Source organism: Apodemus sylvaticus, chromosome 10 (genome assembly GCF_947179515.1).
Source record: "Apodemus sylvaticus chromosome 10, mApoSyl1.1, whole genome shotgun sequence".
Classification (NCBI taxonomy): Eukaryota; Metazoa; Chordata; class Mammalia; order Rodentia; family Muridae; genus Apodemus; species Apodemus sylvaticus.
In genome coordinates, this window is record NC_067481.1 from 102,852,762 (window position 1) to 102,996,940 (window position 144,179).

Sequence of the window (144,179 nt, forward strand, 5' to 3'; positions counted from 1 at the left end):
CCTCAAGATGTGGACCCCCATCCCAATCCAATCTGATACTCCTCAAGGACCAATAACAGAACTTGTAATGTCGCTAAAGTTGCAAAGACCTGACTCCCAGGAGGATCACACCCAAAGTAGCCTTTACATTGTCCTCAAAGATAAAGGTAACCTGAAATGATATCACCTTAAGATTTCCTTGCTGGCTAGGCAAGTGGCTTGGCTCTGCTCAGTAGTTAAGTGGATGTATCCTGCTCTTGCAATAGATCTGCATTCAATTCCCAGCATCACATCAGGCAAGTCACAAACATCTGAAACTCCAGCTACAGGGAATTAGACATTCACTTACAGATTCATACAGCTCAGACACACCCAAGTGTAAATAATTTTAAAAAAATTTTAATGGGGATGTGCTAGTGAACACTTTAAAATAGAAAGAATTCACTGAAATACTCTGTATGAAAGAAACTGGGTACCACTGAGTTACATGAAATTAGCAAGCACTATAAAGATGCCTATGGATGCTTACTCCATATGTGAAGTTAGGGGAAGAGAAGGACACAGAACTAAAATGGATAGTGCCAAGAATGGGGGAAGAAAAGAGAGGAGGGGAGAAAGGATAAAAAGTAGTAAGAGATAGGGAGAATATGGCCAATGTACATTATATTCGTGTTTGGAAATGTAATGAAACTCCTTTGTACAGCTAATTTTTTTAAAAAGCATGTCTCTTACCTTCTTGTAATTCTCAAATATCATTATCATCTTGATTATTATTTTGATAGTAGTTCAAGTATTTCAGGAGGCTGGAGACTAAACTGCTGCCGAAACCATCATCTGACTTCAAGAACACGACTCCAGTCTGGGGATTTCCCCCGCTCAGAGCTGAGCTCCGACGTTCCTTTTGCAGAATGTAGAACTTGTTGCATTTTCGAGTCAGGAGCACACTGCCAAGCTATTTCTATGGGCTGCTCGCCAGCTCAGCTCCCAACAAACTCCCTCAGCTGTCGGAACAGCTCTCACTGTCAAAACTTTCCGAGAAGAGTCATTAGTTTCAGAGAGATGGGAAAGGAAGGCTGTTTTGCCTGGGGCAGCTCTTTGAAAAGGTCTAACTTTCTAAAATGGTAAATAAGCCAGACTTCTTTTCGGGGTTTGGGGGCTGCATGAAGGGCAGGAGGAGCTCAGTTGGGGGATGACCCCCGGGAGCCCGCTGGTGTTCCAGACATCATTACTTCCCAAAGTTTTCGCGCTTGCTCTGTGGTGGTGCCTGCGCAATGCATCCTGGGATGCAGCTCTGAGCACAGCCTGCACAGCTCTGATTACACACACACAGGCAGGCACTACACTGAGGATTTTATTAAGTGGGAGAGAAAAAAATTAAAAGACAGAACACCAGCTTCGGGGTGTGGGGTGAGGAAACCCTTCTACCTTTAGATAAAGGGTGGGAATTATTTTATAAGCGATGGGAACAGCTAAGTTTTTGAAGAGGGAGCAGACCTTTCCAAGGTTGTCCTAATCTTAAACTCACAGTACTTGCATTTCTGACTCACTCATCATGTGGAGACGCCATCGTGATCAGAGGGAGTCAGAAGAGGCCTAACAAGATAATGACTGAAACTCTTAGGCTGGCTGTGACAGCCTCTAAATTCAGACTCCCCACTTCTCTGCTCTAAGATCTAAATTTTAGGCTCTAGTTACACCTTGCTTAAATCCTATGAACTCCTGTGCCTAGCATTAATCTTTTATCCTCTTCTTCTCCTAGAATAAAAAGCTCCAGATCCCAGCATCTTTCTCCCCATCTTCCGTGGCTTAAGATGAACTCCCAGAGAGCAATAATGTCTCCTTTTAAGAAAGAACATCTGGGGGAAGCGTATAAAAAGGTTGGGGGAGAAAGCAAAGGAGGCATCTTGGCAGGCCAGTGAGGCAGTCAGCCCCTGGCTCCTTCGAGGAGTGGGAGAAGACGGTGCCCAGGCTGTCTCCACACAGTGACAATGAAAGCCATCGTTCTGTGCCCGCTTTCCTCTTCCAGTGCAGCCAAGCCTCATTTGAATTTACACCACCTTGTGTTCTTCTAGACCCTATAATGTGTCCTTTTCCACTGGTGTGAGTCCCCCCAATTACTGTGACATCTCCTTTCATCCCAAGAACTAACTCTATTTATGATCCAGGTTCCCTGCTTCTGGCTTCCCCCACCATACCCCTCAAGGTCATTTCTCCTGAGTTCCTTAGATATTCAATAGGACTCTTCTGTATGACCGCACTATGCCTGGCATTGGAAGAACAATGCCAGGATGTGAAATGGCAGGCATGAACTTGAGAATTACAAGAAGGTAATTCTCCCAGGATCTGTTTCCATTCCAGCCTCCAGGTTCCTACCTGGAGTTCCTGAGGTGCCTTCCTTCCATTGGACTGGAAGCTGTAATGCTGGAAGCTGGAATAAACCCTTTCCTCCCCGCATTGTTCCTGGTGACAGCACTTATCGCAGCAGTAGGAAGCTCACCAGGACAGCCCTAGCTGATAAAGGCAGTTCTCAGGGGTGCGGCAGGCCTCCACTTTCACTCTTTGACCATCAACTCCTACATTCAAACATTTTCCTCCATTGAATACAACTGCTATGTTTCAGAGACACTAAGGAGCCTGTGGTGAGGAAGAACTCCAGTGCAAAAGGGTAAGGGAGACCAAAGCGCTCACCTCCTGGCAAGCAGGAAGAGGAGGGGTGGGGAGAGCCCTAACACATACCCCAGCAGCCTCTTCCTCCACCTGTGCATCACCTCCTCTCAGCATCTCCTGACCTTCTGATACCGTGGTTCCATCAGGACGTTAGCCCTTAATGAGGTTAAAGCTCTCAGGGTACGATCACCACCTAAGACCATAGCAGGAAACCAAACCTTTAACACAGGAGCATTCCTGGGATTTCCCAGACTCGAGACATCATGTTTGAAATTCAGAGAAGGGTTTCCTGTCACCATACATGAATGGCACTCTAGCCCAATCAATAGGGGGCAACAATATGGTCACTGTCTTTGGGCTCAGAAAGCAGCGACATTATAACTTATACACCCTGCCTCTGCCTCTGCCTCTGCCTCTGCCTCTGCCTCTGCCTCTGCCTCTGCCTCTGCCTCCTCCTCAGCCTCCGCCTCTGCCTCATTCCTGCCTCTGCCCCATCCTCTCTGCTGAGCCCCTTCATGTCTTCTTCCATAAGCACCATACCAAAAAAAAAAAAAAAACGATCCCAATGTATCAAAGAGAAAGACAAAGGACAGGCTGCACCCAGCAAGTCTGCTTGCCGCTTTGCTGTGATGTGAAACAGCTGCTCAGAAATGGCAGCATTTATTAAAATAAATCTCAACATTTATAATCAATTATATGGCCCTGTCTGAGCACTTCCACTTGATATAATAACGGTGCCAACAGCCGCTGTGGTGGGGGAAGGGTTCCTTTTCTCCCTTTAATCCCTTCCTACCAGAACTTTCTCACATCTTGCCCTGTTGTGCAGAAAGAAAAAAAAAGAATGATCTTTCAGAAGGCGTTTGTTTTCCTCTTCCCCTTCTTGGTTTTTAAAGGTTTTTCTGAAATCCAGCAGATCATGTCTCTCTGCTTGACCTTCAGCAACGAAGCTGAGTGGCTGAATTTGTTCCAAAGGCCTTTCCTGACAGAAGGTCTTAAAATAAAGCCCTTAGGTTTCCCTCAGCCCCAGCTCCCTGTCATCTTTGCCCAGAGGCTTAGCAGGCAGTGGAAGGACAAGGGTCTGCATGAGAAGCAGCCGCTCCCTCGCTCGCTCCCTCCCTAGGCTGTGCAGCCTCTCCTCTGCCAGCCCTCCTCTGCACACTTAAAATGGTTTTCCTTTTGGTTTGGTTTGGGGGTTTGTTTGGTTTTTTTTTCTGCTCTGTTTTGTTTCCAGTGTGATTTATTGTGGTAAGAACACTTCACAGGATATCCACCCACTTAACACATGTAAAAGTACACAGTGAAACACTGGCAGCTTTGCGGACAATGTCTGCTGAAAGATCTCTAGAATTTACTTACCAGGCTCACTGGAAGCCTTATGCCATCGGTTAGTCTCTCTCTGCTCCTGATGGCTGATTATCTGGGGTGGCTTGACTGAACTAAGGCTGTCCTCACATCTGGCAAACCACCATGCTTGTGTGTGCCTGTGAGGGTGTTTGGGGAAGAGATTAGACCTGTATCTGACACTGAGTGAACTGTTTCTTCCATTGTGTGAGCGCAAACATTTCTCAATTGCCAGAGGTCCCGAGTAAAGCAGAGGGGCAGAGGACTTGCTAACTGTTCATCCAGGCAACAAGGTATCTGGAAGAAAACAAAGAAGGGTTGGTGCGAGGCTCACAGATAAAGGGTTCCCTGTGGTCCCCAAGTCTGAGTGGCAGGTGCAGAGTCCAGCTCGCAACATTGTAACCATAGTCTGAAAACAGAGAAAGACCAATGCCCACTCCTGGTTTCTCTTCTTTTATTGAGTCCCAGACTCCTCTTCATGGCACATTACTCACTTCAAGGATAGGTCTTGGCACAGTACACACTTTAAGGATAGGTCTTCCCGCCTCAATTTAAACTGGTGTAGATAAACTCTCATAAAAGTATGACCAAAGATTTGTTTTCATGGTGTTGCTAACTCCCATCAAGTTAACAATTAAGGCTCACCATTACACAGAGGACTGATGAATTGGTGTCCTCTTCCTAAGTTGGAACATCCATTGCCTGCCCTCAGGTTGATCCTCAGGTCTTTGGTTTTGAACTGGAAAGCTGAAGCAGGCTACCCTAGGTCTCAAGACAGCACATCTCAAGATTCTTAACATCCAAAATTTAACAGGTCAAACTATCTTGTCTCTTTTATTGGTCTGTTTTTCTGGACAGTTTAATATACTACCCTCTTTCCTGAGACACAGTTGGCTGATACCTTCTCTTAGTTATAAATTTGATTGTTTCAGGTATCTCCTATCAGTAGAATATTGTCCTTATGTGACTGACCTGTTTCAGTCAGCACAATATCCTCCACCCCTATTGTCAAAAACAGTGAGATAGTTATCCCTTTGAAGACTTACTAAAATCTCATTCTATGCAGGTAAAAGTATATGTACATGCTCCTTTAAGGGCAGGTGTGTGTGTGTGTGTGTGTGTGTGTGTGTGTGTGTGTGTGTGTGCACTCACAGGCACCCACATGTGGAGTCCAGAGGACAAGCTGAGGCATGAGTCCGCCCCGAGAACTGTCCCCCTTGGTTTTGAGGTCTCTCATTTGCCCTGGAGCTCACTGATTAGACTAGCCTCGCTGTCTAGAGAACTGAAGGAATTTTTCTTCGGGTCCCAGAGTTGAAATTACAAGCTCATTTCACCACATCCACTTTTTCCCCCACAGGTTCTCGTGCTTACAAGGCAAGCACAAGACTTTACTGACTGCCATGTCCCCTGTCCCTGCCTTTCTCCCTAACAGAAAAACAGTTTCAGAGCAGACTATATTTTTGACATTTTATCAGGCTGCCTATATTGATACCCTACTTTTTTATCATAATTATATCAGTGTGGGCCTAGGGAGATGGCACAGCGGGTAGCTATGCTGAGCTCCCACAGAGCTCCCACAGAGCAGCTCAGAGATGCCTCTAACTCTAGCTCCAGGGGATCGAATGCCCTCTTCTGGACTCTGAGGGTGCCTGTACACACATGTGCATACATACACATGATGATGATGAGGAGGAGGAGGAGGGAGGAAAGGAGAAGGAGGAGGAGGAGAGGAAGAGGAAGAGGAAGAGGAAGGGGAAGGGGAAGAGGAAGAGGAAGAGGAAGAGGAAGAGGAAGAAGAAGAAGAAGAAGAAGAAGAAGAAGAAGAAGAAGAAGAAGAAGAAGAAGAAGAAGAAGAAGAAGAAGAAAATTAAAAATAAAATATAAAAATAAATATATCCTCCTTTTGGTCCCAGCCTCTACATCTGTAAAGCAGCAGTGATAAGCAGACTCACCTGCCAGACCTCTGAAAGATTAAATAATCTCCTTCTACAAGATCCTATCAAAGGACAAGTGTGTTATTAGCATCTGTCATATTGGCTTCTGTTTGTCCTCATCCAAGTCCCTGGCCTAGTGACACATAGTAGACACTCAATAGATATTTATTGGATAAGTTCTAGTCTTTGTACATACTCTATTTTCTAGAAATTGAAGTATAGTAAACCTTTCTTAATTGGCATTTGTGAAGGTGTGGGGAATTGCAGATGGAGCCAACATAAACACTGAATGATTGCCTTTTAGGGAGTCAACTTCAGTGAATAGATAAAAATGACCTGCAGTTCCCCCTGTCTTTCTTCTCTTCTATGGGAAAGGATGAATCCCAGGTGCTTTAGAATAGTTTGTTCTCTTAAACAGCATGAACATCACCAGGGCCATCTGTGTGCATTATTGATTTTCTCATTTAGTGTATACTTCCCTGACTATGCAAAGAAGTCTGCAGTGGAATCATGCCCAGCCCCCCAAGGAAGGGAAGGGTAGTGAGGTGAGCCACATGGACTCCTTCTGGGGAAGTCTCTGGAGCTGGAATACAGTTGGTGAGTCACAGTCATGAGGGCTGAGTTCAGCGCACATAAATGCCAGGAAGATGTGGCATCCTGCCCATATCCCAGATCTTGGGAAACAGATATGGGGTCCTGGAGAAGCTAGGGAACTAGACTAGCCAAAGTGACAAGCTCTGTGTCCACCAAGAGACCTTGGATCGCTATGGATGGTGAGGATGGATTGAGTACAGCACCTGACATCCACCTCCAGGCCTCCACATGCATGCAAAAACATGCACACATGCTCACACGTGGACATGCTTCTACAGACATGTAAACACACATACACACAGTCATGTACACCTCTCTCTCTCAAACACACAGCCATGCGTGCATACACACACACACACACACACACACACACACAAAGAATAAACCTGTCATAGAGCATAAGCTATTGATGTTCTGTTCAAGAAATTTTCCCCTGTACCAATGTGAGCAAGGGTCTTCCCCAGTTTCTTTTCTATTAGTTTCACTGTGTCTGGTTTTATGTGGGGGTCCTTGATCCACTTGGATTTGAGCTTAGTACAAGAAAATAAGAATGGATCGATTAGCATTCTTCTGCATGACAGCCACAAGTTGAATCAGCACCATTTGTTGAAAAGGCTATCTTTTTTCCACTGGATGGTTTTAGCTCCTTTGTCAACGATCAAATGACCATAGGTGTGTGGGTTCATTTCTGGGTCTTCAGTTCTATTCCATTGATTTACCTGCCTGTCACTGTACCAATACCATGCAGTTTTTAACAGCATTGCTCTGTAGTATATTCTGCTTGAGGTCCAAGATACTAATTCCCCCAGAAGATTTTTTACTGTTGAGGATAGTTTTAGCTATCCTGAGTTTTTTGTTGTTGTTGTTGTTGTTGTTATTCCAGATGAATTTGATAATTGCTCTTTCTAACTCTATGAAGAATTGAGTTGGGATTTTGATGGGGATTGCATTGAATCTGTATATTGCTTTTGGCAAGATGGCCATTTTTACTATATTGATCTAGCCAATCAACGGGCATAGAAGATCAAGAATTCACAAATGGGACCACATAAAATTACAAAGTTTCTGAAAGGCAAAGGACACTGTCAGTAGGACAAAATGGCAACCAACAAATTGGGAAAAGATCTTTACCAACTCTACATCCGACAGAGGGCTAATATCTAATATAAACAAAGAACTCAGAAGTTAGACTGCAGAGATACAAATAACCCTATTAAAAAATGGGGTACAGAACTAAATAAAGAATTTTCACCTGAGGAATATTGAATGGCTGAGAAGCACCTAAAGAAATGTTCCACATCCTTAGTCATCAGCGAAATGCAAATCCAAACAACTGAGAGATTTCACCTCACACCAGTCAGAATGGCTAAGATCAAAAACTCAGGAGACAGCAGGTGCTGGCAAGGATGTGGAGAAAGAGGAACACTCCTCCACTGCTGGTGGGATTGCAAGCTGGTACAACCACTCTGGAAATCAGTCTGGCGATTCCTCAGAAAACTGGGCATGATACTGCCAGAGGACCTGGTTTGGAGCACAGAGACTGGTGCTTGGACTGGGGAGATCAAGAGAAGGTCAAGGGAAGGTTAAAGGTAGCTCTTATAGGACCTGGGGCCCAGCAGTGAGCCTGAAAGAAAGGTGACAATAACTCAAGGCCATCATGGTGACAACTGGTCCTTGCTCTGGACTTTAAGGCTCTGGTGGCATGCCCCTGTGCTACCTCCTATCCATCACCATTTCTCCTTCATTGTGGAAACTCCAGGCTGCAGGGGAGAGGCACAGAACTGCTAGGAGAAGAGAACCGGATGCAGGAGAGGCTGCCACGCCCTCCAGGAGAGGCTTGCATCCTTGCTCTGCTTCCCGATCATCTAAGAGATGAACAGCCCACACCACAAGCTTCTACCACCTCACTGCCCCAGCAGCCAGCCCTTCCCTCAGGATGGACTTGTTCTCTAATACTGTGAGCTAAATGAACCTCCCTCACATGACAGTTAAAAGGGGACTCAGGAAGGGAGGAAGGCTAAACTAGGAAAGAGAACAGGGAGGAGGATGAGGGAGAGAGAGATAAGTGCCACATGGCTTCTCTCATATGTACACCTAGACTCTACACACATAAACAATGCATACACTGTATCTCATATTGTGTTATATATTCCAAGTAACTTCTATATAATATATATATATACATATATACATATATATGTATATATATATATAATATGTTGGATGTGTATGTGTACATCTATGTAGCATGAAACACAAGGGTACCAAAACAGAAGGAAAAAAGAGACCAAGTCAAAAGGCAAAGGAGAGAAAAGAAAGTAAGAAGAGACAAAGCATGGGGAAATTACAAATGACATATATGCTGTGTCATAACACAACCCATTATTTATATGATAATAAAAATAAATCAATTATCTTTCAATTCAATTTAAAAACTAAGAAATTTTGTCCTCATTTTTTGGGTAAGAAACTCAAGAAGGAAGCATGCAAGACACAAACACATACACATGCGCACACACACATACACACACACATATATATTCACACACACACACACATGCATATGTGTGTGCACAAAACAGAAGCTTGAATCCAGATCAGTCTGCTTCCATTTTGGAGTCCCAGTCACTCTTCCTTTCTTTGTGGCCGGAATGCCACACCATCCAGGCCACAGAGTCCAGACCTGTCACTTAGTTGGCCCTTAGCTCTGACACTTTCTAAGGGTAGAAGACCCTGACAGAGTCAAATCCTCCAGGACACACCCTTATATCCACTGTCCTTTCTGTATGGTTCTGTTCACCACAGTTTTACATTTATGTATGTCACTATCTGTTTCTTTGTGTCACTCTCTGGTCTATGTCAGTGTCCCTTACCAGGCAGTAAGCTCCGGGAGAGGCCAAGGCCCTCGCTGCTCAATGGTCAGCTCATAAAACGTATCCAGAAGGATGAAGCAAATAAACAAAGGGCTGAGTTAGTGGATGAACAAGTGAATGAATGAGTGAATGCGTGAGGGGATGAATTAGTGAATGAGCAAGGAGATGAATGAGTGAACTATGAGTAGTATACCCACATATAAAATTGGGATAGAACAACAACCCACTTTGGATCTTCCCCTGTCAATGCTCAGCATACACATGCACCCTGGGGGCTTCATACTGTTTCCTAGAACTCTGGAGGTCTATACTAGGCCAGGCTTGGGGCAAGAAGGAAATACTTGACAGCCTTCTCCTCTGGGAAGAGAAGCCTTGTGGGGTGGGGGGAAGAAGGAGAGAGTCACAAACAATTTCTGCTTTAATTAGAGCTCTGTCGGCTTCTGTTAGCCCGGGTGTTTGTTCCCTTGTGTGTGTCAGGGAATTTGGAACTGACCCCAAGCTTGTGAAATAATTAGTACAATAGTGCCGATCCAGCCATTTCTGAAAAGAGTAATTTACTCCCAGTGTAGCCTCCCGGCAGAGCTGCTCATTAATCAAACCAGGCCACGCACATCAAAGCTGGTCCCCCTTCCACCGCAGCATCCATCATTCCTCCGCTAGGTGCTGAGGAACCCTGAACCAATATGTTGCCTCTGTTGGGCTGAGCCGCCTCCTGTTGCCACAGTGGTGTAAGGGTGTAGGGTGTCAGGGAGCACAGCAAACCTGAGAGCTGGACCCTGTGCCCCTCTGAGTCTATGGAAACTGCACAGAACTTCAGGAAACAGCCCTAAGGTGACAGCTAGCTAGTGAGAAAGCCATGTCGACCACCAACATGAGAAGCCCACTTGGTCTCCCTTTTTGCCAGCTCTGTCTCTGTGTGTCTGTCTGTCTCTGTCTCTCTCTGTCTCTGTGTCTGTCTCTGTCTGTATCTGTCTCTGTCTCTGTGTCTGTCTCTCTCTGTCTCTATGTCTGTCTCTATCTCTGTGTCTGTCTCTCTCTGTCTCTGTGTCTGTCTCTGTCTGTGTCTGTCTCTGTGTCTGTCTCTGTCTCTGTGTCTGTCTCTCTCTGTCTCTGTGTCTGTGTGTCTGTTTCTGTTTCTCTCTGTATGTCTTTCTCTGTCTCTCTTTTCTGCTGCTGCTGTTGCTGCTGCTGTCTGTGTCTACTAGAGGTTATCTATATATTTGATTGTTTGTTCTTTGTTTTCTCTCTTCCTCTAGAAAATAAGCAAGAGAGAGAAAAACACTTGTTTTATTTGCGGTTTGTTTTTTTAGATTGATTAGTTTTGGGCGGTGGCAGCTGCGGTGGTGGTGGTGGTGGTGGTTTGGAGTTTTATGTTTGTGACTTTATTTGTTTATGGGGATGGGTTGATAGGTTGGTTTGGTTTGGTGTTTCGGTTTGGTTTGGTTTGGCCTTCATTATTGTGGACCCTGAGCCCTGCACCATACCTAATACAAAGAAAAACATTCAATTAAAAAAAAAAACAACTTGAATAAGTGAATGAGAACCTTAACAGATTCCCCATCAGCCTGAATTAAAGGTGTGCATTTGTCTTAACAGTTAGGGTTAGGGTTACTCATTTTTTTCAACATTTGTGCAAAAGACCAGGTGTGATGGCATTTGTCTGTAACCCCAGCACTAGGAAGGAAGGGATATGGATCCTGGGAAATCATTGGCCAGGTAGTCTACCTAAACTGGCACGATTTAGCTTCAATGAGAAACCCTGTCTCGAAAACATAAAGCAGACAGTAATTAAAGAAGACACCTGGTGTGAACGTCTGCATTCTGTACATACATACATGTGCATGCACAGATGCACATACACACACTTATAAATGCAATACACACCACACACCCCTTCACAGCCCACTCTTCGGTAGATTCATGTGTCTACTTTTTCTAATTGCTCTATTTAATTGTTTGTTTTTGTACTTGTTGTCTGGCGCTTTGTAACAAATTAGACCAGAACACCATCTTTGCACAATAGACATTTATCTCCATGTGTCTTTGGGTCAGGAATCCGGATGTAGTTTCTCTAGGTCTATTCTTCAGCTGGTCTCACAGGGCTACACAGTATTAGTGGAGGGAGTGGTCTCCTGCAAAACCTCGCCTGCATCCGAGCTCAGTCACTGGTGGTTGTCAGCGTCCTGGTCAGTTTATGGACAGTTTATAAGGTCATGTATGGACAGCTGCACTGAGTGACTCATTCCTGTGTCCCACAGAATGTGCTGGAAGCATCTTGACTTAAGAAAGCATGCAAAGTGAATACTCTGGATTCCCTTCAGATGGTATAAACCTTTTAGTTCTTTTTTGCAAAGCATGCACACTGGGACTAGAGAGATGGCTCAGGGCATTAAAATGCCTGCTGCTGTTCTAGAGAACTCACACCCTTTCTCAGTGCCTTCACTGGGTAGCTTGGTACCTACCACCTTTAATTTCAGCTCCAAGGAATCCGATACCTTCTTTCAGCCTTTGTGGTATCCACACACAATGGCATTCACTCACTAAGACACACACACACCTGCAAATAAAAAATAGCAAAAAAAATTTAAATAACTCAACATAAATTCTTAAAGAGAAAAATCAGAGTGATAGATAGACAGGGTTAGAATCTTTAATTCTGTAACAGTCAAAGGTGTCTTGTCAGTTTGCTTCTCTGTTGCTGTGATAAGCACCATGACCAAAGGGAACCTGGGAGAAAGGCCATATGTCTGTTTGCAGCTTACAGTCATGAAGAGAAAGAGGGGCAGGAACTCAATCAGAGGTCATGGAGGAATGCTGCTCATTGCCTTTCTCTCTGTGGTTGGCTGATTTCTTATATATCCCACAACCACTTCCCCAGGACTGGTGCCACTTACAATGGGCAGGACACTCCCACATAAGTCACTAATCAAGAAAAATGATGCCACAGACTTGCCTACAGACCAGCCTGATAAACATCCTTTCTCAGTTGAGGTTCCCTCTTCTCACAGGACTCTAGAGGGCTTGTGTCCATTTAAAAAGACAAAACAAATATTTACATCAAAAACCTAACACACATCCCTAGATATCACATTGTATTAACCAGAATTGAGTTCTTCAAATTGGGATAGGCAGGGAATAGTGGTAAATCATCAAAATGGGAAGCAAAGATTCTTGAGGTCCTCTGCAGGCCTTCTACCAACATGTTCCTCTCAGACATATGAGGCAGTTCACACCTGTAAGACTAGCCCTGCAGGACACCGAGGCAGGAAGACTGCTAATGCCAGAGTAGCCAGAAACACACAACAAAATCAAAGTATAACTGTAAAGAAGAATGTCTACTTTTTGCTGTTTACAGTAGATTCAAATTGGAAATAATCCAAATAATCTCAATTTGGAAAGAGTTGAAAGTAACTTATTTAATTTCCATTATAATAAAATGTTATACATTAAAGTGGTAATATCTGGACAGCATACTGTGGTCCAATTCGTGTAAATATTTGTGTTTGTACGTAGATGTACAAAGTCACTTCTCTTCATAGTTTATAGATGAGAATGTAGAGGTCCTAGGGTGGAACCTACTATTGTGACTTTTCTAGAGAGATACATTGAAAAGTGTTTTCTAAATATTTGTGTTTAGTCCCACAGAGCTGGCCTGCCCTCAACCTTGGCCAGAAACACCTCTTTTCACAATGGACAATGGTCAATTCAAATACCCATAACTGACCAAAGTGCTGAGAATCAAGTGTCTGTTAGTATTTAGTCCTAAATGTGACATCTTTATCAACCCACTGAGACCTCAAGGCTCAGGGAGCATTGTGGAGGAGAAGGCAGAAAAAATGTAAGAGCTGGTAATTTGAAGACTTCCCTGAGATCCTGTCCTCTGGACATGCCAAGGTTGTTACACTCATGAGCTCACAGGCGCCACGGTTTTCTGCACCAGACCGGCACAAGATCAGAAAAGGATCTTCCAATGCCTCACCGCTCCCTGCCCCATAACTAATGAGAAATTTAGAATTAGTCTACATTAGGGTGTGGACTTGGGATTATGTTTCCCACACTGTAGTGGATGACCCCACGCTCATACACACATGGGTAGCAGTAGCTGTACTTAATAGATTATCAAATAGAAAGAGAAATTAGAAAGGAAATGGAATGAATTGGAGTATAGAAGGGGGTGGACACAATCGTATTTCATTATAAGAGAATAATTCTTTTAAATATATTTTTTAGGGTGTTTAGAAATAACTTTCACATTGGAGCAGTCTCAGCTAGAAGTCTGAGCCCTTGGCGGATTATAAACAATCTCCTATTGCTTTCATTAGGTTCCTCCACCTTTGATCACATTCTTAGCCCAGCTAGAGTTGAAAATGGATCCAATATCATCTGTTTCTGTTGTCTAAGCAGAGAAATAAAAAAGGAGATTTATAAATTATATAGACTTATTTCTCCCAGTGAAATAATTCTGTTCAGTTTCTGAATGAATGGGTAGTTTCTATTGTTCCCGGACTGGAACTGAGCTCATTTCAAGAATCTACTTAACTTTGCCCTCCTTGTCCTCTGATGAAGTTTTTCTGTCCTTCCTGCACTGGTGTTTGATGACATAGTCATGACTTATCTCCCTGAAGTCTGCTACAGAGTTTGGTGCCATGTAATGAGACACGCTGGAGGCCAGCTCGATTTCAGTTATGGTATAATTTCACCCTGTGAGTTTTTAAACTCTATTTCTTGTTACCAAGTTAGGACTGGAGTTTATGATTTTATTTGATTCTAACGCTTAGAAAGAAACTTCCACATTATTATACTTTCTAAAATTAAAAGAGAATGTTATGCCATCTGTCCCAAAGGAAGAAAGAAAGAAGAAACAAATATGACTGACAGCCTATTATACTGCACCTTATTTAAGGTGTCTAAGGGCTTCAATCTACACACACTTTAAACCACATAAATACTGAAATGCTTCACTTCACAGCCAAGAAGTGAAGGAGCAGAGCACAAGGTTTTCTCCAGACGCTAAAGCAATGACATCATTCAGCATCACTTTGTATTTTATAGTGATAAGAAATGGAAGTCATATGCTGAGATGGAGGTACCATGACCAAGACTAAGCTTATCTTAGAGGTGTACAAATCAGGCCTTCAGCTTGACTCTATTGAAACTTGAAGCCAGATAACTTCAGGTTTTGAAGAGCTTTCCTGTTTAGATAGGATATTCAATCTATCCCTGACCATTCCCTTCAGATTTCAAAACAATCCTGTGTCCAGCTGTGACAAGTGCCAATATCCCCAGACCCTGTCAAATAGTCTCCAGAGGAAGGAGAAAAAGAATGGAGAGGACAGGAAACCACTGAATGTCAGTGGCTAAATCAGAATAAAGGCTTTCTGTAAAGTCAAACAAGATTGTCCATTATTGTACCTATCTTTCCACTGAGCATTGTTATAGTTTGGGTGAAACACCCCAAAAGGATCATGTTTTGAAGGCTTGTACCCCAGTTGATGCTGCTAGCTTTGAAGGGAGTGGAACCATTAAGAGGTAAAACTTGGCTGAAGGAGGTAGATCATTATGGTTGGACCTTTGAAAGTTCTTATCTCATTCCCTCTGATTTCTAGTCCTTCTGTGTAGCTTGAGGTGAGATGCTTCAATCTCCTTCCTACCATGATAGGCTGAAACCCTTGGAAACTATCCAAAATTAATCTTTCCTCCTTTAGGCTGTTTCTGTCAGATGTTGTGTTTATAGATATTTCAAAATAACGTAGGTATTAGGAAAAGCTTGTCCGTACTTCATAGTCCACATTCATTAATTTAATTCATTAATTTAGGTAACTCTAACTTTGACCCAAACTATCTGATGCTCATGAATATTTTTGGTTACTTAGAATCAAAGAGCAGGAATGTGGCATGGACATTGTAGTTGAATTTGAATCTTAACCCAGCTACTCCAGGAGCTGTGAGATCTTGAAAAGATCATACCAGCCCTCATCTGGACATCTTTGTCTAAAATGAAAACCATGCTGACAATTGATAATGGTGATGTTGTATAATTTCAACAGGATCAGATATGAAAGATGTCTCCTGGAGTGAGTTGAGTTCCATTCCTTCTCCTTTCATTTTTGCCTTTGGACCATGCATTAGGTTCTTGATGCCACCTAGTAGCAGAATTCTTTGTACTGCTTGAATAGTTAGTAAATAGGATAGCTTGATTCTACTGATGGCCATAGAGCCCAAAAAACGATGACTCTTGGTTTAGGGTCCCTTTACTGAGTTGGTAAGTTTTCTGAGTATTAGCCTGTTCAATTATCTGGCATAATATATGTTTACTTTTAAGTGAATCCCAATGGGATCAATGAAGACCATTCAGATGAAAGAAAAAAAAGACTATTTATTCAAAGGCAGGCAGTGAAATGGAAATCCTTCACAGCAGAAAAAATAGAGGACACCTTCAAGGATGCCTTGCTTGGAGGATTCTTCAAGGGTATCCTCAATGAAGGAGTCTGAAAGAGACTCATTCATTTGGAGTGTCCTATTAGATACCCAGAAAGCTCAATATGTATGTGTGGGGATTAACCTTATATGTTACTTCTCTGGCACCAGGAAGAATGGCTTTTAAGAAAGATTTTTATCATTGGCCTGAAACTCAAGTAGGATATAATGCATGAGCCAGTGAGCTCCAGATATCTTCCAGTCCTTGTATACCCAGCAGTGATATTCCAAGCATTCCCATGTCCAGTTTGTTAAATGTGAATCTGGGATTCAAATTTCAGTCCTCAAACTTGAATGGTAACCTCTTTACTCATTGAGGTATTTCATGAGAACTTCAGAGTCTACATTTGGTTGTCCAAAGTTGGAAGCAAGGATATAAATATGGAAATTGTCAATAATGGTCAAGATGGGGCACACTGCTTCTGGGACTTGTCATCCTAGGAAAGTCATCATAGATTGAGGAACAAATCTGTTTTTTTCATGTAGTCTGACTGTAGGCCATTGTAAGTTTCTCAAGTCTCAGGGTACTGTTTTCTATTGGAAGGAAATTTGTACAGTAGACAAAACTGGAACCAGGAGACTTTAGTTAACATTGAGGATCCTTCACTGATGGACAAAGTGAGTAGCTGAGCCTTTCTCATCTCTGTGTATGTCAGTTACAAACTTGACATGCTATCTTACTGTTAGGACAAATTGTTTCAACTAACTCAAATGGACAGCATTAGTTACAGTCTCAGCAGTTTCTACATATCCAAACTGGATAAATAATGGAATATTTAATCAAAAGCCACATTTGGAAGTTGTCTCTATTGCTATGATTGTTTCTGATCTCTATTTCCAACTTGGTATTCTGAATTTTTAGTAGATCATCTGACCCTAGCCATATTAGAGATCATTTCTAAAAAGTTATTTTTTTTCTTTGCCATTCTGGTGAGAATGGAATGTTGGTGCAACTTCATCTTTCTCAAGGCCAACTCTGTTTGCAAATGGTTAGCAGTGCAATGGCAAGCATTCATTGTTTCCATTATAGTGAATGCCTTGCATTCAATACTTTATAAGACCATCACTATAACCTAGCAAGAGCTTAGAGGGGTTAAATAACTCACTAAGATCATGAAGCTAGAATGCACGGTGCCCTGCATATAGAAGCACTTCAAAATGCCAATTTTAGAGAATCAGCCTAATCAAGGACATACCACCCGCTACACTCAACTTTGCTTAGCAAGAATTCCCCCGAAACAGACACACAAAACCATGAGTGTCAGGGTGTTCGTTTTACTATGGCAATTTGTTCTCTAATACCACAGACATCTTTCTCTGAGGTGCGCTGGCTCCATCTTCATTACTGAATGTCAATGGCTGTCTTCCTGCGCAGCTCTCCCAAGTCTCATTGACAACAATCCAAGTGTTATTTGGGTTGTGTGTCATAGCTGCCTCTTTTCCACCCTCCCCCAACTTATGCAACTGAATCATCAGGTTTTCTATCCATTTTTCCAAACAAGCACATCACCCTCCAAAACACTGTTGGAGGTGCTGTCAGTCAGCAGGAGACATGATAGATTTTTAAATTATTGGAAGATATTGGGATACAAGGCAACATGGGAAATCAGGGACTGCCTTACTTCTGGCGAAAGGCGACACACCTGTGTGGTTCCTTCCTTTCTCTCACTTTCATAGCCTCTATTTTTGATCTGGCCAACTAGCATCTGCATATTACCAGGTAAACAAAGCTTCGAGGGGAGCAGATCTAACCAATTAAAGGCTCCAGGTGAAAAGACAGGCGATAAAACGCTTCATTTCAGCAGGAACGTCTTTATGGAAATGCCAGCACTTGCTAGCCAGTTCCCTGTAAATGAGACCATAATCAAATCACCTGCATCGGGTCTTTATTGTGAGGACACTTAGAGGATGGGGCTCCCTTATCAGTTCCTCAGACCCCAAACAACCCCAAAAGACTGTAATCCCAACAGAGTAAACTTAGACCAGCCTCTGAGCCTGCAAACTGTTCATTATAAAACCCCAAACTGTCACATCGCTCCCCTAATGAGGGTGTACATCTTTGGCAGCCTCGGGACAGTAGTAACTTATTTCATGACACATTCTGGGAGTTTTATGTGCTTGCTCCATAAAAAAAAAAAGAAAGAAAGAAAGAAAAGGAAAAGAAATGTGCTGTTTCCATAGCAATGTGGGGTCTTTCGGGCAGCACCGTTGTGACAGCCAGATCCCCTCATTCTTCTGGGAACTGTTCTTTTTCTTGTTTTTCTAGAAGCCCTTAAATTGTCCCCCAAGCACCTTCTTCTGGCCCCATTCTGGAGAGGATCAAATGCCACATCCCCAGGTTTGCCAGCCTGATGAGTTGGCTTAGCAGTTCTCAGGAGCACTCAGAGCATCTATTAACAAACCCTGGTGTATCTAAAGAAGCTGTTGTCTTCCCTCCTGGATTAGACTAGAGACAACCCTTTGCAGGGAGTACAACACATTAAAACAACTGGCAAATCTGATCATGTTGAAGGACCACTTAGACACTACAGTTGAAATGCTCTAAGATCAGAAGAGGGGAGTCCCAGTACTGACTGTGCCATCACCTTGGAGGAAATAATAAACATGTCCCTGTCTAGTTCAGGGAGGACATTGTGTCTTTGCGATTGAAAAGAATCTGTCTGTAACACAGAATCAAATGGTTAGGATGGGTAAGATACACAAGGCACAGCACTCAACAGTTTATAATCACCTCATACATGTTAGTGTATCATCCTGCCTCTTTGAGCAGATCCAGTGAGCCTGACTTCATAGGTATGACTCTGTAACTACCTTAACGATTCTAGTGCCTAACTCCAGTAGAGTCACATACAAAGAACCAGATACCACCTGTTATAATGGGAATCCAGCTACTTTCTCTAACTTACAGACACGTTTTGCTCCAAGTCTATTCCCATAATCTACATGCTACACTCAATGGTTGTTGCTTCATAAACTATGGGAGGGTCTTGTTTCCTATAGAGTAACCCCAGCAGTCACAGTCTAGTCACCTTCTCTGTGAACAGAATAGCTGACCAGTTGGGCATTGGTGAGTGAGCAGGCTAGGACAGGTACAACAAAGGAGAGGACATAAGACCTTTCCTGAGGCCACTGTGGTCATGACTATTTCTTGCCTCCCATCCATAGAGGTTTTTTTGTCATGCCTTGAATACATATTTACAACCCGCTCCAACTACATGCTATCCAGAATAGGCCCACGTGGAACACTTAGACGCCTTCTTCAGTGCACTTTCCTCTTCCTTTCTCAGCACCTCTATCCATGCTAGACAAGGAGCCAGAAGCTTCTAGAGGGTAAACATCGTCCCTCTCCAACTAAAACTCTCTTAATATTTCCCCCATTAATTTCTGGGAAAGAGTCCAAAACGTCACTCTCTATCATCTGGCCTATGCCTACTTCTTAACTTCCCCTCAACCCTCCCATTCTCTCTTCTTCCTTATCCATCATGGCATCTTCCCATATCACCCAACGTTCTTCATGCTGACCTTGATTTTGAACACTTAGCTCAGTGCTCTGTGCTATTAGTTCACGGTTCATGGTAGAAACAGTGAAAGTCTTCAGAAGGCAGTGATCGCCTGGCCATCTCCACAGAGTATAATTGCATTGATCTAAGAACCAGGTGAAGGTAATTAGAGGCCCCAAATAAAATTTGAACCTAGTCCAAATGCCATAATGTTGAATCCAACCTTCACAGAGTCTGACTGCAAGAAACCCAGACGGAGATAGTTACAAGGCAGGGATGAAACTAGAGCCCATCTTCAGTCTGCAATATCTCTAGGTTGTTAAATACTGCTTCGTAGAATTTTGTTTTCTGGGAAGGTGGATTTCAGATGGTATTCATACTTCTTGGTTCTAGGGTTAAGTTCTGTATTTGGTAGTTTTATTACCATTCCAAATACTGTTCCCTTCATTCTCTTCAAGCTGCCACTCACATAGGGTTTCTATATATCTTTTTATTTGCATGTAATCTGGTACATTGAATATATTTGGCTTGGCCCATATATGTGCATATGTACATGTAATATGTCTGCGTGTATGTATACATGTATGTTGTTTGTTCATTTGTTTGTTTATAGCAACAAATTTCATGCTGAATATTTTATACCTCAGGCCTGTGAGATATTTTTAAGCATGTGCATGTGTGTATATGTGGACATGGTGTTACCATCATGTAAAATTTGACATGTGTGGGTACAGGTACACATACAAATGTGAGATATGGCTGTGAAGGCCAGAAATCAATGTCAGCTTTCTCTCTCAATTACTCATATAAGTTCTCTCATTGAACCTCAAGCTTGTCAGGTGATGTATAGGCTAGCAAGAGAGCTCTAGGGATCCTCCCATCTCTCTCTCCATTCACTAAGCACTGGGAGTACAGGTGCATGCTGACATGCCTGGCTTTGAAATGGGTGCAATAGACCTGCACCTCTTGCTCACACAGCATGTGCTTTACCCACTGAGTCATCTGTCAGCCCCAGACCTGTAGTAAGAGCTCAATATGTTGCTGTAACACACTTGACTGGTTTTTTTTAAAGATTTATCTATTATATGTAAGTACACTGTAGCTGTCTTCAGACACACCAGAAGAGGGTATCAGATTTCATTACAGATGGTTGTGAGCCACCATGTGGTTGCTGGGATTTGAACTCAGGACCTCCGGAAGAACAGTCAACGCTCTTATCCGTTGAGCCATCTCACCAGCCCATGGTTTTAATACGCCACAGAATTCTAGGTGTACAGACCGTACAGATGCTGCACTGGTAATTTTTGGTCAACACTGATAAAGGAATTCTGTTCTATCACATTGTTCTGTGGGCATGTCTATGAGGCATTTTCCTAAGAAATGATTGATGTGGGAGAGCCCAGCCCACTGTGTAGACTGTCACTCTGGGGTGAGTGGTCCCAGATTGTATAAGAAAGCAAGCTGAGCACAGCAGGAAGCGGCATTCCTGGATAGGGTTTGCTTCAGTCTCTGCCTCCAGGTTTCTGCTTAAGTTCTCACCTTTGCTTCCTTCTATGAGGTACCATGAGCTAGATGGTATAATGAACCCTTTCCTCCCCAAACTTGGTTTTGGTCACAATTTTGTCCTTGCAACAAAGAAGCTCACTAGAAAAAATTTACTTCCTCTACCTCTACAGTGCCTGTGTGAGTATCTTCCCGCATGACCATGAGAATCATCAAGATTCATAACAAAAACTACAACTGCCAGTAAATAGGGTAAAGGCATTTTTATCCTAAATAGGATTATAAAATGCCCACACCAAGTGACCTTCCAAAACAAGTTTCTTTTGCTGAGTACAATATCTGGGAACTCAACATGGAAACACTTTTCTCCCAAAGTAAACACTACAATAATAAGAATTAAAAAATAATATTTTCTAGAGATGAACGTGACAACTTCACACCAGTAATTTCAGAACTGGGAGACTGAAGCAGAAGGATAGCCCGGAGTCTGAAGTCAGCCTTGGCTAGACCAGACAAGACTAAAGACTGAGACCCTGTCTTGAAAAGCATACATCATTATGATAATGATAAATGATATTTCTTTTTAAAATGATTTTTATTTATTTTAACTTATAAAATTCATATGCACACAGAAGCTAAATGGGCACAGCATGAAATTTTTAATTTTACAAAAACATTTTATATGAGATGCTGCTTTTTTATTGAAATGAAACTTGCACATTTTATTAGCCATTAGTCACTTGGGACATTCGCAAGTTGTACAAACAACATCTTTCTCTACCCTCAAAACTTTTTCCCTAACCTAGATGAACAGCTCACACCCATCATTTAAGTACTCAGCCCTAAGTTCCCCCTTTCTACATCCCTGATGACCCATGGTCTGCTTTCTGTCCCTGTGGCTTTGCATGGTTGTTTTGTGTAAATGAAATCTCCACTCACTCTTTCACTTAAGCTCATGTTTTCAAAACTCTTCCAAGTTGGAACATGTATCAGGTAGATTTAAGAAGTCCTATCAGAGGTAGAATAAAAATCACTCTTTTTATGTAGCTGAGTCATGTTCCACTTCTGGGCTATACCACAATTTGTTGATCCAGTCATTCTGTTGATAGACATTGAGGTTGTCTCTGTCTTTTGCCTATTATGAGAAACACTTCTGCAAACATTCATTTACAAGTTTCTGTATGACCAGATATTTTCAAACCTCTGTGGTGAATGCTTCAGGGGATAGTTGCTGATATTCCATGACTCAATTTTTGAGCAAACATTGAACTGTCTCTCTTTGTGACTGCACTATTTTATATCCCAATCACATGGAAGTTTCTGTTTCCACAACCACTATCTTCTGGGCCGATTACAGCTATCACAGTAAACATGAAACCCTTTCTTGTTGTGATTTTGTCTGCATTCTTTTAACAGCTGAAAAACATTGAGCATGTTCTCCTGTGACTTTTGCCAACTTGTTTGTCTTCTTTAAGGTAATGTCTCTTTTCAAAACTGCTGCCTATTGTTCAACCATCACTCCATCACATTCACCAGGCCTGCTGCTCCAGGAATATCTAGGTTAGATCCCTCCCTATACACGCCCATCTCCTGCCCACTGAGTTTCCTGGGGCACACCCAAATCCTCCAAGCTGTCCCTCTAAGCTCCATTATCTGGTCACCACTCTGCCTACCTTTACCAGGCCTGCTGCACCAGAAACATCCATTCCAAGGGCGCCAACCTGAGGCCTGCTTCACCAGAAAAATCCAGGTTATGCATCCCTTCTCAGATGGGATCTACACCAGGAATCTACACCAGGAATATCCAAGAACAACCGTATGGCTAAAGACCAATATAAGAACACAATCAACAAGACCTAGGGCATTATGGCATCTTGAAAGCACAACTATCCTAAGCCATGGGTATTATAATATAACCATAGCACCAGAAAACCTTAAATATAATCTTAAAAGGAAATTAATGAATCAGTTGGAGAAATACAGGAAAGTACAATTAAACAGGTACAATTAAAATGACGAAAAATGGTAACCTGCCCAGGGAGCCATGGAAGGACAGAAGCCCTGTGGCCATATCTCTGTCTGCAGGGACACAAAAGGATCACTAGGTACTGTATCACCCTGAGCTTTAGATTTCTGGTGGTGCAAACTGCCAGGAAACTGCCTGCACTCAGGAACTGAGCACATAGGCCGTTTATCTGCAAGCCAGTCCATCACAGGACCTGTGTCCTATGTGAGAATCAACAGAGGGAGTGACCCCCACCTCAACTCCTTCCCTCCATAATAGAGCAGACAGAGAACACCTGGTTGACCTTGACAACCTAATTATAGCATTGCTTGAGGCAAGACTGAGAAGGGCTCCAAAGGCACAAAAGAGGAAGTCAGCATATCAGTAACCTGTGCCAGAAGAAACCCAGTCTTCCAGTGGTGCAGAGATAATCTTAAAGATCCATAGTAGGTTGAAGCACCAGCCAGTGACAATAAGACCATCTAACTCCTGGGAAAACCAGATGGCTAAAAGCAAATGTAGGAACCTTACTAACAGAAACCAAGGCATTATGGCAGCATCTGAACCCAATTCTCCAACATTAGCAAGTCCTGGATACCCCAACACACCAGAAAAACAAGATTTGGATTTAAAATCACTGGTCATGATGCTAGTACAGGAACACATGAAGGACATACTTAAAGAAATTCAGGAGAAAATGGATCAAAAATTAGAAGCCCTTACAAGGGAAACACAAAAATCATTGAAAGAAATTCAGGAGAATACAAAAGCCAATAAGGAGGAAACGCAAAAATGACTTAAAGAAGTACAGGGAAACCTTGATCAACAGGCAGAAGTCATGAAAGAGGAAACACAAAAATCGCTTAAAGAATTAGAGGAGAACACAAACAACAAATGACAGAACTGAGCAAAAATTTCCAGGATCTAAAAACAGAAGTAGAAACAACTAAGAAAGCACAAAGGGAGACAACTTTGGAGATAGAAAACCTTGGGAAGAAATCAGGGACCATAGATGCAAATATCAACAACAGAATACAAGAGATAGAAGAAAGAATCTCAGATGCCGAAGATACCATAGAAACCATGGACTCAACAGTTAAAGAAAATGCAAAATGCAAAAAGCTTGTACCCCAAAATATCCAGGAAATCCAGGACACAATGAGAAAGCAAAATCTAAGGATTATAGGTGTTGATGAGAGTGAAGATTTACAGCTTAAAGGGCCAGCAAATATCTTCAACAAAATTATGGAAGAAAGCTTCCCTAACCTAAAGAGAGAGATGCCCATGAATATACAAGAAGCCTACAGAACTCCAAACAGACTGGACCAGAACAGAAATACCTCCCATCACATAATAATCAAAACCCCAAATGTACTAAACAAAGAAAGAATACTAAGGGCAGTAAGAGAAAAAGGGCAAGTAACATATAAAGGAAGACCTATCAGAATTACACCAGATTTCTCACCAGAGACCATGAAAGCTAGAAGTTCCTGGGCGGAGCTCATGCAGACTCTAAGAGAACACAAATGCCAGCCGAGACTACTATACCCAGCGAAATTCTCAAGTACTATAGATGGAGAAACCAAGATATTCCATGACAAAACCAAATTTACACAATATCTTTCCACAAACCCAGCCCTACAAAGGATAATAGGGGGAAAGCACCATTACAACGAGGGAAACTATACCCTGGAAAGAACAGGATACTAAGCTTCTTTCATCAAACCCAAAGAGGATAACCACACACGTATAAAATTAAAATCAAAAATGTTAGGAAGCAATAACCACTACTCCTTGATATCTCTTAACATCAATGGACTCAATTCCCCAATAAAAAGACATAGACTAACAGATTGGTTACATAAGCAGGACCCTACATTTTGCCGCATACAGGAAACACACCTAAATGTCAAAGACAAAAACTACCTTAGAGTAAAAGGCTGGAAGACAATTCTACAAGCAAATGGTCCCAGGAAACAAGCCGGCATTGCCATTCTAATTTCAGATAAAATTGACTTTCAACCTAATGTCATCAAAAGAGACATGGAAGGTCACTACTTGCTGGTCAAAGGAAAAATCCAACAAGAAGAACTCTCAATCCTGAACATCTATGCCCCAAATACAAGGGCGCCCTCATTCATAAAAGAAACTTTACAAAAGCTCAAAGTACACATTGCACCTAACACAATAATTGTGGGTGACTTCAACACTCCACTGTCACCAATGGACTGATCAGGAAAACAGAAACTAGACAGGGAGACAATGAAACGAATTGAAGCTTTGAACCAATTGGAGTTAACAGATATATATAGAACTTTTTATCCCAAAGCAAAAGAATATACCTTTTTCTCAGCACCTCATGGTACCTTCTCCAAAATAGATCATATAATTGGTCACAAGACAGACCTCAACAAAAATAAGATTGAAACAATCCCATGCCTCCTATCAGATCACTATGGAGTAAAAGTGGTCTTTAGTAACAGTAAAAACAACAGAAAGCCCACATACACATGGAAACTGAACAATACTCTACTCAATGATACCTTGGTCAAGGAAGAAATAAAGAAAGAAATCAAAGATTTCTTAGAATTTAATGAAAATGAAGGCACAACATACACAAATCTATGGGACACAATGAAAGCAGGGCTAAGAGGAAAACTCATAGCTTTGAGTGCCTCCAAAAAGAAATTAAGAGAGCTTACACTAGAAGATTAACGGAACAACTAAAAACCCTGGAACAAGAAGAAGCTAATTCACCCAGGAGGAGAAGAAGACAGGAAATCATCAAACTCAGGGCTGAAATCAATCAAGTAGAAAGCAAGAGAACCATACAAAGAATCAACAAGACCAAAAGCTGGTTCTTTGAAAAAAATCAACAAGATAGATAAACCCTTAGCCAGACTAACCAAAGGGCACAGAGAAAGTATCCAAATTAACAAAATTAGAAATGAAAATGGAGATATTACAACAGAAACCGAGGAAATTAAAAAAATCATCAGATACTAATACAAAAACCTGTACTCAACACAACTGGAGAATCTGGAGGAAATGGACATTTTCTTAGACAGATACCAATTACCAAAATTAAACCAGGATCAAATAGACCATCTAAACAGACACATAACCCCTAAAGAAATAGAAGGGGTCATAGATAGGCTTCCAACCAAAAAAAGCACAGGACCAGATGGTTTTAGTACAGAATTCTATCAGACCTTCAAAGAATACTTAACACCAATACTCTTCAAACTTTTCCATCAAATAGAAACAGAAGGAACACTACCCAACTCCTTCTTCAAAGCCACTATTACGCTGATACCAAAACCACACAAAGATCTAACTAAGAAAGAGAATTTCAGGCCAATTTCCGTTATGAATAGCGATGCAAAAATACTAAATAAAATTCTTGCCCACCGAATCCAAGAACACATCAAAACGATCATCCACCATGATCAAGTAGGCTTCATCCCAGGGATGCAGGGATGGTTCACTATAAGGAAATCCATCAATGCAATCCACTACATAAACAAACTCAAAGAAAAAGCCACATGATCATTGCATTAGATGCTGGAAAAGCATTTGACAAAGCTCAGCATCCTTTCATGCTAAACGTCTTGGAAAGAACAGGAATTCAAGGCCCATACCTAAACATAGTTAAAGCAATATACAGCAAACCGGTAGCCAACATCAAACTAAATGGAGAGAAACTTGAAGCAATCCCACTAAAATCAGGGACTAGACAAGGCTGCCTCCTCTCTCCATATCTTTTCAATATAGTTCTTGAAGTCCTAGCTAGAGCAATTAGGCAACATAAGGAGGTAAAAGGGATACAAATTGGAAAGGAAGAAGTCAAACTATCACTATTTGCAGGTGATATGATGGTATACTTAAGTGACCCTAAAAACTCTACTAGAGAACTCCTAAAGCTGATAAACAACTTCAGCAAAGTGGCTGGCTACAAAATCAACACAAGCAAATCAGTAGCCTTTATATTTTCAAAGGATAAACAGACTGAGAAAGAAATTAGGGAAATGACTCCCTTCACAATAGCTACAAACAGCAGCATAAAGTATCTTGGGGTGACTCTAACCAATCAAGTGAAAGACCTATATGACAAGAACTTCAGATCTCTGAAGAAGGAAATCGAAGATCTCAGAAAATGGAAATATCTTCCATGCTCATGGATTGGTAGGATTAATATAGTTAAAATTGTCATCTTGCCAAAGGCAATCTACAGATTCAATGCTATCCCCATAAAAATACCAACCCAGTTCTTCATAGAGCTAGAAAGAGCAATTCTCAAATTCATCTGGAATAACAAAAAACCCAGGATAGCTAAAAGTATTCTCAACAGTAAAAGAACTTCAGGGGGATTCAGTATCCCAGACTTTAAACTTTACTACAGAGCAACAGTGATAAAAAAAAAAAAACTGCATGGTATTGGTACAATGTCAGGCAAGCAGATCAATGGAATAGGATTGAAGACCCAGAAACGAACCCACACACCTATGGTCACTTGATCTTCAACAAAGGAGCTGAAAGCATCCAGTGGAAAAAAGATAGTCTTTTCAACAAATGGTGCTGGTTCAATTGGAGGTCAGCAAGCAGAAGAATGCGAATTGATCCATTCTTATCTCCTTGTACTAAACTCAACTCCAAATGGATCAAGGACCTCCACATAAAACCTGACACACTGAAACTAATCGAAAAGAAACTGGGGAAGACCCTGGAGGACATGGGCACAGGGGAAAAGTTCCTGAATAGAACACCAATAGCTTATGCTCTAAGATCAAGAATTGACAAATGGGACCTCATAAAACTACAAAGTTTCTGTAAGGCAAAGGACGCTGTCAAAAGGACAAAACGTCAACCAACAGATTGGGAAAGGATCTTCACCAACCCTAAATCCGACAGAGGGCTAATATCTAATATATACAAAGAACTCAAGAAGGTAGAACCCAGAGAACCAAATAACCCCATTAAAAAATGGGGTACGGAGCTAAACAAAGAATTTTCACATGAAGAACTTCGGAGAGCTAAGAAACACCTTAAGAAATGTTCAACATCATTAATCATTAGGGAAATGCAAATCAAAACAACCCTGAGATTTCACCTCACACCAGTCAGAATGGCTAAGGTCAAAAACTCAGGAGACAGCAGGTGTTGGCGAGGATGTGGAGAAAGAGAAACACTCCTCCACTGCTGGTGGGATTGCAAGATGGTGCAACCACTTTGGAAATCAGTCTGGCGGTTCCTCAGAAAACTGGGCATGTCACTTCCTGAGGACCCTGTTATACCACTACTGGGCATATATCCAGAGGATTCTTCAGCATGCAGTAAGGACACATGCTCAACTATGTTCATAGCAGCCCTATTTGTAGTAGCCAGAAGCTGGAAAGAACCTAGGTGTCCTTCAGTGGAGGAATGGATACAAAAAATGTGGTATATCTACACAATGGAGTACTAGTCAGCCATTAGAAACAATGAATTCATGAAATTGTTAGACAAATGGATGGAGCTGGAGAACATCATACTAAGTGAGGTAACCCAGTCTCAAAAGATCAATCATGGTATGCACTCACTGATAAGTAGATATTAGCCTAGAAACTTTGAATACCCAGGACATAATCCACAAATTAAATGATGTCCAAAAAGAATGGAGGAGTGGCCCCTGGTTCTGGAAAGACTCAGTGCAAGAATATAGGGGAATTCCAGAACAGGGAAGTGAGAAGGGGTGGATGGAAGAATAGGGGGACGGAAGAGGGCTTATGGGACTTGCGGGGAGTGGGGACCCAGAAAAGGGGAAATCATTTGCAATGTAAATAAAAAAAATAAAATAAAATCCAAAAAAAATGACTAAAAATGTTCAAGACCTGAAAATGGAAATGGAAGCAATAAAGTAAGTACAAACTGAGGCAATCCTGAAGATGGAAAACCTAGGGAAGAGAATACAAACAACAGACAAAAGTATCACCAACATATTATAAGAAATGGAAGAGGCCTAGATAATACAATAGAAGAAATTGATATATCAGTCAAAGAAAGTGTTAAATCTATAAAAATCCTGACACAAAACATCCAGGAAATCTGAGATACCTTGAAAAAGAAATAAAAGAAAGTAAAGAGTCCCAGATCCAAGAACCAGAAAATATTTTTAACAAAATCATAGAGGAAAATTTCCCCAACTAAAATAAAAGATGCCTAAAAACATACAAGAAGCTTACAAAACACCAATTAGACTAGACTAAAGAAGAAAATCCTCCCATCACTTTAAAAAAAGATATTAAATCTATGGAACAAAGAAAGAATATTAAAAACTGCAAGGGAAAATGCTAAGTAACATACATAGGCAGACATATCAGAATTAAACATGAATTATCAACAGAGACTCTTAAAGCTAGAAGGGCCTAGATAAATGTCTTATGGCCTCTAAGAAACCATAGATACCAATCCAGATTACTATACCCAGCAAAATTCTCAATCACTGTAGATGGAGAAAACAAGATAGTCCAAGAAAATACAAATTTAAACAATATCTATCCACAAAACCACACCTACAAAACAATTCTAAAAAGAAAACTCCAACTCAAAAAGGATAACATCACCCAAGAAAACAGAGGAAATAAAAATAATTCCACACCACTAAAAACAAAAACAGGAAGCGCACGCGCACACACACACACACACACTAATACAGCCAACATCAAAATAACAGGAATTTTAAACCATCTCTCAACAGCAATGGACTTAATTCCCCAATAAAGCACACAGGCTAAGAGAATGGATTCAAAACAGGAACCACCATTCTGCTTCATGCATGAAACACACTTCAGCAACAAAGATAGACATTATCTCAGCATAAAGGTCTGGAAAAGAGGTTTTCAAGCAAGAAATGGACCTAAGAAGCCTTCTAGAATAACTATTCTAATATCTAATAAAATAGTCTTTCACAGAAAATTAATCAAAAGGGATGGGGAAGGACACTCCATACACATAAAAGGGAAAATCCACCAAGATGACATCTCAATTCTAAACATCTATGCCCCAGATGAAAATGCAACAACATTCATAAAAGAAACATTACTAAAGGTTAAATTAAATTAAAACTCACACATTAGTAGAAACTTCAACACCTCATTCTGACCAAAGAACAGATAATCCAGACAGAAATTTAACAGAGAAATAATGAAACTAACCAATGTTGTGAATCAAGTGGACCTAACATATCTACAGAACATTTCACCCAAACAGAAAAGAATATAACTTCTTCTCAGCACCTCATGGAACTTTATCCTTAATTGACCGTATAGTCAGTCACAAAGTAAGCCTCAACAGATACAAGAAAATTGAAATAACTTGTTGTATCTTATCAGACCACATAGATTAAAGCTGGAGTTCAGGAACAACAGAAGCCAGAGAAAGCCTATGAACTTAACTAAACAACTCTCTACTCAATGATCGTAGGGTCAGGGAAGGAAGAAAGAAAGAAATTAAAGACTTCCTAGAATTCAATGAAAATGAAGATACAGCATACCCATACTTATGGGACACAATGAAAGCAGTACTAAGAGGAAAGTTCGTAGCACTAACTGCCTTCAAAAGGAACTTAGATAGTTCTCAGAGTAGCAATCTAAAAGCATACCTGAAGCTATAGAATAAAAAGAAGCAAACACATCCAAGAGGAGTAGATGGCAAGAAATTATCAAACTCAGAGCTGAAATCAATCAGATGAAAACAACGAGAAGAATACAAAGAATTAACAAGACTAAGATAGACAAAACTTTAGCAAAGCTAACTAAAAGATAGAGAGACATTATCCAAATTAACAAAATCATAAACAAAAAGGGAAACAAAACAACATACACTGAAGAAATTCAAAGAATCACTAGGTCTTACTTCAAAAATCTATATGCTACAAAATTGAAAAATCTAAATGAAATTGATAATTTTTCTAATTATATTCCACTTACCAAAGGTAAATCAAGATCACGTAAGCAATTTAAATTGTCCTATAACCCATAAGGAAATGGAAGCAGTCATTAAAAGTCTCCCAACCAAAAGCAGCCCAGGGCCAGATGGTTTAGCCAGACTTTCAAAGAGCTAATACCAATACTCCTCAAACTATTCCATAAAATAGAAACAGAAGGAACATTACCAAATTCATTCTATCAGGTCACAGTCACCCTGATACCACACAAATTTTCAAGAAAGAAAGGAACTTTCGGACGAATTTCCCTTATGAACATTGATGAAAAATACTCAATAAAATGCTTGATCACAGGGATTCAGGGATGGTTCAATATACAAAAATTCATCAACATAATCCACCATATAAACAAACTGGAAAAAACCCACATGATCATTTTATTAGATGCTGAAAAACTTTTGACTAAAATCTAACACCCCTTCATGTTAAAGCATTGGAGACATCAGAGATACAAGGTACATGCCTAAATATAATAAAAGCAACATACATCAAGCTAATAGACAACATCAAATTAAATGGGGAGAAACTTAGAGCAATTCTACTAAAATCAGGGACAAGAAAAGGCTGCACACTCTTTCCATATCTATCCAACATAGTACTTTAACTTCTAGCTAGAGCAGCAAGATAACTAAAAAAGATCAAGGAAATACAAATTGGAAAGGAAGAAGTCAAAAAGTATTGCTTTTTGCAGATGATACAATAGTATATGTAAGTGATCCCAAAAATTCTAGCAGAGAACTTTTGTGTTAAACATCTTCAACAAAGTTGCTAGATACAAAATTAACTCAAAATATCAGTAGTACTCCTTTATAAAACATGATAATCTGGCTGAGGGAGAAAGGGAAATAGCACCCTTTACATTAGCCACAAATAATATAAGTATAACAAAACAAGTGAAAAAACTGTATGAATTTCAAGTCTCTGAAGAAAGAAACTGAGTAAGATATCAGAAAATAGGAGGATCTCCCATGATCATGGATAAATGGGATTAACATAATGGCAATGGCTGTCTTACCAATAGCAATCTACAGATTTAATACAATTCCCATCAAAATTCCAACAATTCTTCACAGACCTTGAAAGAGCAATTCTCCACTTCATATGGAAAAACAAAAACCCAGGATAGCAAAAACAATCCTGTACAATAATAGATCTTCTGGAGCTGTTACCTTTACTGATTTCAAGCCATACTACACAACAATAGTAATAAAACCACATGGTATTGACATAAAAAAGGACAGGTTGCTCAATCAAATATAATCAAAGACCCAGAAATAAACCCACAAACCTATGGACACTTGATATTTGACAAAGAAGCCAAACCCATACAATGGGAAAATGAAAGCATCATCAACAAATGGTGGTGGACTAATGGGATGTCTGCATGTAGAATGCAAATTGATCCATATTATCACCCTGCACAAAACTGGCTTCTGAGCAGATCTAAGATCTCAAAATAAAACCAGACACTAAATCTAATAGAAGAGAAATTGAGGAATTAATTTACTTTGAACCTTTTGTCACAGGAGACAAATTTCTGAACAGAACACCAATAGCTCAGGCACTAAGATCAACAATTAGTAAACAGGAATCTCATGAAACTGAAAAGCCTTTGCAAGGCTAGGGGAGTCATCAATAGAATAAAACAGCAGCCTACAAAATTGGAAAGATCTTCACCAACCCTACATCCAACAGAGGGCTAATATCTAAAATATATAAAGAATGCAAAAAAATTTTAAAAACCAAATAACCAAATAATCCAATTTTAAAAATGGGGTACAAAGCTAAACAGAGAATTCTCAACAGAGGAGTCTCAAATGGGTGAGAAGCATTTAAAGAAATGTTCAACATTCTTAGTCGTCAGGGAAATGCAAATCAAAGTGACCCTAAAATTCCATTTTACATCTGTCAGGCTGGCAAAGATCAAAAACTCAAAAGGACAGCAGATGCTGGCAAGGATGCAGGAGGGAGTGAAAACTTGTACAACCACTTTGGAAGTCAATTTGGAGCATTCTCAGAAAACTGGGACTAATTCTACCCCAAGACCCAGCTATTCTACTCGTGGGCATATACCTAAATGATATCCCACTATACCACAAGGACACTTGCTCAACTATGTTTATAGCAGCCTTATTCACAATAGCCAGAAACAACTTAACAACTGAAAGCAACTTAACTGAAACAAGTTAAATGTCCCTCAACTGAAAAATGAATAAAGAAAATGTGGTACATAAATGGTATATACTCACATCTAAGTGGACATTAGCCATAAAGTACAGGCTAACTATGCTGCAATACACAGAACCAAAGAAACTACGTAATAAGGAGGGCCCAAGGGAGGATAGTTGAATCTCACATAGAAGGGGAAATAACATAGTCATTGGAGGTGGATGGAGGAAGGGAACTGGGTGGTATGGGGGATGGGGAGGGGAATGGGGTGATCAGGTGGGGGGCAGGGCAGGAGAGAACAGGGAATAAGAAAGAGGATGGTTAACAGATAATTCCCACTTCTCTTCCAGAAGACCATGGATACCAAAGACTATAGTGCAGAATACTACATTGAACCAAGAAATCAGATATGTGGTTCTTGGTATCAGCAGAAACAAATGCAGTGAGTATAATCCTTCAAACTCCCAGCCCCTCAAAACACATGCAATGAGTAATGCAAGACTACTCATTGGTTGCTGATGTGCACCCCAGATCATTCCTCTCACCCTCAAAGCAGCACACATACTGTCTGCCCAGAGCTTCATGGGCCATGTGAATGGGAAGGCCAGATGCCTTCTCTAGAGTATTATTTTCACTTAGACCAAATCTGAATCCTCAGCTTCAACATGGAGCTGCTGGTGACTTACAGAAAACCACAGGTAAATCAGTCCTTCCAACTAGGTAAGTAGTATCTCATCAGCTGTGACTTAGCGACTTCTAGGGCTTTCCTGAAAGCCAATTTTTCCCTGTCCCTCTTTCTGTCTTTCTGTGTGTGTGTGTGTGTGTGTGTGTGTGTGTGTGTGTGTGTGTGTTTGTCTCCATGTGTCTGTCTGTCTGTCTGTCTCTCTCTCTCTCTCTCTCACTGTTTCTCAGTGTGTGCATGTGTGTATATGTGTGTGAGTGTGTGTAAGTCTGCCTAGCTGAACCTGTGTGTTTGTGTGTGTGTGTCTATGTGTGTGTAACAGGTAGTTCTCAGCTGTAACCACTTCAAAGACAGACTGAGGCTTAATCAAAGGTGAAACTAACAATAGCAGATCAGCTCTGTCTTTGCTGCAGGTGTAGGCCATGCGTACCATCAGCCTGGGTGCTTCAAATAGTTTTCTGAGATTCTGTGACCCTTATCCTCCTTACTAAATGACTGGAATTTGTTTCTTTAGAATTTATGGAAAATCAGACATGGTAGTACTATGATCCCAGCTAATCATGTGGTTAGGTAGCAAGTTCAAAGCCTACCTGGGCTACAAAAATAGAACATCCTAGGCAACTTAGTGAGAACCTATATCAAAACAAAAGTGAAAATAACTGAAGAGATGGTCACCAAGAGAGGGATATCCCGGGCAACTTGGTGAGACCCTGTATTGAAATAAAAGTAAAAAGATGGCTGGGGAGATGGTCACCAAGAGAGGGGCTATTCCAAGAGAAACTGTCGATGAAAGGGAAAGGGGAAGAGATTACTAGTGGTCTTTTACGTTAAAAGCAATATAATGCTTAACATCAATCATCAAGCATCATAATGATTAAAGGATTATACTCACTGCATTATATTGCTTACATTAAAAGCAATACAATAAACCATTTATCTATACAGTAATCCCCTGCACAGTTGTCTCCATTTTATGAAGGGAGAGTTGCAGTTACAAGGACTAGAACCCTTTCTGAGGTCATATATCCAAGCAGGTCAAGTCAAAGGTCTAAGTTCAAAGCCTATCTAAAGGAATTCCTATGTCCTTTGTCAGTTGAATTCTCTCTTCCCAGCCCATTCCAGAAGGCTCTCCCTCTAAAACCAGTGGTTCTCAACCTCCCTAATCCTACGATCCTTTAATTCAATTATGGTGACCTCCAAAACCATAAAATTATTTCTGTTGCTACTTCATAACTGTAATTTTGCTACTGATTTTTAATGATAATGTGAATATCTTATATGCAGGGTATCGAATGTGAATCCTATGACAGGGTTATTCAACCCCCAAAGGGGTCATGAACCACATATTGAGAACTGCTGCTCTAGGAAAGTAACCCCTTCCATGGCACTGCACGTGACAGGACGTGAGGCTCTGGAGGTGATGGTATTAAACTTTTGTATGTTTCTGTTAGGCGCTTTTTTCATGTTTATATCATGATGCCTGATGATTGATGTGCTCACAGGAAGAGATAGATCAAAGGGATGGGGGAGGGGCAGAAAACAAAAGCCATCCATCCGTATGTCCCTTGCACTGTATAGGGAAGAAGGCACTCTGCCTCCTGTGCACAAATGCTCTGTTCTCTAACACAGATCTCCCCACACTATGGAGACACGAGATCTCATGGCTGTGCCACCTGTCAAGCGGGAAGCTTCCCCTCATTTGTTCTAATTCAACTTTACAACACAGCTATTATAGTCATGGACTTTCCTGTAGGTTTGTTTTGGGGAAATGTGCTCAGCGCCATTCCTTTTCATTGTTAAGTGAATAAATTGACATTTCAAATTTCAAATAAAATAAAATAAAATAAAAAATAAAACTAAAAAACTGTGTAATTGAAGAAACACAAGTTCATTTTCTCTCTGTCCATTTAACTCTTCTGTATGTATTTCCACATCTGTAAAATGGGATAGTTACAAAGATGTCCAAGGTAATGGAAGAGGGTGTGAGTTGAAATTTAAGCATCTTATTATGAAGACCTCCCTTTAATAAGGCAGCTGAAAGAAGGTCCAGTCTCACTGAAAACTCCCTGTTGCCTTGGCTCTTACAAACTTTCTGCCCCTTTTCCACAATGATCTCTGAGCCTTAAGTATGGGAGTTGTATTGTAGATACAGCCATTGGGACCAGGTTCCAGAAATCACATTTTGATTAGTTGTAATTTTCTGTAATGGTCTCAGTCTGTTGCAGAGGTAAGTTTCCTTGATAAGGGATGAGCACTAAACTTCTGAGATAAGAGGAAATAGTCTTTCAGGAAAAAAACACACCAATCGGTTATCCAATTTCAAATGGTCAACTCTGAAAACATATATACAAGTAACAGGCTAAGCAGGTTGCATTTATTATTTAGGAGTATATCTATATACAGACACACACACACACACACACACACACACACACACACGTATGTATATGTCCATAACAATAACTAATGAAAAATAAGCCAAAGATTTGAAAAGAGAGGGAGGGGCTTATGAGAGGGTTTGGAGGGAAGAACAGGAAATGATGTAATTACATTATAAACTCAAAAAATAAATGAAATAAATTTTTTAAGAGAATGTATAACTTTAATTCTCAAAGGCACACATATCCAGTAGTGGGATTTTACATATCTATACAAATCTTTAAGTATACAATGAGATAGTGTCTAATAATCACATCTCAAGAGCAAGAGCCAATAATACATGGTAAGGCTGTTGGCTCGTGGGTAACCTTCCATCTCAGGTAAGAAAGTGACTGACGGAAAGTTCTTTAAAGAAATTTTATTGTGAGGCAGCAGTGTGTGTCATCACTACACTTGGGTAGCTAAGGCAAGAAGATCATATGTTCAATATCGAGGCTCCCTAGCAAGATCCTATTTCAAAGGGAAGAGAACGGGGGAGGAGAAGGAAGATGAGGAGGAGAGAGAGTTGGGGGGAGGAGGAGGAGGAGAAGGGGGAGGAAGAAGAGGAAGAAGAGGAAGAATGGAAAGACGAGGAGAAAAAAGATGAATAAGATGATGATAAAGAAGGAGGTGGAAGATGAGGAGAAAGAAGAAGAGGAAGAGGAGAAAGAAGAGAGACCCTATTTTATTTGATATATTGCTTCTCACTCACTCCTTTCCTGCCCCACACTCATTTGCTGGGGCAATGGACACTACCATTTTTTTGGCCCAAAGTCCCAATCTTATCATTTACACTCAGAACTAGTAAGGAGGCACACAGGTCCATGAATACCAGCTTCACTGGTGACTAATTAGTAACAAACCTTCAGCAAAGCTCAAGTAACCACCAACCCTGAGCACTGATTCTGTGTTCCTGGTCCAAACACACCCACTACATTTTCACAGGTTGCCATAGCATAGACTGGGTTTCCCCTTCATGAGTCTACTCACTATATCTTCTACATTCTCTGTTCATTTTCCATTCATATGTCTATAGGCTGGAATAAAAAGGAAGTAATATTTGCTGTGATGGTCCCGCTGTGTCCTTATGACTCCAAGTGAGGGAAAACAATGAAATTTCTGGTCTCTGTATTTAGGTTGAGAGAAAATTTTTCAAACAGCTCATTTCACATTTCTTAATTCATCATTGTTATAAACAATATGATAATCTTTTTTGGCTAGGCTGCCTACACAAATCGGCTATAATCTTTATGAATCTTAATCATGTTTTAAACCATTTGCTTTGAGATAATGTTAGCTTTATAGGAATGATACCTTTAGCTGGAGAATGTCATTTAGAATCTGTAGAAGTTACTTTTCTTGTTACTGTCAAAAATGTCTGGCAAAGGCAGCTTAAGGAAGGTAAGTGGGTTTTTTTTCTCACAGTTTGAAAGCACAATCTACAGAAAAAAAATCATGGTGGCAGAACCATGAGGCAGCTGGTCACATTGCCACACTCAAGATTAGGAAGCACGGAGAGGTAAATATTTCTTGTTGTGTTCAACAGGTGTGTGTGTCTCTCTCTCTCTTCTCTCTCTCTCTCTCTCTCTCTCTCTCTCTCTCTCTCTCTCTCACACACACACACACACACACACACACTAAGGTGTGTCTCCTAGGTGATTCCAAATCCAGTCAAGTTGATGATGAAGATGAACCATCACACAACCCAAGGTCTGGGTGTTAATGATACTGTAATATCCATGTCTAAAAGCAGCCGTGATAGATTTCTCTCTTCCAATAAATCCGACTCTTTGCTGTTACTTAACACACTGATCTTGATCAGGTCTGGTATTTTTATGTAGTTATGCACATTTGTCTCAGTTAATCCTAAAAAGTAGATCTTGGTGCTGGTACTTTATACCAAATGGCTGGTAGTACTTCAACTCATGTAAAAAATCCAGATTTCTATAGCTCACTCTGACCTATGCATATCTATGTGTTGTAATGTAAGCCAAGTAGATTTGACATCCAATAAACCACAGTTCTGACATTTCCTGCATGTGTAAACTCTCTGAATTTTCTCATTTATAAAATGTTATTAGTGAAACTATTTTTACAGAATGCTGTTAGCATTAAAACCATACTGAGTCCTTATGAGAGCCTATATCTACTGTTAGATACTATGAATTTAGTAGTTAAGTTTTAGATTCTGACTTCAATATTTACAGTTGGCATGATGGCTAGCTATGTCCTACTTATCTTATATCTCTGAGATTCAGTTTCTTCTTCCACAGATGGAACCATCCTAGAATTGTAGAATGGGAACTACCCAGTGGGGCAATCTCAGTATTAGTCAAAATGCCTACTATGTAGGAAGAGCTGGCATAATATTGATCACTGTTTGTGTCATTTGACCAATCTTCAATGCCTGGAAGAGTGTCTGGTTTGTTATACTTCAATGAATGCTAATTTCCATGAAGATGCCCCATTGAACATCTTATCTTAAAGATTAATGTATTCTCTGAGAATATCTCTCCATATTACCCTCACCTCTATGTACTGTTCCCCACAGTACCTCATTTTCTCTGGACACCATCTCCATGATACACCCCATGGAGAAGATGCTATTGTAATGAATCAATCTGTTGAGCCACAGGGCATTGACAAACTCTAGCTTCATACATCACAGGGCCATCAGGACTGATGTATTATATGAGTACATCATCAGGACACTGTCATCCTGTGATAGATTCATCAACAGACAGGGCTGTCAGAAAAGGGAAAGAGCAGAGGGCATAAGAGGAAAATAATTTTCTTGATGACCAGAAAAGGTCCTAATGGTGAGATCCAAGGTGTTCAAAAGTCCCCTAGATGATAGATACTAAGAGGGACTTGGTTGCAGCAATAATATTTAATAAATAAATCTCCATTCCTGCTACCTGCCCCAATGGTTTACATTTCTGAATGAAACACACACACACACACACACACACACAGTCTGTGCATTTTGATATGCCTTAAACAGCGCAATAGTTGAGCCACTTCCTACCCTCCATGTGGCTAATCCACCTCCTACCTAAGGCCAAATTACCACTTACTGAGTTCTATATTCTACATGACTGCCCTGGACACAGCCCTCTTGAGCCGCACTCTCCTGGCTCCTTCACATGGTAGCTATCCTCTCTGTCCTGCACTCCTCTCAGGCAAGGTGTCTCCTCTCCCTACACTCTCTCTGAATGCCATTCAGATCTCCTTCTCCTTCCCTCCTCTCTCAGCCTCAAGCACCTGAAATTCTCTCAACCAGACTCTGTCTGTCCTCCCCAGCTATTGGCTGTTGGCATCTTTTATTTACCAACCAGAACCAACTGGGGGGAAAGTTCCCTGAAGCTATATGCATGCACACATTCTCATGCAAATGGTTTTTCAGGGAACGTAATTAGCATTCATAATACAAGAAGCTACACTTGGTGGCAAGGAAGTGAATGGAGCTACAGTGAATGGAGCTCTAGAGCCTGGGGTTTAGTCACAACTCATATCATGAGACGCATTGGACCCTCCTGATGCATTTTCTTGACATACAAGCTGGATACAAGCCCTAGATCAGTATATCATAAAGTGTTCTACAGAGCACCTTCCTGAGAGACACTATGGGAATACTGAGTGTGGCATCTTTATACCAACCTATTCACTCTGGAACCTTGTATAGATGGAAACACGCTAATATTAATGTGATTTCCTCAACAGATAGAGAGTGGCCTTTCCACAAACTTGCTTATTTTTATACAATACATACTTAACCCAGTTGTGGATATTGTTACTGGATTTGATGATCTCCAAGGTTTTTTTTTTTTTTTTACATTTCCATAAACATGTAAATAAGAGCATGAGCTTTCAGACCAGCATGCTTGGGTGGGCTTGGTAAATTTAAGCAGGAAGTTATGTCTTTCTATAAAACCACATATCTGTATATAATGCAAGGGGGCAATCTCCAACCCAGCTGAGTTGGGACTGCCTTGTCTTAGTGCAACTTTTATTTTCTGAATTGATTGATAGCTGTTCTTATTGATATCAAGAGCCAACGCTTGCTGAGCTGCTATGCTTTTTGCACCAATGATCTTATTAGATCCTCAAAATCATTCCTGCAAGGTAAGCATTGCAAGGTAAACCTATTCCCAACATGTAGAATGAGCTGGGCTCAGAGAGACAAATGCTGCAGGATATTTGATCACACTGTGAACCCTAATATAGGCTTAGATTTTTTTCAAAATCTACTTTAATAAGGGTTTTTACATGCTTTAACCTCTTTTCTAGCCCACCACCCACCAGAGGTAGTGGAAAAGAAACGTTAATTAGGGCAAAGGAGGATGTGGATCTGTTTGGAAATAGTTCTTTGGGGCAATTCTACTCTTTGTTGTCAGTATATCAGTAGAGTTCACATGAATCAGCATCAGTAGCTTGATCCACTGGCAAACACCATTAATGAATCAGCAGTGGTAGTTCTATCCAGAAGACACTGAGAGGCTCTGCCAGCCTGAATCCACGGAAACAACAATAAACTGTTGGAATATCATGAAAAGTTCTTTGCTGTGTTTCTCTCTATGACGTCATGATAAATGATGATCAGCAAAGAAAGCAAGAGGAACCAATGCTACAGTGCTGTCTGTTGTTTGTTGGGTTATACTCATACCCTTTCCAAACACCACATGTCCTCTCAAGCATCTGCTCCAGCAAAATATCACATGCCCCTTTTCCAGGCAGCTTCCAGAAAAACACTACGTGTCTGTTCTCAGAAAAACACCTTTCCATGTGTCTGCCTCAGGAAAATATCCTCTTATAAGACAGTTTCCAGAAAAACATCACATAACACAACAGAAATTTACACTTAACCCTGAGACTATTGTTTACTGAAAAAAAAAAAAACTTGTTTCTGGTTCTGGTATGGGTCAGTTCTAGAACTAACCCTTGACAGAAGTGCTGTCTGTTTATTTTAAACAGGATCGAATAAAGTCAACCATAGGTTAAGAGGTGAAGCAAGCAAGCAGTTGCCAGCCAGTGAACAGAGGAGAAACTAGAAAGGAAGAGTCCTGAAGACGGATAGAGAGATAGATGCACAGGGAGATTCAGTTTGAAGGGTTTTTGAGACATGAAAAGCAAGTGCTTCATTTGCCTCTCAGGACTTTGTTAAATGAGGAAGAAGGTCATACAGGTGCTTTCTCTGCCTCTCTGAGTTAGCAAGATCGCACCCCAGCATCTGGCTCCCAAGTCATTAGTAAAATCAAACAACTGGGATATTTGTTTAAAAAAAAAAACAAATGTCTTATACATAGGTGCATGACACACCTCATACTTCTTAGCTACTAAGACTATTATTCAATGCTCTCTTTTTAAGGTGGAGAAATTCTTGAAAATTGACTTTCTTGAAAGTTTTGCTCTGAAAATATGAGGAAATGCAGATATCTGTCTGTAACCATGGTCCAGTGACATTATTACAATGTCTTCAAATATCAGCTTCAGCAAATTCTCCATAGTTTTCATATCTAGCATTAAATGCTAATGACTTTGAAGACAATGTATACTACAGTAGTTGACAAAATCCTATTTCAGTTTCCAAGCCTCTCATATCCTTTCAGACTTTCTGCATCCAACCCATTTGCTCTTACATGGAACAAGATATTGCTTCCCAACCTTTAATGTTAACCAGAAAAACATGCCCTCCAGGTTGTGGTTACATGTCCATAATGAATAGGAGAGGCAGAATACTGTGACCTGTAGAAATATCAAAGAACCTGGAGTTGTAATACCTAGCTAATTGACTCTCATTAACCTACTCTGTAGTTGAGGGGAAAACATGTTGTATTTCTTAGAGTCTCAAGGTCCTTTCTACTTCCAGAAATCTAAAGATCAAATTTCTAAGGTGGATAACACTGTGACTCCTCCTCTTCTGCTCTCTGTGACTTACAGAACATCCCGTTTTGAAATCACCACACTTGCAAAGCTCCAGACTGAAACAAAGAATATGGAAACATCCCTGAAGTGGCCTACCCTTCCACAGCCACAGGCACACACAAAGTGAAAGTGCTAACACAACAGATTTGTATACTCACCCTGGTAATGGCAAGATTTAATTTCAGCAGAGAGCATGCACATCACATAATGGTAGATCATTGAACTGCATTTTACTTCCCCTAGCAAATAAAGTACACAGGAAAAGATTGAAAAGAACATACATTGTTTTATTGTCTTGTGAAATTGCTGGGTTTCAAGCCAATAGAATGCCTTAATGCTCACGTTCTCGAGGGTGATACAGAGTGCAGAGTGTCTCTGTTTGTGAAGCTAAATTTAATAAACTGAGTAATCCCTTGGCAGGACCTGGGATTTTTCTAATATCCTGATGGTATCAAGGGAGAGAGCCTTGATGTGTGAGAAATGGCATAAGACCTTACAAGTGGGACTTACTGGCAACAATTGCCCTTTAATTGAGGTATCTGGGTCTCACCTGTTGTGGGGCAGAACTGGACATAACTTTATGTGTGTGTCCTGTCAACTATTGGGTGCTGTCCACAGTTTGGTGCTGAACCAGATATCTTTTAACGCAGGGCTGTCTAGTACAGTCTTAGCAAACAAGGACCATTGTCTATTTGCACACATAAAGCCATGTTGATTTTTCTATCCTACAGGGAATTTAGAATACACAATGTTAGTATTAATGCTATAATATCTTACACCAGAGCTGCACAGTCATATCACCATTATTTCTATTACTTCAAATCATCAATACTAACAGGTGTTTTGAAAGATATATTGTATTTGTATATGGTATTTCTACAGTGACACCTCTATAAAAAACATTGCATGTGCTAGGTAAATATTTCTAGAAACAGAACCTGGATGGGAAGATTTTTTTAAGAGTGATTTAGTAAGAGTACCTTCAAGACAAGCGTACGAGGGATGAAGGAATAGCTCAGTTAATAGAGCACTTGCCAAGCATATACAAAGCCCTTAGTTTGATCCCAGCACCACCTAAACTCTGCATGGTGACACATGCCTGCAATTCCAGAACTCAGGAAGAAGAATCAAGAGGATCAGAAGTTCAATGTTATATTTGTTTACATAAAAAACTCAATTCCAGCTTGGGCTCCATGAGGCCTCATCTTCTAAAACAAAAGGAAAGGAGAGTGAGAAAACATGTGTGATTAGTGACAAAAACCTAGACAGGAGCACATGTCCATCATGCCTAAAGCCTTGAGTACCACACCTAGTGTCAGAACAAAAATAAATAAACAAGCAAACAAACAAGAATGAGAGGCCCGCATGCGGGGGAGAGCCACTACTACAATGAGCAGGTGTGTGACTGAGAGATGGGAGAGAAGGAGAAGCAGAGCAGTGTGTGGACTAGGAAGGGAGGCGGAACTAAAGACATGAGATCAGTGAGAATCAGCCTGATGTGCTTGCCTGAGGCCGTGGTGACAACTTGGCTTGGCTGCTGTCATGGGCTATGTCTGGGTCCATGGCTCTGCAGCAGCAGGGGTCTGTGTCAGTGTCTAAGGGCTAAGTTACCTCAAAAACCATATGGATGTGGTGTATGAGGTCTGGGCTGCTACCTGAGGTGGCATGTTGATGTCCGAGGGTGTAGCTGAGCTTTCCACCCCCCTTCCCAGCTGCTGTTTGTGAGAGAGCTGGTGGGCTGACCAACTCAGCTACCACCTAGGCCAGGATACAGGACTTTGGATCCCTAACATCTACCCCATCTAGGAGCTCCTGGAGCACAGGACGGGGCTAGTCCTGCAGATGTAAAGCTACATGATCTCCATGACACGGGGCAACAATAGGATGTCCTAGAGGAGCCTTGGTAAGGGTCCACTGTTGTAGCAGAAGCCAGACTTCAAGCCAGACAAATGATTCATTGCAATAAACATTTACAAGTAAAGCTGTTTGGGGCAAAAGACTATACTGTGTAATATACCATGACACATGGCAGCTTCTACAGTGAGATTCTTTTTCCTTTTGCAGGGGAGGTTACAAGGGTTGGGGCAGATGTGGAAAACCTGGGAAATAAATAGAATTGGGTTGCATGATGTGAAATTCACAAAGAATCAATTTAAAAGTTTTGAAAAACAGAAACCATGGAAGAAATTTAAATCACAAATTATATAACACAGTGCTTACACCATGAGACCCAAGGTGAACCTTTTGGTATCCCTGTGTAAGTTTCTCTTTGATTGTCAATGTTTCATAGAAAGAAAGGGGGTGAGTTCCAGCTGAAGATTTCCACTAGATACATGGAAGTTTTAAATAGGTGCGAAGGGCATTGTGAATACCCAGCAGTCAGAGGATCTGGGATCTAGGTACATCCATTTGGTAAGGTAACATGAACAAAACTTCAACAAAATCTACCACATGTCGGAAGATAAACAGATCCACTGTCTGCTGTCTTGTTCCAATCAACGCTGCAATTGAAGAGAAGAGCAATCTTTCAATCTTTGGGTTTTTTTTTGGAGGAGAGTGGTAAGTCTTTTTACAGTATGAGCTTGGCTCAGCAAGTCTGACTTGCTTTTGCTCCATGCAACCTCAAGTGAGGTCACCCAAGCTATAGGATCTACTCATGCTATTGGTCATCTAGTGCTCGATATCGGTAAGACTTTTACCAGAGCTGAGGTCTGGAGTTCCTGCCCTTATGGGTCTCTCTCTCTGAAATCTGAGTTTCTTTAAATCATTTTGTCTTGGTTCCAAAGCACAGAGCCCTAGCCATTCATGACCTTGGACCTTTAATAACGCTCCTTAGGCTACTGCCCACTCACCATGAAAATGATGTAGTGATCAAGTCAAGAGACTGCCTTTCAACAGAGGAGGACAGCAATCCTTGAAGATCTGATGGGTTAGAAAATGTTCTTGTATCCCTTTAAGGCAGATGCCATTTGGGAATCTCTTCGTCATCTTTCTGTGATCTTGTCTTAGAGGATCATGTTTGTGACTCTCACATTTGAATGTAAAACTCTCCCCTTAGGCTCCTATTTTGGATATTTGTCCCTCCAACTGGTGGCGCTATTTGAGGATTACTATGGAGGTTTTTGAAGATGGAGACTGTCTGATAGAATCAGATGGTTAAGGACAGATCTTTGGAGGTTCCAACCCGCTCTCTCTTTCCTGCACCTCACGCTACTGTCGTCACAAGTGGAACATGTCAACCCTGTAATCTCTGATATTATTCATTAAAATAACTCTGAAACTGTGAGCCAAAATAAATCTTAATGCCCACAACTCATTTCTGCCAAGTATTTTGCCACATCAGTGAAAAAAGTTAATATACCCTCTTGGAGGAACTACAAAGAAACCCCGAAAGAGGCCAGAGGCATAGTTCCCTACAGATACTATGGTCTATGTTTAAAAGAGAATAGAAACCCTTGCTACAAGTAGAATCAACTCAGAAAAATGGTCTATAGTCCTGAGATTCCCTCCTGCCCTGCCTCAGTTCCTCCTCTCCTCTCTCAGTTTCTCTGACAGAATCTCCTTCACCATTCACATGTGAATCATCTCACAATCAGCTCCTGGGAGCCTCACCTAAGATAACTGCTCTCATAGGAATATGATGCTTGTCCTCTTTGCAGATTATCTAACATTCATACAACATCATTTTGTTTGTTTTTGTTGGGGGGGTTGGTTTTTTCGAGACAGGGTTTCTCTGTGTAGCCCTGGCTGTCCTGGAACTCACTCGGTAGACCAGGCTGGCCTCGAACTCAGAAATCCGCCTGCCTCTGCCTCCCAGAGTGCTGGGATTACAGGTGTGTGCTACCACCGCCCGGCTATACAACATCATTTTGCAATCCCCTGTATTATATTGCCTCAGAAAGTTTGAGGCCATCATTATCTTCCTGTTGGGTCTTCCCAGCACTAGATTATGCTACATCTAATTTATCTCCACTTTTCTCAGTTCCTGAAAAGCATGCAGAAAGAATGGACACTGCAGAGCCCTGCTGCAAGTTGGATCTCTTCTCATTGACTCCTACATCTTGCAGAAGTTAGGTCCTGGCTCTTCTTCCCAGCCCCCTCCAACAAATATAGCTCAGACTCAAAATATATTTACAAATACCTTGGCCATACAGCTCTCGTCTGACTAGAATCATAGCTTAATGTAACCCATTTATTTTAATCTACATTCTGCCACGAGGATGGTTACCTGTGTTTAGGTACCATGGGTCTGTCTCTTCGCATTTTCCCAGGTGAATCTCTTGCCTGGCTCTATCCCAGAATTCTCTCACCTCCTATTTCCTACCTAAGCCATAGGCTATCAGATTTATTATTGACAGGTGCCACAATCATACAGACACAAGACAGTCTCTCTACAACATGTAAATGTGAAAACATTTCTTAAAGGGATTATTTTATCATCCCTTTCATATGGATGAAAATGGTGTCTTGAGACATAGAAACTGTTTCACACCTTTTGACAAGGCACCATAAACATTATACTCCAAGGAGAGCTCACCTGAAAATTCAGGCTGAGTAGCACATCACCCCTGAAGCCATAAGGCATGTTTATCCTCCTCAAAGGTCAAAGAAACTCCCCAGAATGAAGAGACAAACTTCTGCCACATACTCCTGCTGCTGTGATGTTCTGTCCATGCAAATGAAGACAAGCAACCAAGAGTCCATGGATTGACCCCTCTGATATTGAATCAAAATCAATCCTCCCATGGAGCCTGGGGTGTAGGTCAGTTTGTGGGGTGTTTAGCTACCGTGAATAAAGCTCTGCATTCCATCTCCTGCATTAAATGGACTAAGCATGGTCATGTGTGCCTGTAATCTTAGCTCTCAGATATAGAGACAAGAGAATCAGAAGTCCAGGGGCATGGTGATCAACATCAAGGACAGCCTGGCCTACATATGACCTAGTGTGAAAAAAATCAAACAAACAAACTTCTTCCTATAAATGAAAAGCATTAACCCTCCACAACCTTAGCCTGCAGTGAAATTGTAGAATGTTTCAGGGAATGCATGAAATTGACTATCTGATTGGTCCCAGTGTTCTCAGCTTCTTTTTTCTGCCAAGAAGGCTTAGAAGGATTGAGATTTGTGAATTATAATTTTAAAATGGTTACTTTATTTTTAAGTGTGTGTGTGTGTGTGTGTGTGTGTGTGTGTGTGTGTGTGTGTGCACATGTGCACATGAGTGCAGGGACCAAGGAGGCCAGAGGAAGGCATCAGACCCCTGGAGATGGAGCTATAAGCAGTTATGAGCCTACCATGCTGTGGGAACTGAACTTGGACCCTCTACAAGAACAATAAATACTCCTATGTGGTGAGCCATACATTCAGCTCCTTATATAAAGTAAAAAGAAATTATAATTATCTTTTTTAACAGCAAGGTTTTTTTTGTTTTGTTGTTTTTTTTTTTATGTTTTTGTAATAGTTGTGTTCTTGGTGTGGTGGGGAAAAACATAATTAATTAATGATAGCAAGACTAAGTCTTGAGTCTGTTAGCATAGCCTGCCTTCTTCAGCAGCCTTCCTTGAAGAGGGTTTTCATGGATCTGGTGACCTAAGAAGAAGGTTGACTCTCAGTGCGGGCTGAGTGAGAAGTTCCTGGAAAGGAGTCGAGGCCCTCGTAAGCTACAGAAAATAATGAATTTTCCAAGGAGGGAAGCTGCATTTTTCTTTTCAGCTTTTCCAGCTGGCCAGCCTGCTCGCTGCTTGCTTTGCTCTGTCCCCTCCGTGGCAGTGATGGAGGCTGACATGATGGAGTGAGACACCTCCACTCACTGTCAGCCTCCCAATCCAAAAAATTAAAGTCTCAGACCCAGAAATTGCTGTTTTCAGAAATGACATGGCTGGAACATTGTGCCTTAGACAGATAAAAGAACCTCAAATAAATCTCACAGGGAAACTGACAGGACTTTTCAAGTTCTTATGAGCTTGGGTATCAGGCCCAGATGGTCCTGGGTTTGAATCCCAACTCCTGCAATCTACCATCAGCAACATTTAAACTCTGGCTACCTTGGTTTCCTCATCTATAGGACAGGGGTTTATTGAACTAGTAAAGAGATGAATAAAAAACTAAATATTATGGCCAGCAAGATGGCTCACCAAATAAAGGCATCTGGGGCCAAGCCTGGTGACCTGAATTTGTGCACAGGACCCACATAATGGAAGCAGAGACCCATCTCCTGAAAGTTACCCTCTGATTCTCGCATGCGTGATCTAGTGTTCATACACACACACCCACATGCACACACACATGTACCACATGAATGCATGCATGCACAAACTCACACACCACAAAATAAAAAATAAATAAATAAAAACATTTATCAGCAATGATTGCATTAAGTTCTTGGAACACATTAAACTATAACTTACCTGATGTGTTCATTATAATGTGATCATTATACTAATAAGACCAATGTCACTCTGTTCTCAGTACACTTGTACTAAATGAAAAAATCCAAATTAATTTTATCATCCCTAAATCTTTGTTTGTGTATAATTATTTTTATCGCCAACTTTTCTCATTACTAGACCCTTCCCCCAATGCATTCACACAAGATTAGACACACACATACCAACAAGAGAGAGGGGGGACGGAGAGAGAGAGAGAGAGAGAGAGAGAGAGAGAGAGAGAGAGAGAGAGAGAGAGAGAGAGAGAGAGAGAGAGAGATCATTGCCAGAATTCACAGCAAACTCCATGCAGATGTCACACATGCCCATGAGTTGCGAGGATCAAGTTGAAATTACCAGGAGACAGTTAGTTGCCTATTTATAAGTGATAGTAACACTTCATAACTCTGTGACACATAACTAAATACTGCCTTCCTTCTGTGCCCTGTATCTCATGGGATCCTCTCAACCATTTTCAATGGAAGGCATAATCACCTGGCAAAGGGACTTGCCCAAGGTCACATAGCTGTTAAGGAGAATACTTCAGTCTCTGACTCATTTGCCTCTGTGTCTGGTCTTGGTCTCACCTTACCTTTCTGCCTCCCAGCATTGTTTGAGCATTTAATAGCAGACAATTCTCCCACAGCTGGTTGATTCTAGGGCAGATAAGTAATAACACAGCAGGGCCCACCAGGCTTTGCTGAGTTTAAGGTGTTGAAGCAGAAAGAGTTTGAAGGGGAGAGGCAACTGTTCTCCCTACTGCCACTCCAGGAGCCTGACACATTCCTGTGCTCACAGATGTCCCCATTAATGTCCTTTCCCCCAGAAGATTCAGGCAGGGGGTCTGGGTGAATCTATCATGGCCCTGAACATAATGTTGATGAATGGTCTCATTAACCTAGCAGCCTGTACCATGTCAGCAACAGCTCCAGTCCCTTGTGGGAAGCCCAGCTCAACAATCTCATTCTCCTCCCATTCTGTGATACACACACACACACACACACACACACACACACACACAAAGGCCTCTAGCTCCCCAGCATACAACTAACTCCCCAGCATACAATCCACCTTTGCACACCATGCCACACATATTTTTTCTTTTCTCCCACAAACAGGGGAGCTGCCTAATATCAGTGTCACTCACACAGACAGAGATAGTGAATCTCCCAAGAATTGGATAATTTACCCAAGTTCCAAGGGACTTCAAAACAATTGTGTCTGGCCCCCAAAGCCCTGGTCCTATCTCCAACTGTACTTGCTTTCCTGGACATTTTAACAGTCAGCAAAGCCCTTTTAGTACATTTTTTTATTCCATCATCCAACCAACCCTATGGGGCAACCCATATAAGAAATTTGACAGATGGGTTTTAAATGTGTATGTAAGAATAAAACTCAAACAACAGCAATTTTGGAAGAAAAAGATTGGAGAGCAGGATAAAGAGCAGAGAGGCTAACTCAGCCAACCAGATATTAGGGTGTCCTGAAAACCATTGTTATCTACACAACATGATGAAATGTCAAATAGGGACAGTGAGACAGACAATAGTGTGAAATGGGAGGGGCTCCAGAGAGAAACAGGGGAGACAGAAGGAGAAATAGAGAGGAAATAGAATCAAAAATATGAGGAGACTATGATGGATATTTTAAAATATATTGGAGCTCTTTGTAATTTCTTACGTGTTTATGTAAAAAGTAAGATTCTATCTCTCCCTTACACTATACACAAAAGTAATTTTTAAACACAGTAAAGGTTAAGTTTTCAGTATTTGAAAAAACTGTTCATTTGAAAGAGAAACTCTTAGTAGCACTGGGACCTTAGTGTATAGTACAGACTGATTATGCAGAAGCTCAGAGGCACAAACATGAGGGAGCTTAAGGAATTTGTTTATATTTGAAAAACAGGGGTTTTTTTCAGAAAAGAGCATGACAAACAAGAACAGTAGAAGATAGTGTCTAAGTTCAAGACTAGAATTTGTGCAATGAGAAGTTTCAACCTACTAGCATTTTGTGTACTGAAAAGTAATTGTATGTACATTGAAACATCTATGTGGATTGAACATGAGGAAATATACCCCTCTGTATATCATTGTTAGCGTGTAGAGACTTAGAGTCCTCCAGATTGGCATTGTGAGTATAATTTGTCTGTAATGCCTGTGATCCAGCACACCAAATGCTTTTATAAGTATATTAGTCAGCTCCTTTTTGCTATAACAAAACACTTGGGGTGATTAACTTATAAAGAATAAGGGTTTGTAGGGGACATGAAAGTGGACTTTCAAATGGCTTTGGGCCTCTGGAAAAGGAGCACAAGACAGAAAAAAAACTACTTGCTCCATGAAGCAGGAGGTAGAGAAGAAGAGGCAGATCTGATGATCTTTTTCAAGAGCAAATCTTTAAAAATAGTGATAACCACCTGTCATTGTGTGATATGAAAGTTAAGTATATAGTTTGGGAGTCCATTTGCTATAACAAATTACATGAGATAATAACCTTAAAAAGAAGAAAGGTTCATTTTGGCTTACTACTTCAAGAGTTTCACTCCATAGCCATTTGTCCCTATTGCTTTTTGACCTGTGGAGAATAAATGTACTAGAGGAGATCTGTTCATCTTAAGGTAGCTGGAAAGCACAAGGGAGGGACAGTGGTCCCTACAAGGAACTACCCCAGTGACTTAACTGCATCCCAAAAGACTGGTCTTCTTATACCTATAACTCCCTCCTAGTAGTACCATCAACTAAGGACCAAGCTTTCAATGCCTGGGTTTTTAGGAGTCACTAAACATTCAAATCATATCATAGATAAAGATAATAAAGAAGATGGTGGATTCATAGTAAAAAAAATATTAAAGCAGTGTTGCCAAAGAAAAGACTTAAATATCAGAGACTCAAGGATTTAAATAAGTAAGAGCCAAGGCAGAAAAACAAGTATCAGAAGACTGTGAGAGTCAGACCCAAGGCTTGGAGACCCACCCCTCAGGCTGGATGGACAAACAGTTCAATGGCTATAGGACTAGACTCAGCACAGCTTTCAAAACAAACTAAAAGAAACTAAAAGATAGTAAAGAAGAGTCACCAATCCCATTCAACTTTCTGCCTCATCAGCCCACAAGCATATCTACCCCAAAGCTAAACTACACACCAGTTGTCTGGTAAGACCGGGAACACTCCTGTTACTTTGGTTATTCTCCTAATCGACCACTTTCTGGCAATATGATCTTAGATGGAATTTTTTATGCTTCTGAGACTTTCAAGAATCACGGGAAACTATAGGTCCTACTCCAAGGAAGTGTGGCTTCTGTAAAATATATTGACCACAATATATTTTGAGGTCCATTTATATATTTATATACACGGTGCTTGTCATGGAGAAAGTATTTACCAAATAAGAATGGAGTGACAACAACCTCAATTTCTCTTCTTGTGGTTATCACAGTACAGATGATTGATGTCCCTGGAATTCTCCCTCAAAGGCATTGTAGGAATCTTGAATCCAGACCCCCAGGCTTTCCCTCCAGTTGTTCTACATTTTTTAAAGGATTTTTTTTAACTTCATATGAGGATTAATGCAGTGAATGGCAGACCAAATTTTCTGCCTTTTGGTGTATTTCCTTCCATGATCCCCTAGAAAATCCTGTGTCATTGTACAGGTGTGGCAGGGTATCAGAACTATAATGCAAGTGACACTGTAATAACAATATCTGGTCTTTTGTGGGTGAAGAAACTTGACTAGTGCATACATGTGAGAACTTGCTCTGATGCCTTGATTTCTGATACAACAGGACCAGACTAAGTTCGATTTTCAGCATGTTTAACCACAAAGAGGCATTGCGGTCAACTGGAATTACAGCTGCCACACCCAGCTAATGAATTGCCATCACTCCTTTTTCCAGGCTTACAATAAAGTATCTGGAGAGTTCATGAGGATTTATCTGAAGTCAGTGCTGTTTGGTATAAGATTCAAATGCTGGTCTTCCAGATTCTTGATACACTGCTTATTCCCTGTGAATGATGACAAGCAGGCATCTGAGAAGACATTGTTGTACCAGCAGGTGTTTGGGAGGCTGAGATTTGAAAGCAGGCGTTACAGGTCCTCCAACTGTCCAACCTCTTATCAACCAGTTGATGTCTTTGAAGGTTTCTGCCTTTAGTGCCCCTTTGTGCTCTGAAAATAAAAATCGATCAATAAGAGCTAAGCCTGACAAGGCTGGCAATACTTGACCTGTTCTCTGTCATTCTTAAAGAGGCAAAATGGCAGAGTAATGACAAGATTTCTAACGGATCAAACTGTCAAGAAACTCACACATGCATGAAAGGGGATATTAGCCCTGTGATAAAAGGAGCTTGGATAGGGAGAGATGGCTTCCCACATCTAGCAACCAGAATCAGCGAGTGTGTGCATATCCTTATGACCCCCTGTTCCCTCTCTCTAGGTGGCTTCATAAGAAGCCCACCAGGGTATATAGCTCCAGGTAACTGAGTGCTGCCAATCACTGTCTGGTCAAGAAGACCTTCTCTGAGAGCCTCAGTATTCTTGTCCGCACAGTGAGAATATCAACCACTATTTAGCACAAACTCTAAGACATAACCAGCCTTCAGTAAAGAGAGGCATAATCACAGAGACACAGAAGCTGGGAAGAGGTCACCCTTATTATCACCACTGTGAGGGAAAGCAAGCAGATTGATCACTGAAATCCCAAAGGCTCAGGAGGATGGGTACGGCAACAGCCACAGCTTTGCCTGTTTCCAGAGGGAAAATGAAAAAGAGCAGTCACCTCCATGGAAAGGTTAGTAAGGATTAGCACACAAGAATTGCGATCAGTTAGCCTCTCTCCCAACAGCAGCTCCCAAATCCTGAGCCAATGTCAGTCACATCCACTTGGCACATCAACCATCCCCTGCCAGACTGACCTCCGTGTTCAAATTATCTTGACTCCTCTCTGTATAAAAAGAGCTCAAAACTATATCAATTGAGCAAAGTAATAGTATTAGGTCATTGCTTAAAGTCTACAGCATCATAAATGCTTATCCTCTATAGTCATATATTATACTATAGGTAGATATAGATATACATACTATATATATTATATATATACTTGTAATATATATAATACACAGTGTAAATATATATATACAGTGTTGTCAATGGCTTTCTGATCAAGAAGACATTATCCCCTTCTCTAGTCTGAGCCTCAGTACTCTTGTCCATGCCATGAAGTAGGAATATCAACCATTAACAAGAAGACTATGGGAAATCATTTAGCACAAATCCTAAGATATAATCAGCATATAAAAAGAAGGGTCTTTTTACAGTGGACAGAGCTTAATACATAGGCTCATGGAAAACTGGTCAAAGCACAGAGAATGGCTCTGTGACATGCTCAGTCTTAATTGGTTTATTTCTTCCATACTTGCTCCCCACTGTAGAAGAAGGGGCAGAAGGATTATAAGTGCCAGGGATTGGGGTGGAGGCTGCTTCAAAACCGTGTCTTCTGGACACAACAGGAGTGCTGCACTCAGGACATCACAGAGCTGCTGTCGGTCCCTGAACAAGACCTGCACAAGGTCAAGCCAGTCAGATTTCTACCATTGCTGGATGCCTTACTGTTTTACTGCTGTGAACAGACCCCATATGCAAATTTTATAAAGGACAACATTTGACTGGGGCTGGCTTACAGGTTCAGAGGTTCAGTCCATTATCATCAAGGCGGGAACATGGCAGCATCCAGGCAGGCATGAGAGTTCTATATCTTCATCTGAAGGCTGCTAGCAGAATACTGCTCACCACCACCACCCCCAAACAGCTAGGACATATGTATTAAAGCCCACACCCACAAGGCCACACCTACTCCAACAAGGCCACACCTCCCAACAGTGCCACTCACTCCCTGAGCCAATCATATGCAAATCATCACACTGTGGGAGGAGCTGACAAGATGAGCTACTGATAGTTGAAGCCTGCTGGGGAGGGGAGTTAGGGGTAGGAATCTGTTTTCTTCAGCGATGTATCCCCTAGCAGGATACCCATGCGCCAGTGGATGGCTCTACACCCAAGTGCTTGTAGGCAGTACCAACTAGACTCGTTAAGAGAGGAAGAGAAAAGAGATGCGGGAACATGAGAGGAGTTGGAGTCAGGGAGTGAGGGATGGATATGATCAAAATACATTATAGGAATGTAAGAAGTTCTCAAATGTGGCACAAACGAGCCGTGCACCTGGGGAAACAGACCTGGAGCAAGAGGTCCATGGTGGAGACACGTCTAAAGCCCAAAACCCTCATCTTGAGACTGGCAGGAATAAGGATCGCTCCCTCCCTGCTCAGGGCCTGTATCCACAGTGCATGCATCCTTACAATCCCCACCTTTGATGTATCCTTGTAACACCCACCTCCTTTGCGGTAGTCACAGAGCCTGGCGGCCAAATTACATGTTTAAGCACATGGAATTCCTCTTTATACAAATGAAGCACTCCCAGTACCTCAGTACCAATCATGTACAGTCACCCCTAAAACTTGTACCCTCTCCCCAAGATTTATATAGCCCTTTTACCCACGAATAAAGAGAGCTTGACTCTGAAAACCATCTTGGGGAAGAATTATTTTTCCCGGCACTCGAGCCAACCAAGTCCATGCGTACCCACCCCATGTAGACAAGCTTCCTTCCTTTCGTTCAGGCCTGGTACACAGCAGTACCTGAAACCCCGAAGGCAGAACCAGAAATAGAACCGCACTCAAGGAATAAACTAAAAATGTATTTGAATAAAGGGTGTTAGGAGTTTATGCAGATCATAAGTTATAACTGCAACCTGAGACTCCCTTCAAATTCCTCCCGGGGACGCCTTTGGGTTTACCCTTCAGGAACCCACTGCAGAGAGAAAGGCCTGCACAGGAAATCTGGTCTTCCTAAACCAGGCCCGGTACAAGACATGACATTTTCTTGAAAACCTGGTTAAAATGCTGGCACACTTCAGGCTGTCAAGGGGGAACTTTGACCTAATTTTTATTATGCCCTGGAAGCTAATGTAATGGTTGCCCATTTTTCTTATTCATTTGATTGTCAATTCTAAAAGGAAAATATTCTTCCTGTTTATATGTGTTGAAGTATATTGTACAAAACATTCATTGTACAAAATAATGGACTTAATTATGTAACTTTTTACATAATTACAAACATTTATGTATGGATCATGGTCTTTGATCATATTTACCACCTAATTACTCTTTTGTCCTCTTATCTCCAATCTTTTTTAGGAGATGCCTCAAAAAAGACCATCCACATTTAATTGACACACCACACTGTCTTTGGCCTTTTGGTGGGTCTTTTCTAGTTTTTTGTTGTTGTTTCTTTTTTCAGTAAATTAAAGTAACGTGATATTTAAAATAAAAGAGGAAATTTTTCTAGTAGAGTAAGGGCATTTTCTTCATCCTTCCATCTACCAATAGACATCCGAGCTGGTTCTATGTCTTGGGTACCTCGAGTGTTACACCAATAAGCATCCCCATGCACCTGTCTCTTCAGAACGCTGGCTCTGATTGCTTTGGGTATCAGGGTGGTACAGCCAGATTGTGTGGACGCTCTACTGTAGTGTGCAAGACTCTTGCTTTGATTTACAAGTTGACAAAATGAGTCTTACAGAAAGATGAGGAACTAACCAGCTGAGTCATTTTCAAGACCAGCCAGGCTGGCTGGGTGATCCTGTGCTTTCTACCAACCATGTGGTTCAGGTGCCCAGAAGGACAAGTAGGTATGCCCCCAGATTTTTGTCAGAAACATGCCCAAGTCATGGGAATTTATGTGGCTAACATAGTCATAGCTCCTCCTAGGAACAGGTATGGTTGTGTCTATTGTAAGGAAAGTTTATCAAAGGCATACATGTTTGGGAGCTGAGAGTGAGTTGGAGGAAGTGAGATAAGGAGAAATGTCCAGGAGGTAGTAGGGACAGGTAGACAAACCTTCCAAACATGAGCATTGGGGTTGTGGGTGAGTGAACAGAGAGCATTGTTCTCTGTAAGAGGCATGTAAGGCTGCCAGCAATCTATCAGATGTGTGATGTATGTGCTAGTATTCAAAAGTAAGATGAAGATACGGCTCCCTGAAGAGGGTGTGATGTCAGGGCTGATGATGTGTGTAAGGGTGTGGACTTTGGTGGATCCTATGGGTGTCTACAGTTCTATTGGGTGTATGTGTGACTAGAGACTGAGTAAAAACCAATATTCTAGCATTCTTGATCGACCTTGTAATGCCAGCAATCTTAAAGGGTACAGACACTGATGGTGGTTAGGGTGGTTAGATTTCACATCTCCACTGGGCTCCAATGACGAAATGGTGCTGGTACTTTAAGTAGCCACCTAGAAGAAAATGGAGCTAGAAAAGCCTGTTATCAGTCTCTGGGTGCAGGGGAAACATTTGTGGCTTAAAAGAAGGCTTTGTTTGACTACCAATTACTCTTGCTTTGAAAATGCTTTGCTTGCATTTGATTAGGACTTAAAAGTGCAGCTTAATACTTTTGGTCTTGTCTGGAACTGTGATTTCCCTCTCGCCTCCAAATGAGGCTCTATAAATTCAAGGATCCTTCCTCCTGGCATTCTCTTCCTGTGCAGGGGATTTGGGATTGCAAGTGAGTAAGCCTGCCCTCTGCAGTGTGCATCTTGTAAGTAAGAGCCCTTTTAATTCAATCCAGATTCTTGGGCAGGGTAAGTATCAGCCATAAGATAGGGGTGAAACATCTCGGACCATTCCTTAAAAAACAAATCTAACTTCACCACTTCTCTTAATCCACTGTTCCTAATGGACAATGGACAAAGGAATAGCATCAGTGTCATGTACAATCCACCCTGTATGTATATGCATGTTTTATGTAGGTCAGGTGCATATAGATATTGTGTGCAGGTATGTGCACATAGGTGCATATTGTGTGCAGGTATGTGCATATACGTATGTGCATGAGGAAGTTAAGTCAACCTTGAGTGTCATTCCTTTAGAGGCCATCCAGATTTGTTTTTTGAGACAGGAACTCTCACTAGCCCAAAAGTCAGGTATTCAGTTAAGATTGCTAGTCAATAAGCCCTGCTGTCTCTACCTCGCCAGTGCTGGATTCCTGGCAAGTGTGTGCCTCTACATCCAACTGTGTTACATGGATTCTAGGGATCAAACTCAAGTCCTCTTACATGCATGGCTAGTATTTAATGACTAGCCTATCTCTCCAGCCTAAAATCTTAACAGTCTTTGAGATCAGCATATATCCTATCTTTATCTCTCCTCCATGTGTCCTCTAATACAGACACAATTTCCCTTAAGTCTGCAAACAGACTTAGTGGCAGATCTCCACCTTTCTCTATACTTCTATTTCTCTATTCTTCTTCTAGCTTCAGTTATCATCTGAGAAATAAAGCTTTCCTTGCCATTCAAGGCAAATGCAACTGCACCCCCATGTACACAGCCTACACAGGCCATGCGCTGCTCAAGAGTACCTTCCTAAATATGCTAATTTGTTTATTAACTATGGTGCTTTGCACATGTAATCTCAGCCTCCAAAATCCTGAAGTAGAAATATTACATGTTAAAGGTCATCCTGGGCTTTATCACTGCCTCAAAATTTTAAAAATAATTAAAATCTGAATTTTGCTGGAGGGTTGTCCAGAGGAGCTGAAGGGGTATATAGCCCCATGGGAAAAACAATGACTTCAGACACCCAGACACCCCAAGACTCCCAGGGACTGAATCATCAACCAAGGGGTATACATGGTTCCAGCCAAAAATGTGGCAGAGGAATGCCTTTTGGGGCATCAGTGGGAGGAGTGGTCTTTGGTCAGGTAAAGGCTAATAGAGGCCACAACAAAGGGAAACATATGGGGGGGGTGAGAAGTTGGAGGGGGGAGGTGGGACTGTGTTGGGTAGAGGGGCATATACATGGAAGCAGGGGGAGGGAAGAGGGGTAGGGAATTGTTGGGGAGGGGGGCCTTTGGGAGGGGTAAATTGGGAAAGGTTTTACCATTGACAATGTAAATGAAGAAGATACTCAATAAAAAGATGCTTCTCAGCCATCAAAAAAAAATCTGAATTTTTCATTAACCCATTATCTCTTTGAGCACATGAGCATCATGTTATTCAGTACTATCCAGTTTCACATCTGCAAATCCTAAACAGGACCCACACCCTTGAGATGTTCAAAATGGTAGTTGTAGCTGCAAAGCTTATCTCTCTGTAACACTTTAGTTCCAGGTTCATAATCATGACACAGTCAACATTTTCTAATGATATCTGAAATAATCTCCTGGTAGAACATGGGTGTGCTACAAATAGAGAAATTTCAGAGCAGGACTGGGTGGGGTGGCCATTGCCAAATCCTAAGCATTGACTGACAGCCCCAGGACAACAAGCAGCTTCACACCTGACCCAGCTTCACACTCTCCTGTCTTATACGATTTTAAATTAATTTTTAGTACATAGATTAGAGGGGTTCGTTGTGATATTTCTTACCCTTACATTGTAAAACAGTAAGAAATGCTTCACGGAACTAGATATGGGTAAAACATTTTCTTTGGTCTGTCATAGGCACCCAGCTGCCACACACACACACACACACACACACACACACACAGGGCTTTCATTCATAGATAAACCAATGTCTACTCTTCTTCTCTGCCACTCCTCTCTTTAGGATCCTCCTCTCTTTAGACCTCTTTCTCCCATTCCACAAAGAGCTGTAAGAATGACTCTCCTTTGAGGAGAAAGAGTTTATTTCCTCCTTTGAAGCGCTCCTTGCAAAGTAGACACATTTTATGGCAAACCTCTCTCTGCCTGCCCCAGGAGGTTGTAAAGACATATTAAATAATGAAGAAGGTGAGTTTTAATGACCTGCCCAGCTGCTACCCTATGCATGCCTTCCCTGTTGCTGGGTGGATATTTTTGTGGGTATAAAGTACTACTTGAGATATACTCTTTATAAGGATTGAAGGTCACAGCCAAAATCTAAGTAATGTGGTTTGAGATCATTTCAACTACAGCACAGAATAAACACTTTGAGATGGACCAGATTTCTTTTTTAATTAATTTATTTACATTCCAGCCATTGCCCCCTTTCCAGTCCCCCCTCCCACAGTTCCTCATCCCATTCCTCCTCCCCATTGCCTCAAAGAGGGTGCTCCTCCCCTACCAGACCTCTCCTTTCCCTGGGGACTCAAGTGTGTTGAGTATTAGGTACATCTCCCACTGGGACCAGATTTCTTTTGCAGTGAAGTTTTTGCTGACTCAGCTTGATGTCTGTTGCCCTCTGTGGATGAAGAAGATTGGGGGAACATCCTATAGCAGAAAAGTAAGAAAATGTGCTAGGCCCTTGTCTTCCACAGTAGAAGATGCTTGGTAAGAAACACATTGCCTCATTTCATTGGAAAACATAAAGAAATGTCTATCCATTCCAGCTGGGTGCCTCTGACAAACCACAGAAAATGCTTTACCCACATCAAGTTCCGTGAAGCAATGGGTTGACTTGGGTCACTTACAGGAGCATGAATGACTCAAAGTCTTCTGTATCAAAGAAAAACCTACCCACCCTAGCATTTCCAACAGTTCATGAAAGCTGCATCTTGGAGCTCCCTGTGCAAGTTGCAGACAGTTCATCAAAGAAAATCCCCTTTCGCCGGCAATTGCTTCTTTGTTTTATAACCTGGGGGAAAGCTCTGTCAATCTTATTAATTTCAGGAGCTTCCTAAGCCTTGTGAGTTGCATTGATTCCCTAAGCCTTATGAGCCTCACTCAAGGAAGAAATTTCTCACTTGGTAGAAAACAGCCACACAACACATTTCAATAGGATCCCAATTGAGGTAGAGACAGAAATATGCATCTCTGCCTCTTCCTATTGGTTTGCTCCAGTTGTTAATCAAAATTCACTGTTCTATTCGAAACAGGTACTTGACACAGCTGTTCCATTTACTGCCTCTTTCTCCCATCTTGATTTGAAACAGGTAACTAACTGGTCTTCTCTTATAAGTCCAGGCCAGCAGTGCCACCTAGGGTTTTCCCCAAATCTCACTCTCAGGTGTCAAAATCACCCCTTAGTGAATAGTTAGGATCCTGACAGACATATTCTGATCACAGATGCCAGATGAAGCTTTGAACCCTGGCTCCTGCATATCTGGAGAATGAGATCTAAATAAGCACTGTCCCACTGGGCTCTCAGCATGCCAAGGTGAGGAATGTCACACTGTGGGAACTCTGGAAATGCATGGTCTCTTTCTCATTCCATTCCAACCATTGTTACCATTGTCTGGTAACAATGGAAGACACTGGATGATTTAAGCGCTCTTGTCATTTACACAGGACAGAAATAGGTAACAAACCCAAGTGGTAAATTTACCTGAGCTCCAGACAGTAGCCTTTTCATGCTTGTCAATAAAATGCTTAACTTGGGACTTGTTTTACCTGTGCTATGAAGGTTATCCACTGGCTTAGACCCACCAGAAGCACAGTGGATCCTGCTGCTCTCTGGGTTTTTAACCTGTACCCAGGGCCCATCAAGCCCCTGGGGCCCATCAAGCCCCTGGGGACTTCAATGGGGACTGAATGGGAGCTGTTTGGGTGACACGGGGGAGGGGAGAGTGGGATAAAGTTCATGGTGAAGATGTTGATAAATGGGAGGTCTCACAACTCTGGCTCCTGTTCTTCCTCAGGCCCTCCTGTTTTCTTTGTTTCTGAGACCTAATCCCTTTTGTATTCCAGTGTTGTAGGGATCAGTCCACAGGTGGGAAGAAGGGTCCAGGAAGATGCTCTGCCTGTGCAAAAAGGACCACGAAGAAGGAACCTTTTGCCCTATGCTCAGCAAAGACATGGGACCTGAATTCCATCACTAGGGGAATCACATCTATCTTGCATCTTTCAGGAAATTTTTTGAAAATGAAAAGAATCCATGGACCCTGAGGATGGGAGAAGCGGAAACATGAAAGCTCGGTTTGCTTTTTTTATGGCTTTTACCCTCAGAAATAAGGCATTTCCACTTCTTGATGGCTTCTGTCTCTAGCAGTACATTTGTGTTTCACGGAAACTTAATTGTTTCCTCTCCCATGAAGTGAGTCTTTCTGTACCTGTTATACCTCAGAGAAACCGAGGTGCAGCTCTTACCCCCTCCAATCAAGAATTACAGAGAACAAATCCCTGCTACAGGCTGAACACTTAAACACCTTTAGACCAATCAAGGAAAGGAAGGGGAGTTAACAGATAGGACACTCAAAATACAACTAAAAACTCCAAAAGTGAGGTAACCCAGACTCAAAAGGTGACTCATGGTATGCACTCACTAATAAGTGGATATTAACCTAGAAAACTGGAATACCCCAAACATAATTCATACATCAAATGAGGTACAAGAAGAAAGGAGGAGTGGCCCCTTGTTCTAGAAAGACTCAGTGAAGAAGTATAAGGCAAAACCAGAACGGGGAAGTGGGAAGGGGTGGGTGGGAGGACAGGGGGAGAAAAGGGGGCTTATGGGACTTTCAGGGAGTGGGGGGCAAGAAAAGGGGAAATCATTTGAAATGTAAATAAAAAATATATCGAATAAAAAAAAGACAAAAAAAAGAAAAAAAAAACAAGCTAAAAAAAACTGTAACAATGTTAATAGTAGGTTTCAGAAATAAGACTGTTTAAAAAAAAAAAAACTCCAAAACCCATAGTGCCCATGGTCTCCAAAGGATTTGGGGACCCTCGTCAACTCTGTAGATATTGCCAGTGAACACATTCATTTTGTTCTAAGATATTTAGCTGCCTTTTAATTTTTCAACTCATGGAGGAGGAGGTTCCATCTGTTAGCCAGTTTCTAAAACACCAAGATCTTCTCAGTGAGAAGGGGATACAGAAATCAGCACGGAAGTCTGTCGAAGTAAAGAGAGAAAATACTATGCAGCTAGAGGTAGGTACCTTTGCTAAGGCTCTCCAGTATACCAGAATTTGACCCAAAGTCCTCTCAAACACAGACATCCATCCACAGCCATCCCCTTGACTCTTCAGTGATGGCCAAATTGTGTGAACAATTCTTTAGAAACCTCTTCATGGAGCCTTGTCTGCCTACATTAACATTCTAGTTTCCTTTCTATTGCTGTGATAAAGCCCATGACCAAAGCAACATGGAGGGCAAAAGGTTCATTTGGCTCATACTTCCTGATCAGAGTCCATCCTGAAAGGAAGCCAAGGCAGGAACTCAAGCAGAGCAGGAACCTGGAGGCAGGAATTCAGACAGAGACCATGGAGGGGTACGTCTTATTGCTCCTCTCAACTACTTGACTGCTTTCTTATACACCCAGAACCACCCCCACAGAGTAGCTTCACCTACAAGGGACTGAGCCCTCCATCCTTAATAATTAATTTTTAAAGAAAAAGGTTACCTTCATGGACTTGCCTAATCTTGGCGAATCTAGTAGAGACATTCTCTCTATTGAGCTTCCCTTTCTCAGATAAACCTAGCTTGTGTCAAGTTAACAAAAACCTATCAGGCACAATTAGGTACTTTTTCATGGCTGTGGCAAATGCCACACAGAAAGGTCTTAAGGAAGGAGTGGGCTTATTGGAGCTCACAGTTTCAAATGGTTTCACCCATCATGGCGAAGACAGATTGGTAGAAGGTCTTAGCTTACATCATACATAATAGGAAACAGAGAGGAAGTAGCCAACTATACTGTGTCTAAATGACCTGCCTCCAGTGACCAAGCCCTCCAGCCAGGTTCCCTCTTTCTAAAGTTTCTATGGCCTTCCAAAATAACACCTTCATCCAGGAACCCAGTATTTAAATTTTATATACCCAGACCCCAACACTGCGTCTTGGGGGTTGTAAATTTATATTTTGATTTTTAAAAAGTGAAATAAGAAAAAAGTAACTGATGTATTTGTTCATCCTATTAAATGATCCTCCTCCTATATGGGGATTGATCACACTGATATTATAGGTGTAGATGTGGGGAAAGCTAACAAAATTATAACATTTCATTATAAGTTATCTCATCACCTGGGCACAGTGGTACATATCTATAGTACTATCCAGGATCCTGAGGCAGGAGGATTGCTTGAGTCCAGGACTTCCAGGCTGTAGTGTGCTATACTGATGAGGTATCCTCGATAAGTTCAGTATCAAAGTGGTGAGTCCCCCCAGAGCTGGGAGACCACCAGGTTGCCTAAGAGGGAGGAAACCAACCCAGGTTGAAACATTATGCATCACAATGATAAGTTTTCACAAAAGTCAGCAACTCTTATTCTGTGTCCTCTTTCCCTATTGAGTTCTCCTGCAATCTGAGTGTTCCACAAGCAAGAATATCAAAAAGAAATGGGCTAGTATATGTCTCAGGGAAGATTTTTGGAAGACTGGCTGAAAGATTTTTAAGAGCAAGAGGGTGGGAGGAATACTGAGAAAGCATGCCTTCTGAATGAGTCAACATCATCTCACGCATGAACAGTAGCTAGCACAAGACCTATATAAGATGGAGCCAATCAGAAGTCCAGCACAGACGGGAGAGAGGCTCACAGAGCCCTGCCTCTAGATGAGGGGTATTGGTAGTTTAGGCAGTTGGGATATGGAGAGTCTGTTTTAGATGCCTGTTCACAATTGGTGATCCTGTACTCATGCATATAAGGGCATCATTGTCTGGACTTAGTAGACTATAAAAGGAGAATATGACATTGAGAGGTAGATGTAGCAGGGGCATCTAGAATTGGAGTAGGTTGACTTCAATGCATATTGTATACATGTGTGAGTGAATAACACTGCAATGGGTAAGAGGGTGGCTGGATGTGGTCTCACAGCACCACTTCCCTAACCTCTTGTAACCATACAGTGGTAACTTAATTTCCTACCAGTTTCTTCATAATATCATGCACAAGGAAGGCATGATATTATCCATGCCATAGACTCACTGTGAGTGCCCATGAGCTGTGTGCAAAGCATTTCTCACACTACCTGGAACAGGGCCAGCATGCAAAACCCACAAGTCCTTTGAGCTTTGCTAAATTGTATTGTAATCGCTGCCATCACCGCTTCTGCGTGTGACTTACTCACAATTTGCAGCGTGTGTATTCAATTTATAAATCCACAAAAGCTGCAGGCATCTCACCAATGCGCCACAGAGAACATGTTGCATAAATCCTAAGCATGCTGTTTAACACCTTCCCAGTGACACCTAAAAAAGCGTTAAACGCAGCATCTCACTGGACAAAAAAAAAAAAAATCAATGACCTTTCACACATGAAAGAAGATCAAATGAGGCAGGTGTGCGCATCCAGCTAAGGTCCTGGGTCCCTGGAAAGGATGTAAATGCCCATCCTCCTTCTCTGCTCCTCTGAACTCCTGATCACACTGCTGGCTGGCTCTCCTACTAGAGAAGATGCTAATCTGAGCCACTGTTCTCTGCTGGGGGTGCTACTGTGCCTTTATGGTCTGCATCCTTGAGTGGAACTCCCTGTGGCTTTCCAGGCCCCATACTGTCAGCACATCCAAACAAGAAGCAGCAGCAGGGGACCTCATGAACACTCCTTCACACAGAATCCACATTCCCCACCTAGCATTTTACTGCCATGCACTGGGGAGCATTGGGTGCTTACCCAGCTCTTTGAAGAAGCAATACTTTGTTTCTCATGTAGCTGTTGCTTTTTCTGCATACTATACTTTCCCCAGCCAGGAAGAGAAAAGCCTGGGTGTCAGGACAGAACTGGAGCGTGTCTTTGTTCGACTTGTTTGGGTTCCCCCAGAAACAGACCCCTGAGACCATAATCTTCACAGAAGTTGTTTTGCTGGAAGCTCACAGAGCACAGAACAGGAAGTGGAGAACCCACTCCCACCTACCCCCACCCACCCTTACCTCCCTCCCCCTCACAAGGGAAAGAAGACTGGTGATAAAATGTGCATGACTAAACCAGCTTCTCCAACTAGAGTGAAGCTAGAGCCTGCAGGAAAACTGTGCTGGACACTATGAGCATGTGCCTCCCTATTAGAGAAGCTGGACACACACACCTAACACTATCAGATGCTGACTGAGGCCTATTATGGGGATGTTAACTCCCTGGCACAGTCAACCTACTTTGTGTATGATCCAAGTGGTTTCCCAGAAATGACAACTGGTGATGCACATGACATAATTCAGAGTCTTTTGGATTCCAATGAAACAGGAAGGTAAAGAAGGTATGATAAGTGAGCTGCAGAACATCACGAGATCTGTTGTCCCAATATCATTCTTACATAACCAAAACCGTATTTAGAAATTAGAGCATTCAAGAATATCTCATCTAGTTTCCTTTGGTATTTCCCTTTTGGAAGATGGAATGGCTTGGACTTAAAACGCTCCCAATGCTTCAGATGTGTGAACCCTTGGTTCCCAGCTGGTTTGGAAATGTTGTGGGAAAGGGCAGAAACACAGTGGAGGAAGAAACCACTTAGAGGAGGCCGTGAGGCATTACGGACTTTGCCTACTTCCTATTGCCCCGTCTACTTTCTAAGTCCAGATAAAGTGTGACCAGACAGCTTCCTGCTCCTCTCTCATGCCTTCCCTGACTTGGGGGAACTGTATACCTAAGGAACTGTAAGCCAAAAGAAACCCTTTCTGCCTTAAACTGTTTCTGTTAGGGCATTTTCACCATATCCCTGTGAATTATTAGTATAGAAACTGTCTTAATGTATGACACATGAGGCCAGGTCCCACCTTCTAAAGCTTCTACAACTTCCAAAAATAGCACTATCATCTAGAGACCCAGTATTCAAACATTAATTATTCCAACCCCAACACTGCCTTTTTAGGGTTATAAGTTTATATTTTGACTTAAAAATTGAAGTGTAAGCCATCCAGGACTTTGACCTCCATAACCTCAGCACCCAAGTTTAATTCTTAACTCTGCAACTTACTTTACATCTTTGTTCCTTGGTGTCCTCATTTGCAAAATAAAAACAATGACAATATGTCCTTCCAGTGATGTGAATGCTATGTGGATACCTAACACCTGGTAAATATATTTTTCATAGTACCAGGGGCACCTGGAGGTCCCTTACCTCCTCTAGAAATTCATACTCAAATAAAATTAGCATATGTGAAAAGAAACCATATAATTCCTAGAGAACCAGCCACACGCAGGTCATTTAGAGTGCGGAGAAGCCTGGGAACACAGAAAAGCTGGTCTCCCAGGAGAGCCTACACACCTGTGTGCACAGAGAGAACAGGAATCCCAAGAGTACATATACACAGGCTTGCAGGACAGATAAGCCAAAATCAGAGACAGCAAGACCAGCTAATACCAGAGAAAATTAGATGGCAAAAGGCAAACACAAGATCATTACCAATAGAAACCAAGGCAACATGGCACCTTCAAAACCCAGTTCTCCCACAACAGCAATTCCTGGATACCCCAACACACAGGAAAAGCAAGAGCTGGATTTAAAATCACATCTCATGATGCTGGTAGAGGACTTCAAAAAGGACATAAATAATTCCCTTAAAGAAATACAAGAGAACATGGGTCAACAGCTAGAAGCCTTTAAAGAGGAAACACAAAAAACCCTTAAAGAAATACAGGACGAGTCTTCCTGCTGCCATTGGCACCAGGGAGCCAGGAGACTCCACAGCCTTCTGTGCACAACCCTCCAGGAGAGAGTGATCTCCCAGCAGTGCTTTCACTTCTCAGCTCAGAGAAGTAAGGACACAGGCTTACAGGCCCACAGGAGGAACAAACTCCAGCCAGAGACAACAATACCAACTAGTACCAGAGATAACCAGATGACGAAAGGCAAGCACAAGAACCCTACCAACAGAAACCAAGGCCACATGGCAACATCAAAACCCAGTTCTCCCACCACAGCAAGTCCAGGATACCCCAACACACCAGAAAAGCAAGAGTTGGATTTAAAATTGCATCTCATGTTGCTGATAGAGGGCTTCAAGAAAGACTTAAATAACTCCCTTAAAGAAATACAGGAGAACATCGGCCAACAGGTAAAAGCCCTCAAAAAAGAAACACAAAAATGCCTTAAAGAATTACAGGAAAACACAAATAATCAAGTGAAAGAACTGAACAAAACCATCCAGGATCTAAAAGTGAAAGTAGAAACAATTAAGAAATCACAAAGTGAGACATCTCTGGAGATAGAAAACCTTGGAAAGAATTCAGGAGTCATAGATGCAATCATCAACAACAGAATATAAGAGATGGAAGAAAGAACCACAGGTGCTGAAGATACCATAGAAAACATTGACTCAACAGTCAAAGAAAATGCAAAATGCATAAAGCTGGTAACCCAAAACATCCAGGAAATCCAGAACACAATGAGAAGACCAAACCTAAGGATTATAGTTATAGACAAGAGCGAGGATTTACATCTTAAAGGCCCAGTAAATATCTTCAACAAAATTGTAGAAGAAAACTTCCCTAACTTAGAGCAAAAGATGTCCATGAACATACAAGAAGCCTTCAGAACTCCAAACAGACTGGACCAGAACAGAAAGTCCTCCCGGCACATAATAATCAAAATACCAAATTCATTAAACAAAGAAAGAGTATTACAAGCAATAAGGGGAAAAGGGCAAATAACTTATAAAGGCAAACCTATCAGAATTACACCAGACTTCTCACCAGAGACCAGCTAGAAGCTAGAAGCTAGAAGATCCTGGGCAGACCTCATACAGACCCTAAGAGAACACAAATGCCAGCCCAGGCTACTGTACACAGCAAAACTCTCAATCATCATAGATGTAGAAACAAAGATATTCCATGATAAAACCAAATTTACACAATATCTCTCCACAAGTCCAGCCCTACAAAGGATAATTGATGGAAAATGCCAACACAAGGAGGGAAACTACACCCTAGAAAAAGCAAGAAAGTAATCTTCTTCCAACAAACCTAAAAGAAGATACAAACATAGAACTAACATCAAAAATAACAGGAAGCAACACTCACTATTCCTTAGTATCTCTTAACAACACTGGACTCAACTCCCCAATAAAAAGACATAGACTAACGAAATATTTCTCATGTAAATCTTTAGTTTTATCAGAAAATGTTTGTAATTCCCCATTTTAATTAATTTAATTAATGCTTTTTTATGTCTACCATTTTATCTGCATTATTTTTCATGATAATCTTCAATTTTAATGTCTTTCTATATATTTCCTCTATTTTATCAGAAATGTTTTCAATGTAAATCTTTGATTTTATCACAAATGTTTCTAATTCTACCTTCAATTAATATAGAAAGAGTTTTTATATCTACCATTTTATGTGTAAATTTTTCCATTAAATAGTCAATTTTAACATGTTTGTCTATATATTTCTTGAATTTTACCAGAAATATTTTCCATGTAAATCTTCAATTTTATCTGAAAATGTTTATAATTCCACCTTCAATCAAATTAGACTTATCTTTATGCCTATCATTTTATCTGTATAATTTCCATGATAATCTTTAATTTTAACATGTTTTTCTATATATTTCTTCAATTTTATCAGAAATATTTTCCATGTAAATCTTCAAGTTTATAAGAAAATGTTTATAATTCCACTTTCAATCAACTTAGAAATACTTTTATACCTACCATTATTATATCTATATAATATTTTCCATGATAATCTTCAATTCTAAGATGCTTTTCTACATTTTTCTACAATTTCATAAGAAATATTTTCCACATAAATCTTAAATTCTATCATAAAATGTTTCTATTCCATATTTCAGTTAATTTAGCAATGTTTTACATGTCTATCACTTTACTCTTTAAATTTCCATGAAAATTGTCAATTTTAATGTATTTATATGAAATATTTTCAATGTAAATCTTTAATTTTATCACAAAGTGTTTTTACTTCCCTTTTCAATTAAAAAAAAGAAAAGAATGAAAGAAAGAAAGAAAGAAATACAGAACAACATGGGTCAACAAGTAGAATCTCTTAAAGAGAAAACACAAAAATCCCTTAAAGAAACACAGGAGAACATGGGTCAACAAGTAGAAGCCCTTAAAGAGGAAACACAAAAATCCCTTAAAGACTTCCAGGAAAACACAAACAAACAAGTGAAGGAACTGAACAAAACTATTCAGGATCTAAAAATGGAAGTAGAGACAATTAAGAAATCACAAAGTGAAACATCTCTGGAGATAGAAAACCTTGGAAAGAATTCAGGAGTCATAGATGCATCAACAACAGAATACAAGAGATAGAAGAAAGAATCTCAGGAGCTGAAGACTCCATAGAAACATTGACACAACAGTCAAACAAAATGCAAAATACAAACAGCTTGTAACCCAAAACATCCAGGAAATCCAAGACACAATGAGAAGACCAAACCTAAAGATTATAGGTATAGAAGAGAGCAAGGATTTACAACTTAAAGGGCCAGCAAATATCTTCAACAAAATTATAGAATAAAATTTCTGTAACCTAAAGAGATGCCTATGTACATACAAGAAGCCTACAGAACTCTAAACAGACTGGAACAGAACAGAAAGTCCTCCCAACCTATAATAATCAAAACACCAAGTGCACTAAACAAAGAAAGAATATTAAATGCAATAAGGGAAAACAATCAAGTAACATATAAAGGCAGACCTATCAAAATTACACCAGACTTCTCACCAGAAACTATGAAGGCTAGAAGATCATGGGCAGATGTCATACAGACCCTAAGAGAATATAAATATCAGTCCAGGCTACTATACCCAGAAAAACTCTCAATTATCATAGATGGAGAAAACAAGATATCCCATGACAAAACCAAACTTACACAATATCTTCCCACAAACCCATCACTTCAAAGGATAATGGGTGGAAAATATGAACACAAGGTGGGAAACTACACCCTAGAAAAAGCAATAAAGTAATCTTCTTTCAGCAAACCCAGAAGAAGATAGCCACACAAACTGAATTCCACCCTTAACAATGAAAATAACAGGAAGCAACAATTACCTTTCCTTAACATCTCTTAACCTCAATGGTCTCAATTCCCCAATAAAAAGACATAGACCAACAGGCTGGATACTTAAACAAGACCCAACATTTTGCTGCATACAAGAAACCCACCTCAGTGACAAAGACACTCATTACCTCAGAGTCAAAGGTCGAAAAACAATTTTCCAAGCAAATAGTCCCAAGAAACAAGCTGGAGTGGCCATACTTATATCTGATAAAATTGACTTTCAACCAAAAGCTGTCAAAAAAGATAAGGCATAACACTTCATACTTATCAAAAGAAAAATCTACCAAGATGAACTCTCAATTCTGAACATCTATGCTCCAAATTCAAGGCCACTAACATTCATAAAAGAAACTTTACTTAAGCTCAAAGCACACATTGCACTTCACACAAATTATAGTGGGAGACTTCAACACCCCACTCTCAATGTACAAATCATGGAAACAGAAACTAAACAGAGACACAGTGAAACTAACTAAAGTTATGGACCAAATGGATCTAAGAGATATTTATAGAACATTCCATCCTTGAGCAAAAGAATACCTTCTTCTCAGCACATCATGGTACCTTCTCCAAAACTGACCATATAATTTGTCACAAAACAGGCCTCAACAGATACAGGAATACTAAAATAATTCCATGCACCCTATCAGATCACCATGGTCTAAGGTTGGTCTTGAGTTCAAACAAAAAAAAAAAACAGAAAACACACATACACATGGACATTGAACTATGCTCTACTCAATGATAGCTTGGTCAAGGAAGAAATAAAGAAATAAATTAAAGACTTTTTAGAATTTAATGAAAATGAGGACACATCATACCAAAACTTATGGGACACCATGAAAGCAGTGCTAAGAGGAAAACTCATAGCTCTACGTGCTTCCAAAAAGAAATTGGAGCGAGCTTACACTAGCAGTTTGACAACACACCTGAAAGCTCTAGAACAAAAAAAAGCAAATACAACCAAGAGGAGTACAAGGCAGGAAATAATCAAACACAGGGCCAAAATCAACCAAGTAGAAACAAAAAGTACCATACAAAGAATCAACAAAATCAGGAGCTGGTTCTTTGAGAAAATCAACAAGATAAGTAAACCTTTAGCCAGACTAACCAGAGGGCTCAGAGGCACTACCCAAATTAATAAAATCAGAAATGAAAACGGAGACATAACAGAAACTGTGGAAATTCAAACAATCATCAGATCCTACTACAAAAGCTTATACTCAAAAAAAAATTGGAAAATCTGGATGAAATGGACAATTTTCTAGGCATATACCAGGTGCCAACTTTAAAATAGGATCAGATAAACAATCTAAATAATCCCATAAGTCCTGAGTAAATGAAAGCAGTTGTCTCCGCCCCCCCCCCCAAAAAATACCAGGGCCAGATGGGAGATGGGTTTAGAAGTTTAGAAGTGATGAATTCTATCAGGTCTTCAAAGAAGAGCTAATACCGATACTCTTCAAACTATTCCACAAAATAGAAACTCAAGGAACACTACCCAATTCATTCTATAAAGCCACCATAATGCTTATACCTAAACCAAACAAAGACCAAACAAGGAAAGGGAACGTCAGACCAATTTCCCTTATGAACATTGATGCAAAAATTCTCAACAAAATTCGGGCCAAACAAATCCAAGAATACATCAAAATAATAATTTACCACAATCAAGTAGGCTTCATCCCAAAGATGCATGGATGGTTCAATATACGGAAATCTATCAATGTAATATACTACATAAACAAACTCAAAGAAAAAAAACGCATTGTCATTTCATTAGATGCTGAAAAAGCTTTTGACAAAATTCAGCATCCCTTCATGATAAAAGTCTTAGAGAGATCAGGAATTCAAGGCCCATACCTAAACATAGTGAAAGCAATATACTGTAAACCAGTTGCTAACATCAAACTTAATGAAGAGAAACTTGAAGCAATCCCACTAAAATCAGGGACCAGGCAAGGCTGCCCACTCTCTCCCTAGCTATTCAATATAGTACTCAAAGTCCTAGCCAGAGCAATTAGACAACAAAAGGATGTCAAAGGTATACAAATTGGAAAGGAAGTCAAAGTATCACTATTTGCAGATGATATGATTGTATACTTAAGCGACCCCAAAAATTCCACCAGAGAACTCCTAAAGCTGATAAACATCTCCAGCAAAGTGGCTGGACATAAAATTAACTCAAATAAATCAGTAGCCTTCCTCTACTCAAAGGACAAACAAGCTGAGAATGAAATTAGGAAAATGACACCCTTCACAATAGTCACAAATAATATTACAAACCTTGCTGTTACTCTTACCAAGCAAATGAAAGATCTGTATGACAAGAATTTCAAGCCTCTGAAGAAAGAAATTGTAGAAGATCTCAGAAGATGGAAGGTTCTACCATGCTCATAGATTGGAAGGATTGATATAGTAAAAATGGCCATCTTACCAAAAGCAATCTACAGATTCAATGCAATGCCCATCAAAATTCCAAATCAATTCTTCTTAGAGCTAAAAGATTAATCTGCAAATTCATTTGGAATAACAAAAAAAAAAACCAGAATAACAAAAACTATTCTACAAAACAAAAGATCTACTGGGGGAATCACTATCCCCAACCTCAAGCTCTACTACAGAGCAATAGTGATAAAAACTGTGTATTATTGGTACAGAGACAGGCAGGAAGATCAATAGAATAGAATTGAAGACCCAGAAATGAACCCACACCTATGGTCACTTGATATTTGACATAGGAGCTAAAAACATTCAGTGGAAAAAAGACAGCATTTTTCACAAGTGGTGCTGGTTCAACTGGAGGTCAGCATGCAGAAAAATGCAAATCAATCCATTCTCATCTCCTTGTACAAAGCTCAAGTCCAAGTGTATCAAGGTCCTCCACATAAAACCAGATACACTGAAGCATATAGAGGAGAAAGTGGAGAATAACCTTGAGCACATGGGCACAGGGGAACATTTCCTGAATAGAACACCAATGGCTTAGGCTCTAAGAACAAGAATTGACAAATGGGATCTCATAAAACTGCAAAGCTTCTGTAAGGCAAAGGACACTGGCAATAGGACAAAAGGGCAACCAACAGATTAGGAAAAGATCTTTATCAACCCTACATCTGATAGAGGGCTAATATCCAATGTATACAAAGAACTCAAGAAGTTAGACTCCAGAGTATCAAATAACCCTATTAGAAATGAGGTACAGAGCTAAACGGAATTTTCAACTGAGGAAACTCAAATGCCTCTGAAACACATAAAGAAATGCTCAGCATCCTTAGTTACCAGGAAAATGCAAATCAAAACAACCCTGAGATTCCACCTCATACCAGTCAGAACGACTAAGATGAAAAACTCAGGGGACAACAGATTCTGGAGAGGATGTGGAGAAAGAGGAACACTTCTCCATTGCCAGTGGGATTGAAAGCTGGTAAAAACCACTCTGGAAATCAGTTTGGAGATTCTTCAGAAAATTGGACTTAGCTATAGCACTCCTGAGGACCCAGCTATAGAACTCCTGGGCATCTATCCAGAAGATACTCCAACATGTAATAAGGACACATGCTCCACTATGTCCATAGCAGCCTTATTTATAATAGCCAGAAGCTGAAAGAACCCAGATGTCCTTCAAAAGAGGAATGGATACAGAAATCGTGGTATATATACACAGTGAAGTACTATTCAGCTATTAAAAACTATTAATTCATGAAATTCTTGGGCAAATGGATGGAACTAGAAAGTGTCATCCTGAGTGAGGTAACCCACTCACAAAAGAACACACATGGTATGCACTCAGTGATAAGTAGATATTAGCCCAAAAGCTCAAAATAAACATGTTACAATTCAGAAACCTTAGGAAGCTCAAGAAGAAGGAAGACCAAAATGTGTGTGGGGGGGGGGGGGCGGTGCTTTGGTTCCTCAGAGAAAGGGAACAAAATATTCACAGGAACAACTATGGAGACAAAGTGTGGAGCAAAGACTGAAGGAAAGTATACCCAGAGACTGTCCTACCTGGGGATTCATCCTATAAACAGTCACCAAACCCCAAATCTACTATGGATGACAGGAAGTGCATACCAAAAGGAGCCTGTTATAGCCTGTAAGCCTATAAGCCTTACAGATACATAGGAGAATACTAGCAGCCAACCATCAGACTGAACGAGAGGTTCACATTGGAGGAGTTGGAGGGCAGACTGGAGGAGCTGGGGGTGGAGGGCTTGCAGATCCATGGGAAGAACGACAATGTCGGCCAACCAGATGCCCCAGGGCTCAAAGAGACTAAGCTATCAACCAAGGGGTACAAATGGTTCCAGCCAAAAAAGTGACAGAGGAATGCTTTGTCCTGCATCAGTGGGAGGAGAGGGCTTAGTCCTGTGAAGGCTCAACAGAGGCCCCAGTGTGGGGAAATCGAGTGGGGGTCATGGGAGTGGGTTGGGTGGAGGAGCATATTCTTGGAGGCAGGGGGTGGGAAGATGAGTTGGGGATTTTAGGGAGGGGAAAATGTAAATAAAGAATATATTCATAAAGACACATGCTCCATTATGTTCATAGCAGCCTTATTTATAATAGACAGAAGCTGGAAAGAACCCAGATGCCCCTCAAAGGAGGAATGGATACAGAAAATGTGGTATATTTACACAATGGAATATTACTCAGCAATTAGAAACAATGAATTCACAAAATTTTTAGGCAAATGGTTTGATCTGGAAAATATCATCCTAAGTGAGGTAACCCAATCACAAAAGAATACACATGGAATGCAATCTCTGATAAGTGGATATTAATTAGCCCAGAAGCCCTGAATACCCAAGGCACAAATTGCATAACAAATGACTCCCATGAAGAAGTATGGAGAGGGTCCTCATCCTGGAAAGGATGGATCTAGAATTGGAAGGGAATATAAGGACAGAGAAAAAGGAGGGAGGTGATTGGAGAAGGGATGGAGAGAAGAAGGTTTATGGGACATATGGGGAGGGGGGATCCGGGAAAGGGGAAATCATTTGGAATATAAACAAAGAATATAGAAAATAAAAATATTAAAAGAATATATTCAATAAAAAACATTTTCCTGATATGCATAACACAAAAATTATTAAATTAAGAGAAACAGATCTTCTTCACTTGGTTCCAAAACTACTGAATTGTTCAAATCATTATTATCAGAAAAATAACAGTAAAATTATGACAAATATCAGTAACATTTAGAAATTTGACAGAGTTTTTATAAAAACCAATTGTTTTTAATTAGATATATTCTTTATGTTTCAAATGTTGTCCCCTTTCCTAGTTCCCTCCCCCCAAACCCTGTATCTCATCCACCTCCCCCTGCTTATCAACCCACCCACTCCTGCTTCCCTGTCCTGGCATTCCCCTATACTGGGTCATCAAGCCTTCTCAGGACCAAAAGCCTCTCCTCCCTTTAATGTCCAAGAAGGCCATCCTCTGCTGCCTATGCATCTGGAGCCATGGGTAACTCATGTGTACTCTTTGGTTGATGTTTTAGTCCCTGGGAGCCCTTGGGGGTACTGGGTGGTTCATATTGCTGTTCCTCCTACAGGGCTGCAAACTCTTTCAGCTCCTTGGGTCCTTAGTCTAGCTCCTCCATTGCTCAGTTCAATGGTTGGCTGAGATTGTCCTGCTCTGTATTTGTCAGGTACTGACAGAGCCTCCCAGGTGACAGCTATATCAGGCTCCTGTCAGCAAACACTTGTTGGCATCCACAATAGTGTCTGGATTTGGGAACTGTATATGGGATGTATCCCTGGGTGGAGTAGTCTCTGGATGGTCTTTCCCTCAGTCTCTGCTCCACTCTTTGTCTCCATATCTCCTCTTGTGGGTATTATATTCCCCCTTCTAAGAAGGACCAGAGTATCCATACTTTGTTCTTCCTTCTTCTTGAGCTTCATTTAGTCTGTGAATTGTGTCTTGGGTATTTTAAACTTCTGGGCTAATATCCACTTATCAGTGAGTGCATACCATGTATGTTCCTTTGTGATTGGGTTACCTCACTCAGGATCATATTTTCTAGTTCCAGCCATTTGCGTAAGAATTGCATGATTTAATTGCCCGAGCTAGTACCTCAAGTACAATATTGAAAAGATAAGGAGAAAGTGGGCAGCCCTGTCTAGTCCCTGATTTTAGTGGGATTGCTTCAAGTTTCTCCCCATTTAGTTTGATGCTGATTACTGGTTTGCTGTATATTGCTTTAATGATGTTTAGGTATGGGCCTTGAATTCCTGTTCTTTCCAAGACTTTAAGCATGAAAGGATGCTGAATTTTGTCAAATGCTTTTTCAGCATCCAATGAAATGACCATGTGTTTTTTTTCTTTGAGTTTGTTTATGTAGTGGATTGCATTGATGGATTTCTGTATATTGAACCAACCCTGCATCCCTAGGATAAAGCCTACTTGATCATGGTGGATGATCGTTTTGATGTGTTCTTGGATTCAGTTGGCAAGAATTTTATTGAATATTTTTGCATCGATGTTCATAAGGGAACATAAGGAGGTCAAAGGGATACAAACTGGAAAGGAAGAAGTCAAACTATCATTATTTGCAGATGATATGATAGTCTACCTAAGTGACCCAAAAAACTCCACTAGAGAACTCCTACAGCTGATAAACAACTTCAGCAAAGTGGCTGGTTATAAAATCAACTCAAGCAAATCAGTAGCCTTCCTATACTCAAAGGATAAGCAGGCTGAGAAAGAAATTAGAGAAATGACCCCCTTCACAATAGCCACAAACAGTATAAAGTACCGTGGGGTGACTCTTACCAAACATGTGAAAGATCTGTATGACAAGAACTTCAAGCCTATGAAGACGGAAATGGAAGAAAACCTCAAAAAAATGGAAAAACCTCCCATGCTCATGGATCGGCAGGATTAATATAGTTAAAATGGCCATTTTGCCAAAAGCAATATACAGATTCAACGCAATACAATCAAAATCCCAACTCAATTCTTCACAGAGTTAGAAAAAGCAATCCTCAAATTCATCTGGAATAACAAAAAACCCAGGATAGCTAAAACTATTCTCAACAATAAAAGAAATTCTGGGGGTATCAGTATCCCGGACCTCAAGCAATACTACAGAGCAATAGTGTTAAAAACTGCATGGTATTGGTACAGTGACAGACAGGCGGATTAATGGAACAAGATTGAAGATCCAGAAATGAACCCACACACCTATGCCCACTTGATCCTCGACAAAGGGGAGGAAGACATCCAATGGAAAAAAGATAGCCTTTTCAACAAATGGTGCTGGGTCAACTGGAGGTCAGCATGCAGAAGAATGGGAATTGATCTATCCTTGTCTCCTTGTACTAAGCTCAACTCCAAATGGATCAAGGACCTCCACATAAAGTCAGACACTCTGAATAGAAAAGAAACTGGGGAAGACCCTTGAGGACATCGGTACAGGGGGAAAGTTTCTGAACAGAACACCAATAGCTTATGCTCTAAGATCAAGAATTGACAAATGGGACCTCATAAAATTGCAAAGTTTCTGTAAGGAAAAGGACACCATCAAAAGGGAAAATTGGCAACCAACAAATTGGGAAAAGATCTTCACCAGCCCTACATCAGATAGAGGGCTAATATCCAATATATATAAAGAACTCAAGAAGTTAGACTCCAGAAAACCAAATAACCCCATTAAAAAATGGAGTACAGAGTTAAACAAAGAATTTTCACCTGAAGAACTTCAGATGGCGGAGAAGCATCTTTAAAAATGCTCAACTTCGTTAGTCATTAGGGAAATGCAAATCAAAACAACCCTGAGATTTCACCTTACACCAGTCAGAATGGCTAAGATTAAAAATTCATGAGACAGCAGATGTTGGCGAGGATGTGGAGAAAGAGGAACACTTCTCCACTGCTGGTGGGGTTGCAAATTGGTACAACCACTCTGGAAATCAGTCTGGCGGTTCCTCCGAAAACTGGGCACCTCACTTCCAGGAGATCCTGCTATAACACTCCTGGGCATATACCCAGAAGATTCCCCAGCATGTAATAAGAATACATGTTCCACTATGTTCATAGCAGCCCTATTTATAATTGCCAGAAGCTGGAAAGAACCCAGATATCCCTCAACAGAAGAGTGGATGCAAAAAATGTGGTATATATATACAATGGAGTACTATTCAGCCATTAGAAACAATGAATTCATGAAATTCTTAGGCAAATGGATGGAGCTGGAGAACATCATACTAAGTGAGGTAACCCAGACTCAAAAGATAAATCATGGTATGCACTCACTAATAAGTGGGTGTTAACCTAGAAAACTGGAATACCCAAAACATAATCCACACATCAAATGAGGTACAAGAACGGAGGAGTGGCCCCTTGTTCTGGAAAGACTCAGTGAAGCAGTATAGGGCAAAACCAGAACAGGGAAATGGGAAGGGTTGGGTGGGAAAACAGAAGGAGGGATGGGGGCTGATGGGACTTTCGGGGAGTGGGGGGTCCAGAAAAGGGGAAATCATTTGAAATGTAAATAAAAAATATATCGAATAAAAAAAAGAATTGCATGATTTAATTGTTTTTAATAGCTGAGTAAATGTGTAAATTGTGTAAATGTACCACCTTTTCTGTATCCATTCCTCTGTTGAGGAACATCTGGGTTCTTTTCAGCTTCTGGCTATTATAAATAAGGCTGCTATGAACATAGAGGAGCATGTGTCTTTATTACATGCTGGAGAATCCTCTGGGTATATGCTCAGAAGTGGTATAGGAGGGTCCTCTGGTTGTTTTATACCCAATTTTCTGAGGAACTGCCAAACTGATTTCCAGAGAGGTTATACCAGCTTGCAATCCCACCAGCAGTGAAAGAGTGTTCCTCTTTCTCCACATCCTTGTCAGCACCTGCTGTCTCCTGAGTTTTTGATCTTAGCCATTCTGACTGGTGTGAGATGGAATCTCAGGGTTGTTTTGATTTGCATTTCTCTGATGACTAAGGATGTTGAATATTTCTTTAGGTGCTTCTGAGCCATTCTATATTCCTCAGTTAAAAATTCTTTGTTTAGCTCTGTACTCCTTTTTTAATAGGGTTATTTGACTCTCTGAAGTGTAATTTCTTGAGTTCTTGCATATAATGGACGTTAGCCCTCTGCCAAATGTAGAGTTAGTTGGTAAAGATCTTTTCCCAATTTGTTGGTTTCCATTTTGTCCTATTGACAGTGTCCTTTGCCTTACAAAACTTTGTAATTTTATGAGGTCCTATTTTTCAATTCTTGATCTCAGTGCATAAGCTATTGTTTGTTCTGTTCAGGAAATATGCCCATGTGCTCAAGGTTATTGCCCACTTTCTCCTCTATATGCTTCAGTGTGTCTGGTTTTATGTGGCGGTCCTCCATCCACTTGGACTTGAGCTTTGTACAAGAAGATAAGAATGGATCAATTTGCATTCTTCTGCATGCTAACCGCCAGTTGAACCAGCACCATTTGTTGAAAAGGCTTTCTTTTTTCCACTGGATAGTTTTAGCTTCTTTGTCAAAGATCAAGTGAACATAGGTGTGTGGGTTCATTTCTGGCTCTTCAATTCTATTCCATTGATCTACCTGCCTCTCACTGTGCCAATACCATGCAGTTTTTATCACTATTGCTCTGTAATACTGCTTGAGGTCCGGGATACTGATTCCTCCAGAAATTCTTTTATTGTTGAGAATAGTTTTAGCTATCCTGGGTATTTTGTTAATCCAGATGAATTTAATAATTGTTTGTTCTAACTCTGTGAAGAATTGAGTTGGAATTTTGATGGGGATTGCATTGAATCTGTAGATAGATTTTGGCAAGATTTTTACTATATTAATTCTGCTAATCCACAAGCATGGGAGATTTTTCCATCTTCTGAGGTCTTCTTCGATTTCTTTCTTCACAGACTTTAAGTTCTTGTCATACAGATCTTTCACTTGTTTAGTTAGAGTCACACCAAGATACTTTATATTGTTTGTGACTATTGTGAAGGGTGTTGTTTCCCTAACTTCTTTCTCAGTCTGTTTATCCTTTGAGTATAGGAAGGCTACTGATTGGTTTGAGTTAATTTTATATCCGACCACTTTGCTAAAGTTATTGGCTGTAGGAGTTCTCTGGTGGAGTTGGGGCGGGGGTGTCACCTAAGTACACTATCATATCATCTGCAAATAGTGATAATTTGACTTCTACCTTTCCAATTTGTATCTCTTTGACCTCTTTGTTGTTTAATTGCTTTAGCTAAAACTTCAAGAACTAAATTTAGTAGATATGGAGAGAGAGGGCATTCTTGTCTAGTCCTGGATTTTAGTGGGATTGTTTCAAGTTTCTCTCCATTTAGTTTGATGTTGGCTACTAGTTTGCTGTTTATTGATTTTACTATGTTATGCATGAGCCTTGAATTCCTGATCTTTTTCCTAGACTTCTAACATGAAGGGACGGTCAATTTTGTTAAATGCTTTCTCAGCATCTAATGAAATGACCATGTGTTTTTTTTTTTCTTTGAGTTTGTTTATGTAGTGGATTACATTGATAGATTTCCATATATTGAACCATTCCTGCATCTCTGGGATAAAGCCTACTTGATCATGGTGAATAATCATTTTGATGTGTTCTTGGATTCGGTTGGCAAGAACTTTATTGAGTATTTTTGCATTGATATTCATAAGGGAAATTGTTCTGAAGTTCTCTTTGCTGGATCTTTGTGTGGTTTTGGTATCAGCATAATTGTGGCTTCATAGAAAGAGTTGAGTAGGTGTAACATCGGCAGGCGGCGGCGGCGGCGGCGGCAGTAGCAGTGGCTGCTCCAGCTGAAGGGCCATCAGCAGTGGAACCAAGGCGACACAGGGTCCAGTTAGGCCCTGCGCCCACGACCACTGACCTTCGCTGACCAGCCGGGCGGCAAGCAACTGCGGTTCTGCGGAGCCTTTCGCTGCACGGAAGCCACTTCAGAACTCGGCTGCCCGCCAGTCAGGAGAGACTCACCGCCATCTTGATCCCGGGCTCCAGAGATCGGTCAGACTGAGGTACACAAACATAATCCGAGGCCCAACACCGCAGGGGTCTGAGCCAGACGGGCGTTGGCCTGCACCCAGGCCCTGGGCTGTTCGAGTGGCCATCGGGGCGCCAACCCAGCCAGGAGTTTTTTTTTTTGCCCCGGCCGGTGCACGCGCCGCCATTTTGCCTACAGGAGCCAGAGTGCTCGGGAGGGCAGAGACTGCTAACAAGCGTAGCCTGAGGCTAACAAAACGGGGGTCTAGGCCCCAAAAGGCACAGGACTGACCCCAAGAACTGGGCGGCTTGGTGGGCCATCTGTGTGTCAACCAGCCCAGGAGGTTATTAGCACAACAGACTCTCCCGGTGCTTTCGCGGAGCGCGGACGCGCACGCCCGCCATCCAGGTCACCTGGCGGACCCAAATAACAGACATAGCCCTAGGGGAACTTTGCTCGGACCTTGGCCTCCCAGGCGTTTGCCTGGACTCAGGGCCCAGGCGACAAGGCTAACCTAGTGTGCGCCAGCCCGGTTGGGGAAATCGGCTGCCCAGCGGAGTGAGCGGAGCACAGGGGAGGTCACAGCAACATTCACCTTCAGAGCTCCCTGGGGGTGCACACGGGTTCCACCTGGTCCACAGACACAATCTGGGGCAAGGCCTCAGGCAGAAGCCCCCAGCTCAACTCTCTCCGCTTCAGATCAGCCTGGGTGGCCGCCACATCTCCAGGTCCCTCAAGAGGCTAGTGGGGGCTTCCGGGCGGCCAGCTGGGAGAAGTCGGTGTGCTCCAATAAATCCTGCGGGCCCCAGCGGGAGCCTTCAGGTGCCTGCTTCGGGATCTGAACAGCCTGGACAACAGCACCCTGTCTATAGGCAGTGCAGAGTGTAAGCTGTGCACCAGAGGCCAACGGGGAAGGGGCAGCTTGCACTGGTGAGTCCAGCACTGACAAGACCAAGTAACACCAGTGAGAGCTAGATGGCAAAAGGCAAACGCAGAAACGTCACTAACAGAAATCAAGGCAATATGGCAACATCTGAACCAAATTCTCCTCTACCAGCAAGTCCTGGATACCCCATCACACCAGTAAAACAAGATTTGGATTTAAAATCACTGGTCATGATGCTGGTACAGGAACACATGAAGGACATTGAGGAGAAAATGGATCAAAAGTTAGAAGCCCTTGCAAGGGAAACACAAAAATCATTGAAAGAAATCCAGGAGAATACAAAAGCCAACAAGGAGGAAATGCAAAAAACACTTAAAGAAATACAGGAGAACTTTGCTCAACAGGCTGGGGTCATGAAAGACGAAACACAAAAATCTCTTAAAGAAATACAGGAGAACTTTGGTCAACAGGCTGAGCTCATGAAAGAGGAAACACAAAAATCTCTTAAAGAATTACAGGAAAACACAAACATGCAAGGGAAGGAGCTAAGCAAAACCATCCAGGATCTAAAATCAGAAGTAGAAACAACTAAGAAAACTCAAAGGGAGACAACTTTGGAGATAGAAAGCCTTGGGAAGAAATCAGGGGACAGAGATGCAAATATCAACAACAGAATACAAGAGATAGAAGAAAGAATCTCAGATGCTGAAGATACCATAGAAACCATGGACTCAACAGTTAAAGAAAATGCAAAGTGCAAAAAGTTTGTAACCCAAAATATCCAGGAAATCCAGGACACAATGAGAAGACCAAACCTAAGGATTATAGGCATAGATGAGAGTGAAGATTTACAACTTAAAGGGCCAGCAAATATCTTCAATAAAATTATGGAAGAAAACTTCCCTAACCTAAAGAGAGAGATGCCCATGAATATACAAGAAGCCTACAGAACTCCAAACAGACTGGACCAGAACAGAAATACTTCCCGTCACATAATAATCAAAACACCAAATGTTCTAAACAAAGAAAGAATACTAAAGGCAGTAAGAGAAAAAGGCCAAGTAACATATAAAGGAAGACCTATCAGAATCACAGCAGACTTTTCACCTGAGACTATGAAGGCTAGAAGGTCCTGGGCAGATCTCATGCAGACTCTAAGAGAACACAAATGCCAACCAAAACTACTATATCCAGCAAAACTCTCAATCACCATAGATGGAGAAACTAAGATATTTCACGACAAAACCAAGTTCACCCAATATCTATCCACAAACCCAGCCCTAAAAACGATAATAGGAGGACAACACCAATACAAGGAGGGAAACTCCACCCTGAAAAAAGCAAGATAGTAACCTTTCATCAAACCCAAATAAGTTAAGCAATCAAATTTAAAAAATAACGTCAAAAATGATAGGAAGTAACAATCACTATTCCTTAATATCTCTTAACATCAATGGACTCAATGCCCCAATAAAAAGACACAGACTAACTGACTGGATACGTAAACAGGACCCTACATTTTGCTGCTTACAGGAAACACACCTCAGGGTCAAAGACAAACACTACCTTAGAGTAAAAGGCTGGAAGACAATTTTACAAGCAAATGATCTCAGGAAACAAGCTGGAGTAGCCATTTTAATATCAGATAAAATTGACTTTCAACCCAAAGTCATCAAAAGAGACTCTGAGGGACACTTCTTGCTGGTCAAAGGAAAAATACAACAAGAAGAACTCTCAATCCTGAACATCTATGCTCCAAATGCAAGGGCACCCTCTTTCATAAAAGAAACTTTATTAAAACTCAAAGCACACATTGCACCTAACACAATAATTGTGGGTGACTTCAACACTGCACTTTCCTCAATGGACCGATCAGGAAAACAGAAACTAAACAAGGACACAATGAAACTAATTGAAGCTTTGGACCAATTAGATTTAACTGATATATATAGAACATTCTATCCTAAAACAAAAGAATATACCTTTTTTTCAGCACCTCATGGTACCTTCTCCAAAATCGACCATATAATTGGTCACAAGACAGACCTCAACAAATATAAAAAGATAGAACTAATCCCATGCCTCCTATCTGATCACTATGGAATAAAAGTGGTCTTCAATAGCAACAGAAACAACAGAAAACCCACAAACACGTGGAGATTGAACAATACTCTACTCAATGACACCTTGGTCAAGGAAGAAATAAAGAAAGAAATTAAAGACTTTTTAGAACACAATGAAAATGAAAACACAACATACCCAAATCTATGGGACACAATGAAAGCAGTGCTAAGAGGAAAACTCATAGCCCTGAGTACCTCCAAAAAGAAAATGGAGAGAGCATACATTACCAACTTAATGACACACCTGAAAGCCCTAGAACAAAAAGAAGCTATTTCACCCAGGAGGAGTAGAAGGCAGGAAATCATCAAACTCAGGGCCGAAATCAATCAAGTAGAAACAAAGAGAACCATACAAAAAATCAACAAAACTAGGAGCTGGTTCTTTGAGAAAATCAACAAGATAGATAAACCCTTAGCCAGACTGACCAAAGGGCACAGAGAAAGTATCCAAATTAACAAACTTAGAAATGAAAAGGGAGACATAACAACGGAAACTGAGGAAATCCAAAAAATCATCAGATCCTACTACAAGAGCCTGTACTCAACACAACTGGAGAATCTGGAGGAAATGGACAATTTCCTTGACAGATACCAAATACCAAAATTAAATCAGGACCAACTAGACCATCTAAACAGTCCCATAAAGCCTAAAGAAATAGAAGGAGTCATAGAAAGTCTTCCAACCAAAAAAAGCACAGGACCAGATGGTTTCAGTGCAGAATTCTACCAGACCTTCAAAGAAGAGTTAACACCAATACTCTTCAAACTATTCCACAAAATAGAAACAGAAGGAACACTACCCAATTCCTTCTACGAAGCCACAATTACGCTGATACCAAAGCCACACAAAGATCCAACAAAGAAAGAGAACTTCAGACCAATTTCCCTTATGAACATCGATGCAAAAATACTCAACAAAATTCTTGCCAACCGAATCCAAGAACACATCAAAACGATCATCCACCATGATCAAGTAGGCTTTATCCCGGGAATGCAGGGTTGGTTCAATATACGGAAATCCATCAATACAATCCACTACATAAACAAACTCAAAGAACAAAACCACATGGTCATTTCATTGGATGCTGAAAAAGCATTTGACAAAATTCAGCATCCTTTCATGCTTAAAGTCTTGGAGAGAACAGGAATTCAAGGCCCATACCTAAACATAGTAAAAGCAATATACAGCAAACCGGTAGCCAGCATCAAACTAAACGGAGAGAAACTTGAAGCAATCCCACTGAAATCAGGGACCAGACAAGGCTGCCCCCTTTCTCCTTATCTTTTCAATATTGTACTTGAGGTACTAGCTCGGGCAATTCGACAACATAAGGAGGTCAAAGGGATACAAATTGGAAAGGAGGAAGTCAAACTATCATTATTTGCAGACGACATGATCGTCTACCTAAGTGACCCAAAGAACTCCACTAGAGAGCTCCTACAGCTGATAAACAACTTCAGCAAAGTGGCAGGTTACAAAATCAACTCAAGCAAATCAGTGGCCTTCCTATACTCAAAGGATAAGCAGGCTGAGAAAGAAATTAGGGAAATGACCCCCTTCACAATAGCCACAAACAGTATAAAGTATCTTGGGGTGACTCTTACCAAACATGCGAAAGATCTGTATGGCAAGAACTTCAAGACTCTGAAGAAGGAAATGGAAGAAGACCTCAAAAAATGGGAAAACCTCCCATGCTCATGGATCGGTAGAATCAATATAGTTAAAATGGCCATTTTGCCTAAAGCACTATACAGATTCAATGCAATACCCATCAAAATCCCAACTCAATTCTTCACAGAGTTAGAAAGAGCAATTATCAAATTCATCTGGAACAACAAAAAACCCAGGATAGCTAAAACTATTCTCAGCAACAAAAGAAAATCTGGGGGAATCAGTATCCCTGACCTCAAGCAATACTACAGAGCAATAGTGTTAAAAACTGCATGGTATTGGTACAGTGACAGGCAGGAGGATCAATGGAACAGGATTGAAGATCCAGAAATGAACCCACACACCTATGGCCACTTGATCCTCGACAAAGAGGCTGAAAACATCCAATGGAAAAAAGATAGCCTTTTCAACAAATGGTGCTGGTTCAACTGGAGGTCAGCATGCAGAAGAATGCAAATTGATCCATCCTTGTCTCCTTGTACTAAGCTCAAATCCAAATGGATCAAGGACCTCCACATAAAGCCAGACACTCTGAAGCTAATAGAAAAGAAACTGGGGAAGACCCTTGAGGACATCGGTACAGGGAGAAAGTTTCTGAACAGAACACCAATAGCGTATGCTCTAAGAGCAAGAATTGACAAATGGGACCTCATAAGGTTACAGAGTTTCTGTAAGGCAAAGGACACCATCAAGAGGACAGATCGGCAACCAACAAATTGGGAAAAGATCTTCACCAATCCTACATCAGATAGAGGGCTAATATCCAATATATATAAAGAACTCAAGAAGTTAGACTCCAGAAAACCGAACAACCCTATTAAAAAATGGGGTACAGAGTTAAACAAAGAATTCTCACCTGAAGAACTTCGGATGGCGGAGAAGCATCTTAAAAAATGCTCCACTTCATTAGTCATTAGGGAAATGCAAATCAAAACAACCCTAAGATTTCATCTTACACCAGTCAGAATGGCTAAGATTAAAAATTCAGGAGACAGCAGGTGTTGGAGAGGGTGTGGAGAAAGAGGAACACTCCTCCACTGCTGGTGGGGTTGCAAATTGGTACAACCACTCTGGAAATCAGTCTGGCGGTTCCTCTGAAAACTGGGCACCTCACTTCCAGAAGATCCTGCTATACCACTCCTGGGCATATACCCAGAGGATTCCCCACCATGTAATAAGGATACATGCTCTACTATGTTCATAGCAGCCCTATTTATAATTGTCAGATGCTGGAAAGAACCCAGGTATCCCTCAACAGAAGAGTGGATACAAAAAATGTGGTATATCTACACAATGGAGTACTATTCAGCCATTAGAAACAATGAATTCATGAAATTCTTAGGCAAATGGATGGAGCTAGAGAACATCATACTAAGTGAGGTAACCCAGACTCAAAAGGTGAATCATGGTATGCACTCACTAATAAGTGGTTATTAACCTAGAAAACTGGAATACCCAAAACATAATCCACACATCAAATGAGATACAAGAAGAAAGCAGGAGTGGTCCCTGGTTCTGGAAAGACTCAGTGAAACAGTATTTGGCAAAACCAGAACGGGGAACTGGGAAGGGGTGGGAGGGAGGACAGGGGAAGAGAAGGGGGCTTACGGGACTTTCGGGGAGTGGGGGGGGGGGGCTAGAAAAGGGGAAATCATTTGAAATGTAAATAAATTATATCAAATAAAAAAAAAAGACAAAAAAAAAAAAAAAAAAAAAAAGAAAGAGTTGAGTAGTGTTTCTTCTATTTCTTTTTGTGGAATAGTTTGAAGAGTATTGGTGTTAGGTCTTCTTTGAAGGTCTGATAGAATTCTGCACTAGAACCATCTGGCCCTGTGCTTTTTTTTTTTTTGCTTCGCAGGCTTTCAATGACTGTTTCTACTTCTTTAGGGGTTATGGGACTATTTAGCTGGTCTATCTGATCCTGATTTAACTTTGATATTTTGTATCTGTATAGAAAATTGTCCATTTCATCCAGATTTTCCAGTTGTGTTGCGTATAGGCTTTTGTAGTAGGATCTGATGATTTTTTTTAATTTCCTCAGTTTCTGTTGTTATATCTCCCTTTTCATTTCTGATTTTGTTAATTTGGATACTGTCTCTGTGCCCTCTGGCTAAGGGTTTATTTATCTTGTTGATTTTCTCAAAGAACCATCTCCTGGGTTTATTGATTCTTTGTATAGTTCTTTTTGTTTCTGCTTAGTTGACTTCAGCCCTGAGTCTGATGATTTCTTGCAGTCTACTCCTCTTAGGTGTATTAGCTTCTTTCTGTTCTAGAGCTTTTGGGTGTGCTGTTAAACTACTAGTGTATGTTCTCTTAAGTTTCTTTTTGGAGGCATTCAGAGCTATGAATTTTCCTCTTAGCATTGCTTTCATTGTGTCCCATAAATTTACTTTCATTTTGTTGTGCTTTTATTTTCATTAAGTTCTAAAAAGTCTTTGATTTCTTTCCTTATTTCTTCCTTGACCAAGGTTTCATTGAGTAGAGCATTGTTCAGCTTCCATTTATGTGGGCTTTCTGTTGTTTTTGTTGCTATTGAAGACCAGCCTTAATCTGTAGAGATCTTACAGGAGGCATGGGATAATTTCAATCTTCTTAAATCTGTTGAAGTCTGTTTTGTGACCAGTTTTATGGTCAGTTTTGGAGAAGGTACCATGAGGTGCTAAGAAGAAGGTATATTCTTGGAATTTAGGATGAAACGTTCTATACGTATCTGTTAAATCCATTTGGTCCATAACCTCTGTTATTTTCACTGTGTCTCTGTTTAGTTTGTGTTTCCCTCATCTGTCCATTGATGAGAGTAGGGTGTTGAAGTGTCCCCCTATTATTGTGTGAGGTGCAATGTGTGCTTCGAGCTTTAGTAAAGTTTCTTTTACGAATGTGGGTGCCCTTGCTTTTAAAACATAGATGTTCAGAATTGAGAGCTCTTTTTGGTAGATTTTTCCTCGGATAAGTATGAAGTGTCCTTCCCTGTATTTTGTAGTGACTTTTGGTTGAAAGACAATTTTATCCAATATTAGAATGGCTACTCTATCTTGTTTCCTTGGACCATTTTCCTGGAAAATTGTTTTCCCAGCCTTTTACTCTGAGTTAGTGTTTGTCTTTGGCACTAAGGTACATTTCCTGTATGCAGCAAAATGGTGGGTCCTGTTTATGTATCCAGTCTGCTAGTCTATGTCTTTTTATTGGGGAATTGAGTCCATTGATGTTAAGAAATATTAAGGAATAGTGAATTGTTGCTTCCTGTTATTTTTGATGTTATTTTTATGTTTATGTAGGTATCTTCTTTGGGATTGGTTGAAAGATTACTTTCTTGCTTTTTCTAGGGTGTATTTTCTCTCCTTGTATTGGCGTTTCTCATCAATTATCCTTTGTAGGGCTTGATTTGTGGAAAGATAATGCATAAATTTGTTTTTGTCATGGAATTTCTTTGTTTCTCCGTCTATTGTAATTGAGAGTTTTACTGAGTATAGTCCTCTTGGCTGGCATCTGTGCTCTCTTAGGGTCTGTATGAGATCTGTCCAGGCTTTTCTAGCTTTCATGGTCTCTGGTGAGAAGTCTGGTTTAATTCTGGTAGGTCTGCCTTTATATATTACTTAATCTTTTTTTCCTCACTGCTTTTAATATTCTTTCTTTGTTTAGTGCATTTGGTGTTTTGATTATCATGTGATGGGAGGAATTTCTGTTCTCGTCCAGTCTATTTGATGTTCTGTAGGGTTCTTTTATGTTCATGGGAATCTCTTTCTTTAGGTGAGGGAAACTCTTTTATAATTTTGTTGAAGATATTTACTGACCCTTTAAGTTGGAAATCTTCACTCTCTTCTATACTTATAATCCCTAGGCTTGGCCTTCTCATTGCATCCTGGATTTCCTGGATGTTTTGGGTTAGAAGCTTTTTCCATTTTGCATTTTCTTTGACTGTTGAGTCAATGCTTTCTATGTTATCTTCAGCACCTGAGATTCTCTTCTCTCTTGTATTCTGTTGTTGATGCTTGCATCTATGACTCCTAATTTCTTTTCTAGGTTTTCTATCTCCAAAGTTGTATTTCTTTGTGATTTCTTCATTGTTTCTACTTCCATTTTTAGATCCTGGATGGTTTTGTTCAGTTCCTTCACTTATTTGTTTGTGTTTTCCTGTAATTCTTTAAGGGATTTTTGTGTTTCTTCTTTAAGGACTTCTACCTGTTTACCCATGTTCTCCTGTATTTCTTTAAGGGAGTTATTTATGTCCTTCTTGAAGTCCTCTATCATCATCATGAGATGTGATTTTAGATCCAAATCTTGCTTTTCCAGTGTGTTGGAGTAACCAGGGCTCACTGTTGTGGAAGAACTTGGTTCAGATGATGCCATGTCGCCTTGGTTTCTGCTGGTAATGTTCTTGCATTTGCCTTTTGCCATCTTGTTTTCTCTGGTGTTAGCTGGTCTTCCTGTCTCTGAGTGTGGCTTATCTGACCTGCAAGTCTGTGTATCTGTACTCCTGGGAGACTGGTTTTCTTTGAGAGGAATTTAGGTATGGAGTGCTGTGATACAGGGTCAGCTCAGGTCTGCAGACAGAAACCAGAGGTTCCTGTCCCCAGCTGATCCTTGGTTCCTGTGTCCTGATGGCTCTGGGCAGGTTCCTCTTGGGCCAGTACTTTGAAGAGAGGTGTCAGTCTTACCTGTGCACACAGGTATGTAGGCACTCCTGGGAGACCAGCTCTCTTGCGGTGGTATTTGTTTATGTAGCTCTGTGGCCCAACATCAGCTCTGGGTGCAGACAAAAATCAGAAGAGTCCTGTCCCAGGCTGCTCTTGGGTTCTTGTGTCCTCAGGATTTGGGGCTGGTTCCTCTGAGCATCGGGGTGGTCCTACCTGCACTCTCAGGCCTCTCCGAACTCCTAGGAGGTTAGCTATCTCCCTGTACCACCTGGACATGGCACTCTGTGGCAGAAGATGGTCCCCAGCTGGAGAGAGAAATTGGATGGCTCCCTCCTGAGCGTTCCAGACGGGTTCCTCTGAGCAACAGGGGTGGCCCTACCTGTGCTCTCAGGCCTGTCCACACTCCTGGGTGGTTAGCTTTCTCCCTGTTCCACCTGTATATAATGCTCTGCAGCAGAGGATGGTCTCCTCCATATGATTCTTAAATCTTTTTTAGCTATAGATTGATTGTTAGGGAGACTTCATCTCAAAGCACTTATAGTGTGAACTGGATCTGATCACTTCCAACATACGACCTTACACAACCAACCAGCTTCCTAAGAGACCAAATGCTGCTTCCTGATGGCTCCTGACCAGCGTAGCTTTACTCAACCAACAAGAACAAATGCATAAAGATGGCCTCCTGGATAAGGAATCATTCCATAACAACTTCTAAAGAAGTCAAGCTAAAGCCCATTAATAAATCAGCTCTTCTGTTTCTAAGGGTAATATGGAACAGGGAAATAAAAAGCTTTGATAGCATGAGTATCATAAAGGAAAGACAGACTTCTGCCTTGGAAATGCTTTTAAAGACATAGAACTGGAGTTCTGGTCCTCATCACATTTCCAAGGTTCAGATTTCCCCAGACCCTAGGCACAGAAAATGAATCCATCATCTTTGTCTCCCTGGTGTACAGCCTCCTCTTTCATTCTTCTTCCATTCTCTGATATGATACTGATCTTTGGCAGAGCAGCATTTGCTCCCTTCTGGGTATGGTGCCTTCATCAGAATTAGACTTGCCTTCTGAGACTTTCTTCTGAGAGAAGAATTGGCCCTGGCATCCACTCTGTTTACCCAGAGTTCTTAGATATGCACAGCTTCCTACTCCTACTGCCACAGTGCCAAGTGTCACAGATTAAAGCCAAGCTTAATTAAGACCCAATCAACACTCCTTCCATGCTCAGTGACTGGATACCTGGAGAAACCTCACCCCAGAGAGTCTCATGGAAGATAAATCACATTGCTGTCTTCCCTTGATTTAAGGCTTTCATTTTGGGTGGGGGTGGGGGACTTGCAAAGTATAGAGAAGGGACTAAGACATATACCCAACTGCCTAAACCTAGATTTAAAATCCATAATTTGCTAACTCTGACCTAGATTGAGTTACATAACCTCTCTGAATTTCCAAGTGCCTTGTCTATAAAATAGGAGGGAGGGAGTGACAGGGATACATAATGCCTCACAGGTAAATTATAAATATGCCCAACACTAGAGCTTAATAAATCAATTGCTGTTTTTCCAGTATATATACACATGCTGCACTCCAGGCAGGGAACATAAGACTTACCGCTGTGGTGAATGTGGCCCCTTCCATCAAGGATTTCTTCTCCCAGAGGACTTCTTAGGAGCAATTTTTGGAAATCATTCCACTTATTAAAATGCATCCCTAGGGTAAGGAACTGTCTTCAGTATGGCTCTCAAATCTCCCGTCTTCCCAGACAGTCGTAGATGCTGTGGAAAGGCCTCCATTCTTGGGTACCATGTTTCTGAAAGTGCATTGGCTATTTTCTATCATAGAAAGAAGTTGACATGGGCCAACTCTTTCATTCCCTCCTAACTCAGACATCCTCAGGCAGATCTACTTTGAAACTGACATATCAACTTCTGGGTGTGTTTTTATCCCTCAACCTGAGGCAAAGGTTTACTGGCAACCACATCTGCAAGCTCCACATCCTGCCTCTCAGTGCCTCAGGTAACCAATGATGAACATTCTAACCAGCATGGGAAACCGAATGCTTGCTCGCAAGAATGTGCAATTAGGACTTGAACTAAAACAGGAAATCTCTGGAGGTTGCCCCATAGTCATGGCATGAGCAAAGGGAAAAATGGTTTTGGAAAAAAATTTGAACTTCTCCCTGGCATAGGGAGAAAAAAAATCAATGAGATTCACAGACTCCTAAAAGGGTCAGAAAAGTCTTGCCTTATCCCAGCCCCAAACTTGCTGAAGTGTGGCCCTGAGGACTTCCTTGATGTGGGCGCTCTGTCAGGCTTCTGTCACTCACTTTGTATTTCCTTATTTGAGTGCCATCAGGATTGTGCTAACCACTACAGTGGCTCTTCAAAGACTCTGAACCTCAAGAATAGTGCATGACATCAACTAGTGCTTACTCCATCCTGTCCTTGTAGCAGCCCTTATCCACCATGCCAATTCATTTAACAAACACTTATCCAAGGCTTCCTCTTACCCAGGCCCTAAACAACATTCAAGGTATGCAGAAATGTGTGGCATTCCTTACCAGGTCATTGGTCTCCTGCCTGGGGGACATGGACAGGTTTAAGTATCTCACTCCCAGAGACATCATAGAGAGTAGATTGATTAACCTTGAACCTCCATAGCTGGGTTATGTGAATACAATTCCTGACTCAAACTTTCTACATTTGGCAAGCTACCTGCTGCTTCCTTGCCTCTAAAATGGGTTTGAAAAGAGGGTGCTGCAATGATTCGGTGCAAGAATTCATCAGAAGCACTTCCAATAGCATCTGTCACACAGTCAACATTTAAGGATGTGAGCTTGGAAAAAAAATTACTTTTAAGCTCTGGTTCTATCTCTTGAAAGAAAGGTGCCTTGGTACCCATGTAACAGATAAATAGCATGGCTGGCTTCTCTCTGACCAGCGTTTATCACATCTTAGACACTGTCACCACAGGAAGAAAATTGAGAATGATAACCCCAAGTCTTCTGAGTGCAAGTACATGGCAAACAGTGCGGTAGATCACAGGACCAGTTCTGGTAACAGAAGCGAGCTCCCAGAGCCCAACGCCCGAGAGTTTCATGCTGAGTCTCATTCTCAAGGCTACATTCAGCTTTGGGGGAGAAATATTGGGCCATCCACAGCCAGGCAATAATCAAAGCATCAATGCATTAAGGCAAAAATAGGTCATGTAACCTAGTGAGGAACTGTGAGTTGCAGAGATAGCCGAAATCTCCACTTCAAAGGAATGCAGAGCAACACAGCCTGATCAGAGCTCAGAGGGCACTAGGTTCTATAATGAGCCCTCAGGGCTCTGCTGGATGCCCCAACAGACATCTGGCCTGGATGGGCAAAAGATATAACATCCCACTATCCAGACTAAGATGCCACTGGTGGGGGATACAGGGGGAGGAATTGTGGAGAGAAAGAAAACACATGGCACAATTAATGTTAACTGACTTTCCTGCAGCCAGAAATAAACAGACCAACCTGCTGGACGAAGTTAGCATGGCAATGGGGTGGATCATAGAGGCATGAAATTTCCTTTTAAGTAGCATGTTATTGATAATTCAGAATGGTGTGGCAGGTAAATGAATGAAGTTGCCTCCCCGAGAACTTTTGAAGTTAAGGCAAATGCTCTAGCTGAGCTTGCCTTGGGCACTTGTGGCAACTTCGTTATTTCCCAGGAGGTAGAAGCAAGACAACAAAGGCTTCTGAGAGCTAGCATTGCTTCACTGCATACTGGCTGCTGCCCCTGTTTCAGTGACAACATAGCAGCCTGAGCATTCCTAGATTCCCTAACCCCTCTGTCAGTGTCCCCAAAACCATCTCCCCACTAGACAGACAGTACCTATTTATCCCTAATCTTTGAGGAGCACTTACTATGTGGAAGATAGGACAATAAGCTCTTTAACTTGCTATATCCAACAATCTTATGAGAAAGACATCAACACTGTCCATTATGCAAATGAGGATGCAGAAATTCAACAGTGACTGTTGCTGCATCACAAGTGCCCTAAAGCATAAAAGGTGTAGCACTCACTTTGCAACTTTCATGGATGTGACGAGTTGGGAATTTAAGTAGGGTATAGTAAGGGCACTAGATCTTCAGCATCAGAGAGGGAATCCAACAGGTAAGACTATATTGGCTGTACAGACTCTAGTGGTTCGGATCTGAAAATAACCGGAGGCACCCTCGTTCACATCTCACACCTGAGCTGGGTAATGAAAGACTCACCTAGTTAGAGCAGGAACAAGTGACTGCTGGCTTGCAAATGGCGATCTCTGAGTCAGTCAACAACAGCTACCTAACCTTTTGTGGCTTCACTTGCAAATCAAAAGTCCAATTTTGGGGGCTGGAGAGATGGCTCAGAGGTTAAGAGCACTGACTCTTCTTCTAGAGATCCTGAGTTCAATTCTCAGCAACCACATGGTAGCTCACAACCATCTTTAATGAGATCTGGTACCCTCTTCTGACCTTCAGGAATACATGAAGGCAGAAAACTGTATACATAATAAATAAATGAATCTTTAAAAATAAAAAAGAAAAGAAAGGTTATTGTGTATATATATATATATATATAATAAAAAGTCCCCCATCGCTTTAAGTTTACAAAGATTCAGTGGAATGGAGCAACAAGCCCACATTTGTTTCCCCCTAAACTCTGGATTTTTTTTAATTGGATATTTACATTTCAAATGTTTTCCCCTTTCTGGGTCTCCCCTTCAGAAACTCCCTATCCCATCCCCCCTCCCTCTACCTCTATGAGGGTGCTCCTCCACCCACCTACCGACTCCCCTCCTCCAGGACTGGCATTCCCCTACACTGGGGCATTGACACCATCAGGCCCAAGGACCTCTCCTCCCATTTTTTTTTTATTTAACTTGTTTTATATGTATGAGAATTTCATATATAAATACATTGTGTGTTGCATCATTTGCACTGTCCCTCCTCCTCTTCTGCTCTTCCCACATTCCCCAGACTCTCTTCAATTCATCATCTCCTTGTCTATGGCTGCAACTATAATAACATGTATATATAAATACAATCTACTGATCCCATTTAGTGTTACTGATATGCAGCATATGTGTTTAGGACTGACTTAGCTAGACAGGTTTACCAAGGGGCTTTTACCATATGTGCTTAGGATTGACTTAGACTAGATAGATTTACTTAGGGGCTTTCATCAGGAGATGAAGATGATTCCCCCTCTTATGAGATCCTCACATCTACATGCCTACATGACATGTTAACTGGTATGGTCACTGAGCAGATCTTGTTTGAACAACAATATGGCTGAGATTTCATGGGTGCAATTTCCTGTCATGTCTAGAAGAAGGTATCTTACAAGTATCCTGAATCTCCAAGAACTCATATTTTAATGGAGAAAGCATCAAAGAATGTAAAGTCCTCATTTTAATCCTGCAAATTAAAGTTCTTGCCTAAGACCACATACCTAACAACCATCAGACAGGTGTAGAGATGGCTGAGAGGTTAGAAACACTGGCTCCTCTTGCAGAAGACCTAGGTTTCATTCCTGGCACCCACATGGAGTTACAACCACTTGTAACTCCAGTCCTAGCAGATCCAATGTCTTCTTCTGACCTCCATTGGCATTGCATGCATGTGATACACAGACATGAATGAAGGCAAAACACCCGTACATAAAAAACACCCAGCAGAAGACCTGAGAACTGCATTTGAAACCTGTATTATACAACCCACCCCAAAATGTTCTCATGTGTGTGAAATAATTCACATGAAATATTTGTGTGTGTGTGTGTCATAGTTCTAATCTTATACACACTTGAAGATATCAAAGGGAACAATATTTTTCCCTGCAAGGGTTCTTTTTCTATAAAGCCTCCACATTTTCACAAAGATGGGATTGTATTCAAAGCATCTGGCTGCCAAATGCTCAATGACCTTCTTGAATGAAGTAGATGGATATAGCAGATTTTCTTCTATCTGTATGTCTGTCTGTATGTCTGTCTTTTCCTTTCTTCATTGAGGGCCTCACAGAAGCAGGATAAACACAGAACATTAAGCCGCATCCTCATTCCTCTTTTTACTTCCTATTTGAGACAGGATCTCTCAAATTTGCCCAGACTGGCCTTGACATTAATGGGCTGCAGGAACCAGCCTCCAGCTTAAGGGCCCGAGATTAGCAAAGACGGGCCTGCACTACCATGCCTGGCTAACAACAGCTTCTTGGTTATGAGGAGCTAGCTAGCATAAGAAGGATACTCTTGCTGATGGCCTTTGATGCATGAGGAATCTGTGCAAAAGGAGGTATGTGTAAGTCAAATTGACGCCCCATACCTGGGAAACAGCCTACTTTCAACTGCAACTTCAGTATTGGTCTGCCTGTGCACTGTTTCAGGAGAAGTTCAACAACATCATCTTTCTTTTTGTACATACTTTGTATCTTCCTATTATTGCTCAACAACCATATGACAAATTACATATCTAATTAGGGCCAGCGAGATGAAGAGTTACATGGAGATCTTCACGGGCAGCGTTGGAGGTTAAGCCTTGAGAATGTGATGAAATACCATCACTAATCAAGTTGACGAGGTCAGCATTGCCCATTCTCTTCATCCTTCTCATTCTTATTAGGATAATTTTACACTTCCTGTGCTCGGCAATTGAACAATGATTACATTGCTAAATACTACATGAGTTTTGACAAAACAAACCCCCGAGGAATCAAAATAAGTAATTTCTATTCAGCAGAAATCATTCTCAGATTAGTCTGCGTGCAATATTATACAACCCAATTATCTCAATATGCAGACATGTATAATAAATAAAGAGCGCACACCATCTTGCATGAGCTGGTGTTCAGCAAGAGGCGGGGGAGAAAGTGATTCTCGCTAGTGTTTTTATGGCTGGTGCCACCAAGAAAACAGCTTACAAGGGGAATCCAGACCTCTATCCTAGGGAACTATTTTGAAAATGACTTTTAGCTCTGATCATGAAACAGCAATGTGTTTGCTTGTTTATTTAAAATAGTAACGTATGGCTGGAAAGATGACTCCATGGTTTAGTCTTAAAGACCTGAAGCTGGTTTCCAGGACCCATGTCAGCCAGTTCACAAGAGTTTGTAACTAGTTCAAGGGAACCAGACGACCTCTTCTGGTCTCTGATGGTACGTGTGTGTGTGTGTGTGTGTGTGTGTGTGTGTGTGTGTGTGTGTGTACACAAACACAGGTAAATATAGCTATCACTACCCCCTGCCCATAGATAAAATAGATCTCTTTACAGCAAGTAGAGAACATTACAGAAAACCAAATCACAGCATAATGTACAGATCAATAGATCTTGAGCACCCAGCCCCTATAAGCACATCTGCAGCACAGCTCCTGCATCGATGTCTCCGAGAGAATCACCAAAGAGGGAGCAGAAAGAACCAGAATACCAAGATGTCTGCTGTGAGAGTGCCTCTCCTAGAAATGGCTACATACATGAGACCTAACAATGGTGGTAAACATACTGACAAAAGAGGGTAGCAAAGGCTTGCCTGGCCCCTAAATAAAGAACTGAGGCAGCTAGTGACTGCTGAGACCAGGAGAGTGAGTCTCCCCCAGGGATAAGCCCCTAATTGGTTACCCAATATAATGTGGTCATCCCTGAACTCATATACACACAAACAAACACAAATATACTCAGTGGATACATGTGTGTGTACATTATATATAAATACACACATGCATATATCATATGTATATATACATATTAATAAAAAAGAAAAATGTATATTATATATAAACACACACATATATCATATGTATATATACATATACATATTAATAAAAAAGAAAAATCTATCAGGTTTAACATGATGGAGAAGACAAGAGGGGTTAGGGAGGAAACAGAAAGGGAAAGTGACATAATTATGTTTTAATTAAAATATATTTTTTAAAAAAGCAAAGGGCCCAGTATAGTGGCACATGTCTTTACAACACAATTAATTATAGAGAGTTAGCTCTCTGTAAGTTCAAGACCAGTCTGGTCTACATAGCATTCTTCATGCCAGCCAGGACTGCATGATGGCCCACTATTAAAAAAAAAAAAAGACAGGAATAAAATTAAAATTAAACTAAATAGTAATGCAAGCAGCATTCATTGGGACTTTGTTCAATATGGCTCTGGGGTTGAGAGACAAATACAACACAATCACTGCCCCTTGATCTTGCCTTGAACTTTGCATGTCTATGACGGAAACATGCACCATGTTGGATTTGTACCTCCATAGATACTCTATTTAGCACATTTTTCTGAATTCGAAGGTTCCAACTGCCATCATTCACTCACCATATAAATTCATTCATCCATCCACTCAAATGTAGTATTTATTTATTAAATGTCTCCAAGAGCTCATCCTAAAGAAAAACACTGTGATACAATGGCGATGAGAAGTAAGTCTACCATCTACCATCATGGAGGGCAGGGTCAGGTGAGAGAGGTAGACATTAAAAAGTCCTGTTTGCAAATGTAAAATGCAGCTAGACAATTGTCAGGGTGTGGGAGATTGAATGAAAATGGCCCCTATATGTTTGAATACTTGATGTTTGAATACTTGAATACTTGGTGCCAGTTGGTAGAACTGTTTTGGGAGGATTAGGAGGTGTGGTTTTTTGGGAGGAGGTGTGCCTCTGAGGATGTACTTTTAGATCTCAAAGCCCAAGGCATTCCAAGTTTTCTCTCTCTGTGTCTCTGTCTCTGTCTCTGTATCACTCTGTCTCTCCCTCTCCCTGTCCCTGTCCCTGTCCCTCTCCCTCTCTCTCCCTCTCCCTCTCTATCCCCCCCATCTCCACCTCCAACCCCCTTCTCTCTCCTCCCCCCTCCCTGTTGTTGCCATGCTCTCTGACGTGCTGATCACAGACTCTAGTCCTCTGTAATCACACGTGTTCAATTAAACACTTTTCTTTTATAAATTGCCTTAGTCATGTAGTCGTGGTGTTTTGTCACTGCAATAGGAAAGTAACTAAGACATCTGTATTGTATGGCACTATCTATATCACAGTCTGAAGGTTCAGGGGTACAGAGAGGCCAAGAGTTGAAGGGGAAGCAGGAACATATTACAGAGGTAAGTGGGGTAGAGAGAGGCACTCCTCAGTCTCTAGATGCTCTCACAAAATATCAATGGTTAGCTGGCAAATAATATAAATTTATTGCTCACTATTCTATGAGCTGGCAAGTTCAAGATCAAGATACAGTTTGGATAAGGAACCACATTCTACTTCACACACAGTTGACTTAGTACATCAAACACAGGGAAAACAGTAAGGGAGCTCCCTAAGACCCCTTTCATGATGGCATTGATCCTGTTTGTGAGAGCTTGATTTTCAAGGCCTCCCAAAGCCTCTATCTCCAAACTCCATCTATTAGGAAATTTGATTTTGACAGATGGACTTGAACGGGACAAAAACAAGACATAATCATGGACATCGTGTAACACTGAGGTAAGTGCTAGCAGTACCCCTACTTTATAGACAAGAAATCACAGCTTAGAGATGAGATGCACAGATGTACAACATCTGGTCGCACAGCCCAAGATGACAAAGCTTGGATATGATCCCCAGACTACAGTCGGCACGGAACTCATTTCCCACTGCAGCTTCCTTCTCAGAGCTGCTACCCAGCATCCATTTCCCTTTCAGAGTTGCCTTATGTGGCAGTGTTAACAGTCCAGTTGACAGAATCTAAAATCATCTTGAATACTGCCTTCTGGACTTGCCAGTGGCACGTTATGTTCCTTACCTTAGTTGACTGGAAAGGCCTGCCCACTGTGGGTGGCTTCACTCCCTCCTCAGATCCCTAAATGTATAAGCTGAAAAGCCATGAAGCTAAGCACAAGCACAGCCTCTGTTTCCTGACTGTGGATGCTATGTGATCAGCTGCTCAAGCTCCTTCTGCCTAGCCAACCCCATGATGGTGCATACCTCTGTCTATGAGCTAAAATAAACCCTTCCTTCATTCCTTCCTTATGCTATTGTTGGGGTATTTTTAATTGACTTGTTTATTAGATATATTCTTTATTTACATTTCAAATGTTGTCCCCTTTCCTGGTTTCCCTCCAAAAAAATCTCCTAACCCATCCCTCCTTCCCCTGCTCACCAAACCACCCACTCCTGCTTCCCTGCCCTGGCATTCCCCTATACTGGGGCATCGAGCCTTCTCAGGACCAAGGGCCTCTCCTCCCTTTGATGTCCAATAAGGCCATCCTCTGCTGCCTATGCATCTGGAGCCATGGGTCCCTCCATGTGTACTCTTTGGTTGGTGTTTAGTCCCTGGGGTACTGTATTTTATCCCAGCAACAGAAAAAGAAAACACATGGGAGAGGTACCTGCAGCAACCAAAATGTTACAAATGGTGGCTAGATTTAACTTCACCTTGCATGTGATCAACATTTACTTTTTGAGTCATCTGACATTCCTTTCACCCTAAATTTACCTGCTGCAGTCCAAGATATGAGAAAGGACAGAGACTTTTATGGGAAAAAAAAAAAAAAAAACACCCAGTAAATGAGGAAGGAGGTGGAGCAGTATACAACCTTGCTGAACTGCCTGAGAGGTGCCTGACCTTCCAATGGCTTTGTTTCGCTGTGTGCTACAGAGCTTCACCCAGTCTATTTTCCAAATAAAAGTTAAGGCCAAGTTTGAGCCCCTGGGTTATTTATTAGGCAAAGCAAGGCATTCAAGGTTCCAGTCAGTGAACAAAGAGACTGCATTGAGGATCTGCTCCTGATTAGATGAGCTCAGAGGAAGCCGTGTAAAACAGGAGCTTGGCACTGTAACTGAACAAGTGGTTCTCAGCAGAGCTGAGACATTAGCAGTGAGGGAGAGAGGGCCCTCGTGCAGCCAGCTTTATCCCCACAGGGAGGAAAAGGGCCCTGAGAGTCCACTTGCATTCATTCATTTAGTTAGCTATTATTTATCTTTATTATTTACTTACTTTTCTTTCTATATTATTTGTTTGAGATGCTCCATCTCAACCCCACAAAAATCTGGGTAATCCACAAAAGTAAAACAAAGTTAATAGAAGAATTTTTAAGACTAAAGATAACAAAAGCAGAAGACAGAGGAGGAGTTAGGGACAAAGTGACACACAGTGGCTGTGTGGCAAAGGTGCACTGCACTTGCTGGTGGCAAGGCTAACAGCTAGCTCTGAGTGCCTGGAAGCCACCTCAAAGACAGACAGTCTCCAGAAAATTTTAAACTCGCCACCTGCTTGGATGAGGTGCATGTTCCCTGGCACTAAAGTTTGAGAACAGTTTGTCCTAATGGGGATTTTATTTCACAAACCCAGCCCGATCCCATTATAGACATAACCGGATTACAATGCTGAAATTTAACTATTTTAATGCTATTGCCTCAGAATGAAAATTGTCAAAGCAAATTTCAAGGTTGTCCATTAGAAAGAACCCAAAGTGTGTCCAGTCACTTTTACTTTAAAAATCCCTGGGTTAACCTTTCGTTAGAATGTAAAGAATGTAAAGTTTAAGATATAAATGGCATTAGACAGTGGGGCATGTGCAGCAACTGTCACTTTAAGGGTCCAAAAAAGGGTCTGAGGAAAATTGACTTGGTGGATAGTTAGACATCCTCAGGCTTCTACTGAGGAAAGCTGTTTCTCTGGCACATATAGAAGAGTCTGCGGCTAGTTTAGTCTACATACGCTGCCTCATTCTCCAGGGCTAGACAGCGTGAGAGGATGTAAGAGGACGTGCACACAGGAATGGGAGCTGTAAGTAGTAGCTTCCCTAGACACAGTCTCAGTGTGACAGTGTTTCACCTGTTCCTAATCACTCCTGAGAGATGAACAAACAGCAAATCACAGAGTTCACAGCTCTATTACCCTGCACAGAGCCCACTTGGCTTCCAATGGGCTGGAAGTACTATCTGTGACTGGGGTCATTAACATTGACCAGGCCAATCCCCAGTCCTCCCACAACTGTTGTGGTTGGCTGGGGGGATTGAACATGTGACCCTAGGCCACGGCAATCATTTCCCTCTGAGGTTAAAGTTGAGAGACAGCTTCTACTCCATGGATACAGGCAGACTTGTAGCCTTGCCTGAAGTAATGATTCCCCTCAGGGAGGAAAATGGCAGAGGTGGTAGCTCAGAGAGACAGAAGCAAGAGGATCAGGAGGTCAAGGCCAGCCATTCTGTGGGGAGCTTGAGGTCAGCCTTGGATACGTGAGCCCTTGCTTGGGGTATTGGGAAAGGCAAGGAGAAACAAGTGAACGTGATGGACAGAGCTGAGAGACAAGGCTCTGCCACATTTGAGGATGAAATTACACCCATTTTTTGATTTCGCACTTGAACAGATTAAACTTGAAATTTTACATTTTCTTTCCTTCTGATTTAGGTGCCTGTCAGCTGTAATTCAGCTTGTCTTGAACAAATACAGCATTCATGTGTTTGGTTGGGGGGTGGTGTGGTGGTGAGGAAGGTGTGGGTGTTTGGGGGTGGGTGCATGTGTATGTATTTGTTTATGTGTATGTATGTATGTCTATAATAAATAACCTACCTGAGCCATGATCCATGCTTAATGGCAACGAACTCATTTTGTCTAAATATCAGAACCTGTAATGGAAATAGGTTCAGAATAATAACAAGGGTGAAAAAAGACATTTAAAGCAGATTCTGAAATCCCTGAAGAACTCCACTTAGTTGGGAAACGCTGACATAAGCCAAACCACAAAAGCACAAATGGCCCCACTATAATTAGTTTACCTTTCACTGATATCTGAACTCAACTCCTGAAGAATTTAGCTAAGCATTCCAAGAGAAATAAAGTTCCAGCCACTGGTATCACCACCAGAGTCCCTGCAGATGTCCCATTGACTTAGCAAAGTTTATTCTGCATAACCTTAGCAACCTAGAAGATACCCAGCAACAGTATGGGTCCTTTGTGGGCCCCAACTGCTGGATAACATTCTGGAGGAGGCCATGTCAGCAGTCTCTGAAATAGAGCCAGTGCCTTGGTGTTTAATAGATGCACGAGACTACTGGAGCATTCATTAATGGAGCAGGAGCAAGGACCCTTGTAGGCTGCAAGGCTGAATATAGTATATTGTTGCCTGTTAATTATACCCCATTCCAGAGTTCTTTGCTGATGTAGAAGCACCAAAGGTGCATGCACACATGTGCACCGGCATCCCACCTCCACCCTGACCCAAGGATGATCAAATAGCAACTGCACATGTAACTAAAATTCCAGGTCTCTCAGAATATCCTAAGTGGCCAAAAGACTGCCCAATTTGACAAAAAAAAAAAAGTCTAAAATAGCATCATTCAAATACCTATCTCCACTAAAATCAAACATTCCTGGGAGAATAACTGGGTTACACTGAATTAAAAAAAAAAAAATACTCAGAGGTAGTAAGGTAGTTCAGAGCGTAACGAAGTTGCCTTGCAAGTAGTAAGACCTGAGTTCTGATGCCCAGAACTCATGTAAAGCTAGATATGGTAATGAGTGTCTGTAATCCCAGTGTTTCTGCTGTGAAATGGTAGGAGTCAGAGACAGAAGAGTCCCCTCCCTGACCCCAAGGATCTCCCAGGCTAGCCAGCTTGGCATACACAGTGGTGACAACTAGGCTACCCTGCACAAAATGAAAAGCAAATCGCCAGCATTGTTTTCTGACCTTTACAAGTGCACTGGAGGACAGAGAAAGAAGGAGAGAGGGGGAAGGAGGGAGAGACAGAGGGAGGGAGAGAGGGAAGGAGGGAAGGGCAGAGGGAAGGGAGGAGGGGGATGGGAGACACAGGGAGAAGGAGAAAGAAGAGAGAATAATCCAAGAACATAATTGTGATTCAAGGATAGAACTATGAGGCACTAGGGAGGGTAAACAATACACCACTAAGAGGTGGAAGTGAGGTTGGAAAACTCCTACTCTGCCTAATGTCCCTCTGGCCAAGGAATCATCTGCACATATCAAGGAAGCATGGGGGCCATATTAGCCAGCCCTAAGCTAAAATTTGGCAAAGATGTACAGAGTTTTGGAGAAATGAGTCCTCTTCTTCTTTATAAAGCAAGCTCCAAGGAAAGCAAAAGAGCCGTGTGAAATCAAATGGGAAGCTGGGCAGAAGAGCTGAAGCCTCCTAATGCCCAAGCCGGGTCTTTGCATTAAACTATTCCACTTCCCAATTAGGAGAACTAGAGAGAGAGAGAGATGCAAGATTTTTGCAAGTCTCGTGATTTAGTAGACAATTGGAACAATGGGAGAGAAATTTCCATGAACCTGCACACTCTCAGAAAAGAAGCCGCCTGGACACAGCCAACGCTTTCACAGATGGCTTTTCAGACACAAAACTAGGCGATTTGGACCCAAATCCTGACTTTCATGTGACCTTTACCAAGCTTAGAGCTTCAGCTCTCTCAACTGAAAAACAAGAATATAGGTCCTCCCTACTTCAGAGGGTTGTTGGAAGATTAATGGATGAAATGTCTGTAGTCCCCTAATGTGCTGGGCCAATGTTTCCACGTTTTTTTTTTTAAATCCTTTTACACATCTCAGATTCCTGACCTTGTACTTGGAGTCAAGCCACTTCCTTACCCCTTTTAGATTTTTCCAGATATTCTGTGCTCCAAAGTGCTTATTAAATGAGGAGACCCACGCCTAAATGTATTTGACAAATGCATCTATTTATTTTCATTTCTATTCTGCACGACACATGCCTGTCTGCGACTATCTTCACAATCATATCTTGTGAAGAATACCTGAAGGTACCTTTCTGATTGACTTCCTCAATCTATATGCAGATTTGTGCAAAGCCAGTAAATAATTTGTAACAATTTGCATTGAGTTTATGGTTTCTCTAATCCAACCCTGATCATTTGTAAATTGTTTCTATTCATGTGCAGATCAACTGTAATAAGATTGCTAATAAAAGAGTGGTTAATAAAATTTATAATGGGTAGACAAGGCATAATTTAGAGGTGGGGATTTTTGACATGAGGGCTTTTCCAGGCTGTAGGCAAAAATAGATTAATAAAATTCTATTTGTTTTTATTTTACATTCCAAAGGATACCTCGTGGTAAAATAGGGTCTTGAAACCTATTTCTTCCTCCTGGCTTTCATTGCTGGTCTTGAATGATAGTGTTTTCTCATGGCTTGAGAAACTTTTCCAATAATGATTCTGCCTCTCAGCAAGTTGGTGTTAGTGGTTAGGAGGGATATGAGTGGTTTATATGCATTTATCTATTCATTTATTCATGAACTGATATTTGAGTACCCAGTGTGTAGCAGTCACATAGCAGGTCACAGAAATGCCAACTTGGATGAAGCAGATCTAATTCTATCGACGAAGTGACGAATTTGTACCAATCAAGCTTTATTTTGTTGTTGTTGGTTTTTGGTTTTGGTTTGGGTTTTTTTTTTTTTTTGGTTATTTTTGTTTTGTCTTGTTTTGTTTTGTTTTGTTTTGTTTTGAGACAGGGTTCATGTAGCCCAGGATGGCTTTAAATGTGCTACATAGCTGAGGATAACCTTGAAATACCAATCCTCTTGCCTCCACTTCTCCTCAGGGGTTACAGGCATGAACCACCACACCCAGTTTGTTTGTTTGTTTGTTTGTTTTTAATGTGTTACTAGGAATCAAATCCAAGATGAGACTCCTGCTATGTAAGTACTCTACCATCTGTGCTTTGCATCCACCCTTTAGGGTAAATCTCCGAGTGCATGCTTACCAGTCTTTGTACTGGCTAAGTTTATGTCAGCCTGACAAAAGTTATAGTCATCTGAGAAGAGGAACCTCAGTTGAGAAAATGCCTCCAAAAAATTAGGCTGTAGGTCATTTTCTTAATTCGTGATTGATATGGGGGAGCTCAATCCATTGTGGGTGGTGCCACCCCTGGGCTTGTGGTCCTGGGTTCTGTAAGAAAGGATGCTGAGGAAGCCATGAGGAGCGAGCCAGTGAGCAGTACTCCTCCATGGTCTCTGCATCAGCTCCTCCCTCAAGGCTCCTGTCCTCCCTGTGATTTTGATGATGAACTATTATATGTAACTGTGAGTGAAATAAACTCTTCCCTCCGCCAATTGCTTTGGGTCATAGTGTTTCACCAAAGCAACAAAAACATTAAGACAGTCAGTTCTCTAGTATTTAATACATTGTATATGGTTAATAAATGATTATAGGATAAATGAATATACAGGAGTTAAACAAATAACCATTGTAGAGCTTTTAAACCCCATCCTTCCTATATATTCCTTTAGCCATTTTAAAACTCTAAGTGAAGGCAAAGGTCATTTGATTGCTGGAACCCTAAAGGATTTTGTTAGTCACATACCATGTGACAGCTCACAATGCTCATGGAAAACTCTAATACAAATCTCATTCTACAAAGGAACATTTATGATTTTTTTTATAGACTCTCCTTATTTAGAAGTATTTAGCAAGCCAGGCGGTGGTGTTGCATGCCTTTAATCCCAGCACTTTGGAGGCAGAGGCAGGCAGATTTCTGAGTTCGAGGACAACCTGGTCTACAGAATGAGTTCCAGGATAGCTGCACAGAGAAACCCTGTCTCAAAAGAACCAAAACAAAAAAAAAAAATATTTAGCAAGATGGATTCTAGCATTTTGTAAGTTGCAGTATACATTTAAGATTAGTGCTATTGTTCTTGTTTTTGCAAGTGCTCTGAATCTCTGACATAAGGTTATGATTGAAAAGTCTTATCTTTGTCTCAAGTTGAAGCATCTCTTTGCAAACAGCCATTCTCCTTTAGCCCTCTGGTGGTGGTAGTAGATAACACCAGACAGAAATCCAAGGGTGTTACAATAACTGAGACTCTTCCCTGGGAGAGGAAATATAATAAGGAAAGAAGATGTGTTCCTCTTCTCAGCAAAGAAAGGAAGGAAGGAAGGAAGGAAGGAAGGAAGGAAGGAAGGAAGGAAGGAGAAGAAAGAAAGAAAGAAAGAAAGAAAGAAAGAAAGAAAGAAAGAAAGAAAGAAAGAAAGAAAGAAAGAAAGAAAGAAAGAAAGAAAGAAAGAAAGAAAACCCTTTTGATATACACAGATGTTTCAACTTGCTTAATCTGTTGTATTGGTCTAAAACACAGAGCTCTCCTTCAGGAAAGCTAGCTGTGTGTATGACATTTCAGTCATCCACCCCCCTCACACTAGCTTGATTCTTCCTTTTAGATTAAGTTCCATCAACTCCCCAAATGGAAGGATAGAATCCCTGATGCACGAAAAGTCAGAAGGTACATGCTTGGAATAGAAAGCCCTTTGCTAGCATGGGCCTAACATGTCAAATATTTCATGGGAATATAGCACTGTGGTCCCAAGTGACAGCTGTCAAAGGCCTGTTGTAGGCAGATGACCTCAATTTCCCCTCTGTCAGTCAGGCCATCTTCCCAAGCCCCACATGTAATTCAGAAGCTTCCCGTGCACTTCAAATTCACCCCGCTTTGCCCCTGGGGTTCAGGGACCGCAGACAGTGGTGTCCAAGGCTGCCTTTCCCTTTCAGTGCTTTTTATAGAATGAGGAGTGATTGAGAGTGGGAATTGCAGATCAAAAGGAGACAGTGAAATGTCATCAGCATTACATAATTTGTACTATCGCTTGTCAACACTGATCCCCTTAATGCTATCCCTCTGACAGATGAGCAAGGCAGGATTGTAGAATGCTAAGAAGTAAAAGAGGAGGATAAAAAGACAACTATGTTTGATTACCCTCTGCAGTCCAAAGGATTTGAAAGTCATGACACTGGTTATTACTGCCGTCTTTGGAGAGATGAACAGAAACTTAATCTATCTAATAAAATTGCCTCGAGAGATAAACTTAATCTAAACCTTCTTCTGCTATCTCTCAGTATAATCTAATGGATTTTTCTTGGTCTCCATTGCAGCACAAGACAGCTAGGCAGAAGATAGACCCACCACGTTAATTAATCTACTTCAGTCTTGTCAAATGGACATGGTATTTGGAAAAAGAGTTGGTGCTTCTGAATGCATTGGAACCCCATATTTAATAGAACTCATCAGATGGGTGCAAACACATCCTTTCAGGTGACAAAGAATGCTCAATTACTATGGCTTGTGACTTAGAGAACTTTCAGAGGGGTATAGTAGAGAAGTTGGAAGTCGGGAATAGCCAAATACATTGTTAAGAATCTCAAACCTATCCCAGGAACAGGTTGAGAGTGGGGAGAATAATTCACTCACTATAATGAGGAATGGGTCTAGACTCTGGGAAAGCTACTGCCCATATAAAATTATCTACATATCCTAATACAAAGAATTATGAGAACACACACTTGTCACACTTGTCTATGTTGACTAACTAAGCTGGAAGAAGAGCTTCTTGGGAAATGATGCCGAGTTTGGGCAGGTACCTGTGTCTCTGTCTTGGGAGGAGCACTCTGTCTAGGAAAAGCTTAGCTGTCCTAACTCTCCAAATTTTCAAGTTCTCTAGTCCCTTTGGCAGGTAATCAGGCTACACATAAAAGTTACAGCCTGCAGTCCAGAAGACTAACTAGTGTCAGAATTGATATGGCAAGGTCTCTGCCCTCTGAACCCAGGGACTTTCTTTAGCTTTCCCTCTCCAGACCCATTTCCTCTTACATAAGGCTCAAGGGAGGCACTAAAGATGAAAGCCAATCTTTTTTAAAGCCCCCAGCTCCCACTGAAGGAAATCACATGAGATGTGAGACTACTATTTATGTGCAAAATAAGCAATTTATTTCTCCCTGGATCGAGGGGGTTGTCCCTACTGTCTTCTGACTGCTTCTCTAATACTTTGATCCTTTTTATTTTCTTTCTAGCCTTTTTCTTTATACATGGATGTTAACACACATGCTCTACCACATTAGCCTGTTAGCACATTAGGCTCCCGAAAACATCACAGAATATTTGCCTTCATCTTATTGCTAAGGAACTCCATTCATCTGTTGATTTACTGAACTATTCAGTCATAGTGTGTTTAGTGACTACTAAAAAGAATTGCTCACTGGTGGTGTTTTTCACTCATAGAATAATGAAAGAGATAATCCTTGAGTAAGGAGGAGATGATCAGATAGATAGATAGATAGATAGATAGATAGATAGATAGATAGATAGATAGATAGATAGATAGGATAGATAGATAGATAGATAGATAGATAGATAGATAGATAGATAGATAGATAGATAGATAGATAGATAGAAACTCCAAGAGGTGGACAGTTGATGTGCAGCAATGTCTTCCTAGTTGAAGAATTCCAGCCTGGAAGGAAGCTAATTAAGATTTGGGAATCTAAAGGAAGGTTCCTTAATAGGAAGCAAACAATTCTTAAGTCTCAGGAAGTTCCTGAAATTGACCAGATATACAAGGCACCTCTTCAAGGTTATATAAGAAGTAAGGCCTGCTGAAGAGACAAGACCAGCCAAGTGGCCTTGAAGAAGACTCTCCAAACTACCGTGCTTTCTGCAAGTTAAACAGAGCTCCAGCGTTTCAATTTTTATAAGTCAGTGTCCATAGTAGGACAGACTTTTCTGTGCTACAGCTACCATTGAGTGGCTCCTGCTTCTCTAAGTAACCACGCTTGTGCACACATGCACACACATACACACATGTACACACACACAAACTCCTGTAAATAACTTCAATAAACTCATTGGTTCACCCATTTGGGCCACCATATCTGCACTGAGTACTCATTTGTTCACATCTCCCAAGGGAATGAGGCACATAGAGAATCCTGAGAGCCAGCTATGAAGTGTTCTCATGCTCCAGCCACCATACTCATCCACACAGAGGCCAGGATTCCTCCTGCCTGCTCTCGATTAGAGTATGGACACTCCTGAATCTTGGTTTTCCCTCTATAAACTAGGGCTGAAATGGAGCAACATCCACATATACGTGTGCCCAGACCATAAGCGTGCAAGTAGTGGTATATAGGAGTAGATGGACTAAACCTTTTTCATTTTTTAAGGCATGTTTTTTTTCTAGTGCTTCCTAACAGGTGTCAATCATCTGATTTTCTTTCTTACATCACTAGAGAATAACTCCCTGATCCCATGGAATGGAATGTATGCCCTGCCCTCCTCACCTTTCCAAAAGAAGCCATCAGGTGACAATACTGTGCCATATAAAGAAAGCATCTCCATACCGATGAAGGAAGTCACTTGAGCACAGTGGGGGCCCCTTGAGTTCCCTGAGGAATGCATCCCTCCTGTTACTCTCTCATAATCTTCTATTTTTTCCATCACCTCATCCATTCTAGAACTTTCTTCCTGATGTTCTCATATCCTGAATCTCCCAAAGGTGATACATAGTGCATGAAACGGCCAAACACTTATGGAGCACACCTGTAATACGATGACTTAGGATTTGGAGACAAGATGGGGAGCTCAAGCCAAGCTGGGCTACAAGAGACTTTGTCTTCAAAAAAAACTTTATTTAAAAATGCATTGTGTGTGTGTGTGTGTGTGTGTGTGTGTGTGTGTGTGTGTAAAATGACATTTGTGCCAAAGTCAGAGTACCATTTGTGGGAATCTGATCTCCCCTCCCACCCTCTGGATCCCAGAGATCAAACTTAATGTTGTCAAGCTTGGTCATAGGTGCCTTCACCTGTTGAGCCATCTCACCACCCCCTACCCCACCCCCATAATTAGTAAAAAAAAAAATCCCAAAACTTGCTTTGCCCCCTTCGGAAATCAGATAGTTAAGTGAGCAGCTAACTCATGGGATTCACAAAATTCAGTGTTCTCAAAGCTAAGTCAGTATGATTACAGAAAAGTCATTGAAAGACACAGCTTGTAACCACAGTGGGGAGCACAGAGGAAGACCACTGTGTCGAAGAGGTGGGAAGGAGGCAGAAGACTGACCACAGATATCCACTACTCTGGACAAGACAGACAGACACACAATTGCAGGCCTTGTGAATCCATCTGTTTAATTGTGTGTTTTCTCCCTTAAAAATATTTCTCATCAGTGTTATCAGGGTGGCCTCAAAATGACTTTCCCATTATTGCTTATAAATAAACCTTTATCACAGATAGCTTGCCTGCTGAATTAAGTCACCGAGGTAAGCAATCTACTGCTTCTGTCTAGCAGATCAGCTGTTTGTAGGAAGATAACAATACAAAAGTAACCACAACAATCAGCTACTGTAAATTAACTTAACTGTGTGAAATAATGCCTCCCCTATCAGATTAGCTTTCTGAATGACTTTATCCTTAAATTAAAGCTTGCCGGGGCTGAAAAGTAAATCATTTAAATGGTGCTGGGTTTTTCAGGTAATGTCTTAATATATTACTGTAATTTCAATCCGCCAAGGCATGCAGATGGCTTTGGTCTCTAGCTGCCTGTCTTTAAAAACCCTCTCCTGCACTGCCATTTTGTAATTACAGTGCTGCTCTGCTCCTGCCGCTGCAAGATTTCCCAGGGTGCACCAGCAGCCGCACCAGCAGCCAAGGCAATGTATCTTAAAATTATTATTCTTGTGTGGCCCTCGTAACATAAATGTAAATCTTTTATGCTAACGCTGTCAGAGGGTTAGCTCTGGGGCTCCAAGGTGTGCTGATGTAGAATCACCCACCATCCATCAACCTCGGACCATTTGGGATCTGGCAAAATAACTCGCTTTGGGGGGAGGGGAGGTTTGTAAGCTGAATATTACTTTGGAGTCTGGGTGGTATCAAAAAGTCATCGCTTGCTTTCTTTAAGGGCGGGGGAGGGGTGGGGTCTATTATACAGAGCAGCCTGTAAAGTCGAGCTTTACAGCCCACCAGAGTTCCCTGGGAGCACCTGAAAGTCTAGTCACTAATTTTGCAGCGATGCAGGCTCTGTCGTAGACGTTGGAATAAGGTAGTTAGTCATGTCTTTGGAAACCGTCCTGGAAATTAACCTCTTTGAGCACCTGTCTCGGGGAGGCTGGCAAAGGAGTGCCTTGCTGCTCAGGGGTTGAGGGGAGTTTATGTGTGGATGTCTGGCCTTCTCGTGTGTTTGGATCCTTGTCCACATGCCCCACAGATCAGGTCTTCTAGGTCAGCCAGGAGCTTAGTGAAGGGAACGGGGCATCAGGGTGGTTTTATCAGCTTGAAAACAGGAATGAGAAGAAGAAAAGGCAATAAGAAAGCCCCAGAGGGATCCAAGAAAACAATATCTAGTGTTTAAATGTCAACAAACCCAAGTACACTAAGCCCAAGGTGTCTGCACGCAGAGCATAGGGGACAAGCAGCTGGGAGGCAAATGTCTTTTTAAGAACATGAGAGCCTGAAGATGGCTCAGTAAAAGCACTGCCAAGCCTGGGTGACCTGACTTCAATCTCCAGGACCCTATGGTGGAAGGAGAGAACTAACCGCCCCGAATTGTCCTCTGACTTCCACACACATGACACACACACACACATACACACACACACACACACACACACACACACACACACAGGCACGCCCAAGCACACAGAAATAAATAAATGTAATAAAAAAATCAATTATGAGAGTGGGGAAGCAACCCATAAGACCTTGGAAAACGATAATAGCGATAACACTGTGAATAATAATAAAACAATAATAATGAAACCATTACAATGCTCGCCTAGCAGTTATTACATGCAGGGCTCTGTTCTCGTAGATTTACATACTGCACATTCAATCTTTGCCAGCCAGTCTTTGAAGCTATGCTTTATAAACTAAGGGGAGAGGGCTAGCAAAGCCACTTAGTCTGCCTAAAGCCAGGGAAGAGGACTACTCTGCTTTTGTTGCCTATTTCTTGATAAGCACCCAAACTAGACAATGGGGAACATAGCCACACCCACGCTCAGGTATGTCTTCGGAAGGGCAATAATTAAGTGATTGTAGGATGGCTCAAAAAGGTCTGTATCCAGCCTGGGTTGTGCCCAGTAAATATATCCCTGGCTGGTATGGTTGTTTGGTAGACTGACGAAGAGGCCAAACTGTATCAACATGTGAGTTCATTATCCAAAAAGGTAGGTTTTTTTTTCTCCTGATTCCCAAGTTTATTGCTAACAGTGAAAATAATCACTCAACAGTGGAATGCATGGACAAACCAGCAAACTGCATTATGCAAATCATCTCATTTATTCCTCCTGAGAACAACGGTAGAGAGACAGTGTTCCCATGGTTGCTTCTACAAATAACGAATACATGACACAAAGAGATCCATTTCTGTACCAAAGAGGAAAGGCTAAGGACAGACTTTGGGTCCTAGAAGTTGGGCTGCTAATCTTTTTCATATGGGGTGGGGCTGTGTGTATATGTAGTTGCTTATGCCCGTTGGGCTGGGGGCAGGGGGTATACTCATGCCTGAGGGGGCTAGAGGTCAACAGCAGGCCCTCCATCTTAGATTTTTTTTAGATAAGGTGTCTCACTGAACCTGGAGATCACAGATTTAGTGAGGCCAGATGGCCAGCAAACTCCAGAGGTCCTCCAGCCTTCTCCACCACAGCGCTGGGGTTATAATGCTCAAGGCACCACGCTTAGCTTCCACAGGCACGCTGTAGTTCCACACTCATGTGTGCATAGCAGGCACTTTCCCAACTAGGGCACTGTGCCAGCTCCCTTAGTGTTTTATTTCTTCTGTGTGCTTGTGTGTGTGCATGTGTGTGCGTGTGTGTGTGTGTGTGTGTGTGTGTGTGTGTGTGCCCACAAAGGCAAAAAAAAAAAGTCAGATCCTCTCAAGCTGTAGTTATAGGCAGTTGTGAACTACCCAGCATGGATAAGAAACCCAACTCTGATCCTTTGCAAGAGCAGTGTGTGTTCATAACCACTGAGTCATCTTCCCAGTCCTTCCCAACCTTTTTAACGGCTGATCTACAGAACACTGAATGTGAAGGACCCCTGTGATGACAGCACAGTGAGGAACAGAGAGCGAGCGCTCTTCCAGGGCACCTTTTAGTGCCAAGCTTTGTTCAAAATGATATTTATTGTTTAACTCAATCACGTGACTCCTGGCTGTTGAAGTGTCAAATATTTGTATTGAGATATATGAGAGAGATAGCTGTTCATTCTAGTCCTCTCGATTGTGAATTGGCTCCACCCACCATTTCTAGTATTTATGATACAACTCATACATATGCATTTGGGGAAATGCATAAAACTGGATATATAGGTAAAGACAAATACAATCAAATGCTCACAACAGCATGTCAACCATTGACCATATATACCTTACCTTACTCCAGTATGATTATAATTTTTATTGATGCTGTAGCCAGATTAATTTTCACAAGTGTCCTCTGTGTTTGCACAATGGCAAAATCAACTACAGATTTGCTGGGACTGGGTTCTAAGCTTTTGGTTTGGTTTGGCTTGGTTTGGTTTGGTTGGTTGGAGTTTTTGTTTGTTTTACTTTGTTTTGTTTGTTTATAGCCATGATGATTTTGTTTTATTTTTGTTTTTGTTTGTTTTAGTATGGTCTTACTATCTAACCTAGGCTGACTTTGAAATTGAACTTATCCTATCTCAGTAGTTGGAATTTCAGGCCTGTACTACCACCATGCCTGGCATTCTTCACACTAAACCCCACAACTCCACAATGATGGCACTGCTTCTGTTTCTCAGGAAAATCCTAAATGCAGTCCACACATACCCCCCAATCCCACCACAAAGCTTCAGCTACAGATGGCTGAGGCATGAATAAGCATGCAGTGCCAAAATGGCGCACACTGAGCTGAGGAAGAGGCTCGTTTCTTTGGAACTTGGAGGAAGTATAGGAACCTGAAAGTGAAAGGTCATGTTACTGAGTAGTGGAGAGACATGGACAGAAAGCTTCTGAAGGCCAAGACAAACAAACACAAGGAGAGATGCAAAGAGGAAAGATTCCCTCTCAGTGGGTCTTGACTCCGGATCTTTAAACTCTTCTGGTCATTAGAGGGAAGGCGAGAGATCTTCTCTTCCTTACAAAATTGTTGCATCAGAGAAGTCAACTCATTTGTCTAAGGTCACACAGCACTCAAGTGGGAGAGACAAGGTCCAAGTCTGCAACCATAGAATGTCCTCCCCTGAATCTCCTAAAGACTGTATCAGCCTCCAAAAGACACAACCAAAGGGAAAATACATGTACACACATCTCTTTCTACCAAAAGAACTGAAGGACCTCTGTTTTCTGAACCCTAGACCCCTTTTTTCTGACTTTTTGCTGTCCCAAATACAATGTGAACACTCATCTGAAAATACTATTTATCAATTTTAAACCTTTGGTGCTGGTTAACTTTAACTGTCAATTCAACACAACCTAGAGTCACCTAGGAAGGCTCTCAGTGAGGAACTGTCTGTATTGGGTTGTCCTGGGGGTGTGTCTATGGGTGGGTGGGGTCTTAAACAAGCTGACGTTATAGGTCCTAGCTCCAGTGTGGGTAGCACTGTTCCATAGACAAGGGTTCCTGAGCTATGTAAGAAAGGAAAAATCAAGCTTAGCACAAGCAAGCAAGTATCATGAACTTAAATCCCTCTGCTCTTGACCAGGGAGTGATAAGACTCACTGTCTGAAGTTTCTGATTCAGCTTCCCCACAGTAAAGAGCTACACTCCACAGCTGTGAGCTGTAATAAACCTCCAAGTTCTTTTTCCTTTAAGTTCCCTCTTGTCCAGATACTTTAGCACAGCAAGAGAACTGAAACTAAAACAGCTTTATCTGGAAGAAAAACAGATATATGTGCATCTTAAATAATATAAACGTTTTCTACTCTTATGTTTTCTTCTACAGATCATTCCATATCATACATACAAACTTTCTGTAAGATGCTGACTCTTTGAGGTGTGTCTATATTAATATGGGTTCCTGGAGACATAGACTTCTCCATGCAGGAAGAAGATTGTTGCAGATTACAACATTGTCCACATGAAACGCAGAGTGAAAGACCGAGAGGAGGAGGAGAAGAAACATGGAATCACAAGTTGGAAGCCTCTGCGGTGGCAAGGCCTTCAGTTTCTGGAAATGGAGACAGGTAAGCCAAAGATTCATCCTATGCTGCCTCCACTGGGCGTCTGGACTGTGCTCTGGAAAAGGGTGTGACCCTTGTGCTGGTTTGCAGGAACAGTATGTGTGGTGTGAAGCAACAAAGAGAGGAAGGGTTTATTATGGTACGTGGTTTCAGGAATTCATCCTGGCAGGCATGGCAGCAGGCAGCTCCAGAGCAAGAGGGTGTGTGGCTAGGACCCATGCCTCCTTGCATTTCTGCAGAACAGGAAGCATGAAGAGAAATGGCGAGGGAGATAGGTGGCCATTACATCCGTGACATCTGCCATCCAGTTTCCACCAGGGTTCATTTGGATGACCCTGATGGCTAACTTGATTGTTCACTTCTCTCGTGGATCCATGTGCATCCATCCTTCATGAATCTGAGTCCTCGGTAGAAGAGAATGACCTTGTCAGTTAAAAGAGAGCCATCCTTGGGTCCGCAGTAAATGAGTAGCCATGCAACTGTCTCAAGCCAAAGACATCTCTGAGAGAGAAACATAGCTAGACCGTGCAGCAGAAGGGAGAGCCGTGGTCCTAAAGGGGAAGGTATCTGAAAAGAGCCACCATCATCCATCACTGGCCACAGCCATTTCAAGGCTGAAATCTTCGGGGAGAAGGCACGGCAAGCTCATCGTGGATACACCCAGAGACTAGCAGCTCTTAATACCCCTCTTCTCAATTATAATGTGCAAGCCAGCAAGGGAATGCCTTGTTTAAGATTTTCAGAGTAATAGGCTATTATTTTTAAGGAGAAGTAATCATCCCCGAGGGCCACTGACCCGCAGGCTTCCCATTTTTCTCCTTCTTTTTAAAGCTCTTGTGACCTGAGGTACCAGAGCTGCAGCGTTATGTAAGATGCTCCGAGCACAGAGATTTTGAACTTGACTTGAAGTCTTTCTTTAATATTCAATAAAAAGTTGGAGATTTATTGGCCTATGGCAGAGACCAATTTCCTGTTACATGGACCAGAGAGGAGATTAAAAAAAGATTTTTAGAGCAGCGCCCATATTTCTTAAGAGAGGCAAAGAACGGAGCTCACCTAATTTTGCGGATCGGGCTCCTAGCACGGTCCTTTTCTTCGGGCTGATCTGAAATTAGAAGGCTGGAACGGAAATCCTGCAGTCTCCCCACAGGGACCATTTCACTTTTCCTTTGAGTAACAGCCCCATAAGAATCGTCTTCACCACTCTAAGGTCAAGGTTGGAAGTGGCTGAGTGTGAAGAAGATTGAAGACTGTGCCACAGGCTCTCAGTGATGTACATCACAGTGCTTTCTGCAGCTAGAGGTTGGAGAAGTAATTCTAGCAGACTTCTGAATTGAAAAGCTCTATTGCAAAGATGTGGGACAAGGCCACAGGAAATATGGCAGGCCATAGGGACAACAGGTTGGCATGAGCTATTAATTCCCAAAAGTGTACCAGGATCAGGGTTGGGTATCGGAGTCTAAATTCTCGATTTGTCCGTTATTGACTCTGTGACCTTGGGACTTAACCTTTCTGTGCTTGTCTGCAAAATACAAATTGCCTGTATGTTGTTACAAAATGATTACATAGATAAAGTGAGAGAGTACCTCCCTAGCCCTAAAGGGGTCCTAATAAATATTCACAATGGGGCTGGGAAGGGAGCTCAGTTGGCAAAGTGCTTGTTTTGCAGACATGATCTCCAGAAACTACATATACATAAAAAGGCAACATGGTGTACACTTGCAATCTCAGACAGTTGGTTCTCACTGGCCAGCCAAACTAGGCTCCTTGGTGAACTCTGAGTCAATTAGAAATTCTGTCTCAACAGGGGGAGGGAAGGGGGCTTATATGACTTTCAGGGAGTGGGGGACTAGAAAAGAGGAAATCATTTGAAATGTCAATAAGAAATATATCGAATAAAAAAAAGAAATTCTGTCTCAATAAGGGGTGTGTATGGATGGTGTCAGAGAAATAACACTCAAGCTTAACCTCTAGGCTCCACACGTACATATGCATATACATACACACACACACACACACACACACACACACACACACACACACTAGAGTGTGCATGCACCCTCACACACACAGGAACATGTGCATACATACACACATACAAATGCTCAGAATGTTAAGCTAGTCTTGTTAATCTTATTTCCCATTGGTTTGAGCCTAGTGCCAGGGTCTAAATGGACACATCAAAGAGGAGCTCCAGAGACATTGGGAACCCAGAGATCAAGTTCAACTGAATCATCCCAGGATACACCAGGCTCTATCTTACCTAAGCCCCAGAGATGCATCTGTGAAGAAAACTTGATTCTGCAGGCACAAAACCCATGGTTCTGAGTAGGAGGCAGAACACAGCCAACCTGCTCAACTGCCACATTTGCAGGTATGTCCATTGCAGATGGAATTACAGAACAGGGAAATGCAGAACAGAAAATGGAACAATTCCTCAATCTTCTTGGTGACATCCATGCCCTAATGCTCTCATCCCTATTGACTACCTGAAGTTGTTTTTGCCCTAAGTCCACAACACTGCTAACTTCCCTTCCAATGCAGAATGGGAGTCCTAAAGCCTGTCCAGTGGACGCTGAGAAATTACCCTGGAAACATGACATTGGAATAAGGCTTTGAAAGATAAGAACGAGTATGACGACGAGGCAAGTCAAATGGAGAGGAATTCCAGGCAGAGTAACAGGATGCAAAGGCACAGCTCTCTGACCGAAGGTAGCAAGTATGAGTTTTAAAACCTGAAGTTCCCAGAGCTGTGGACTTGAGGCAAGAAACTCGAGGTAGAGATATAATAAGGCAAGAGAGCACCAGAGCCTAGATGTCACCAGAAGGACTTGAGGAATCGCTCTATTTTCCTTTCTGTTACTATGATTAAAAAACACTCTGACCAAAAGCAACTTATACTTCCAGGTCACAGTCTGTTACCAAGGGAACTCAGGAAAGGTACCTGCTTGCTATTCCAGATAACATTACCTCTGGCCAAGAAACTCATAGCTAAGAGAGTTCAGCAAGAATTGTGGTGGAGGATATAACTAGCTGACTTACTCATGGGCTCATCCTTTCTTATAGAGGAGCCCTTGACCACCTGCCTAGGGACGGTGCTGCCCACGGTGGGACTGTAGCTTCCTACATCAGTTAATAATCAAGTCATTCACCCCAAGACATGAATATAGGCATTCTGTTCCAGGTGATCCTTAATTGAGGCTCCTCTTTCACTCGAAGGACTCTATGCTGTGCCAAGTTGAAAATTAAAGCTAATAATAGCATGTATCCTGTCAACAGGACTTTCTACAGAAAGTCCAGGCTGTATGTTTCCCAAGATTTCCCCATTCCATCCTGTTCTTGATCTTTCCCATGTCACCAATCCCTTCTCGATAGTCCGGGTCAGACTTTGGAACATTTTCTTCATGCCATTGGGATGTTTAAAAATAGCATGAGCCAGCTCCTCTGCTCTCTAACAGTTGAAGATCATCCTGGCTGGTGAGTATGGGAGTCTGAAGGACCAGAGAGGAGGTCGGGGAGGAACTATAGAGAAGCAGCAATGGCTGCAGTCTTACATCTGAGTCAAAGTCCATCCACGAGAGAACAGGGAAAACAACAGCAAAGATATTTCCAACTGTTCATGAGTGGGAAATAGCAAGTGGTTGAGATTCTTGAAACATTTCTCCCATAATCCTCAGCATTTTTTATTGAATCAGATTGGCTAGAACTGGTTCATCATGAACAAAGAGTCATTAAAGAACTATGGCTGGATCGCTCCTGTCATGAACCCTTTTCCTACATGTGTATGAGTTTCGTCTCCCTGACTGGCGACACTCAAACTACATGGGAATTCGTGAAAGAAAAGAGAGGCATGAGTACCTGAAGGGAAGCTGATTGTCTCTACCACAGGAAGACATGAAAGTGTCTTAACAGAGAGGAAAGAGGTAGCAGAAATTAGGACATGGGCTGATGGCTGAGAAAACAATATTTTTATGCTGAGGAGTGGACAAGACATCAGCCAAATAGCATGGAAGAGGTGGGTGTGTTGGTGGATACCTGTACCCAGTACTCAAGAGGCAGGGATGAGAGAACTGACACACTTCAAAGCCAGCCGGGCCTACATAGGAAATTCCAGGCTAGCCAGGATACATAGTAAGACCCTGTATCATAAAAGAACAAAAGGATGCAGAAAGTAACCAGCCAGTAAAGGAAGAAGAAGGCAAGTGGGTCCTGCTGTCATGGAGACACATGAAGCATGGGACATGGGGTTGCCATTTGGGAGAGCTTAGGATTTGTAGCTGTGTCAAGAGGGATTGGGCTTAGGGTGGCAGTTAATGCCCAGAGGACTAACTTTTGACTAATAGAATTCCAGGCACAGAGGCTCCTGGCTGAGAAGCCTTCCAACCTGGGCTTGGAAACCAGACCTTCTAAATATCTGCTCCAGTTGGAGCTGAATCTTGGGAAATTTCTCTCCCAGAAGCTCTGGCAGAAACTGGTTTCAGGGAAAGTGCTTCTTTGGGAAACAGGGAGCTCGTTATCTTTCCTGGGCAGAAGAAAGCAACAACTTCTGGCGGAGGTGGCAGCGTTCCTGGAGAGCCTCCTCTCCCAGATTAGAATTAAGCAGAGCCTGTCAGCAGACTCACTGAACACCCCTCCCTGTGTCCTCACCCAGCTGGCCATGGTGGCTACTGCACAAACAGTTCTGAAAGGAGTTTGTTCCATGTGGATATTGCACAGTCTCGTGAGATCCCCTGTGGGAACTTGGAGAGTGCTTCTGGTTGGAAGGTACCATCTAGGATAAATGAAACAGACAAACGGTCCTCAGCCCCAGCCACATTCTCAGATTCCACCATCCACAAGAGCCCATCCATTTTCCTGTGTTTGAGCTAGTTGGATTTGGATTTCTGTCTCATGTTTCAAAATTGTCCTGTCTATTACCCTGTCTCTGGCTCACTCTATCTGAGCCTTGGCTATTTTCATTCTCAAAATGGAAACAAATAGCATCCATCCTGCCTAGATCCTACATCTGACATGAAATTGTTTCTGCAAAATGTTGAGTGTTGCAAGGATATAAGTCATCGCTGAGTACACAGCCTGGTTATGTAGAGAGCTGCAGAGCTCTCGACGCAGCTCTGCCTATTCCTCCCCCGTCGGTCTTTCCTCATTTCAACAGATGACAGGATCTAGTTGCTCTGTCTGAAACAAGTGAGGTCATTTTTAGTCCTGCGCATTCTCTCCTGCACCATATGCAGTCCCTTGGCAAATATAATTTAACCTGGAAATGTGTCCCCAGTTCTTAACTCTTGACAAAGATACCCTGTCACCAGTGGGAATCCACATTAACCCACTCGTAATGTGGCCATCCCACACAGCCCTCCCCCAGAGAAAGCCACAGCAATCGGTCCCTCTGAAATGAGGCTTGGGCCATGCTGCCTCTATGTCCTATAACTCCAGCCACGCCCTTTCAGCCTCATAACACCCTGGTCCTGCCCTCTCAGCTCCCACCTTCCTCCCAAGTGTATTCCCACCCCATCCCCTGTTTTCTTTACCTGACTGGGGCACTTCTTCCCCAAATACTGGCAGAGTTCAGTCCTCCAATAAGACTTCTCTCCTGTGTGATACATACCCAGACCATCCTGCTAAAGTAACAGAGACAGACAAACACTACTGTAGACACATCTTTGACACTTTATCAAGCCTGCTTTGCCACCTTTGCTCACTAGAGTATTACAAGTCAATACTATACTGTTTATCTGATAATGTTTTTTACCCTCCAAAAAGAAAGGCCATGGAATTCCTCTGTCATATTTACCACTTTCACCACCTCTGAATCCTATAGTACAATAGCCAGGATGAACGTTGTACATTGAACAAATATTTGAATTTCTCCCCAAGTTGACTAGCTTTAAGAGAGCTGTGAGTACAAGTATATATAATTTTACTTTGTTTAGCTTAGATTCTACTAAACCATATTTCCATCAAGATCAAAAACTTGTTCTTACCAATATAACCAAACAATTTTAGTTTGAACTGCTATGAATTTTCTCCCTAACCTGTTGGGGAATACAAGTATAGATAGTTCCTGCAACCTGGGCCTGAGTGTTGACAGGTTCCCTAAGCTCTAGTGTTCTCAAGCACCATGGAAACAGTTGATTGGTTGTTTACTTTACTGGAAAGATACTAATCCTAAAAGAATTCTAATTATTCCAAAATCTTCTCTGGGTTAATAGCATTATAGAACCACAGTCCCTCCTGATCTCAAAAATGGCTGTGAGTTGAATGTGGGTATTAAGTTTCCAGAGTAGATGTTTAGCAACACCAACTCCCTGTCAGGAAGGGTGTGTGTGTGTGTGTGTGTGTGTGTGTGTGTGTGTGTGTATCTATCTGTCTGTCTGTCTGTCTGTCTGTCTGTGTCTGCCTGTGTCTGTGTGTCTGTGTGTGTCTGTGTGTTTGTGTCTGTGTGTTTATGTGTAAGCAAATCATTTAATGAGTTTTCTAATCATTCCACTTGGTTCATAAAAAACACTCATTGCTAAAATATTTGATATTGTATTCTGTGCTAGGCAGTGTACTAAACACTTTATTATCTTGTAATTTAATTTAGGAAGAAAATCACAAGGGAAATAAAACTGCTGTTCTCCAACCCCTTACCTCCCCAGTTGCCTGAGAAGGCGGCCCTATCTCAGTCTCCCACCTTCAGTAGACATCACATCTGCCAGCCTCTCCACACTATCACCACAAGCACCAAAAGCAGGAAGCGGAGTGTTGAGTGAGCCCTAGACTCTGTGCAATCCTGCCCCATCCTCCCACCCCCCCCACTCCCACTCTCTCTGTGTGATGACACACAGAGTTATTTTTCCTCATCTTTGTTAATTCTTCTGCTGTGTATGGTGCCTACCCTCATAGGAAGATTACATCTATGCCTGTGGACCTCAGGAGGCATCACCTACCTACTTTGTCCAGTGGAATGTTAGCGGAACCATAAACACTTCACCCTCTGCTGTGAGTCTAAAAACTAGACCTGCTTCACTGAATCTGTTCTTCCTTCTACAAGAGCTGAAACATCTCAAATGGAGGCATCTATGTTGGCAAATAAAAAACCCTGGCTAATCACAATGGGCATGTAAGAAATAACCCTTCAAAGTCACTTGATACTGAAGCACAACTTATCATATCCTGACGGACACACTACTTTAACAAGGGCATTATAAATAAGAATCCAGGCTTCAGAACCACTGAGGTCTGTGAGCTTGCTTATTACCTCTGCACATCCTAGCATATCCTTACTAATACACAACCTTAACAACCTTAACAAGAATAGTTTCAAACTACATTTCCCAATGTATGGTCTATCATCCAAGTTTCTATGACATACATTTATATATTATTATGGCATTAGTCTCTGCTTGCCTCATCAAACTAAAGGGACAGATGATAAATATCCTTTGCTTTCCAGAACTTACAGCTTCCTGCCAGTGCTGTTTAGCCCTGTTGTTGTTTCTGAGAATGCTAATAATGACCAATATACAAACAACTGAGATCCAGAGAAATTCACAAATGCTGAGAGTCAGTTGCATATCACTTACATATGTCACAAATATTATTTTTCTTTGAACTCCCAAGTATTTAGATACAATGAAAGACATTCTTAGCTAAAGCACTATCCAAAAAAGGCATGGGTCATATGCCTTGGGCCCGTGTACTGACGCTTGACCTAGAAGAGATATCAGAGTCCTGAGTGTGGCACTTGAAGAACCCTTTACAACATCATCCCAATGGCTTGATCTACTCTGGGTTCATGATGCACTAAGCTACAAACCCACCCTGATCATACTCATCTTTAGAATACCCTGTTTTCTCTTCTCTCACCAAGCAAGCACATTAATTTTAGGCCTGAGATCCTTGACATGATAAATATCACAAACTACATAGAAATTGTTGCAGTATCTGCTTTAGGTGCTCCAAGTTCCTGCAGGTCTTGGATGCATTTCCAAGCCTAGCCCTAGGCCTAGCCCTAGCCCTAGCCCTAACCCTAGCCCTCATTGCTTGGCATGCTGAGATAGTTTCCAAATCTTGGCATTGCTAGCATTGGGGACACAAATAATTCTTGGCTGTAGGATGCTACATGCACTGTACAGTACTTAGAAGCATCCTATAGTTCTGCCTACCACTGCAGCAGCACAGCCTTCCCAGTTGGGTAGTATGCCTACAAGGAATGACTATACTCCATAATGCATCCAGGTGCATCAGATTGTTAAAACAAGGATGCCCAAGAGACTGGAATCCTCCTGCCAGGAATGTTGTGATGAGAGAAGAAAATCCTGGGTCAGAGTTGAAGCTCTGAGAAGATTGACAAACCTACAGGGACTGTGAGGGACCAATGGTGGATGGGACCACACTGACTGCTATGCAGTCACTAATTCTATACACTTTACTGTCACTCAAACCACTAAAATAGATTTGGGGACTGGGGGGGTGGCTTGTTAAATATCTCTGTCCCTCTCTCCAATGTGACAACATTGAATAAGTCTCCTTTTCTGATTTTCTAACATTGACATGGATGCTTTAATTAGCTTGACTATGATAGTTGAACATGGTTTCTTTGGACACAGACTGAGACCCCAAGGTCTGTAGCAGTTGTGACAAACAAAAATGTCTCCAGATATTGCCAAATTCCTTCCTATGACCTCACCCCATGAGAACCCTGATATAATCATGTAACCTTGGGGCTCCAGAAAGGCAGGAGTCAATGCTCTCCATAATGCTTCACTGAGCTGTGGTCTGGTGTGTAGGTGACCTCCGTCATATAACTGTTGCATGAAAACCGTGAGCATGGTAATGGAAAGCATCGGTTCCATTAGCTTCTATCCAAACAGTGTGTTTAAAGACCTAATTCTGGTAATTGTGTTTTCTTTTTTTCCCCCTTTGCCATTGCTTGGAAGCTAGTTTTGTAAAGTCTGAGCATCATAAAAGGACTATCTCGTGCACGCACTGTTTTATTTATGCTGCTCTCACAAGTGCTGTTAATGCTGCATCTGTTTTACTAGCAACCCCCTTTGTTTTATATAGCACTTTATATTTCCCTGAATGTGCAAAGACCTGAGATTTCTATGGTCTGCAAGTGGATAAATCGCTGCATATGGATGGGGAGGGAAATGACAACAAAAAAATCTCCTGGAGTCATGGCTCTGCTCTCAGAGCATTCTGGGTGACATATGCTAATGAGAAGGTATAGCTCAAGCTGCTTACAGGCGAAGAGAGTAGAGAGAAAACAGCACTCGCTGGTATTATGGGGTCTGTTGGGAAGGCTGGATGATCAGCCCTTTCTTGACGCACTCAGAGATGCTTGAAAGACAGCCACACAGCTATCAGGACACGTCCAGTGTTCACAACATCTGGAACCCATCTGAGCAGAGTGGTTCCTGTCCAGTACCTCTGATTGGGCAGATTGATGACAGGCATCTTCTATTGTAGATTTGAATAGTAAACATGGCCTGTAACTGTGGTCTCACAGCAACGAGAATAGTAGAGATCTATTATTACCTTATTTCTAGATTCTAGAGGAACAGAGATAAGTCATATCATGGCCTTGAACCATAGAACCCGGACTCCAAAACCAATTCTGCCTTTACCAGTTTGGAAAACTATGGACATTCATTTTCATCCCGGTGTGCCACAGTCTCTTTTTATTGCACTTTGTTAAGCACATTTTCATGTATTCATCTCTTAATCTTTCTATCAATACCAGGATCAAAGTATTGCCGTTGTTATTGTTGTTGTTTTCTTTCAAAGAAAAAGAGACTGTGGCACACTGAGATGAAAATGAATGCCCATAGTTTTTCAAACTGGTAAGGGCAGAATTGGTTTTGGATCCCAGGTTCTATGGTTCAAGGTCACAATGTGGCTTATCTCAGTAGGGATTATACAATAATTATACAATAATTACACAATAATTCTCACTCATTGTTAGCAAGACCCCTTGGGACTTAGCAGAGTAACAGGGCTCAGGAACAGAGGAAGTTACAAGAGTTAGCTTTTGGAGATTATTTAGCTCATATCTTTCCAGTTAGAGTTATAAGTCCTAAATCACTACTGTATAAACACACACACACACACACACAAATTTGAGCATAAAGATTCTGTGATACTTGTCTACCACATTTAAAAAAATGGAGAAGCAACATGCACCAAGATTTGAGTTTCAGGTGAAAAAACTGTTTCCCCCTTAGACATAGGAACACATCCCAAGGCCCTCATTAGAATGTGTAGAACTACAGATAGTAAGAACCTCTATCTATATCATGTATTTCTTTATTTATTATAGTTATTATTGTTATTGAGTATGTGTGCATGAGCGCACATACAACACATTTGGAGGTCAGAGGATGACTTTTTAGAGTCAGTTTCACTTTATCTTTACATAGGTTCTGGGACTGAATTGTTGTCTGGCTTCTGCATCAAGCACGTTTACTTCTTGAGCTTTCCTGCTATGCCATACATTCTCTACGTAATCACACCTACTATACAGGTCAATGTATGTATTATATACAGGAAGATGTTAGAAAAGAGAAGAAACCAAACTGTATGGTATAACTAAAGCTAGTGACAAACTATGAATTGTATATTCTAGAGTCTTCCATTCAATATTTGACCACAGGTAACTAGAATGCAGAAAGAAGGATGACTCTGCCACGTCACTAGAGAACAGACAGTCGCTGAGGTCACTGACCTTGCCTGGTTTGTATCTTACAGGACCTCAGCCTTCCGGTTCGGGATCTGGAGGATGGCGATGTGAAGGTCATGAGTAACGCCCTCACAGAACAGACAGCTAAGACCTACAGGAGAAGTAAGCAGAAGGACTCCATCGCATTTGTATACTGCCCTGTTTTACTTATTGGTTGTCTTGTTTCATTTTGTTTTCTTTTGTTTGGTTTTTCCAGACACAATCACCAAGCTATCCATTTACTCACACCCTGGGGGAAGATGAGAAGACACGTGTATTAACATTGAAGGCCATTTTTTATTAGTATTTCTCTGCTTCTGCAGCAAGGGGGAAATATATTTATTTCAAACCCTAACAAGAACTTGCTTTCAGACCCATTCCTCCCTGAGTACCCCTGTTTTGATAATCCTCCCCTGGAGAGCACATCCGGCCTGGACTACAATGATTGCCGTGTTCTAAATTTAACTGACCGCATAGATGCATTACCTGCAAGCTCACAAGAGCCTTTGCTCTCTCATCTTGGAGAAGCAGGATGTTTACGACCTGTTTATAAATGTCTGCATAAAATACAGCCTCAGAGTCTTGTCTGGGAGTGGGCTACCTGGAGTCAAGTGTGTCTTTTAAAATACAATGCATCACTTGTGAGAATGGTTTCGCAGTCTCTTCCCACCCCCAGCCCCTCTCAAATCCATTGCTCTCCCATAAATAACTATATGAGGTGATGGCTTGACCATGATTCTCCTCATGCCCCACCTGCATAGGATGTCTTCCCTGGTGGATTTTTGTTAAGAAACAAAATACAACTTTTATTGAGATCAATAAAAGATTAAGGTGACAAAGTGATTTATTGAGTATGGAGGAGGCTCATTTTTCCCTCACCATAGCAGCAGCTACTGGAAAGGATGTTTTTCTACCCTGGGTCTTCAGGAAAGTTAGGAGAAGTCGAGACTCATTTATCAAGTCAAAAGAGAGTGATTAAAAACCATAAGGGAACTGACAAAACACACATGAGCAAAAGTTGGTATTTTGCTAAACTACGCGGGCCACAGAGTGTGGAGAGATGGGGGGAACACATGGGGTCTTATGTGAAATGAAGCTCAGTGGGAGGTGGGCAGCTCTGGATCAGACAGGTGCAGGTCATGGAAATAATTGAGCATGGGAACCAAGAAAATAAGCTGTGAGCCCTAGAGCCTGTTCTTCACAAGGTGAGGAAGAGACAGGAATCTGTGTACCTCGCAGAGGATTGCAAATGCAAGGCCTGCCTGTGCTACAGACTGGGCTCAAGGCAAGCTTAGACAACTTAGAAAGACCCTACCTTGAACATATTCAAATATTAAGAAAAAAGAAAGGGCTAGGGTTATAGCTTAGTGGTAGAGGACTTACCTATTGTGGTGGTTTGAATATGCTTGGCCCAGGGAGTGGCTCTATTAGGAGATATGGTTGCTGGAGCGGGTGTGACCTTGTTGGAGGAAGTGTGTCACTGTGAGGGTGAGCCTTGAGAGAGAGTCCTCCTAACTGCCTGGAAGCCAGCTTTCTCCGGTTTGCCTTCAGAACAAGATTTAGAAATCTCAGCTAGCTCCTCCAGCATCATGCCTACTTGGAAACTGCCATGTTTCCTGCCATGATGATAATGGACTGAACCTCAGAACCTATAAACCAGCCCCAATTAAATGGTATCCATTATAAGAGTTGCCTTGGTCGTGGTGTCTCTTTACAGAAATGGGAACTCTAACTTAGTCACTTACCATGCACAAAGTCCTAGGTTCATCCCCCATAACCTGCAGCATATTGGTCCATCTTTTTCCATTTTCCAAATACCCTTGTGCTGTCCCTCTTACACGTCTTCCCCACAGCATTCTGCCTGCAGGTAAGGTATCCTCACACCACCTCTTCCTTTCCAGAAAACCAATATCCTAATCCTTCCAGGCCGACACAATGCAACACATCCCACTCTCTTCTTTAGTGCCCTGTACATGGCCAACACTGTGAACAGCCTCCATGGGCTATCATGCCCATGTGATCAGAAAACACTGAATCTTATTCAGTTTATGGGATGCAGTAAATCTTTTTAACATATGAATCCCATGAACTGCCCAGAAGAGCTCCATGGAGGGCCAGCATTGTGGTGGTGTTGCATTGTATTGGTGATCACTGTTACTGCTGTTTTCATTTTTGCTCTTGATGCTGCTATTGTTGGCCATACTGGAGACATAATTTGGGGCTGTGCGCATGCCAGGCAAGTACTCTGCCACTGGGCTACATCCCCAATCATTTTTATTGTGATTTCTTTCTGCCTTATGTTTTTGAAACACGGTCTGTCTAAGTTGCACGAGCTAGCCCTGGACTCTCTTTGTAATCCAGGAAGGACTTGAACTTGAATCTTCCTGCCGTGGCCTCCTCAAGTAGCTGAGATTGCAAACTTGCATTGTCAGGCATAGCAGTGGTCGGTGTTATTGTCTTCATTCTTCGGAGGAGAAACTTCAGTGTCCAGAACTTCACAGGACTCTGAGGCAGAGCTCATGCCCTCAGTCTCCCTTTTCAGTCCTTTTCTGCAAAGGGCAGCCTTACTAGCCACGTGCTACCTGTCCCCACAAGACAAATGTCAGAAGATGATTAAAAATGACCTCCAGTAAGAAAAAAACAGAGTCAAAGTCAGTAATTGCACAAACCTGAAGGAAGGCCCAGCTTCTGTGCTGCTATGAAGGGAAGTTCTGGCTTCTGCAGCTGTTAGCAGAGAGCCATTTCCAGCCTCAAAGACTCGTGCACCTCCTCAAGGCAAAAGGGAGGGGCAGTGAGCAGAGCTTCCAAGTTACCACTCATTGCAAGTCCCCATTAACTGTTTAATGAGTCGATTTTTAATTCTGACATAATGATACACAATGGCACGGTTACCCTCTGGATCAGCACTGCCATGCACCCCCCTCTTGAGAAAGCTAAACTAACCAAGCATTGATTTTTTTTTTCTTAAGTAAGCCAACACAATTCCACTTCTAGGAATCCATCCCGCAGATAGATTTGCATTTGTGAGAAATGATGCTAGGGCTGCATTATTAATTATAGTCACGTCTGTAAGAGAAGAACATCCAGAACTGCCCAAAAGTCTATCAACAGGGGACTGGAAGGATAATAAATGCATGTTTTTGTAATTATATAATAGGCAGATAGTTTACAAACTGAAGTTGTTCTTCATGCCCTGATGGGAAAAAAATTCTAAAAATGGTAAATAAAGAAAAGATGATAAAAGGCTGTCCATATTTCTTGCCACTATAGGTAGGGATGGATGCTGATGCACACATAAACACACACATGCACATGGATGGAGGTTACTGCACACATATACACACACATGCACATGGATAGAGGTTACTGCACACATATACATACACATGCACATGGATGGAGGTTACTGCACACATATACACACACATGCACATAGATGGAGGTTACTGCACACATACACACATGCACATGGATGAAGGTTACTGCACACACATACACACACATGCACATGGATGGAGGTTACTGCACACATATACACACACATGCACATGGATGGAAGTTACTGCACACATATACACACACATGCACAGGGATGGAGGTTACTGCAAACATATACACACACATGCACATGGATGGAGGTCACTGCAAACATATACACACACATGCACATGGATGAAGGTTACTGCACACATATACACACACATGCACATGGATGGAGGTTACTGCACACATATATACACACATACACAGGGATGGAGGTTACTGCACACATATACACGCACATGCACAGGGATGGATGCTGATGCATACATATAGACACATGCACAGGGATAGAGATTACTGCACACATATACATACACATGCACAGGGATGGAGGTTACAAACACAGAGATGGGTGCTGATGCACACATATACACACACATGCACAGGGATGGAGGTTACTGCACACATACAGACACACATGCACAGGGATGGATGCTGATGCACACATATAGACACATGCACAGGGATAGAGATTACTGCACACATGCACAGGGGTGGAGGTTACAAGCACAGAGATGGGTGCTGATGTACACATATACACACACATGCACAGGGATAGATGCTGTGGACACATATAGACATACAAGCACAGATATGCATATCTCTGTATAAAGCCATTCTAGAAAGACACTGAACAGCTAGCAGAAACAGGAGCCTCCTAGAAATAAAGATGCATTGTAGGAGCTAAAAGGAGATGGGGTAAGGATAAAGTAATGGACAAAACAAAGACAAGGTATTGCATATTTTCTCTCATTGAAGAATTGAGGTTTTAATATGTATGTGACATGAAAGCAGACAAAGGACAATGTTGTTTGTAGGTGGGAAGTGAACTAGTTAGAGGCACTCGGAGAGGGTGTGCAATGACATGGGCAAAATACAGCGCAGGAAGTGTACTAAGAAGTTGTAATGAAAGCCATTGTTTTATACACTAACTAAGTAATAACAGCACTAAAGTCCATCCGGAATGCCCATGTGCTCTTCCTAACTCTACTACTAACCAGCTGTGTGACCTCAAGAAAGTTATTCAACCTCTCTTGAAGTCAGTTTCTCCTTGGTTGTGACGGTTGTGCCTATCATTCAACACCCCTTCCCAGGGTGTGTTGACCGTTTGGTAGCTTAACCCATGGGAAAGTTCATCAACATGTCTGACACACTGGGGCTCTTCCGCCAACACCAGCTTCTGCAGGAGCAGGGTGCATTGTTTTACTTAGGTTATTGATTTGACTTGGGGAGTGAAGAAGGTTGTATGTGCCGGGCCCCAGGCCTTCGTACTTTACGAAGCATGTGTAAAGCTGTGCTAACATGGAAGGTGATGGGAGTGGTGACGATTAATGTCGTCACCGTCCTTGTGCCTACTAGAAACATGATCAAGCAGAGGAAGTGAGCCCTCCACTGTAGAAAGCAAGTCACAGTACAGGAAAAGCTACTAAAAGAGAAGCCAGGAGTCTGGTCAAGAGAGCAAGTTTCACTGCCTATCTGGAAATGAGGAGCTAATGAGCAGTTGCACTAGCCTCGTAACTTCCGGGGGTGGGGCTGTAGGCCGGGTTGTGGAGGGCCAGGGTCGAGCAAGCGCCTTCCTCAACCACTTCCCACCTTATTGTCTTGAAACAATTAGCTTGCCAGTTCAACTAGACTTGCTAGCCAGCAAGCTCCAGGAATACTCTACTCCTGTCTCTGCCAAGTACCTAAAAGCTGGATTTATAGCAGGCACATCCCACCACACCAAAAATTTTGGATTCATGGATACTGGGGATCCAAACTCGAGTCCCCAGGCCTATGCAGGAAGCATTTTACTTACCTTAGCCCCCAGTCCTACATCTTCTAAGCATGTTCACTACATGACTAGGAAGTGTGACCGAAGGAGGCTGTGTGCAGGACCTGTTAGAAACTGAAAGCAAGAAGGCACTGGTTTCAACACAGGTGATCCTTCTCCATTAGCGTGCTTATGGCACATGACTGCACACAGAGAGAAGTGGTCCCCAGAGGCACTTCAAGCCACACCTCACACTCAAAACAAGGATGACTGCTTCTTGTCACAGCAGTCCAATTCTATAACACTCCTCCAGCAAGAAAATGGACGGTCAATGTCCACTCACAGGACATAGAAAAGGTTGAGAAATTGTTAAGCATTCATAAGGCATGGGAACACATGCACAAACACACACAAACATGCACACACAGGCACATACACACCAAGATAGCTGCATAGAAAGCACAGTCAGAAGCATGTACCAACCTCTGCAGTCCTAAGCCAGAATCATCGAGAACAACAGACACACTGACAGAGATCACAAATCAACACAGGTAGACATGAAGCAACTAAAAGACAATGAAAAAATAAAGCATTAAATAAATGCATAAGGGCATGTATGAATGACTGACTGAAGCCACCTATGGAACACAGAAGTGAGGCATGAAAGGTATAAACTAACAGTCATGTACAGATGCAGGTACTTATGCAAACACACACAACATACACCACACAGTGCCTTGATTAAAAGGAAGACTCCAACCACACAACAGCACAGTCAGAAAGTGCTGCAGTGAGACTTCTCAGCTTTCTCCTCTTTCTTGGCAGAACAGAGGTACAGGGATGAAGTAGACTGCCCCCTCCCCGGCACCAACCGTATGTGGGTCTCTATCTGATATGGTTTGCTCTGCACAGAAGCAATTCTGATTAAGATGATAGATAGAGACCATTTATACAGTTAAACACAGTAGGGGTCTAAATGCTGTTCCCCGCAGAACACCAGATGCGAAAAAATGAGCATTTGATTGTTCTCGCGCCCGTTTCTGACAAGCTAACAGATAAGAAACCATCCCACCGAATTCCCAGAAAACTGGAGAGCATGGATACAGAAAGCAATGTGCAGGAAGGGCTAGGATTTATTAAAGCAGATTTCTAAATATTAAAGAGATGGCAGCTGGCCGCGCATTCCTCGGCAGACTTTGGAGGCGGGATATTACTTGATAACCAGGATGAATGAGCATAGTTTATACTGGGGAGTTCTCAGACCCTACAACATCTGTGAAAGACTCCATGCAGGCATTAAACTCTGTACCGCTCACTTCTGTACACCTTGTATTTGGAACAGAGAAGATCTCATTGCCTAAAATCATATATATATCTTCCTTATAGCCACCTCCAAGCCCACTATTAAAGACAACTCATTAACCAGAAATGGTTTAGAGCCTCCTAAAATGATCTCCTGAAACATGTAAGCAAGAAAATATGATCCTCATCACTAACTGTTAGAGAAATGCAAATTTAAATCAGTACAGTAATACTTCAGATCTATTAGGATGGGGGATTTAGTGTGTGTGTGTGTGTGTGTGTGTGTGTGTGTGTGAGAGAGAGAGAGAGAGAGAGAGAGAGAGAGAGAGAGAGTGCATGGTGCACTTTCAGGTGTGTGTGTGTGCACGGAACTTTCAGGTGTGAATATGCATGTGCAGGTGCAAATGCTCTCCAGTGTGGGATGTGTGTATATATCCATGTAGAGATCAGAAGACTGCCTCTATTCCTCAGATACTATCTGTCTGCCTCTTTCTTGAAATAATATCTACTTGGCCTAAAATTCCCCCCAGAAGGCTAGACTGGCTGGCCAGCAAGCCTTGAGGCAGCCAAACTGTGGTGGTTTGAATGACAGTGGCCCACAATAAGCTCACATATTTAAATGTGTGGTCCCCAGTTGATAGAACTTTTTGGGAAGAATTAGGAGGTGTAGCCTTGTTAATGGAGATTGTCACTGGAGATATGCTTTGAGTTTTCAAAAGCCATGCCATCCCCAGTTAATTCTGTCTCCTCTCTCTCCCTCTCCCTCTCCCTCTCCCTCTCCCTCTCCCTCTCCCTCTCCCTCTCCCTCTCCCTCTCCCTCTCCCTCTCCCTCTCCCTCTCCCTCTCCCTCTCCCTCTCCCTCTCCCTCTCCCTCTCCCTCTTCCTATCTCTCTCCCTCTCCCTCTCCCTCTCCCTCTCCCTCTCCTTCTCTCTCTCTCCCCCTTCCCCTCTCCCTCCCCTTCCCCTCTCTCTCCACCTCTCCCTCTTCCTCTGTGTCTCTCTGTGTTTGTGTGCCTGTGAGTGTATTTGCCTGACTCACAGTTATTGTTTCAACATGTAAGCAATCAGCTACTGCTCCAGTATCCTGCCTGCCTCCCTGTCTCCCTGTCTCCCTGTCTCCCTGTCTCCCTGTCTCCCTATCTCCCTGTCTCCCTGTCTCCCTGTCTCCCTGTCTCCCTGTCTCCCTGTCTCCCTGTCTCCCTGTCTCCCTGTCTCCCTGTTTCCCTGTCTCCCTGCCTGCCTGCCTGCCTGCCTGCCTGCCTTCCTGCCTTCCTGCCTGCCTGCCATGCTCCCTCCTCACTGTGATGGTAATAGACTCACCCTCTGAAACTATAAGCCCAATAAATATTTTCCTCTACCTTTGTCATGGTGTCTTAGTATAGAAATAGAAAACTAATTAAGACACTGAGCCCCCTACAGTGCCCAGGATATCTCCAAAGTAAAGAATGACATATTCCAATTTTGCTCAGGTAGAGAAGCCCTGAATTCCACCTATAGTATGTGAGGATACTGAATGTGTATCAGCCTCCATCCCTGCTGTGACTTCATTCATCTGTGCACTCATTCAGCCAAAATAAAATCATCTGCTATGCCAGTTCGCTGATTATTTCCTTAGGACTTGATGTGTTCTAAGTACCTGAGAGAGCTTCTGGTAAACGAATAGAATGGGCTTTCAGAACATGACCATAGATAAGAAAGTCTGTGCTGGATGGGAGAACCAAGTATTTAAGCATTGAATATTTCCCAAGTCATGTAAGACCTGCTTGAAGACATCACTCTGCAGCTCAAAGATCAATTGTTCATTAATGAACTTCACCACTGCCTCCTCTCTCTTAGCAAGGTCTTGCTATGTAGCCCAGGCTGCCCTCATTTTTGAAATCCTCCTGCCTCGGCCTCTCTACTGCTGGGAAACAAGCATGCATCATCATATGCAGTTTCTAATTCTTCTTTTGTAACTATCCTGATAGAAAACTACCAGTTTCTTATGAGACCAAAGCAGCACATAAATAGAATTATCTTAATCCCTTCCTCCCTTCTTTCCTTCCTTCCTTACCAGCAGTTCATGCTAGCTAAGGGGGAACCACAACCTTAATACACACACCCTCTTCTACATCATACTGTTCCCTTCTTTGAGTGTGGACAGAATCCATAACTTGCTTCCACTCTATATAACACAGAGTTGTGATGAGTGATGAGCTGTGTCTCCCATGAGCATTCTCGTTGTGTAGGATTATATCTTGTTAATATACTGAAGTTCCTCTAGTTGAATGAAGGAAGCAGGCATGCTAGAGTTCACATGTCAAAAATAGCAAGGCTAGACAGACGTGGTGGCATCAAGGGACTAGACTAGAGGCTACCAACACTGATGCTAAAGGACTGGACTCTCTCTCTCTCTCTCTCTCTCTCTCTCTCTCTCTCTCTCTCTCTCTCACACACACACACACACACACACACACACACACACAGAGTTAAACTTCCAAATGAGAACTCAATCCTGGCTGACATCTGGCTTTCAGCCTTCCAAAATCCTAGCAAAAGCTCCAAAAGATTATACCTGGACCTCTTACACTGAGAAACCACAAGATAATATGAGGTAAGTCTCAACATCTGTAGGTCATTCTTAGTAGAGAATCTAACATGGAAGATCTAGGTTGGCAAAGCAATATTCCTTGCCTCTAAACTACCATCATTTACAGAGAGCCTTCCAGAAACAGGCCTTATTTCTCAGTCATGAACCCAGGAGATGAGAAGTTTTGAGCCACCATTCTACCCAAGCGGCCCAAGATTTATGAATGACTCTCACTTCCATTAGGCTGTGGGAAAGGGCCAGGGTGTTTCTCTTCATGTTTAGAAGTCCATCTGTTTCCATTCCTTGTCAGCAGTTTGCATAAGTGAGTGGTTTTATTTCTTGTGAGAAAGGAGGGAAATGCACGAGCTGCCCCAGCAGTGGAAGATTTGTCAAATAAAGCTTTTAATAATGGGTCTGTTTGACAGTTTTATAGTTCTTCAACTTCCCGGCCATTTGAAGGTGGTAGGTTTTCAATAAAAATTAAGTCCTTTTCCAAGAGAAACTTGGTCCCCTGTTATTTTAAAACAACTAGTCCAGGGTGCACAGGAGCACCTTAATTCCACTACCGAAAGTAAATCTCCCTCCTTTTCCGTATTAATAACTCAGGCAATCCATCAGCCCAAGACGGACTGTGTGCTTTTCGCACTAGTATATCCAGGTGGCCTGATGAACCACATCCGTAACTAGACTTGCTGGGTGATCATTAGGCTGTTCCTGAAAATAAATGGCCTGGCCTTTCTGCAGCTTACTTAAGTGCACCAGGGAAGGGCTGGCAGGCTGGACATTATTCTTTAATTTCCCGGGATTCTTCAAAAGTTTCTCTAAGTGGAAGGAAAGCCTCGGGGATGAGGAAGAAAAGAGCATGATAGAAAGGACCTAGGATTCAGAGTCTTGAAACTTTGCTTTTAAAGCAAGCTCCCTTATTCTCCTCTCTGTATAACCATGGGTCTGTCACCTGACCTCTCAGATTTTCCTTTCTCTGTTCATGGGAGAATAGTGTGGTCATTACTATTCCCACTGCTGTGAAAAATGCATCAAAAAACAGTTTAAGGAAGAAAGGGTGTGGTGGTTTGAATTTGCTTGGCCCAGAGGGTGGCACTATTAGGAGGTGTGGCCTTGTTAGAGTGTGGCCTTGTTGGAGGAACTCACTGTGGACCTGGGTTTTAAGACCCTCATCCTAGATGCCTGGAAACCAATCTTCTCCTAGTGCCCTTCAGATGAAGATGTAGAAGTCTCAGCTCCTCCTGCACCATCTTGCCCGGACAATGTAATGGTCCTGCCTTGATGATACTAGACTGAACCTCTGAACCTGTAAGCTATCCCCAATTAAATGCCCTTATAAGAGTTGCCTTAGTTATGGTGTTTGTTCACAGCAGTAAAACCCTAACTAAAACAAAGAGTTTATTTCATTTCGTGGTTTGAGTAGATGCAATCCATCTTGGTAATTGATGCATGGTCAGACAGAGGGCATAACTGTCCAAGAAGCAGAAATGGGTAAATGTTAGTGTTCAGTTGTCTTTTTTCAGTCTGTGCTCCCAGCCCACATGCAATGATGCTGTGTACATACAGGCTGGGTTTTTTGTCAGCAGTTCAACCTGGAAACGTGCTCACAGGTGTGACCAGATGCGTGTCTCCTAGGTGATTCAAAATCCATTCAAGTTGGCAATGAAGATGAAAATGACACAAAGAAAGTGAGTTTATGGCATGGAAGTCAAGAGTCTAGGACTGAAATCTTATCTCCTTAGCCTATCAAAATGATCAAGGGCCTTTTCTGAGTCCCTCGACAGACTTTGAAAACTCAAGATGCTTCATCTTTGCAAAGGATTTAGCAAAGTTCTCCTGATGAGTACTGAGCATTTATTTCACATTTCATTATTCTTAATTATGATTGTGCTCCATTATCCCAGTCAAGAAAATCATATTGGGCACAAACTCATCAATTCTTCTTTGCTCTGCCATGACCCCTAACCAATAAAACTGAGTGGGCCCTTTATGGCACCCAGTGCTTTCATACAATACATATGATCAGGTCTGATGGTTCAGAGCATTAAATACCACTCCTACTATGAAGGAAGCAGAAAATTATTCTGAGGGTGAAGAATCATGGGTAAAAAGGAAGGTCCATTGATTTTCATTATCACAGAGCTATTTGATGATCTGCAACAACTTCCTTGATTAAAATTCACTTTTTATTGTAAACACAAAACTAATACCGTAAAAGATGTCAATTTTAAGATAATAAAGAGATGTTAGCTAGCTATCACGAAGGCTTGACTCTAATCCTGGATATTTAGGCTCATCTTTCATTTCATCTGAGTTCTTTTCATCTTTAAAAGCTGTAACCACTAACTAATACTTTCCCAGACCTGGATTCCCAATCTTCTCTAAGACTCAAAGTCTTTGTGCTCAAATTTCCTCCTAATCAAATTTTCCCACCATGTAGGGAAGCTCGTTGAAACACAGACGTTGTAAAATGAGGACTTATTATGATTCAGGAAGCAAACAACTCATAAGTATCAGGAAGTCTCTAAAGGTTAGCAGCTTTGACTTCTCAAACTGTCCTCCTAAAAATCACTCAAATAGCTCCAAAGTTCCAACTTTAGTGAGTTGTCACATACTGGGGTAAGCTTTCAGTGCTGCAGCCACCTTTTGAGTTGTCCACACACCTCCAGAGAACACTACTTAAATCTATCTGCCTATAAGTAATGCCAATAAACTCATTACTTAATTAAGTTGGGCTTTGGTAGAATTATTACTTTGTTGTGTCACTGGTTTCCTGACATGTGAGCATGTATTTATTCACATCTCAGTGTCACACAACAACAGCCTGAACCCCTCCCACATAAGGGCCCCTCCACAACATTGTCTAGTAACCACTTATTTTCTTGTTACTGTGAGTTTCAATTGTTCGGTATGATCTAAATTTACCTTATTTTTCAGGCTGGGAAGGCAGTGAATTTACAGTTTTTATTACATTAAAATAACACTTTAATGAGATTTCTGAATTTTGGGCATCCTAAAAAACATATGGTACTTTTCCATCTCTCCTACCCTACTCATTTGTACAGGACACTGTGTCCTGGCACCTGCTGTCTACAGGAGTGTTAACTCTGCTACAGTGTCTGTTCCAACAGAGGAACTTGTCTGGGACAGTGTGGCCCCATTTTATTCACCCTCTGTCATTCCTCCTGGAATTTAATTGGATTTTTTTCTCTTCCCTTTGTTAGTCAAAATCACATCATAAAAGTCTCTCCAAGAGCAATCACTTTTCGTTGGCATTGTGCCAATGGAAGTCATGAAGAAGCTGATAGAAAAAGGGCTCTCTACTATCCTATGTACGACATAAATATTTGACTTGCAACTGAGATTTTTCTTTCTGAAATGGGTTTCTTTATTCTCTGGAGTGGAGGTAGAGGAGAGGTCCCCAGCTCCCTATTTCTGGAGAAGATCAGTTCATCAGTCCTTTTCACACAGGAATTCCAGACATGAAATTGTTTGGAGATTCCAGCAAGGCAGAGTTTCATAAGATGTGGCCTATACACCACTTAAATCAAAACCTCCAGGCAAGGTTGATAAAAATTCAGATTCCAGCACTGAACCTTAGGACAACTGAGCTCAGATCTCCAGTGGGTCAGCCTGAGAGTCTATCATTTTAACAGTTATGCAATGGTTCTCAAGTTTAGTGCAATCAGTTAAGACGAGGAGAGAGGGAGTTCAGAGTAGATATTTACTGGGTGAGGGGAAAGTAAACACTTGCTATCTCATCAGACACTTGAATTACAACCTTCCAACTGAGGAAACATCTCTATATTCTCACAGGAATGGGCTCTTCATTTAATTTACCCTTTCTTTTTTCTTTGTGTCCAACCCCCCAAACCCTATTATTACCTGTGTGGATGTTTATTTGGCCTTTCTAAAAGTTAGACACCAGAGCTAAGGGAAAATATTTAGTGGCTTGAATTTTTGCTTAAATTGTGTGTGTGTGTGTGTGTGTGTGTGTGTGTGTGTGCAAACTTTCATATCTGTACAAATGAATGTAACCAACTATATATGGAATGTATTTGAGAAGCTGAAGAGATGTCTCAGAAGGTTAGAGCACCCATGTCAAATGGCTCACAAGCCCAGATAACTCCATCTTCAGGAGCTATGATAACCTCTCCTGGCTTCTACAGGCACATGCATACATGTCACACACACAGGGAGAGGGGGATACAAACACATATGCATATACATATAAATAAAAACATCAGTTCTGAAATACTTAAGCAAATGCTGTGACAAATTGATATGGGTGTACAGATTGATTAATTGTGCATCATTTTAATCATTATTCATATTTTTCTAAGACCAAAAGATACCATGCATTTGAAAATATAAGAACCTATTTCTGTTAACAGTCAGGCATAGGTGAAGGTACCCGCAAGACATAAAGGTGATTAAACTCCTCAGAATGTATATATGGGAAGGTATGTAGAAAAAGAGGAAATGTCAGAATGAGCCAGAGGGTCCTGGGGTCTTAGAGGAGAAAAGCCTACTTTGTCCCACCAGTTTGATATTTCCCAGGGCCAAGGAGACTCACATAGGAATATTACAGATTTTGTTCAAAGAACCCTGGAAACCATTTTGTTCAAAGAAACCCAACCTAAACTATCTCATACATTTCAACCAGCTACTTCCAAAATGCTTCATAAGTTTGGTCTTAACTTGTCTTTCATTGTGAATTAAAATAACAGTGTAGCCAGCACCAAGCCTACCATTTCCTTCAGTAGTTTCCAGGTGATACAACCTAGAGCTGGCTTCTGCTTGGCCAGTCACTAGAAGAATGAAGAATTAGAAGCATGTCTATGACTGTGACACAAATTGTCCTATAATTTTCCCCAAAAAGGCCACACTTTATAGTGGAATTTTCATTGCTGTGGCAGAAACCCAGGAAAACTGTTCAAATGGGGATCTGTCCCACAGGTTACAACCCAAAATTAGCTGGATACATTGCTTTGTGCCTGGGGTGGCACAGACTATCATGACTGCAGCAGCATACCAGAAGAGAGCAAGTGTGTGTGTGTGTGTGTGTGTGTGTGTGTGTGTGTGTGTGTGTATGAGAGAGAGAGAGAGAGAGAGAGAGAGAGGGGGGGGGGATAAGAGAAATATGAGAGAATACAGGGAAGGAGTCAAAGATAAAGTGAGTTTCTCCAGGGAAGGTCTCCAAAGACCCATTTCTCCCTGGGCTAAAGTCAAGCTATTGGCAGACCACAGGTCTTCTAGAGTCCCAATAGAAGAGTCTGTCCTTTGCTTAGCTCAACTGCTGAAGGCCACTCGCATTCCTGTCTACTAAGCTGTCACATTCCTGTCTATTCAGAGCCTCCAGCATCTCTCTTACCCTAATTCAACCATCACTTCTCTCCCTTGGACCCCCCTCTGACTACACTAAGTTTATCCAAATAACCCAGGATTATCTATTTTAAATCCCTCTGGGTATCTGTGTTAATCTCATCTCCCTCCTTAATTCCCCATTTGCAACAGAGTAATTGAGTCACAGCTTCCAGAGTCTTGGGTGTGGCTAAGCTGATTATGTAGCTTGAGGTTGTTGTTGGACTCCTAACAGTGGGAGCAGAGGCTATCTCGGACTCTTTGGCCAGCTTTGGGGATTCTTTTTCTCCTATTGGGAAGGTTGCCTTGTTCAGCCTTCAGATGACGGGATGAGCCTAGTCTTATTGTAACTTGATAGGCCTTGTTTGATTGATATCCCTGGAAGGCCTGCTCTTTCATGAAAGGCAACGAAGGAGGAGTGTATCTGGGGAAAAGGAGAGAGAGAGGGGAGTGACTGGGAGCAGAAGAGGGAGGGGAAACTGCGGTCAGGATGTAATATATTAAAGAAGAATAAATAAAAAAAAACTCAGACAAAGGCTGAGTTATAAAAACAATTTTATAAAAATTTCAGAGAAAAACGACAGGGCAGGCCATCTGAAAATCCTGCAGTTGCCAGGAGGGGATGAGAAAAGGGCATAGATTTAAAGTAGCTAGACAGGTCAGAACAATAGTGATAAAGCCCAGAGTGCAGAGAAAGCATGCTTAGGGGTGCTGATCACAAAGCTAAATTCAGAGGGCACCTGACTCCACGCTCTTGTGTCCCAGGGCAAAGAATTACATCTGGAATATGTGTTTAAAAATAGAAATAGAAGGCCAGGAATGGTGGTGCATGGCTTTTATTCTAGCTGGCAGGACTCTGTGAATCTGAGGCCAGAGCAGTCTATGGAGTGAGTCCCAAGATAGTCAGAACCGCATAGTGAGACCCATGTCCCTGCAAAAATTGAAAGAGAGCTTATTAAGACTAGAGAAGCAGGAGCTAGAGAGACGGCTCCGCAGTTAAAAGCATGGCTGCACTTTCAGAGGACCTGGTTTTAATTTCTAGCACCTGCATGGTGACTCATAACCATCTTCAAATCCAGTTCTTTGGATCCAATTTCCTCCTCTGGCTCTGATGGCACTAGGCATGTATGTGGTACAGATACATATTTAGTTAAGACACTCATACACATAAAATAATAATATGTTTTTTTAAAGATTTTGTTTCTTTTAAAAAGAAAGAATAAATAGAAAAGCGACCATACTGTTGAGTTTTTATAGGTGCAGCTCTCCTGTCATGTCCAAAAGACACTAATGACAGATAATACCAGATCATACTCGAGGGTATGGAGAAATTTTACAAGGTCCTACACTGAAATGAATAACTACAAGCAGTCAATGGCTGCTGAGAGGAGAGTTCATTATGTATGGATGAGAGCACCACTGAATGGACTCAAGTGTGTGCGCATGTGCGTGTGTGCGCATGTGCATGTGTGCATGCATGGGAGGAGGTATGCAAGGAAGAGAAGAGAAGCATGGGTGGAGTTACAGGTGGTTTTCAGCCACCTGAAGCGGGTGCCAGAACCAAACCCCAGTCTTCTGGAGTTGAGCTTGTTGTGCGTCTGTCTGTCTCTCTGTCTCTCTGTTTCTCTGTCTGTCTGTTTTGTTTTGTTTTTTCAGGAATGGTCTTGTTACAATTGAGTGGGAACTAAAAAGGACACATAATAATAATCAAGAAGAAGCCATCACTTTGAGAGGGAATGGAGGATGCAGGAAGAGTTAGACACATGGGAAGGGTTGGAGGGAGAACAGAGAAGAGGGAAGTGATGTAATTATATTTAAATTACGGGGTTTTTTTTATCAAAACAGGTACATCAAGATTAACATGTGAAAGAAGTCCACACACAGAGAAAATGGAAATGCTTCCTTCCCCTGACATCATCAAAACAAAAACCCAAACCAGACCAGAGGTCGCTGCAAATGGCCACGCGCTGCACAGCCAGGTACTTTCTGGGCTCTTTCCTCTGCTCATCAACGCACAGCCATTTTAGAACGTTCTCTTGTCCTTCCTTAGTAGCTTGGCTGTTTCTAGTCCATGCACGGCACAGATACGCCTTTTTCTCCACCTCCTCCTGACAGCTGCCAGGATTGTCACGTCACCTACACTGTTTTCTCTTATACTCTAATAAAATTGTCCTTGAACTTCTTTGGGGCCCATTTATGAATTTTTTTGACTAATGAGACTAAGAACCCTGAAATAGAACACCAGTCCCTCCAGTAACCATCTTACTCTGAGGCCCAGACTACCAAGCTCAAGTGCATGATCCTCCTGCCTCGGTCTCGCCCATGCTGGGATTGCAGCTATGACCACCTTGTTGGAG